The sequence below is a fragment of the Calypte anna genome, chromosome 6 (assembly GCF_003957555.1).
Source record: "Calypte anna isolate BGI_N300 chromosome 6, bCalAnn1_v1.p, whole genome shotgun sequence".
In the NCBI taxonomy this organism is placed as follows: Eukaryota; Metazoa; Chordata; class Aves; order Apodiformes; family Trochilidae; genus Calypte; species Calypte anna.
Window position 1 is genome coordinate 16785503 of NC_044252.1, and position 144179 is coordinate 16929681.

At 42.1% G+C, this 144179-nt stretch overlaps 5 protein-coding genes across 5 annotated transcripts; 1 reads left to right on the forward strand and 4 right to left on the reverse strand.

The window, feature by feature from the left end:
* Window positions 1–8444: 8444 nt before the first annotated feature.
* ANTXRL (ANTXR like) lies at window positions 8445–61224 on the reverse strand. Its single transcript, XM_008502092.2, has 18 exons — window positions 60961–61224; window positions 48387–48458; window positions 48180–48251; window positions 46175–46256; window positions 46039–46072; window positions 44614–44693; window positions 44420–44488; window positions 44140–44220; window positions 43949–44009; window positions 37417–37515; window positions 36506–36575; window positions 35311–35389; window positions 31785–31880; window positions 30854–30892; window positions 27790–27888; window positions 26017–26184; window positions 25448–25528; window positions 8445–12303 (listed from the first exon to the last, which is right to left on the reverse strand). Exons 1-18 carry the CDS (start codon window positions 61116–61118, stop codon window positions 12088–12090), a joined length of 1656 nt encoding a protein of 551 aa, XP_008500314.2. The 5' UTR covers window positions 61119–61224; the 3' UTR covers window positions 8445–12087.
* A 4021-nt stretch (window positions 61225–65245) lies between these two features.
* On the forward strand, window positions 65246–83944 carry ZNF488 (zinc finger protein 488). The gene is made up of 4 exons (XM_030453458.1): window positions 65246–65294; window positions 75666–75888; window positions 80207–80435; window positions 82619–83944. The coding sequence occupies exons 2-4, from the start codon at window positions 75670–75672 to the stop codon at window positions 83776–83778; spliced, it is 1608 nt and encodes a 535-aa protein (XP_030309318.1). The 5' UTR covers window positions 65246–65294; window positions 75666–75669; the 3' UTR covers window positions 83779–83944.
* Window positions 83945–91411: 7467 nt separating this feature from the next.
* RBP3 (retinol binding protein 3) lies at window positions 91412–103528 on the reverse strand. Its single transcript, XM_008502039.2, has 4 exons — window positions 100481–103528; window positions 95455–95645; window positions 94096–94238; window positions 91412–91740 (listed from the first exon to the last, which is right to left on the reverse strand). Exons 1-4 carry the CDS (start codon window positions 103526–103528, stop codon window positions 91412–91414), a joined length of 3711 nt encoding a protein of 1236 aa, XP_008500261.2.
* Window positions 103529–113751: 10223 nt separating this feature from the next.
* On the reverse strand, window positions 113752–117337 carry GDF2 (growth differentiation factor 2). The gene is made up of 2 exons (XM_008502037.2): window positions 116901–117337; window positions 113752–114927 (listed from the first exon to the last, which is right to left on the reverse strand). The coding sequence occupies exons 1-2, from the start codon at window positions 117244–117246 to the stop codon at window positions 113987–113989; spliced, it is 1287 nt and encodes a 428-aa protein (XP_008500259.1). The 5' UTR covers window positions 117247–117337; the 3' UTR covers window positions 113752–113986.
* A 7352-nt stretch (window positions 117338–124689) lies between these two features.
* Window positions 124690–135118, reverse strand: GDF10 (growth differentiation factor 10). Its single transcript, XM_030453377.1, has 3 exons — window positions 134739–135118; window positions 130342–131249; window positions 124690–124881 (listed from the first exon to the last, which is right to left on the reverse strand). Exons 1-3 carry the CDS (start codon window positions 135034–135036, stop codon window positions 124690–124692), a joined length of 1398 nt encoding a protein of 465 aa, XP_030309237.1. The 5' UTR covers window positions 135037–135118.
* Between the last annotated feature and the right edge of the window lie 9061 nt (window positions 135119–144179).

Below are 144179 nucleotides of genomic sequence, written 5' to 3' on the forward strand. Positions count from 1 at the left end.
AAAGGCAAGTTCTTTTCAGTAAACTTACCACAAAAAACCTGGAATAACTGTACTCCTCAGAAGGGTTATTTACTCTGGAAGATTCAGAACATAACCGGTCTCTCTGTGCAGGGAACACACAGGTATAAACCATCCCTATTTACAGATTCCAACACCCTCAGATATGGCTTACCCTGTTTTTTCACATATGGCCTCACAGGGACAAATCAAGTTGCTTAATAAACAAGGCTTCCCTTGTGAGGAGCCCTACATTCAACCCTATTGACTAAAGCTTGTTGTCATTTTTTTCTACTGCTTCTCCACATACACACTTTTCCCTGCCAACATTTTGGCCTCTGGCAAGGGCACAGCATGCAAATTATAATCAGTTAATTCCTCAGCATAAACCACCACTGAGACTCAGTGAGTTCTGCTACAACAGAATAAGCCACACATGACCTACTCTTTCCATGTCTACCTATCTAAAATACAGCAAAACCAGACTCAAGAAACTTCACAAAACCTCTTCTACCTCCCTTACTTAAAAAAAAAAAAAAAGTTTTAATTTAAAAAATACCCAACCACCACAAACCACCACACCACAAAAACAACCACACTCCACACGTCCTATGTCTTACAGTAATGCTCAATAAAGCAACAGAGTCCACAAAGACTTGGAGGGTCCCCCCCATCCCACACCTGGACTTAGTATGAGTCAACAGGGAACACAGAACCAGCATAATTGAGGCTAACAACTTTCAGTAATGCCAACCCCAGCAAACTTAAGAGTGCTTGCACTAGCTGCTGTGACATGTTAAGGTTTAGGAATGCAATGTGAAATGTTTTTTGTTCCTCTTTTTTCTTTTTTGTGTTTGATTTTAAAAAGAGCCAAACAGGTCTTTGTGTTTTAATTTGGAGAAATGTTTCTGTGAAATCAGCTGAAATATCTTATGGCTGTAACAATATTTTTCTGTCTAGACTTCTGTCAGAATCCAGTCACGTCAGCATTTATTTTTTTAAATGGAAAGCTGCCCTGATGGAAATGTTCCCACCACCTCTATCTTAATGCTTGCTATATAGAAGCTTTGTACCCTCTCACATTTATAGATCCACATGGACTGAGTAAACACCAGACTGCAGGCCTTTCTTATTTCCTTCCCAAATACTGCTATTTCACTGATGCAGCAATGCCCCTGATGGCCTGGGAAGATATCCTGGCTATTCCCAGAACACTCTATGTCAGCTGCTCCTGCCTCACACACATCTATCATATGGAGAGAGCAAGTTTTGAAGAAGCAGGCATAGCCCTTGGTGTCATAAGTGTGTCAGTAGGGTCTGCACTGGTTTGGTTTCCAGCCGTGTCTGAGAGGCAGATTCACCACCAGCACACAGCTCACTTACCAATTCTTTGCTAAGGGATTGCAAGCAGGGTGGATTTGTTTTTGCTGGATCTCAAGATTGTGCCTGGCTGGTTACATATGTCTTTTCCTCTGTGTTGAAATTTAATTGGTCAGCTTGCCATGAAAGTCAGCTTTCTTGATTTCACCAAGGAAAAATAAGCCCTGCCAGAGTCATGGCAAAAAGCCGTAGGTCACAAGAGACCAAACTAGATCAAAGACAGGACAAAACCCAAGTAGCCATTTTTGACAGCATGAACTAAAAAAGGCTGCAAAGGGACAGGAGAGAGTGTTTTAATGCAGAGAAATAGTGGCCAGATTTTAAGAAATCAATAAGGAGGGGTCAGGTAAGGTCTGGAGGATCTGCATCATGCAGCAAGGCTCAGAGCAGCACTGTATAGTTTTAACACAGGGCAGAGCAGTCAGCCCTCTCAGACCAGAACAGCAGGAGGTGGGCATTACTGTTCAATATTCCTTTTGCTTATGCAGGTGCCTGTTGATTGGAGCATCTCAGTTTAACATTAACAGACCCATCTTCACTACACTTCTTGTCCCTCCCTTAACACACATGCTGTGCATGAGTGGGTTTATCTGTTGTTCATGCACTTTACTGCTGTGTATGTTTTAAAGCACCAGTAAACTGTGTAAGGCACAACCACAAAAATAGCTCAGTGATAACTGTCAGGAACATGCAAAAGTTCAGAAGAGAGACAGAAGATGATGCACAAGTTCTCCCAAGCCTGTCTTGTCCTTCTAAGAAGCCATTTCTGCATCTCAGGCAGTATTTTTGGAAAGTCAACTCCAAAGGCACTAACAAGATGGTCAATAGAAACTCTGACCAACATTATGGTCAGATGGATCTCACCCATCCAGTGATTCTGTTTGCTTGTACTGTAGCACCCTGCACCTGCACCTTCTATGAGCTATCTGCAGGAGGAATACCCATGGCAATGGATCAGTCATTCTGTGGGTACAGACATCTGTAAAATGTCTCCAAAATGAATCTTTCTCAGGCTTCATCCACAGGCCTTCTCTAGGTTTTCAGAGGGTCCCTGCTCCCATTGATATGCCTGACACAGCCACCAGCCAGAAAGAGCATGCAGAAACCTCCATCAGAAGCAGAACATGCTCAATAAGCAGGTTTGGTTTGCACATTTTTAAGCAATTTGGCCCAAATCAATTTTTCAGCTGGACAAAGTGAAGAAGCTACCAGCGTACTTAGTTTTTCTTGACTTCACCCTTGGGCCTTTCCAAGCTTGAATCAGCGACATCAGGGCTGTCCCTGATTTACATTGAACCATTAGAAGGATTTGGCTCAACCTTTTTTTAACCCCCAAAAGGTGATGACAGCCTTAGAACTGTGCATTGCTGGCACTGCTTCAAGAAGCTTTTACTACCCAATAAGCTCCAACTCTTCTGCTTTACATCAGGTGAGAGCAGTCTCATTGCTACTCTAATTTACACTGAGGGTGGATAAAGTCTCCTAGGGCTGCCCCCTTTTCCTCTTTCCAATCTGTGGTGTTGTCAAATCTGTCCCTGTGCCCAGACAGTTTCGGGCCAGGGGCTGACTGCTTTAGAACATGAAATCTGATGGATTCCAGATTCTCAACTGCTCAGTAATTTCACTTACTCCACAGCTTCCGCTTCTAATAGAACTTCTTCAAGACTAACAAGAAGCAACACAGTATGACAAAGCCTCCACTGCATTGCTGGGACCGTGGCAAACTCTGAGGCCTTAAAAAGTTACATGGGCCCTGGGCCTTGTAACAACAACTGCTCCGTAGTGTCGGGAACAGTGAGCGTGCCACATCGTGACGAGAGCGCAGTTTCCAGGGAAGAAACCAGTCCCACCGACCCAGCCAGACACGGGATCCGTCTGTCTCAGCAGTCAGCGTGGTGGCGTCAACTCCACCAGAGATGCTCTCGGAACCTTTTCCATTTGATCCGGGAGGGACAGATTAAAAACGGGACCCGAACTTTTTCCTTCCTCCCGGGCGGTTGATAAGGGATCGGTGCGCGATGCAAGGGCGGCTGCGGGAGAGGAGAGGTGGGATGGCTCGCAAGATGGCGGAGCTGCTCCGGGTGTATCCGCCAGCCCTCAGTGTGGAGCTGCTGCAGGTACCTGCCACACACGCGCTGTGCCTCCTCACGTCTGATGGTTACAGCGGAGCCCCGCTGGGTCAGGCGGCAGTACCGCCCCCAGGGGGTCCGCGGACCGGCGGAGGGAGCCGCGGCGGAGTTGGGTGTCTATGAAGAGCACCCACCCATCCACCACGTGGCTGCGCGGAGGGCAGGAACGGAGCGGCCAGGAGGGTGCAGACGGAAAGCGAGCTGAGAACCTGAAACCTTCAGAGCCGCCGCTGCTGCTTGACGTGAGTTGCCTCGCAGGATGAATCCCATCAGGGGAGCCGGGCTGCGACGGCAATGGGAAAAGCGGCGGTGTCCGCCAGGGCGGCAACAACAGCAGCGGCAACAACAACAGTTTACCAGAGGGATGGTGGAAAACTACTGGAAAACAGTGAAAAAACACCAAAACCTTTGTGGGAGGTTCTTTTGGGGGAGGACCCCAGGAAAGTGCTAGAATATAAATGGACCCTCAAGTAAATAAATTTCTTGGTTTGGAAAACCTCTGAGTCCGTGAATAGTACGCCACAACACGGGATGTCAGGAGGCTTTTGCTAGGTCAGCCACGTCCAGTTCTGGTCTTTCGAGCTTTTAGGAAGCTAAACAAAGACTTGGGCAATTCCTATATGAGTAGGAAAAGTACTGTACTGCATTACAAGTTGATAGTAACTACAAAACATATGAAAACTGTGCCCAGGGATTTCCAATTTCCATTTCTATCAAAAGGCAGTTCTCTCTCCTGATGCTTCTCCTTCTTCCTGGAGCAAGTCAATCACATAGATAAGCGTTTGCATAAGGTCTCTTCTGAGGCTATAGGTGTGCAACACTGGACAAACCAACCTGACCTGCCACAGTGAGCACCTATTTCCAGCAGGCACCTGCTTCTTGCTTAGTAACTATGCAAGCACATGAACCTTAAGCTCACAGCAGCTGCTGCTGGTCAGTGATAAAGGTGAGAAGGGCCAGAGAGAGATGTGGCCTGCAGGTTTTACAGACAGGGGAGTTGTTTCTAGGCAGGACAGATAAACAGATCACTTGGACAGCACATTCACTTTGTGGGCAGTAAAAAAGGCTATTGCTGGACCTGAAACTGCTGGTTTAAGCATGTTTTCCGTTGCAAAACCAACTTGGAACAGACTTTTTATTTAAAACCAGTGCCAATTTCCCACTCTCTGGAGAAGTCTGAGCAGGCTGCATTGCAGAAAATAGGCAGCCAAGTCCTGCCCTCCAATGGTAGCTCGGTGAAGCCTGCCCTGACCACCACAGCCACCATCCATCCCCCTTCTGTCCTGGAGAGCCCTGCATTGCCCTTGCCAGAGTGCTGAGCACTGTCAGGGGGCTGCAGCCCAAACACCCACTCTGGGGCCATTCATGGGGCCATAATGTCCCTGTGTTCAGTGTCCTGCCATCCACAGGTGACAGCCCTGTCAAGAAGCATCTGGCTAGCATCAATTATGGTCTCATCCATTCTGGGGAAGGCTCTGTCAGCCCCCACTGGATTAACACATATTAACTATTTCCTTGCCGTGTGCAGCTGGAGGGTCAGAATTCCCACTGGTGAGGAGATGGAAACACTGGATGTGTTCTCAGGTTTCCTATCCCCACCTCCCACAGGGTTTCCAGGCCAGGATGACAGAGGTGCTTGCTTATGGCCCCTTTTCCACCCAGAGGCACAGAAGAGCCTCCAGGGCAGCTTCCTCTGTTGTGCTGGCAGACAGACAGTGACAGAGCAGCTGGAGGCTCACAGGAAACCCAGCAATAAAAAGCCAGCAGGCTCTGAGTGCTGGCATTTGCCCTCAGCCTTCTGTGTGAGCAGCAGCAGACTTGTGGGGACAAGTGCTCCACAGCGTGTCCTCTGCATGAAGCTCTCCAAGACCTGGTTAGGAAAGGGGCTGCCAGAACCTGGCAGAGGCATCATGCACTTTGCCTGGCTGGAAACACACTGACAGGCTATTTTACACTTTCTTCTTGTTGTGCTGCGGCTGTTCCAAAAATCCTGGAATGCCAGGGGTGAGTCATGCACATGGCCAGCACCAGGAACGTTTCCTGCCTCTTTTCTGTGCCCCAAGGGGAGCTGGGAAAGCTGGAAGCTGGCATGTCAAGAGAAGACACCATAGTTACACCCACAGAAACTGCTTAGCCAGGAGTGCTGAGCTCTGCAGTTCAAACCGCCAGAGCTGCACTCTGTCCTTATAGCAAGGGAAACTGAGGCACAAAATGGAGGGCAGAGCCACAGCCAGATTCTTCTGTGGTAACGTCACAGGAGGGATGGAAAGGTTGGCTGTTTCACTTCACAAAAAATGAGTCTGTGAGGTGGTGGAGCCAGGAGCACTTTGTCAGCTCCTTAAGATTCCCTCTTGGCAACAGCAACTGAAGCTTGGGCATCGAAGGACAGACAAGCATTTCCTGTGCATAGCTCAGGATAAGGAGAAGAGCAGGATTCAAGTGAGATGCACAAAATTAACCCTCCAGATACACCTTCCAGAAGAACGTGGCAGAGCCACTGTCTGAGGTCACCTGGGAAACATCCTGTCTGCTCCTCCTGGTGCTGGGACTGGCTGGACTGGGTTAGAGACAGACTTGCTCCTTCTTGTGGACAGGAGGTAAATGAGTTACTTGCTATTTTGATCTGTGAGTCACTTCAGCAATGCAGAAACCACTGGTACTGGCAAAAAATAGACAAGAGGTCTGGGAAATTCAATGAGCCTGCAAAGAGCTGCAATTTCTCTCTGCCCAGTTTTCCCTCTAGAATAGGACCAGTGCTGCAAGGCATTGGTAGTACCTGGCTGTACCTGCTAGCCTGGGAAGAGACAGATCCCATCAGAATCTCTGACTGTCTTGGTGAATAGGCTGTCACTTGCAGTGTGTTGGTGACACATGCTGCTTACGTTCCTGAAGCAGATGGCTCCTGGCAATCCACGGCACATCCAAGTCTACCATAATGATGACAGTGGTTTGTAAGGTATTTTCTGAAGGCAGCTGTCTGCTGAGGACATTGTAGTATTTCCCAACTGGCATCAGGCTCAACAGCATCCCTGCTGCACTGGCATCCCCTTAGCACCCAAGATGCAAACACACCTTACACAGATAAATAAAAAATCCAGAAAAAATAGCCCCAACATTTAGGCATGTTCACTTTTAATTAAGCTATTCCTGATGCACAAGGAAAGAGGCACAAATCAGCCACAGATGTGTGTCTGAAGAGAATGAAAGATAAATGCAATGTGCAGGAGGGGGAACTTTGCTGCACAAACTGATGAAGCTTGAGATGAATCCTAACCCAAAGGACAAAGCACATTCACTGAATGACTGTCTGACAAGTACCAGCAAAAGAAACATATTCTGCCTGTGGTTTCTTAAGTAATATGAGAATTGGGGAAAAGGGTATTTTTTTTCATTTCCTGTCTCAGACTGCTGAAGCCAGGAAAATTCTTGCTTTGGACTTCCATGCAGCCAAGTAGGGTATGCTGGTGTATGTACACATATAAATGCCACTCCTAGCATTGTGAAGTATGTTTGATGAAAGATGATATATCAGCATTAGAGGCTATTTATAGACAAGTCCATAATCAAAGCCCTGGATCTGTACATTCCCAGTCCCTGGGGAAGTTCAGGTCAAATCTGATTTTTGTCTCAGGCAAGCATAAGCCTAACCAGCCACAGATGCAGTCCACGTTGTTTTTTTTTCTTAATGCAGAACAAAAATGCCCAGAGCCCTTGGCGCCAGGACTGCTTTTGTTGATCTGCTCTCTTTCAAAGAGCCTGAGCCTGCCTTTCACCTAAGAAGCAGATGGAGGAACAAAAAAAAGTGAAGGACACAAAACCATTGTGAGAGTATTGTCTGGCCAGCTTGGGTAGCAGAATTAGTGCAAGCCAGGCTCTTTGTCAGAACCCCTGACTTGATGAGGGAGGAGCACAGCTCTAGGCAAAGGATCTTAGCACAGCCAGTTGGAGCTGCCAGAGGCAGAGGGGTGCCCAGCTCAGCCACAACACAGCTCCCACCTGCTTTGCCATGCTGACTTAATGCAGCTACCCCCCTCTCAAAGACCAGGGCCCTGTTTTTGCAGATGAAGCTTACATGGGATCAGGAGGCTGCATGTGTGCAAGGACCAGCTCCTTTCTCACAGCACGCAGAGCTGTTGTCTGCCATGCTGGGCAGACTGAATGTCTAGCACAGCTCAGCAGCTTTGCAGCAGCCTTCTTTACCCATAATTACAACTTGCTGGGGTTGAAGATTTTTGTGGCCTACCGCTGCTGAACTTCTTGCCTGTCTTACATTTCTACCAGCCCACCTCCAATCCTCACTGGGGCTTGAAAAGATACAGCATAAGCATCAGCTGGGAGAGAGAAAAAACTAGTTTCAGAGACATTGTAGGAGAAGGGTCCTTAGGATCCACTTCTGTGACCTTCAGGCAAGACTCCTAAAAATCAGTCTTTGAGTACAGGCTCAGACAGGGACTGGTGCCTCCACTGTTTTCATAGGTGTAGGATTTGCCATAGAATTTCTCTTTGCTAAAGCCTTGAGTTCTTGCATTTTATCTTGCATGGCTTTGACTTTGTGGCATCAATGCCTTACATGACTTCTCTTCAAGACAGCAACAGTAAATTCAGATCCTGATCCATATGTCAATCAATGTTCAAGCACTTACACCAGTGCAATTTACTCTGCATTTCTTCCCTACTAACTGAGATCTAAAATTGGTTCCAATAAATGGTGTCTTACTGTTGAATTAAGCAAAGATTTAAATTCTCTGGCTACAGGACACTGAGGCATAGAACATACCCTCATCTCCAGTCAAATAACAAATCAGTAGCAATCTGGGGAGGGGAGTTCAGCCAAACCCCAAGTTCTCCTGACCATTAAATGGCTGAGCTGATTAGTAAAGAGGTACAGACAAGTTTATTCCTTCTTCAAATGACCCTTCAATGAAACTCTCTGCAGTGTTTAACCAGTAAGCACTTTTATTGTTGGTTTGAATCCATTAAGACTACTTTATGTTGGATTATAAGACCTGGGCTACATCTCCCACATCTGCATGCAAGCATTACATTTGCAAGGTTTTCTCAGAAAAATGGAGCAGGCAAATAAAATGCATAAAGGTTATATGATTATAACATGGAAACAGAGTGTCAGTTGCAGAGATTTGTACCACATGTACCAGTAACAAACTCAGCCCCCCATGTAAAACTTCTTTGTCCCTTAAAAATCCAACTCCTTCCTCTGCCCATCATCTCCATGCCCTGTCTATGAGCCTACATCCCCCCTATTTCAGAAAATACACATCTTTTTCTAAAAAAAGATATACAGTACAGTTTTTTCCCTTAGAAACTGTAACATTTCTCCTTCACTACCCTGCCCCAAAAGAAAAATCTATCACAATCTACACAGCTGTTCAAGAAATGCTATATGTTAAGAAACTACTGCATTATTCAAGAGTATCAGATCAGTAACAAACTTCTAAACAAACTAGGATGACCCAAAAACTCCCCTTCCTCCAAAACCAGAGAACTGAAAATGCTATATTGCATTATCACACTTACATGCATGTATCCTGAGCCACCAGTAGTTATTAATCTTAATCTCTTTTTAATAAATAACTGTCCAGCAGTAACACCAAGAATTGTGCTGTCTCCTCCAAATTAAACTCTGTATTTACAGAAGTAGGGCAGTTTTCTCAGTGAAATGTGTTTCCTTCAAAACACAAGACAATAGAAAAGCAAAGAAAGAGAAAACATACTGACCAACATAAAGACAAACAAGAGTCACAAGCATTTGGAGCACCAGGTGCACATGCATTTGAACTTGTACAGTTCATGAAATAATGTAAATCATTGTTACACACTTGCTCATTCAGATGAGGAGCTTATTCTTCCCCCCCCCCCCCCTTTTTCTTTTTTCTTTTTCTTTTCTCCTTTTCTTTTTTTTTTTTCTTTTTTCTTTTTTTCTTTTTACATTTAGGACCGTCTGCTCTGCAGTCTAATATCACAGATGGCAATACATGCACAGAGGTTGAAAGATGGCCATAAACACACTTTGATCACTGTCATTCTGTATCAGCTTTAAACAAATGGGGCTTCCCTCCCTGCTGCTTTGCACCCTGTCCTTCACATCTGTGCTAAGTGTGAGTCAAAGGTCCTCTGAATCTGTATTTTTTCCTCTTAGATTTAGTTAGTTTTCTCTTAGATTTAGATACTCACTTTTTGCAAGTTTCTAATGATGCTATATACTGGAAAATATAGGAGAATCATTCCATATGATTTCTTAGCAGTGTTACTACTGTCACAACTGACATACAAGCATACTGAAACAAGGGTCAAAATATATAGAGCCAGTTAAAGGGATTTTGTCCCTCCATTTATTTTGAGCCAGCTCTCAGTTGACAGACACCATTTTTTTTGTCCTGGCAGAGGAATAGGTTCTATTACCTTCTACTGTTTCAATTCCTGGTTAGCATTTGTTGGCTGATTATTCTTAGCCATCAGGAGAGGCTAAACATAATAGGTTCAATGTTACAAACATATCACAACTGGTCCTTTCACTGATGTCAAAAGTGGAGCTTCACTGGAACTGTGGTGGAAAATTGGACTTTAGTTCCACCTTTCAACTGGAAGAAACAGAGCTAAGTGATGACTGTGTGTTCTGGCTACGAAACACCTTTCCATTCATAGGAGGGCTTCTCTCCCAGCAGTTTTGTAAAGGAAGAGAAAACAATGACCTACACCATTCCCACAAATAAACACACACAAATGCACACACTTCTCTCTCCTCCAAACAGAAATCCATTCTTCTGGACCAAATTGTGAATACCCTATTCAACTGACTAAAAGCGCTTTGCTGGCTCAGACCTAAATCAGAAACAGCTCCAAGGTGAGGTGGCACCCATGAGTGTGATTTCACTACCTGCACCGACACACGAGGTAAGACTGTGACTCAAGAGAGCAGAGAAGTGCGAGAGGAGAAAGAGGTTCTGTGGTTCTCCTGAGATTATCTCTGATAGCCTCAGCTGCATACACGCAACATGTCACACTGATCATCATCTCACTGATGAGAGCTTGGTATGGTGTTCTGCAAGTGGGACTTCCACTAGAAATAGTAAGCCTGATTTGTATCTGTATCCATGCAACTTCATTTGCCAGTAGCAATGTGTAGAGGCCTTAAATCTGGAGTAACTACAGAATACAGTTAGTACTTAAACTTGGACTTCTGTGCCAATAACTACTGTGATGTGCTACACATGCCCACACAGATGGAGATAGGTATATGCCATGTCATAATGCATCATAAGCATTATTCCTACAACTATCCACACAGCCAATGCCAAAGCAAACCAGCACAGGGATATGTAGTCAGCCTCTCCAATACAGTATGAAAAAGCAAGCTCATGGGTTATTTGGTTCACTAGGGAATGATCTGTGCACAAGCCACTCAGGTATTGCTTAGTGAACACTATTCATGGGACCCACAGTCCTCTGTCATAAATTCCCACCTCTGTGTGGGTGCTCACATCACTTTGTGATGACAAACAATTTAAGTCATGGGTGAGCAGTCAATGTCTGGGAAATCCTCTAGCCAAAAATTATATAAAACAGGGATAAAAGCTCATACACATCATGCCATGCCTCTCAACTACACATAAGACTGCAAGGTTACATATTAGTGGGACCTGGGCTGTTTAAAGAAAGAGCTGATCATAGAGGAATTAATGTTTGAATCACAAGAGGTTCTAGTCCTGCTTGTCAGCCAGATCAAATGAAAATTTATCTAACTGAATAGCAATAGAATCAGTCTATCGATGCTACTGATAGAAATAATGCATATTGCAGCATTCATGCTCAAATCACATGTATATTTCCTCTATTTTGGATCATGTTTTCTGTGAATGAAAACCATACATCTAGCCAAAATTTTTGTCTCAAAATTCCTCTAAATTTTGGACAAATCTGAACTTAGGTCTTGTTCAAGGACTGGATTTCTAGAACAAGGATCTGGCCTTCACTGGCTATCCCATGCAACCAAGTCTAAACATATGCAGAGATGGCAGGCTCAAAACTAATTTTCTCAGGAGAAGAAATGATGCTAGATTATTGGGACATAGTCTCATTTTACCTCATTATTGTTAACAGCCTTCTTATAAACTTGCATGGAAATTCCACCTGCAGAATCAAAGGCAGAAAGTTCTATTTCAGTTATGGTTCCATATTAACATCTGGGTGCAGTAATGATGCACACACTAGCTAAAATTATTAATGAATGATCTGACATGCCAAGTCAGACAAATGTCATGCCAATAGATCTTCAAATGTATACATGCAAAAGCTGCTACTGTATCTAGATGATAATTTTTGCTTGTTTCTATATCCCATAGCTCTAAATCTATCCACTGAAAGATTACTCAGTACATGTGGTATAAATATATTCATACACTAAAGCTGACACTTGGAAATTTTTCTTTTTTTTTTTCTTCTTCTTTCTTCTTTTTTGCTGACCAGCAACAAATTCTGATATATCTTTAACTGTAAACCAATACTCAATAAATACACCATGTTCAGCAAAGAGACATTTTGTCTATGAGGGTTTTCCTGCACTCTAAGCCATGGGCTGTGGGGGTGGGCGTGAAGGAGGAGGTCCAGGAGGAGCTCGGGATGGGGGTGGTCCAGGAGGTGGTTGCCTGGAAGGAGGCTGCAGAGACACAGAGGGATTCCTTGGAGCATTGTTGATAGGAACATTGTCATGCTGTGGTGGTTGGCTGTAACGAGCAGAGGTTCCATCTGATTTCACTCGAGTGAAGTTTATGCATCTTCCCTAGAGGTAGAGAAAAATTCATTATTAATAAAAAGCAGATACTTTGATTTAGAGGCAGCTAGCCTATGGACTGTTAGCAGAGGGACCACACTACACTTAAGAGATTTTCATCCATTATTATTCGCTAAGTCCCAAATATGACATTCAGACCATGCTGTGCTGAAGATCAGCACTAGAAACCAGTGCTTTCTTTAGGTTTCAGACGTCCTGCCCCCAGCAAAGAGCCTCAGGGTCGTTTCAACAAGAAGGGACTCCAGTGTGACTTTGTTCACATGCTCCCTATGCTCTGCTACTAGAGCTATGCAGAACATGCATAAAGCCACAGCTCCACCAAAGTTATGCCTGCCTTGGTGAGATCTTTGACTGGCAAATCTGTGCTTGAAAAAAACCCCAACAGTGGAGAGAAACTTATACTGGAGGAACAACCTTAGCAAAGACACCGCCTGTATCTTTCTTTTTCACTGTGATGTTAGCCTAGCTGGTGTCCACACTTTGAACACTATACTAGGACACTGCATGTGCCTTCTGTGCTCCACATGTAGATGTGGCTTCCCTTGCCAACACAAACTTAGGGAACTTACAGAGAGGGCTCTCCAATCTGTGAGTTTCCAGAATGTATGTGGGATACAGGCAAACTGGACATGATGGTAGAACTGTGATGGAGATTTTAAAACAGGAGTAACTTGGATTTGGAAAAACAGCAAGTACTGGAGATGTCCTAATCTGTTAGGAGCTAAATGCAAGTATGTAGGGTTTCCTTTAGCCAAAACAAAGCTTTGCATAGGCTCCCACAAACAAAATCCGAGAAAGAAAGAGATGCAGAATAACGTAAAAAAGGCTGGAGATGAAGACTCCTGAAAATGCAGGAGTGACACTGCCAACAGCCCTTTGCAGGAGCTGGGATGTGATTTCCAAACATATAATTGTGGGCTAGAAAGTAGCCATCCCATCACTGATGAACTCCACTTGCCAGCACCTTTTCCTTCATGTAGCCTGCCTGTATTGTTCCAGGTAGCAATCATCCTAATTAAAATAGTCTCTACAGTTTAGCTTGGAGAGGAATGTTTCCTGTTTCTTTCCAAGGTAAACACTACCCTGGGGAAAAGAAAACCTGTCTGGTTTGTTCAGAAAACATCTATCCCAGAAGGCATCTTTTCTTCATTGTTTTGAAAGACCTACAAAGCCACAGTGCTGATGACAGCTAGCGGTTTAGGTTGCATGCTGGAATCAACAAACCAAATTCATCTCAAGGTTATGCCAACATCCCCCTAGCAAGATTGAGAAGGACTCCATATTTAAATAAGCTTGTCTCAGAGTTAAGCATCTGTAGATCATGATCCCAACAGTTATCAATAGCTGTTCTAACTGGGAAAAACAAGAACCCACACCAGTGACAGATCACTGCTGGTTCAGTGCTGCCTGGTGTGAGGATATTCTCAGTGTTTAGGGAATGGGATGAATTTCTGTGGCAATCCCTCATATCACAATTTCTCCTGGAATCCAGGTACAAGCCATCACAGCTGAAGCACAGCTTTCTGTTGTTAAGTGCCTTCAGATGCATACCTTTGCTTATGAAAACTATTCCTTAAAAAATAAAGGAATAATTTAAATCCATGGCTTCTCTGAAAAAAGTCAAGCAGAGTACCAAGAGAAGCTTGTTTAAGGTCCAGAAAGCTTGGCAAATGATTCAAGAAATGTACTCATGCTCAAATGGTACCACCCTACCCTTTACTTGGATTGGTTAGATCAGGAATTCAAGAGCTCAGCTGCAGCAAGAATTTTTGTAAATGGGCATGTTGTTGCCTCTATGTAAGACACTCAGTAGTACTCAGTCCCAGTTTTCACAATCACAAATTCACCACTGTACTTAAACAACAGCCTCAATAAGTAGGATAAAATACCCTTTGTAAAAAAACAGGCTTGTTACTGCAGACTTTGGTTATGAACCAGGTTGAAGGAAATACATAATGCAAGAGCCTCTGCATGAGTATATCAAAGAGCAAAAGCCAAGGTCTTGCTTACTTCTGCAACAAAGATAAACCATTGTATGGAAAAAAAGAAAACAACCCAACTCTCAAAACAACTCAGTGCTTTGCTCTCCTCCATCAGAGCACCCAAGGCCTCACCAGCATGGCAGTGAGCAGCCATCCTTGTCAGTCATTTGCCTTCTGCTATGCCCTGTTGTATTCAGAACACACATGGAAATTCAGTAATATTTATTGCTCTACTGTAAGCACTACCAGTATATTTGATAGCTGTAACACAAATACATGTAAGAAAAATCAGCCTTGATATTTATAAAGTTATGAATTTAGAATAGCTAAGTAATCACCCAGGACCATAAATAAATAAACAAGATTTAAAAAAAAACAAAACAGAGTTATGTAGTTGAGATGCAACATAGGTAGAAGGAAAAAATTAACAGAACAATCTCCCTCATAGTAAATGCAAAGCTGCAAGCCCAAAACTAGTGCTTTTGCCTACAAGACTTTCCTGTCTCTCTGTTGTGTCTCTCTCCCAAACATCAGTTCCAAATATATTCATAGTCTATAATCAAAGGGGATCCCATAAATCTGTTTGCATTACTTTCACTTCAGTTAAAGTGATAGGCGCCATCAAACTGCTGCCAGTTTCTCCCACAGCCACTGATTTGTCAGACAGATGGGTAATTTAAAGGGCATGCACTGCATCCTGTCAGGAAAAATACGGTTGGGTTGGGACAGTCTGACAGACAGAGGCTTGGCTCACCGATTTATGTATTGTGACACTTCCTCACAAAAGATTATTAGTGTTAGCCTACAGTCTCATATATCAAAGACTTCTGGTGAATACTGGAGCAAATCTTCCTGAACGCTTCAAACAGCCATTGATAAAATAAGGCCAAACTCTTAGCTAGTGTTAGAATTGTTGGCTGAAAGGGAAAGGGAGGAACAAATGATAAGAAATTGTAACAGATAGTTTGGATTTATCAACTGTTACTTCCTCAAAGGATTTCCAGTTTGAAGAATTAAACCCTTCACTCATCACCCTTTCCTAATAACAACCACAGCTATTCCACCCATCATGCACATCCCTCTGGGATTAGATTATTAAAAAAATCTATGATGTTTGTCAAATGTGATACCCACAGGATTTTTAATATTCTCTGTTTGAAAGGATTAAGTAATTTCCTCTCCAAAGGCATATAAAGGCTTTTAACACAAAGAGAACATGGACAGAAATCAGGTATCCCGCACACTCACCTGTGCTTTCCCTGTACCAGGCATAAGCAGGGGTTATCAACCACCACCATTTCAGGAGTGGTAAGAGTATCTTTTTTCCAGAAGCATGCTAAACAATAAGCAATTTAGAGAAGGTGAGTTGCAAGGTGCAGTAATACCATGATGATCTCAGGCACAGCAGCACTCTGTAGCTGCTTTATTGTTTCCTAGGAAGCAGATGATCTGCATTAATACAGTCTGACTGCAGCCCCATTGACATTAGAGCTTCCCTCTGTTGGGGCAGCCTGCACCTCATCCTGTCATTCAGGCACCAACTGAAGGTCAGCAATGTGCCATATGGAGTTATGCCCTTACTTCATCTCACGCCTGCACCAGCTTCTTAATTGTCCTGGTTTGGGCCAGGACAGAACAAATTTTCTGTCTTGTGATTTTGCTTTCAGCTAAGTTTCCTGTAAGTAGCTGCACTTGATGAAATTAAAAGCAAGTTTCTCAGTCAGTGTCTGCTTCTAAGACTGATAATGCTCAATGTTTATAGTTACAGTTTAGAATGGTGTGCAGGATCAAGGACACTGCTGGGTTCTGAGGAAAGAGAGAGTAAAGAGGTCACACCTACAACCCTCCTTTAGGGATGACTGGACAAGACAGATGACCAAAATGACCAGAGTTTTCCATCCCACACGTGTCATACACGGTATAAACTGGATGAATCACAAGGGCCAAACCCCTTCACCTTCACCCTCTGCGCTTCCCTTTGGCCCTTCTTCACCTGTCCCTCTTTGCTTTGGCATCCTGGGAGGATTCCATCTGTTCCTCTGCCTGTGCTCCTGATCCATGCAGCCTGAATCTGTGTGTTCCTGCCTCCAGCTCCCGACTGCTGCTGACTCCAGGAGTCCAGCCTGGACTTTCCCAGGGCTGCCCTGCAGCCTCGGTGGTGATGTGAGAGTTACTGGGGGCCAAGGGGGGGAATGTGGTACTGTTTTTCTGTATATTTTTTTATATTTTAATTTTCCTTTTTATCATTGCTGTTTCATTAAAGCTGTGTAGTTTAGTTTCCAACCCATAAGTCTCTCTCCCTTATTCTCCCTCCTTTCTTTATGAGGGAGGGGAGGGAGATTAATAGAGAGCATCTGGCATTCAGTTAATTGCTGGCCCAGCATTAAACCGTGACACTAATGCACAATTATTTTGCTTCTCTGTATGTCCTTTCACTTGTTAGGGCTTTGTTATGCTGCTTGCCAAATGGGCACTTCAAAAGGTGCATATACTGAAGCAGCAGGATCTGCCCTTGTTCCGACTTCAGCTTTTATCCCAATATAACAATCACATGTGCAATTCTGCCACTTTGTTCTAGGCAATGCCTCCTTGACCACCTAGGATGTGGTTTTGTGTGGTTTAAGCAGGGAAAGCAAGGTAGAACCTCTTGAAAGAAAGCAGATCTAATTTCTGGGCTACTTTCATCATAGTGGTCAGTACATCATTCCCCAGTGTTTGTTCCCCCAAAATCTTCAGTGACCTCTCAGCAAGTTCTCAATGGAAGGGAGGAACTATTATAAGAATCCAGGCTATTCAAAGGCTAGAATGGGCAAGCCTCTTCACCCATGATACTAAGAGCACTTAAACAAAAAGAATTTTAAAATCTGCCAGTAGTCACCTCTTTTCTCTGTTTATTTTAAAACACACATCATTGGTGTTTAACAAAAATGAAATCTAGTTTCATCTTCATGTATGCCAGAGTGCTTGTGTACACAAAAGTATGTTGCTTTCTTATTTTTAGCTAATAAAAAATATCCTTCCCATTACAAACTCTGCTTGAGGCTTCATTCATTCTCGGTTTCACTTATGGAGTCTCAGTGCTGCAATTCTGACTATCAGAGGCTGGGTATCTTACTGAGGAACAGTTGGATTCACTTAAGTATTTGCTGAAATTTCTGGCCTTCAACTTTGTCACAATATGACACTTGCATTGACATTTTAGAATAGATTAAAATAAAATAGTTCCTCTAAAGTTTGATGTCAATCCATATCAACCAATATCAATCCAAATCACAGGACCAGCAAATAATAAAAAAGTAGCACCCAGTCAAAGTATGACATCTAGGATGCTGAAATCTGAAATTAACAAAATTTGGATCAAAATGAGTAGAGACCTTTCTCCCCTATTTTGTTTATGGATGGATGTCACTGGGATGTCTCTGCCAATTTGCAGTGGATGTGGTTTGTCAGCATGTAGCTTCACTTCCTAAATATCTATTGGTATTTCAGTGCAAAAGTGGAGGTTTAGAATTCAAAAGAATAGACTAAGGTTTTTATGCTGCCCACAAAACCACAAGGGACAGCATCTACAAGAAGCCAGAATCACTTTGGCTAAGAGAAGGTTTTGATCCACACACAGAGAAACCAAGGGACATGTACCTTTTAATCAATGGCTTTTGCAAAAGCTGAATCTTTGCAAAATTAGAGGGCAGGGTAATTCCTGTCCTTTAATAAAGAAGAAACGTTTTCTAGCAGAAACACTATCACTGAGCAGCCTAAAATAGCAACAGTTTGGGAAACTTGTTTAGCAAATGTATTATATTTAAATGAGGTTGATTACAGATAAAACAATTTTATAGAGAAAACTAAACCAAGATGGTAGAGAGTTCCCACTATTCAGGTTCCCTTGGCAAGTGTCAGGATTAGCAGCTGACTCCTCAGAAGCCAGGATCTACGTGCATCAGGCTTTGCCAAGAGCCTCCTCACACTGCACTGCTTCATGCTGACTGAGTGGTGAACATGTCACTGCTCATTAAAACCTTCATGGATTGCCTGGGAATTGCACTGATTACCCTGCAGCACACAGGCTAGAAATCAGTGAGCTGCTGGAACAGTTTGTCACATAAAACCTAAGCCTGCCTGGTTTTCAGGCACAGAATCATGATGAAAGGAATTACAACTTTTACTAACTCCTGCTTTTACATTTGGGACTCAGATATTGCTTTTGTATTGAAAAATAAAGTACTGAAAATGTCAGAGATTTCCATATCAGAATTTTGTTGGTTGAACATGCTTTCAGGTTAATAAATATGTAATTTATAACTAAGTTCTAATATATAATATAAGAAGTACATTTTCATAATCAGCATTAATTATATAGTGATTGCTGAAGAAATAATTAACTATTTATGAAATTGTAATTTTTATATGTATCAATTTAAAGTTATTAGATCTTAAATTAAAACATTAAATATCATCAACATAAAATATTTGATTGTATGAGAATCTGACAGTAAATATTTTCCAGTTTATTAAGTCCTCTGTTGTCAATAAAATTTTTCTGAGGATCTATTTGCTATCTCAGCACTGATGCCTAAAATGATGGTAATATAAAACTATAACAAGAAAATGGGTTTTAGTGAAGAGAGGAGGATTTTAAAAGTAAGGTCCAATAAAGTGACAGTGTACAACAGTGAGAATATATTATTATTTTCTTTAGTGCTGCTCTGAAAAAGGAGACTCAGTTCAGCCCATTCTTTATCCAGTGTATTACCTGGCCTTGTTATAAATAAACTCGTATCACTCCAATGATGAAGTTATTGGAGGGGAAGGAAATCCCTGCACTGTGGATTGTGAATCACTCATATTGTAACAGTGAGGACCTTGTAATAGCCTTAGGTACATCAGGTAATTTCAAATGTAAAATTACAAAATGATGAATGCGAATCCACAAGGATGATCCAAGCAGCAACAAAAAGTTCTGCTTTCAGCACAGAGTGAGCAATGTGGTGCTGCCAAGAGGTGGAACCTACTGTGAGCTCACTCAATATGCTTCATACCACAAAAAAGACTTATACTGAGCTTTAAGCTGTGAGAAGTAACACATCTTTAAACAGGACACAGGTCCTGACCCCAGAAGGGGGAGTGATATTTAAAGGCAGCTGAGGTATGTGGTGCCTCAAGGATGAGGAAAAAGCTGAGGTGCTTTATGAATTCTTTGCCTCAGTCTTTACCAATAGAACCAGTTACAAAGAAGAAACTCAACTTCCTAAGCTAGGAGACAGGGATCAGGAGCAGAATGGGCACAATCCAGGAGAAGATGGTCAGTGACCTGCTACATCCAAAGATCTATGGGGCGGGATGAGATGCACACAAGAGTGCTGAAAGAACTTGTGGGGGTGCTCACCAAGCTACGTTCCATAATTTACCACCAGTCCTGGCTGACAGGAGAGGTACCAGCAGATTGGCAATCTGCCAGTGTAACCCCCACCTGTAAGAAGGGATGGAAGGATGCTCTGGGAGATGACAGGTCTGTTAGTTTGATTTCAATACTGGGGAAGATGATGGAGCAGATCATCCTGAGTAGGGGGTACACAGAGAACAACCAGGTGATCATGCCCAGTCAGCATGGGATAATGAAGTCATGGGTCATGTTTGACTAACCTTGATCTCCTTCTGTGACAGGGTGACAAAAGAAGGGCTGTAGATGTTGTCTGCCTTGACTTTAGCAAGGGCTTTGACACAGTTTCCCACAGCATCTCCTGGAGAAGCTGGCTGCTCATGGCTTGGATGCACATACCCTTCAATGGATAAAAACTAGTTGGATATCCTGGTCCAAAGAGTTGTGTTAAATGGAGTTAAATCCAGCTGGTGGCCAGTCACAAGTAGTGTCCTCCAGGGCTCAGTGCTGGGGCCACTCCTGTTTAACATCTTCATTGATGATTTGGATGAGGGGACAGAGAGCACACTCAGTAAGTTTGCAGACATCACTAAACTGGGTGGATGCATTGATCTGCCTGAGGGTAGGGAGGCTCTGCAGAGGGATCCAGACAGACTCAATCAATGGGTCAAGGCCAGTGGTGTAAGTTTCAGCAAGGCCAAATGTCAGGTCCTGCACTTTGATCACAACAACCCGTGCCAGTGCCACAGTTCCGTGGAGGAGTGGCTGGAGAGCTGCCCAGCAGAGAGGGCCCTGGGGATGCTGACTGACAGCCAGTTAAACATGGGCCAAATTTGCCCAGGTGGCCAAGAAAGCAAACAGCATCCTGGCCTGTATCAGGAACAGTGTGACCAGCAGGGACAGGGATGTGATTTTACCCCTGTACGCAGCCTCGGTGAGGCTGCACCTTGAGTACTGTGTGCAGGTTTCTGTGCCACAGTAGAGACATGGAGGTGCTGGAGAGGGTCCAGAGAAGGGCCAGGCTGATCAGGGTCTGGAGAATGGGGATTATGAGGAGAGGCTGGAGGAGCTGGGGCTGCTCAGTTTAGAGAAGAGGAAGCTGAGGGGAGACCTGAAAAGAGGCTGTAGTGAGGCAGGTGTTGGCCTCTTCTCCCTAGTAAGTGGTTATAGGACAAGAGGAAATGGGCTCAAGGTGTGCCAGGGGAGGTTCAGGTTGGATATTTGGAGAAATTTCTCCACTGAAAGAGTGGTGAAGGTTTGGTTGCCCAGGAAGGTGGTGGAGTCACTGTTCCTGAGAATATTAAAAAACAGGTAGATGCGGTGCTTCAGGAGATGAGTTAGTGGTTATGGTGGTGTAGGACTGATGGCTGGACTGGACTTAATGATCTTGAAGGGCGTTTCCAACCATGATGATTCTATGTGCAAATCCTTCAGACAGTCCCCAAGGACACTGTTATAATCAAATTTTGTGGTTTTTCTCTTACATTTTAGTAACCAAACTAAATTGCCCACAAGCCCCAGTCACAATCTCACTGGTGCAGCACCAGTGAGACACAGCACGGAACCTCTCATGCCTGAGTCCAAAGAAGATACCTGCATGTGGGCCAGAAGCAGAGCACAGGGTGGCACTGAGACACAGCTAAGTAACACCTTGGGTACTGACACATTCAGAATATGTTGGGTTTGCCAGGGTGAGGCATGGTCCACGTTGCTGCCCACAAAGCCCATTTGACAGTCTCAGTGCCTGAGCCCCTCTCACAGAGGGGCAGGGACCAAAGGGGATCAAAGGGGGACCAGCCTTGCTTTGTAAAGGGATGGGAGAGGAAATTCTTCAGAAGCCAAGCATGCCCTCAAATGCCCTTTCTACAGGAGCCAAACAGCTGAGAAGGTGAGATTTATGGGGACGGGAAGAGAGGAGAGAGCACAGGAACTCTTCTTTGGACATGTGTGGTGACCCTGTCCAGGGGATCCCTCAGGGCCAAGGGGTGTTGTTGCCAGAGCAAACTCCTTTCAAACAGGCCCAAGGCATGCACCACACAAAACAGCAGCAATAGAAGTAATCTTTTGGCTCACTTGCTGACCAATAGAACAGTCACCAACAGCCAAAAGTCTTCATTTTTCAGGTAAAAGAAATTTGTAAAAATGTTTCACTTGGGCTTGAAACACATATGTTGTCCAGTTCAAAACATTTTTTCTTTAAGTTTAGGAAAGAAAAAGTGTTTCAAAACAAAAACCTGAAAATATTGATAATTTTCCAATTTTTTTTAACAATTCAGCTAATTCCACTAACATGCAAAGATACTTACAAACCACATAAAGAAGTAGTTTTTAGCCAAAACAGAGTCATGTAGAAAATAGTATCCAAATCTACTAGGAAGTTAAGATAGAGACAGGAACTGTTTTGCAGTAAGATTAATAGCTGCAGTACCTCAGGCTACTGTAGCTCCTTGAGTCAGAATACTGAGAACAGAAGCAATGTCAAATAGCAGTAGATTCCCTGCATGAATGTCTGCAGACACTACTCCTCTGTTCGTAGCCCAAACTGTGCATGGCACTGCTTTAAATCAGGGATGAGTCCTCTAGGAGCACTCGATACAGTTAATTTGAAGACCAGTGTAGGAATACACTGAAGAGAAGCAGGCCACAATTAACTCTTGGAGAAACCAGCCAATAATGATTAAAACAGAGAAGAATAGCTCAGCCAGGGAAACTGGCCTGTTTAGCTGGGACCAGGACCCTACAGCAAAATAAACTTTGTCCTGAACACATCCCCCCCATCTGAAGTGGCAAAGTGAACAGAAAAAGGATAAAATTGGGCATAATCAAAATTAATGTCTGTCAGACATGCTTTGTATTCAGTATGAATCTCAAAGTACAGTCACATCAGGCCAAAACCCACTCAGACCTGAGAAACATCTTACCTAATCCTGCACTTAATGCATCATTTACTGGCTTTCTCTTTCCTTACATTTTTTGTGGATGAGGCTCCCAGACTGGAGGAAGTGAGGAAAGCCACTGTAAGATCACATCATCTACTCAAGGTTATGCAGCAGCTTCAGAGGGAAAAAAAAATATTTACAAGTTCTTGACTTCTAACTCATACCCCTTGTTTTAACCACAGCACCACACATTTCCATGCTTGAATGCTGACCAGACTAGAATGTGGTTCAAGAAAAAAACAACAGTGGTTGGTTTACCACTCCCAAAACACAGTTGCTTTTCTTTTGCTTCTGAGCTTTAGGTTTTCTTGAACAACCAAGACAATTATGCAGTTACCTTAAAATCAAATTAAAAAGGCAAACTAAAGATCTCTTTCTCCTGCCCCCTAGTCCCTCAAAACCCCACAAAGCAAAGAAATTGACCTCTCCAAGATCACCATAAATTCACGGGTCTTTGGATGGTGCAGTCTAGAAGAATGCCATGCATCACGGAATGTCAGCCTATACTTTCATGTCTACCCAACATTTAACCAAAATCCACTGCCTGCTGCCAGCATGTGTGTACTGGAGTGAGACCTTGTTCCAGTCTGGGCTGGGTGGAGCTGTGGGCTTGCTCCTGGGGCTGCTGGGTTCCTTCAGCTCTGCACAGCCAGAGCTCCAGGCTCTCCATGCTCATAGCACTATAGCCCTGACTTATCTCCCCATTGTTTAGCCACAAAATAAGTGTGTGCACACTCAGATGTACTTCTGCGTACATGTATATTTATATACCTCCCATCCACCAAAAGCCTCACTCACAAGGAACCACTTCTCCACTGTGGGATTACTACTAGAAAAGCTGACCAAACAGTATTTAAGAACCTTATTCTTTCTTGCTAGCTTTCTTCATGACATACAGGCCTGTGAGGTCCTTTATTTATTTATTTATTTTAACAACAGAAGGATGTCTAGCCATTTTCTTGTTTTGCTTTCAATATTCTTCAGCTTTAGTTAATTTCACAGACCAGGGAACAGAGATGATCCTCTTCTTCCACTGAAACTGGCTCAATAGGATTCCTTCCACCTTATTTCCCATGTACATTTATTTTTTCAAATGTCCTCCCTGAGAAAATAATCCTTCACCTTGCTCTGGTTCTTTTGGGCCTCTTGTCCTTACTGGATCAGCATGGAAGGCAAGGAACTGAGGATCCCTGTCCATAGCCTGCATGTTTCTTGGCTACACAGGCTAACAGAGGCTCTGTTGTGCTTTGCAGTGATAGAAATGTACCAGTCAAGGGAGTGAAAAGCAGAGGATTGATTCATATTATGCAGTGTTACTGCTATCAACATACAGCTGGCCTAAAGACCCTATTCAGAAGCTCTACACTGTGCTTAAAAAATAAATAAGCACAGCTGCCCTGAAAATGCAGATTAGTGAAACACTTAAGACCATTTTATCAAATAGCATAAGAAGCAACCTAAAAAAAAATGCAGGACACTAAAACTTAATACTGAAGCTAGACAAATATCATATACAGTACTTTGCCAAAGCCAGAGGGATACAACGTATTTTTCATAGATGACACAAATCAGGGCTATTTTTAAAGCTCTGTGGCTCTGAAAGGCACCAGCTCCCTGCTTCCTCCCTAATCCATTTGTGCAATAGACTTTATTCAGGCAGGAGATACTCTCTGCCTACATATAGGATATGACTGAGAAAGGTGTCTTTGCACAGAAACTTTATTCTTCATTAACTTTGCTACTATTTGTTTCTTCATTACCTGCACAGTTCATACTTTCATCAGTCACAGAGTGTTTGGGGTTGGAAGGGACCTCGAGAGATCATCGAGTCCAATCCCCCTGCCAGAGCAGGGCCAGGTAGCGTAGGTCAGACAGGAATGCATCCAGGTGGCTTTTGAATGACTCCAGAGACGGAGATTCCACAATGTCACTGGGCAGCCTGTTCCAGTGTTTTGTCACACTCACAGTGAAAAAGCTGTTTCTTATGTTTACACGGAACCTCCTATGCTCCAACTTGTTCCCATTACACCTTGTCCTACCATTGGACATCACCGAGAAGAGCCTGGCTCCATCCTCCTGACACTCACCCTCTACATATTTATAAACTTTTATGAGGTTGCCCCTCAGTCTCCTTCAAGCTAAAGAGACACAGCTTCCTCAGCCTTTCCTCATAAGGGATATTTTCCACTTCATTTATCATTTTGAGGCTCTGCACTGGACTCTTTCAAGCAGTTCCCGGCCCTTCTGGAGCTGAGGGGCCTAGAACTGGACACAATATCCCAGATGTGGCCTCACCAGGGCAGAGTAGAGGTGGAGGAGAACCTCTCTCAAGCTACACTTGACTCTACTATGAAAACTAAGAAGCATTTTTATGAAGTTGGGTAGAAATGATAATTACTCTTGTAGAACCACTACTAAATATTAAATTCAAAACAAGCAGTCTCCCAGAACCCACAAAGAACCTATCCTTTGATTTTGATGTGTGTGCCCAGAAAAAAAGAAAAAAGGTTATGAACTAGTATGGTAGAAGAAGGTTTCATACAGCACTGTGGCCAGCCAGCTTCTTCCTCAGTCTGCTCAAATCATCACAGTAGAGACATTGGTTTTGACCTTTTGGAGAAACACTTTTAAACAGATGCCAGTGCAAACTTTTTCACTTATTTTGAAATCTCTTGTTCTTGTGAAAAATTTTTAGCCCTTGGATAATGTGAAGAGACAAGCTCAAAAAAAAGAAAAAAAAGAAAGAAAAAAGATGGAGTGGTAGGGAAGAAAGAGCACTGCTGCTGCTGCTAATAGGGAAGTGAGATGCCAATGTATTTGCTACACCTTACCTTATCCCCTGGCTGTGGTCTCATAACAGACACTTGATCATAGCCCTGTTGAACCAAAGCCCACAGTGCATCAAGTTTGCCCTGGAATGAAAAAAAAGCAAACAACAGAAACCCATGACCAATAAGATTGAACTATGAGAACAGAGCTGAACCCCAACCCACGGCCTCAGCCACAGTCCAATCAAAGCAGGCAAGGTGCACTGCATCTGATCCTCTTTATATGCTGCCTTGAGATGGCACAATACAGCATCCAGACTCCCGAGGATTTGAGGTATTTGATGATGCAATCCATGCTGTGAAAAAGTACCTAAAAAGAAGAGGTGAGCTAAGGCAGGGAAGCTCTCTGCTCATATCCTCCAACACCCTCCATTCTTGTTAAAAAAAAAATATGGCAACACAGTGCCAGGTGAAATGCACGTTCTGAGAAATGGGGAAAGTTTAGGACTGACATCCATTTTCCTAAATAGGCTCTCCTAGCTCTGCTCTGAGTAAGGCTGTGCTAAGGAAGGTGGAAGCAGTAGCACGCATGACAAAGCAGACTTGGTAAAACCTAGAGACAGACATCCTACCTTGATGGGAGTGTACCATTTCCGCTGGGAAGGTGGTTTTCTCACATGGGGCTTTTTAGGCTTGGGTTCCCATGGCTCATACTCCTGTTCTGGCAACTTAATAATAGCATTTTTGGGTTTCTCCAGTTTTGCTCCTTCCTCTGTTGACCCCTTGTCTCCCCATCGCACCTGAAGTCAGGAAAGCACACTGTAAGCAGAGATACTTCAGCAGTCCCCATCAGTAGGTCATTTTTTCAGATATTAATCTAGTTCCCATCAGATGACCCAATGCTACCGGGCCAAATATATGAAAGTACCAAACTCCCACTGTAATCAGAAATAAATATTTAAGAGTGAAATAGTCTCACTCAAAAGCTGCTTGAACTACTAGGCTTTGCATCTTCCAGAAACCTAAGGCATTGTGGGGGTCCACAGCATGTAGGGAAGATTAACCCCTCCACAACTGAGATCTGGAGCACTCTGCCCAACTCTGCCAGGACACAGGTATAATGTGCCTCCCGTTGCCCCATGCAAAAAGCAGGGCAGCAGCATCAGCTGCAGGCTGGATGTCTGCACAGTGAGACCTACGAGGCTCCTGCTGGTCAGTTCAAAAATGAGTAAGGGATCAGAGGATAAGGAATGGAATGGAAGCCATGGTTTAAGAGCATCAGCCTCCAAACTAGTGCAGTAACTGCCAAATCCAGCTCTTCCAAAGATGACCTTGCGTACTCACAAGACAGGTCAGTAAGTTAACCTTTACATACTATTCTCTGTTTCAAGCTGTAATTCAGATTTTGTTGTCTGACTCAAACAGAAATGTGACACTGCATTGAAGGGCAATAGGATCCATAGGGTTTCTCAGCATCAATTATAAAATTCTCCCAGGGAAAATGGTTAAGGATATTAAGATGCAATACCCCAACTGTACACCTGCAGATGCTTGCTGAGAAGCCATTGCTCTCATTCTGTGAGCTCTAGTCTGGTCCAGATCCTCAGCTGGCTTACATTAGCCCACCTCCCTCAGCTACTAATTAAATCTAGTGGGAATTCCTGGTATGACATCCCTAAAAGACATTATTAAGCCTGCAGCTGAAACAGGTGAGTGACAGTTCCTAGCCTTATATTATCCATAGTTAGGAAAATAGAATTTATTACACTTTTATGGTTATTTACTGGAGTTAGCAGCTGATGATGACATTATCCCCTGACTCCCTGGAATGGACATGCCATAGGACAGCTCAAGGCAAATTGCTTTCACAGCAGCACTTTGCTTTACACATTATGATGCTTGTGCATAAATCCTAGTGCAGGAATGGATTCACTGGCCAATTTCAACACAGATGTGTATTTTGCATTAGGAGTTAGTGCTTAACTGAAAACAAACAATCTAAAAGAACAATCATGGCTTTAAATTCCCCAAACCAGCTACTTCCAGCCAACCAGGCACCCTTTAAACATTCAAACCCCATGTATTCTGCCTGAGACAAGAGAACTGGATCCCACTGCACTGAAGAGTTGATTCATTAAATTAAAACTTCTTTTGGTGCTTATTCCATTTCTTAACCTTCATATTTTCTATGGTTCATAATGCTAGATTCATTTAATTATTCATGTGAATAATAGCAGCTTGATGCCTATTACTTGGACAGCAGGTGCAATCAGGTGGACAAGACTTAATTAAATCCCAGACTCTAGTCCTTCTAGGTAGCTTCTTAAAAAGAACATAAAAACTTATTGCTATGATTTATAAGTAAATGTACTGATTTTCACAATACTAAAGAACAAGCCAAATACCTCCATCCTCTTTATCCCACCAACACCTCGACCGCCATAATAAGATGCATCCACAGTTGGCCACTTTTTCTTTGGCAATCCATCATCATCATCTGACTCCTATGGGACAGACAGAGATATTACTGTTGTACTCATATAAACAGCACAAACTATGGAAAACAACTGAACATCCTATAGTCCAAACCTTGGATATCTAGCTTTGTGTATCTTACTTGATTGCTGGCAAAAAACAGAAGTCTCTTGTCTCTGCAGCTGCAATTTTAACTAGGGAAGCCAAAGAGAATTGCCTATTCCTCTCTCTAGGCAGCTTTTCTTTAGTCAAATATGCACTGAAATTCAAAATCAAAACTGATTTGTAAGGGAAGGAAAAGTGGAGATGAATCATACATTATACTGGCTTTCCATTATGCTATGCAGAAAATGCAACATCATCCCAAAGAAATAATTTATTTATTGTGCTTTTAGAACTTTTCACCTACAGGGAAAAAAGCTACTACTGTGAGTTTTGTAACATGTGCATCAGACCCTTTTCTCATGACAGCTGTATCCAGTTATTCTATGCTGCTTGCTTCTTTGTAAAGTCTGGCTCAAGCTGTCCAGTTAAAAACTGCAGATTATTTTTCTGGAATGTGGGAGAGCCTGAATCAGGGTTTTACTTGAGGTTCATTGTTCTGTCTTTGCTTAACTGAAAGCTGGCAAGTCTTTCTGGTTCAACAACCCTGGGAACACATCTCCAGCTCTATCATCCTGAGTTGACAGAAGCCACTGGGGTTTCTCAGACCCTCTACCATTACATTGAGGCAGCTGAAAGGCATTCTGAATAATTGAGGAAAGGGCCTGACAGGCTCCTACAGTACCACCTTCCTCCCACTCTTTAATAAAGACAATTAACTACATCTCATGCTGATATGCAGATGGACATGCTGCACTTGGCCATCCACCTTGCCCTCTGCTACAGGTATTTTTCTAGAAACACAGCCTGGACTTACTTATTTTTTCTCTTACTAAAAAAAATAAGGTGAAATCCAAATACCAGAAAAGGACACAAATTCCTGTCAGATTACTAGGTGAAGTTCTCTCAAAATTGTCCTGCATTTTTCCATTGAAATACAAAAGGGAGTCAAGAAGCCATTAACAGCTTTTCAAAACCATGCACTAATTTCTGTTTTTTCATATTTAACTCTTAGGTTATACTTTGGAGAACAGTATTCCCATCAGTTATTCAGTAACATCTCATCTCTCAGCCATGGTTCACGGGTCCGTTCCTCCAACAAATTCTTTCGTATGGCCAGGCAAGACTAGAGTTGACATTTCCTGAACTAGTAAGGGGGTTTGGGTTTGATTTTTGTTATTATTGTTTGGTTTGGTTTTTGTTTGCGGCTTTTTGTTGTTGTTTTGTTTTTATCCAGTCAGGGAAATAAATACACAAGGAAGGTGCTGTGGTGTGCTGTTGGGTTTTGTTGTTTTGGTTGTTTGAGGGGTTTTTTTTAAGTATAGCAAATACAAAAATTCATCCCATTTCATGCCACAACGACATGAACTACATCAGCAATCTTACTTCGTTTATATTTGATTCCTATGTAAAATATCCTGCCTTTTCCTTGGGATGTAGCACAGATTTCAAGTCTTCATGTCTAACAACCCTTTCTGCTGGCAAGCCTGACACTAGGAGGACACAGTTAATAGAGATGGCTGGTACTTTTCCAGCTGATTAAGGATTTATACCAACTATCACCCACACTGAAGACAGCAAAGCAATATCAACAGCTACCACACACATTTTGAAAAGTAATGGAAAGCTAATGCTTGCAGTTTAGAGCAGATTTTACATAACTATATTCAGTTTAATAGCAGCAGTACCCAGCAACATGAGCTAAAGAGCTGGTCACCACACCTAGGGAGACTGGTGCCAAGTAAAACAAAACAACAATCCACACTGGATCAAGACAAGGCCAAGTAAAGGCATGGATAACATCTGTGTTATTCCTGGAAGCTTACTTCAGCTCACAGTTTCCTGGATTGCATTTAAAATCTTTGCTGATCAGAGTAGTTGCAAAGCATCTGGAAACTCTGCTGTGGGAATGCAATGCTCTCTGAAATCTCCCTCAAATACAGTATGGCTGCAATTACATGCTTCATGACAACACTCTTCAACCTAAAACCAGCATGATTTTTGGTGTATATTCTAAAGTAAATTGTCATAGTGCTGCTGCCCAGGACAAGCAACAGGATCATATACATAGCAATGGTGGCCTCTGGCAACCTCAAAACAGCAGCTGTGGTTGCCTCCTGGTATTCATGCCAAGTTACAGCAAGTTAGCTGCAAACTGTAAGATTCCCTTGTGGGTTAGGCAAGTATTTTCCCATTACTTAACTGTCTATGCCAAGGAAAGAAACAAAGGCAGGCATGAATTCTCTCTGGAGTTAATTATATTTATTACTTATCTTCATGGCATTAATACAGTGAAACTAAGCTGAGGTCAGGGTCAGTGTGTAACTGACCCAAAAAGAACTAAATACAGCCCTGCCTCAAATAGCTCGCAACCCAAATGGAAAAAGGCTAAATAACCTTCCAAAGGTGACTTTGCTGCAGAGCTACAGCCAGGGCAGGCTCTTGTCCCCACTTCTGTAGCTAAACCTCAAGAATGTGTCTTTCCCTGTCCTTTCTTCCAGATGCCAGACTTTGTTCCTTACTGCCAGTCTGGGCTAAACTCCTGCTGAGAACTACAGCATGTTTACTGGAGGAAGGACAGCTTTCAGCATAGCTTAAGAAGCAAAGCTTTGCCCACACCCATTTGATGCACAGTAGAAGGAGCAAAACACCAAAGGAACTGCTGTTCTGTGGACATCTGAGTTATGAAACAATTTTCTCTGTGGATGAAAATAATCTTGCTGCGTCCTTACGAGGAGACTGGAAGAGAGAAACAACTGTTCCCACACAAAAATCTTCCTCTCACAGCCTTCAAAGTGTCATGAAGACACCTACAGGGCTGATGTTCCTGGGCAGCACAATAACACTGCAGCGGTTGCAGACAGTGCAAGAGCTCAAAAATAGCATACTTACTGGCTCTGGAGGTGGTGGTGGAGGTGGCTCCTTGATCACCTGGAATATAGAAAAAAGGAGAGATATCTGAAATAATGGTAGGGTTCATCTATCTCAATGCTACAGCCTGTTTCCTTGGTAATATCAGAGATGGGTTGCCCTGCTCCATTCCTCCACATTCAGTCCTCTCATTAACCTTTTCAGCAGGCACAAAATTCGGAGGAGAAGCTCAATTCATCACATTGAACTATGTGATTATTCCAGAAGTTCCCTATTAAATTACTCACAATACTGATCCATATTCTGGTGGTTCTACCTTAAAAATGTCATATTACTACCAAGCTAGTGTAATATTCACCAGAATCTGCAGCTAGTCCACATAAAACAGAAAGCCTAACTCCTCTTTTTAAAAAGGACTGTAACAGCTTATGCACAGATGAATAAATTGGCTCCAGTACAACTTTATGCAGAAAGTTTCAAGTCTTGTTCTAAGGAGGTTTCAATCTCTAGAAAAACTTGGGCCATGTCAGCAAGTTCACTTAAAACTTCTCATTCATTGTAAAAATCATGCAAGCTTTGCAATATTAAAAAGCCAGACTAGAGTGACTTAAAAAAGCACTTTAAGCAATTCATTGAATCAAGGCCTCACAAATCTAGCAAATCTTAAAGTTAACTACCCATGCCAACACTTTAATGTAGAGAAACAAGATAAACCAGGTGCCTCGAGTTGCCAAAGAGTGGGTGTGAGTCCACCTGTGCCTGGTTAGGGCACAGGTCCAATAAAGGTGGAACACACACCCACAGAGAGAAGCTCACTCTGGTGCGAGGAATGGAGAGGCCAGCAGCTCGTTGAGCCTCAGGAGCAAGAAAGGCTCCTCCCGCAACACTTTAACTCTGTGCTTTCACAGAGAAGAGATGAAACCAAGTCAAAGGAACAATAACCTGTACTTACCACTGTGCAGCAGAGGGGCCAGAACCACCAAACAAGAGCCAGAGCCAGCAGCAGAAAGAGAATCAGGAGAGCAGTGAAAAGGATGGTTCCAGTCAGCTGCAAATAAGATTATTTCTGAGTTATCAGCGCATATCACAAACAGGGAAGGAGCCCTGAAGTTCCACATTTAGTCTGGGGTCTCAGGTAGATTGTGCAGTATTGTCATTAGGGTCACATTAGTATTTGGTGTGACATCTGTACTTGAAGTCATGATTCTGGGCACTCAAACTGCACATACAACTCCAGCCTAAATGATGATGCAAACTAATCCTAAATGTTGCAGGTCTTCAAATGTTGGCCTGGGCAGAACGTACAGAAGACAGTTTTTTGGAAATTAAGCATTTGTTGTGGATGGGCAGTAGCATCCTGGGACACGCCATTTCCTTGCACTGAACTGGGGTCTGGGATGTTAAGATGCTGTGGTGCTCCAGACATTTATTTTACACTGGGAAAAGAAACCTCACCCATAGTATATTTTCTGATTTTGAGAAGAGGGTCACAGCAAACTACAGAAGATCCTGGGACTAGGAAGATGTGAAAAGGGCCCGAAGAAAGGTCTGTGAGTGAAGCTGAGGGAAGATGAGCTGGCTAGAGAGATTTGCAAAGAAGGGTAGGAGGGACGACAAATGGAAAGAAAGCAAATTCCAAAGAATATTTAGTAAGGATAAAGTCCATGAGATTCACCTTATTAAATCTGAAACTACTTGCTGAATTCCCAAGACACCAGAAACTGATGCTTAGCTCCTTATTACAACAGGAGTTCCTTTCACTGTTCCAAATAGGTTTGTTTTCCCCTTGAACAATGAAGAGGCCAAGGGTGGAAAAGAAAGTATCAGCTCCTAAGAGCTGGTACTTTGGTACCAACAAAATCTGGGTGAAATCCTGAGTGGCTGACGTGGCTGGTACCTAGCTTTCTCAGGGCAGGTCCTAGACCTGTCAGGACAGGCATGTTCAGAACAGGACTAACACAACCAGGACTCCTGCTCCATGCTTTTAGACAGCTAGCCTAGTATCCCACACCTCTGTGTCACAGCATCACCATCCCTTCATTGCCCTCTGGCATCTTGTTACAGATGCAACAAACTGTCTGGTTTTGGGACACTACTTAGCTCACCTCATTCATTTGGTGGGTGAGCAACTGAAAGGCCACATGGAGTGCTGTGACATGGGATGGACCTCATGCTCAAAGGGGTCCTTTTAAAAGACTCATTACCCAGTTGCAGTTCAGTGCTGCATCCCCCCCTCTGGTCCTACTGTGGCCCCATGTAGCATGAGCACATCTGGAAGTGGAGACTTTTGCAGCATGATTTCTCAGTGAGGGCAGTTTGCTAGAAAAAGGGTAAGTCAAAGTCAAGCATTACTTTAAGATGTATTGCTGAACTACTTAGAACCAAATCCAACTACAGCACCAATGCGGTGCATGAGCCACAGAGGCACAAACTGCCACTTGAAACCACACATTACCTTCTTCTTTTGTGGTCTTTGTTCCCAGGCATTGCTTTCCCCATGCTAAGTGCTCACACAAACCACCAAGCTATCTGCCAGCAGCAGCTTAGGAGCTGCTCACAGCAAGAAGCTACAGAGTCCTCTCTTAATGATTAAATATACAAAGCAGCATAGTGAAGCTGGACTACAAAAAGGAAATTGCAGACTTCATGCAGCTGAACAGAAATAAGCAGAGGGATCACACAGAGGCTTTAGGAGTAAAGTGAACAGAAGATACTTACTGTACAGAAAGGAAGGAAGGGCCAGCTGGGGAGGAAAGCTGAGCAGGCCAGCTCACTGCAACCCATAGAAAAGGAAATGGGAGAGGAAAGGAAGTGTGGGGAGTCTCTAAAACAAGAAGAGTGAAATGCATGAAATTAAGATAAAGTTGGAAACTGAACTGCCAGCCTTCCTGCTTGTGGAATGTAACTGGAATGAGAGAATCTTTTTCTGTGCCAGTTGAGGATAAGGCTCCCAGCCGCCTTCACATTCAATCTGGAAGGGGCTGGTCAAAAATCACCAGATTGACAGGTCTGGAGATTGAATACCTCTTTTTATCCTAAGGCTACTAAGAAGAAAGCTTTTTCCATCCATGTTCTGGCCTATAGGAAGTCCAGCCAGGGCTAAGACTTCAGACTTCATCAGAAACAAACTACATACAGGCAACAAAATGCACCAGTACACTTGTATTTTACTGCAGATTTAGAAGGTTGTATTATATTTGAGGTAGAAGAGAGGAATAAAATGTGAAAATTTCAGTCCTTAGAGTAGAAATTTGGAGTAAAGTTTTGGAAAAATAAAAATAATCAGGTGAAGCAGTAAATAAATCTTTAAATTTGGAGACCCTGCACCCCAGACTGTTCTAACAATCTGGTCTTATATTTCCCAGCTTCATTGCTGAAAACACCAGAAATTCAGATTTGCATGTTCCAGTCACTGCCTCTATCTTCATTCCTGCAGCTGTCAAAAAAGGCCAACAATTATTTCAAGCTAGTAAGACAACATTTGGCATAGGCTGTAAAAGTCCTTTTATCACTAATAAAAATAAAGCTCAACTTTGTTACAAAGTGTATCAGGTAGTTCAGTAAACTTTCATTATTCCACATTGCACATGGCCAAATCTTAAGCTACTGTACTCATGTTGCCTATTTTCACTCAAAGGCAAGGAAGAAGACTGCTTAACTAGGAGTCAGCTTTGTTATTTTGATTGCTTCATTCTGAAATCAGACTTTTAATACACTACCACTCCTACTGTTGGTCGCTGACACTCCATATGGTGACAGGTTGTCTGTTGGATCAGCAGATGCTCATATCACAGCCACTGCTGTCCCACAGCATCACACTGTCCCTTGGCTGGGCTGAGCAGCTGCCTTTTACCAAGAAGCTCATCCCAGGATCTGAGGCTGCTATAATTTTCCAGTCATCCCCCATGACACCAAGTGGAAAAACAACTGGATCCTGTCACTATAACTGTAAAAAAGCTGCTGCAAATTCTGAACTAGTAAAGGAAAACTGTGATGATCTAAGAACAAGTGCTGTAAGCTCTAACAAAAAAATTGCCTTATAAATTTAAAGGACTTTCCATGCTGTGGTCCTTTCACATCCGAGTCCTGGCAGTTATACCTTTCACCCCAAAACCCATAAGAGATACCACAGCTCAGCAGGGTGTTGCTTCCTGATGCTTCTTCCTTGATTTTCCCAGATTTCCACCTAGTCATATCCAAACTTTAAGGATCTTTCTTTTCTGGGACAGGAATGGGCAGGGTGCCTTTTATTGCAATTTTTAAATTCAATAAATCTTTCATGACCTACGCATCATCAATAATAATTTAAACTTAACTAGTCCTGGTTATTTTTCGAAGAACTGCTGGGGCCCAGTCAATTGCTGTGATGCAGAAGTTTTAGAGAGCTCATGCTCACTCAAGGAGGTTTTCCCTGGAGTGACACCTTCTTTTTCCAAGATCCCATAGTTTCCCTGTCAAGCCCCATTGCAATTACTTACACACTGTGTACTGGTGATGTTGACAGTGCTGGAGATGAATGTTAGCCCATTGTTCATGCTGACTTGTAGGAAAACCATCCTAAAGCACAGAACAGATACACTTATTTTTAGTGTCATCTTTATACTCATTGTTCCCTTTATTCTGGCTGTGTTTTAGCCAATGCCTCATGAACATGCAGGGATAAAATGTCCTGCTGAGTCAAGGTATCTTCATGGCTTCAGGTGCTTACCTGCGTTTGTGTCTCTGCTTGCCCAGAAGTGACCCTTTTTCACACTGGCTTAACTGAGTTGGGGCATATGGTCTTTATTAAAAAAACCTCCATCCCACCTGGGGCAAAGGGTATTAGGGCAGTGAGTCCTAACACAGTCTCAGACATTTGTAATACTACCCTAGATAGCACATGAAACCTTAAGGCTTTTTCTTTTTCTTTTTTTTAAACCCTTTCTGCAGCTTAAAGAGACAGAACGTGTTTTCTTTTATATCCAAGTAAATCCAGAATACCTGTACTGAGATAAAGGGGTAAAAAAAAAACCCTGATATGATAACAAAATTAAAGAAGAATCTGGCCCTGGCCACTCTTTAATATCAGAGAAAGGGTCTGACGAAAAAAAACCATGACAAAACAAAATAAACCACAAAAAATGCCAAACAACTTTCCCTCACCAACAAATAGGAAAAGGGAGGGAGGCATTCTCCCTCGCTCCCAGGACAGCATTTAAACATTCACAAGATAACCCAGAGGGAAGGTAGGGCTGTGTGCCTCTCTCAGGAGCCTCCAGGATTATGACAGCTGAAAACCACCAAAACTAGCCAGAACAGGGAAAACACAAGAATCAACATATACAACAGAAGCAAAGGAATTAAAATCAAGTACCTATTTTAAATCAAAATGAAAAGTTTGCCTGGAATTCAATTACCTTTTGGTCTGAAAACAGGATATAGGAAACAGAGGAGAAATAACCATTTTATGATGTGGGACCATGGTCTAGCAAGGCCTTTGGTTAAGCTGTGGTACAGGCTCAGCACTGAATAGCTATGCTGGCTCATACTAGGAGAGGATTTGGCACAAAGGAGATGGAGGTAAGCCTGCCACACACACACACAGAGGTATGAGCTTGGCACTTTGGGCTCAATGATGACATTCTCATCCAGAAGTCCCCTCTCTCTTGACACATACTGGAAAACAATACTTACTGTCCAGCATCTTCTATTACTGGGGCAGGACAAAGTAAGTACGTATCATGAACAAGGGTAGGCTTTTCATCTGAAAAGAAATTAATATAAATGTTAGGGATGAAAACGACAAATTGTCTCAAACAGGCCACTCCCTGAAGAAGTGTTAGCACCAATGAGAGACAGAGATTAATTCAGTATAGAGACAACTACCAATTTTCCGCAGTAGTACTGATTCCAAAGCCAAGTACGAGGATGACCATTCTTGTTAAGGCCAGTATAATGTTATAGGGCTTGAGATACCACAGCTGAGAAGCAATAATACGTTATCAGCCATTCTGAAGCCAGCTTTGAGCAATAATCATCTTGTCTACCTGACAAGTGCATGCAAACTCTATGCATACTGTATACTCTGACCTCACAAGCTGCTCAAGAGATGAAAAGTACAGGGTTCAATTTTTTGCCTACCCCCTTCCAAACACACACAAGACAAGTCAAGGCTGCACTGAAATGGACAGCAGAGGGGAAAAACCCCACATGGTTGGCCATATAGAGGAGACAGACTGAGATGATTCACGACTGATGTTACTGTGAGGAACTGCCCTGCACGAGCTGTTGCTTTTCCTGTCCCCAGACTTTCCTCTGTGGCAGCATCATCTGGAAACAGCCCATGTTTATAGAGGTCAGGTACAGGCAGAGTCAAAAGCAAGGCAATGGGTGATTCCCCACCTCACTGCACTCTGCTGTTCCAAGACTCAGCAGTGGTAATCCTGTTGCTTTTAACTTCTGTTAGGTGTATATCCCTACTCAGCTCCCCCCACATCACTGCAAGGATGCCCCCAGTGTGGATGAGAGGTGGTTGTGTTACCTCTGCCACTCATGAACTGACACAGAAATGAGAGACATTGGGATCCACCAGCCTGCAAACTTACTGATAGTAAGGCTGTCATTGAGCTTGAAGTTGCAGAGCACCTGGTTGATATTTCTTGTGTGATAAAAGCCGTTGCCTCTCACCACAACTTGAAATGACTCTGTAAGTAAAAAATCATAAGAGTAATGAAAAATATCTCAAATACACCGTTTCCTTACAAAGTGATCTGAATTACAACTTGACAATGTCTGTTTTCTGCCCTATGCCTGAAACAAAACATTAACACGGACACTTAAAATTCAGCAGCAATGGTCAAGAGAGCTATAGTGGCACTGCTGCTTCACAGAACAACATCTGCTCCCACAAGCATCCTGTTGACACCCACACCTTAATGAAATGTGCCAGTAATACTGTGAACCTGTTGTGGCTGATGTCATCTCATGGTTCTTCCATGGCTTTTGGGCCAGACACCTTTGCAACCATAAGCATCAGTTCTTCCTCCTATCTCTCCAGCAGACTGCATTTGGCTTTCATCAACAGCACACAAACAGGATTCCCCTCACTAAGCCTCCCTGTGAACCCCTGTGCATCTGGTACAATGCCTGGAACAATATAATCTTTCAGTCCATAGAAGAACTGAGCCTGTGCACAGCCCTTTTAGCATCTGCTGTACATAGCAAAAACTAAAAACCCAGGTGCTGCAATTTTCTCTGTGCTTTTCCCTGACACCCCTGGCCCAGAAGCCACCAGGGGCAAAAGAAGAGACCTGTCACATCAGACACGCTGTCTGCTGGTCAGAGCAAGCACTCCTAACCCCTGCCCTTCAGCGCCTCTCAACTTCTGTTGCTTCAGTTCTGACAGGGAGAGCGTACCTGTGATTTTTGTCATCACTGTCATAAGCAACTCTGGTTTGTTTATTCAAGCAGGAAAAACGTCAGGTCTTTCAGCCAGTGTTTCAATAGTCTTTTTACTAATAGTGCAGTTTCACATCTGAATAAAGCCAACCTAGGAAGGCTGCTGTAAGAAGTGAGATCCCAACTGCACATGCCTGCCACTGCTGGCACCACTGATCATGTTGCAGTGCACTGAGTTTGCTCACAAACCTGCAAAATAACCCTCTGGTTTTTGCCAGAGAGATCCATAAGGTGATCTGCTTGGATGAACATCTGCTGGGAATAGAAATGTGCATAGGGATGGGACAGAGAAAGGTGGTAGCAGCATGAGGTGAGTTTTTATCTTTCATGAAGAACAAATAATCTTCAAGCAAAATAAGAATAAACTGCATAAAAGTTCTTCACTAGCATCAAGTAAAACCATGGGCAAGTCCACAGGCACTACCAATTATACTTTGAACAACCAAAAATGAGAGGAAAACAATTTTGATAGGACTGAGGGAAGCAGTACCTAATTTTTAAGGATATGAGATTTGGCTTTTCATATGATGCACTATCATGCTACTTGTATGCTTTGGAAGAAGGACTTGATACTGGATTAGTGGCTGAAATACATATTCAGATTAGTCTGCCTGCTCTTTACTATCAAGTTACTGCAAGGTGAGCTAGCATGAGGATGTGGAGTTCTTTAACTTTGCCATACAAACAGCTTAGCATCATCAAACCACAGAATGGTAGGGGTTGGAAGGGAGATCATTGAGACCAAACTCCCTGCCAAAGCAGGAGCACCAAGGGCAGATCACACAGGAAAGACTCCAAATGAGTCTTGGAAGTCTAGAGGGGGAGACTACACAACCTTTCTGGGCAGCCTGGTCCAGTGCTCTGTCACTCGGACAGTAAAGAAGTTTTTCCTCATGTTGAGAGAGAATTTCCTGTGCTCCGGTTTGTGTCTGTTGCCTTTTGTCCCATCACAGGGCACCACAGGGTTGCAATCCTTCTTCTTGCCTTGCTTCTTTCTTGGACATTACAGAATTCTACCATGTCATGATCACTTCCACCAAAGCTGTCCCCAGCCTTCCCTTCCCCAACCAGACTTTATTCATTAATACAAGGTCAGACAGAGCACTGCTCCTTGGTGGCTCTTCCACCACTCACATCAGAAGTTATGGTCAATGCACTGCAAGAACCCTTTGGACTGAGTATGCCTGAATTTGGGTTTGTTCTTGGCAAAACCACATTCTCATTACACTGAGGTCTAATGCAACTCAAGGTGAATTGGACAAGAGCATGGAGAAGCTATGATCAAACACTAGAAAACCACACTCTGGCTTCACTCATGGTAACTTCCCCTTAGAGCAGAGCTCTGAATTGACACATTTAAGGAGCACAGGAATCAAAGAATATATTTTCTTTTTCTCCTCTCAAAATACCTACTGGAGTGCGTATAAAGGTGAAACACATGCTTCAGCACTTTGATGAAGAAAACTCATCAAATTTGAAACTTCACGAGCACATCAAGACCCAAACACATAAAGCCAGCATCAGAATTCAGCCTCTTAAAGAGAAGGGTTATACCTCCTGGTTCCTACTGGGGGTGAAGGGCACTTTCTTTAAATAAAAATGGAGTGCAGGGCAGATTCAGCTGCTTCTTAGACCAGTAAGGATATGGAGTTATCCTAAGTCTGATGTATGCTTGAGTTACTCCATATTTAACCCAGCTGACATGCTGAGAGTTATTCTTGATAAGCAACTATTTTCTTTGACAGCAGAGCTGAGTGTCATGGTCATCCCTGAGGGCAACTGGGCATCCGTCCACCCACAGAACTACCTGCCTGGGGCCAAGCACTACCCCGTACTCACCTGGAGCCACCCCACAGGGACCTGAACATCCAGCTAAGAGAACTGCTTTTTGTCTCTCAATTCTGTATTATAAAAGTAACTTCCTGAAATAAAACTGGAGGCAGATTTATTTGCCTCTCCCTGTTTTCAACAGATGGTCTTACAAGGTGGCAACCACAGAGATATAATTGAAAGCTACTGAAGTGACTTCAAAAACAGGCAGCAAGTGAGACACTTTCAACACAAAACATTGAAGGCAAAGGCTACATCTAGATGTTTAGTCTTAGGAGGTAGTTTACTTCTCTTGCCCTTCTTTCCACTGTCACTGCTACAGTCAGTTGTGAATAACTGACCTAGGAGCAACCTGTCCACCAACACAAGCTGACAATACAGTCTCAATACCAGACTTGCATGGACATGTTATCAGCTGATACTGATTTGGTTGTTGCTGTTAAGCTGCTGCCCCTTTGGATGCTCCGGAGCATTCAGATGCTCTGGATGACGGTCTGTTGAAATGGCTAATTCCATTTAATTTTGCACCCTGGCTCTTGCTGCGTCCTTTTCTTCCTTAGTTATTGTCAGATGATAGATTGTAGCTTTTGACAAGACAGCGAAGGGAAAAAGGTCAGCACTGAAATAACCAGGCAGTGCTGGCAGCCAGATGGTAGGTTGAAGCTGGTGTGCACTGGCTGTGCTGTCGGGTTCACTTCTGTGCCTCTGATGAGAAGCTGACGGCTTGGATCCATACCTGGGAGTTGATGTGGCCACTAGGATGCCACATCCAACAAAACCTTTCAGTCACATCTGTGTACTGTAAGCATAATCAAAGCAATGATGCTGTCAAACGGGATATGAGGCACCTCCAATCCTGCACTGATAGCCTGTTTACAGGCAGCATGTCTTGGTCACTTTCAATCAGAGGGAATGGAAGGACCCAACTACCTTTTCTCCACACTGAGGATGATAAATTTGCAGGGTCAAAAAGTATTAAGCATCAGATAGCTGTCATAACAGCACAAGCTCAGTTTGTAAATGGACTTGCCAAACAGTTTCATCACAGAGTCCTACACAGATGTCATTTCAACAGCAATTTACCAAACCTCTAGCAAATCAAAAAGAAAGCAGCATCTCCAGTACCAGCTAACACAGTGGAAATGAGGAGCAGCAAGAATGGTTACAAAGAGTGGATCAGAGTTTGCTCTATGCCCTGATCATGACTGGCTTACACTAAGCAACACAAAGCCCTCTCTAAAAACTAGTAACAATGCTAAATAAAAGCCAAACTGGTTGCCACCTCCTCAGTCATATAAGTTTCATAGAAAACCCACAGACAGAGCCATAGTTCAAGGCTGTAAACAAGCAAGCTTCTTTATTGGAGAACGTGGCAATATCTTTCAAAAGGTCTACCATTTTTGCATCAAAATTTTGAAATGCAAATTTCAGTTATGTATTTTTTAAAGAAACAAAAATTCCAAACTTAGAAAAAAACATTTTCTAGAAATTTCTAGAAAACGTTATGCTCTAATTTTCAGCCAGTTCTAAATGCAGGTGCATATATATTTTTATATAGAATTCAATGGTCATATATATCTTACCTATACCTTAAAAGTAAACTCCATTAGTAATAGCCTAAATAAAAAAATGCATTAAAATTCTGAAATTAATCCATAGGATTCAGTATTTTTGCATTAGTGTAATAAATTACATTAATAAAATAAATCACATTACAAATAAAGTAGAACTGTATCCAGCTGTCCAGTGAACATGATTCAGAATCTGGATTCTCACTACCATAAAAAATGTTGTTCAGTCCCAGGCAAATCACTCCAAGTGAGAGTGCTGCACAGAACTATAAAGATGAACCTCTGGGGATGTTGAAACAAGAGGGATAATAAAGGATAATAAAGCCACACACAAATACAAATATTAGCAGCCCCAGGCTATAAAACCTCTTGCAGCTGTTCATTTCAACTAAGGCTTGCAGGACCACACTAATGATAAAATCTTTTACAGGCTTGATTCTTTGAGTTAAAGACCATTTAAAAATCAGTCTGCACCATTCAGAGCTGCAGTTTTGGCTTCTTTCTGTTTTCAAGCTCCCTGATGCTATAAGCAAAGCTTCAAGCAGGTGAGACCCAAGTTTACATCACCAGACTTCACCATGTGCCAGCCCCTCCTGGATGCCTTTGTCAGCCTGGACAGGGCAAAACTCTGAATATAAGTGAAGCTTTTCTTCAGTGCTGCCTGATTTGTTATATTGGTCTTATCTGAAGGCCCCAAAGACAATGAAAAATGTTTATAGATGCAGCTGTTGAACTTTTCAGCAAGTAATGCAACAAGCTTAATCTTTACTGTTTCTTTTTGGCTTTGTTTGTTTTGGTTTTTTAGGGGGGGGAAATGATTATGTGTATATTTTAATCATGTTTGTGATAAACTAGTTACCTACCAAGCTTGGCAAAAAAAAAATGAAGAGGTTTGAACTCCTGAATCAGAAATAAAACTGATTCCTTAAAAAAACCTATTTTTTCAAGTATTTTTGAAAAATATTTTCAATTTTCCATTTAAAAAATAGTTTCAAACTCAGTTTTCTGATACTCTTAAAATTGTTCCAAACAATTACAAGAACACTACTGCAATCCTTCCTACTGGAACATTCACATTTTCAGGCAGATAATGCAATTTTTGTTGAACAGAAAAGCTGGTAATAAATTGTTACACAAAAAATTGCCTGGTATACCGTAAGCTAGAAAAAAAAAAGAATTTATCACTATGATCTAAAAAAGCTTTGAAATGTCAAAGCTTTAAAACTGTTTTTGATCACCTCCACAAGGAGATTTTTAAAGGCAAAGTAATCTATTTTTTAATTTTTTTCTCAGACAAGACTTTATCCCAATTACATATTTAGGAATAGTTCAAAAGACACAAGGGCACTTCATTTTAATTTGAAATACTCAGGGCAAGAATACACATGGCATGTGGAAAGTAAAAGTGAACAATTTCTCTTCTCTGTTATATTTATTAAATTTTTTCCAAGTTTCCTAATTTTATTTGTTTTCAAGGTCCACTTCCATGCATCATTGTCATTTGTTTAGGTACTCATTTTTACAGGGTATAAGGAAATGAACACAAGACATCAGATCTAAGTAATGATGCCTTAAGTTGTCCCTTGCAGCAAATTTATGGTGTCACCCTTTTTATGATGCAACAGCCTCTTAAATAGAACAAAAGACAAAAAAGGAATTGCTAACATAAACCAGAACAAATCCAAGTTGAGCACAGCAGACATGGAAGCCATAAAATTATCAACAGCTCCTCTGGGGATTTTTCACATTCACCATATACATTAATGGTTCTTCCACTGTAAATAAGTAAAACATTAGTCCTTTGGAAAGCATATCAGGTATCTTGGCCTATGCAATTAAATTATATCAGCTTCAAGAAACTTGAAATTTCTGCAAATGTTTTGCAAAATCTTGTTCTAACTGCTGATGAGTCCTAGCAGATTGCAGGTCCACAGTCTTGACAAAGATTTGTGAAACATTTCTTTAGACCCTGTAACACCTCTGGCAATCCAACCACATCACTTCTATCTCCTCCCTCTCATGTACTTTAACGACAGGACCACCAATTCCCCAAGAGCTCCCTGAACCAGGTCTCCAAGCTGGCATGAAGCTGAAGCTGAATGTTTATCAGCACAATTCTTTTCTGGAGCTGAGAAAGAACAGACAGAGCTTTAGCCATGGCCCAAGGGGATGCTCTAACACACCCATAGGCTTCAGCTCCTATACCACATTAGGCAGCTGCTGACATTTCATCATTGCCTCCATTTGCTTTTATCACACTGTTCTTGTGGAAACTTACCTCCTGCACAAACACTGGATGGTTCAGCTGCTAGGATCTCAATGCAAGATTTCTTCAGAATCTGAAAGATTTAGATAATGGCATTTTTGCTAATAAATTATTTTTAACTTATGTTTTATCAGAAATTATTATAAATTATTATAGAAATAATTATAAATAACAATTTTCTGGGTTTCAGAATACCAACTTACTGAATCAATGGTTCCTCTTAGGGCATAAAAGCCTCCCGTAACTGGAAAAACATGATCGATGCTGTCAGCAACTGTTGACAGCTGCAGAGAAAGACAACCATAATTCATCAGGAAAATAAAATTACAGTGAAATAAACTGGGCCCCTTTATACTTGCTAAAATACATCAGATTGACATGAAATGATTTATGCTTCAAGTAATTAAAAAAATGCCTTCATCTGATGCTATTACTTGTGCAGTTGTATAGCATAAAAAACAAGAAGAAAGCAACCAAAGTTACCTGAGTTTCGTTGAAATCTTTCACTCCAACACAATAAACAATAGCTCCAAGGCTTCTGGCTCTGTTGGCCTAAATAAAAAAATAAAATTCATTTAAAAGGCCATTAAATGCAAAACCATTTAATGAGTGGAACCAACAGTAAATGCCTACAGGATTGACATAAGGTAGTTTGGGTAAATGTGAAGGTGACTTACTTCTTGTTCTGCATAATAAAACTGAATGTCTTGCAGTTCTCCATCCGTCAGAGCAATAATAACACTGGCAGTCCGAACTCCTACAGGGGGGACAAGTAACAGATTGTGTAGGTATGACACAAAATTCAGAAATGGAAAGAAAGTTTGAAGTGAAGCATTCCTTGTTTTCTGACAAATAAATATAAAACTGCAAGGCCAGGCTGTCACCCTGATTTGCATGGACTTTACTGCAGATACACCAGCTGAAGGTCAGATGCATAAGAGGATGCAATGAGCCAAAAGCTGTGCACATTATCACCACCACATCATGGAAGGGGGGGCATTGCTCTAACAAAGTCCATGCACAAACTTCCCCTTTTTTTTGTAAAATATAGCACCTACAGAGATTACAGCTGGATGCTGCATGTGGAGAAGTGGCAAAATGGATCAGCAATGGGGGAGAGGTTTCTTCTCATCTCATGCCAAGCACGTTTTACACAAACCTTGCCCAGAGATTATAGTAAGAGGCACCTTTGCAAGAGGTTTCCTGCCATCCTACCTTCCCCTCCAGCAGACTTTGAAAGAGCTAATCCACTGAACACTTGTTTCTTCCCTGATATTTTAGCAAATAAAACATCTACTCCTTTTTTCCTTCCTATCGCCTTACGGAATAGTTAATTAGTTCTTAGCTGTATGTTATAAACAGGTTAAATAGTTTTCAGATGGGTTATTCAGAACCCTTAATTTTGCTTGCAGAAGTGTCTGAGAAGCCATGCAGAGTTCCTGCTGGAGATTCTACACTCACAGCCTATTTTACTAAAAAAGCACTGACCCACTTCTCAATCTTCCGAAGAGACCATCAGTTCACAAATGAGAGCAACATTACACCAGGGTACAAACCAGGCAAGAAGTGTCCAGTTTAACTAATTAGACCTTCTTTTGGCACAGACATTAAAACAAAATTTAAAAAATTTTAAGTTTCCTTTTTGAAATTTAGTGAAAATTTACATTTTAGGAACTCAAATTGCTCCTAAATCTTCACACTGGTGCAAAAATCTTACCTGGCTGCATTTGTACCTGCACTACGGAGAATGAGGACATGGGCACCCAAGGTAGACATGGCTGAGTATGGCAGGACAGAAGGGTGCAGGAAAATCAGAGTATTACTGTCTCCAGGGTCTAGGACAGGCAGTCCTGCCTGTAATGCTTTGTTCTGTATTCTGCACCAGGTTGGATCTGTGATCATCTTCATCTGCCCTGCTTTTATGAAGCCATGACTCACACATTAGAAAAACAGAGCTGTAGTCAAAATGGAATGTAGTGATTGTGTAACACCAATTTCTTCTCCAACACTTCTCTCAGCAGGTTTACTGCAGGTCACGTAAAAAACTATGATTCCTATCTTTTCAATGCAGATATATCACCTGAGTGATACACAATGCTTACCTCCATAGATTTCCTGGTAAATCTGCTCGTTTGCCTGCAAAGTAATGTAGAACATTGTTAGATCTTAAGTACAGCTGCATCAGGCAAAGCGAAGTTAATACGTATAAATCAAGAAGGGAAGGACTGTGATGTGTACCCTTTTGAATCCTTCATGCATGACTGTGTCTCCTCCAGGCACTTCAGACTGAAGAATGTCGAGCCCTCGTCTTATGGCTTCCCTTTGGATAAGAAAAAATTTATTAAAAGTTCTGTTTTGGTTTGTTGACATTCATGTACCACAGATGGATTATGCACCCTGTCAGTACACTGCAGAGAGTGCATACACACCAGATAAAACATCCATAAACCCAAGATTTTGCATAAAACCCACCAATTTTCAGCCACTCACAGGAACAAAAAAACTGTACTACCTGGCTACCATTTTAAGGCTGCAATTCATCCCTGCTCCCTGTTCTGGTACACTGTCAGGCAGGATAAGATTGAATTCAAGCAAATACCAGATGTTAAACTCCGAAAAACATAAAAGCTTACAATCCTGTCATGCAAATGGTATAAATAAAAACTCCATATTCGATCAATCATTAGGACAGCTGGGATTAGGACTTTTCCATTATGAAGATGGAGGCCAAAAGACAGGAGAACAGGATGAGAATAATAGAGATTTCCTACCCTAGACCAGGGACTTATCAACCTTCTTGAGGTTACTGCTCCCTGGTAAGACTTAGATGCCATGACCTCTGTTGCATTGTTTCTTCCTCCACAAACACACACCCTGCTTAACCAAGAGGATCACTCAGGGAAAGTAATAATTCAATCACTAAAAGACCTGATCCTCAGCAAAGTTTGCATGTATTAAAGGAATATAAGTAAGGTCAAATCATAAAACATTCAAATCATTCAAAAGACAAGGTGTAGGAAGTCCAAACATCAGACCCAGGTGCCAGGGTTTTTTGGGTTTTTTTGTTTTGTTTTGTTTTTTAAGAGGTTACTGAGAATCTCTCTAAGCTCCATTTTGCAACTGGGCATTTTAGGCAGCACAGCCCAAATTATAGAGGAAACAGGACACTATGTGCAATGAAGATAAAATCAGAAGCTGGAATTGGGGGTGTCCTTAGGGCAAAAAGCACATTTTAACTCTTTCAAAATATAAAATGAAATGAAAAGACACACAGGGTGACCCATGCAGAGAACATGAGTCCAGGAGAGGGAACATTCTAATACATATATTGCAACAGGGTTACTGTATACTTTCCACCTCACAAAAAGCAAATCTACCTGGGAGAAGTAAGCAAGTTTGACCCCAGCAGGATTTCTGGCTTCAGATGAGGCCCTGGAGTACAAAATAGAGGGGGGCTTATTCTTTCAAGAGCCCCCTTTGTGTATAGGCTGCACCACACTCACACAGACAGAGGCAGCAGCAAAAGCAAGGGCTTTAAACAGAAATGAAGGAAAATACTTAGATACACTTCCATGACAAGGATTTTCATGTGAGGCAAATAAAACTCTAGATTATTTTGCAGGTTTTGTTTTGAGTGGTTTTGGTGAGGTATTTTTGATTTTTAGTTGTTGTTGTCAGGTTTGGGTGTTTTGCTGCGTTTTTTTGGTTTTAGAGAAGATCTGATTGTAAAGGTGGCAACAATTTTTGCTTCTTAAGAAGGCTGCTGTTTGACTGTGCAAGCCACCTCTGGCACGGATGCTGTATGAAAGTGCAAGGCAGTACTCCAGCACTGGGTATGACTGGTTGCTGGCATCAAGTTCAAGGCTCAAAGTACCCTGTGGGACTTTCACAGCCTTTTGCTCATAAACTCAGGGTCTGAGATATCTTTCACAAATACTGCCCTTATTTGGGTAATTAAGAACAGCAGGAATGTAAATGAATCCTTGACTGGAAACACAGTTTCTCCCTGAAAAACTGCAGGAAACAACAGGCAACCCAGTGCTACCTCTTTCTTAACAGGCTAAAAAAAATTATAATGGGAGATCCAAAGGCTTTCTAAGCCCTCTTCCAGTTGGGAGCAGTGGAAAAAAATTTCAACTGGTGCTACACTGAGGATTGAGACAGAGCTCTGAATTCTGGTTTTGGGGCCACTTGCTGCTTGAGGGAGGGATGGGAGGTATTTCCTGATGAAAGCTGTACTTGCCTGTTTTCTGTGAGTTTCATGATTGTAGTGCCTCGTGAAGAAAAAACGATGAAAGACATCCTCAACAATGGACTGAAACAGAAGAACAGGCCACATCCATGTCACAGAAATACATTGCTACAGTAGATTTTTATTTTCTAAGAAGCAGTGACAAAGCCATACATTCTATGTATAGCAAATTCAAATACCATCTTAAGGAATTTTTACCTTATGAACTTCTCAGCTAGGCTTTCCACAAAGGAATAAATTTCTGTCCAGTGATTTTTGACACTTCCAGACCTGCATACGAAACATAATTGATTACATTAATCTTATTTCATAGCAACATTCCTTGCTCCATTCTGAATTTTAAGCCTGGGCTACTCCCAAGGTGGTTAGGGACACAAATTTCCTAAAGGTCCATGGAGACAACGCGGATAACTCCGTTGGTTCTGCAGGAGTGGTTCTGGAAGCTGTAACAGGAACCATCATGACAAAACCCACTTACCCAAAGAGAAGAAAAACAGGTCTGAAACGGTTTAAAATACAATTTCTACACAAGTTCGGTAACTCTGCCCTGTGCTTTTGCTCGTTTTAAAATACTAATATTTTATTTTATTTTAATGAATCGTACTTGAGTTCACTAAATATCTTTTAGCAGATTATTTACTTTCCTAGAGCACAGCTCTGCCCTTGCAGCCACACAAAGTGTTGACTTATCTCCTGTTCTCCCATAATGTGTGGGAGAATGTTTCCATGAATTACTGTTTGTTTCAAAAGAGAAAGTTTTTGAAGTAATTCCAAAGGGAAAGGCAGTGCCCAAAGCTAATTCATTGGACTAGCATTCTGGAAATTCAGTCCCTGGCTCCATTCCAGATTTTTCTTGCAAACCTGGGTAACTTAGCTACATGCACAAACCTCCACATTTATGCTGTGTTCCCTAAATACAAAGCTGCATTACTGGCACTCCCTGGCTTTTTCTGCTTGGTCTTGCTTTTTCATCTGGTGGGATTCAGGCTTCAAACACAGCCTTGCTTACAGCAACTCTACAGTAAAGGATGGGTGATTTCTACTGTGTGGAGCTATACCATACACTTTAAAACCTTTAAAAATGCTACAAACCATGAGAAGTCAATTATTTTAAAACCCTTCCCTAGCACTGTGGTGTCTATGACAAAATGGCTTATTTGCTTTCCTTCCCAGGCAAACCCATGTATCATGTGTCTCGGGAAGAAAGATAAATAAAATACATTATATACAGAAGGATTGGGGGGGTTTAGATGCAGAAGAACTAACAAATTTATAAAATATAACTATCACAAAGCATTGAGTTTTCCCATATACTGCTAGACATTTTACTTGTAAATTGTTTAACAAAAAAAAAAAAAAAAGGGCAGAAAATCACAGAATGACAGACTCCCCCCCCCCCCCCCAGAAATAAATTACCACCTGACTAGAGCACATCCTGAAGTGCCTCACCTACATGGCTTTTAAATACTTGTAGGGATCATGACTCTACCACCTCCCTGGGCAGTCTGTTCCAGGACCTGACGACTCTTTCAGTAACAAAATTCTTTCTAATACCTAATCTAACCCCTCCAGATGCATCTTCAGGCCACTTCCTCCAGTCCTGTCACTGTTCACTTGAGAGAAGAGGCCAGCACTCACCTCCCTACAACCTCCTCTCAGGTAATGGTAAAGAGCAGTAAGTTTTCCCTTCAGCCTCTTCTCCAAACTAAACAACTCCCATTCCCTCAGCCTCACAGGACTTGTTCTCCAGACCCTTCACCAGCTTGGTTGCCCTTTTCCAGCAGCTCAATGTCTGTCCTGTAGTGAGGGGCCCAGAACTGCACAGAGGACTCCAGGTGCAGCCTCACCAGTGCTGAGCACAGGGACATGGTCACTTCCCTGCTCCCACTGGCCACACCATTCCTGGTACAAGCCAGGATGCCGTTGGCCTTCTTGGCCATATTACACACAAGATCCCACCTTACAGTTCTCAGCTCTACTATGGGCTTTCCAAGAGACACTGTGCTTGTCACTTCTGCCCCTGTACAGAAACCCACCTCGTATGGCACTGCAATGGTGCTGGTGGAATGGGGGAAAAGAGCAAACATAAAGGGGCAAGGACTGAAAGGAGACACATTAGCTAGAATAAGCTTGCTCATGGAACCCTGTACTTTCATGCTGCTCTTCTGGAGAACTGGTGATTATTAATTTGCAGAACAAACTGGCTACCAAGGAATAAAGAAATTGCCAGGCCCTAAGGGAGCCTGGGGACTGTCCCCAGGGACAAAGCACCAGGGACTGCTCAAACCTGCCAAACTCACCTCTAAATATCCCTGTTTGTAAAGTCAATATAGTTGCTGTTTATATAAATATATATATATATATATACACACAAAAATATATAACTACACACACACACGATTTGGAGGCTTCTGGGGTCTGTCCTGATAACAGTTTCACCAGTTGCCCAAGAGGCCTGGATCCACAAAACCAGTAACAGCGGCTTTAGGGCAGATTAAACAAAAATTTACAACAATAAAATGTTTGCTAAACTATATACTATAATGTCAAATGCTGTTAAATATTACTTCCAACACTGACAAACATAAGCTGCCCAACACTTGAAATTACTGAGGCATTTCACTGTTCTTGGGGTCTTATCTTTTACACTGTAGGATCATTTTTGTTGGCAACATAAACTCGTTTGCTGACCTTCATTGCTGAATGAGACTAGAAGGCATTTGCCTTGGTTTCCCATGGCAAATGAAAGGCTCCAAGAATAGTCCAAGATCCTTTCTGAGCATGGCCAGTTCTTGTAAGCCATACTAATTTTTAACTCTACAGTTCCCAAACCTAGAGAAAGCACAAGGTTTTCAGTGATGTTCTACGCCACAAGTTATTCTTGGACATTCACAAAGCATGATTTTCATGGCAGTTGTGGTGCTCTTGCTGCTTTCCTTAGAACCCTACAATAATAAAAAAACCCTCCTGAATCAGAATACCTGTGCTAATAAGAGCCTCATACAAAGATGGCATATTGTTGCAAATTGACACAAGTAAAAAAACACTAACAGATTCCGTGCCTGGTATGTTTGGCCATCAAATAATACAGTCCTGTAAAATTTCAAAGAAACTGTGAAGATTTCTAAATTATGAGGAAAGGCAAATGACGCACCAAAAAGAGCACCATTGTGCAGAAAAAATCACTGTGTACAGGACATACTGTCATCTACCCTGACCAGTAACTGGGGTAAGCAATGCAACCAAGGACACCTACACATCCAGTTGTAAAGGTCTCCAGCAGTGGATCCACCAAGCCAGCACTGTGGCAGTCTTCAAAGAAAGATAATGTTTCAGAAAACCCTACCTTTTTGGGTCATGCCTTAGAGACTTTCTGATTTTAAGGTCATCAGCTACCTGGTTCAACTCCTCACATCATCAATCAAAGTGGTCACCATCACCCAGCTGAGCCCTGGGCTTCTTCCCTGTATTCTCTCTCCCACTGGAGAAGCTCAGGGAGCCTGACATTCTCTGCACAGTACCAAGCACCACAAGCCAAAGATCTCTGGGGATACTGACCCATAGCTTACATGCAGTTCATGTGTCCTTCAATGTCAAGAGGGACAGTCAGGTTTCAGACTTTAGAGGTTAATTAATTCTCATGGCACAGGAAAATGCAAAGCTATAAACAGCTGGAGTGGGTAGCTGGGGCACCACAGAAAATATTTTAGGGCCCGGTTCTGCTGCTAGTTTCACTGGGATGAACCTGGAGCAGGTTCTGAGAATTAGCAGAATTTCCACAGGTTCATACACCTATATCATTGGGAACAGAACGAGGCCCAAACAAAGTGAAAAAACCCAGAGTAGTTATTTGTTGGAAGCATTCTCCCTGCTCCACAAGCTCTTTTCCCATTACACAGGAGTCAATGAGAAGAGTCAGCAAGCCACAACATAGAAAGGAATGTGCTCCAGGTCTCATCCAGACTCAGTTCAGAGGAGCAACTGCTGCTTTTTGCTGTTTTCCTGTATTGCTACCACTTGATGGGAGGAGGAAAGAGGAGGTCAGTATTACTGGGGCTGGAAGGAAGTGATTTGATTGCAAGGCTTGATTCTGCTCCTGCTTACTTTGGAGCAGCTCCTTCTAGCTTAGTGGAACTCTTTGTTGGTATAAAAATAGTGAGAATGTTTGAGTCATACCTGCCTCAATCTGTGGGATTTTCCTGCTGTTAGAGAAGACAACAAAGGCCAAGACAGGCTGAAAAGCTCATCTTCCTAGCAGTCTTCCATAAGCAGCAGAAGCTGGAGACAGAGTAATCAAGCAACATAACCCAGGCATATAAGGTGCCACTTTCAGCCCAGTTACTTCAGCAGGCAAAACCAGGAGGGTCAGTTGTAAGATGTTTGCCCTGGAACATGTGTGACTTAGAGTAACAGCTAAATTCAGTGTCAGGAGCCTATAGAGATCAACCTGGTGCAATATGCATCAGAGCTGCAGCCCAGAAGAGAAAGCTAATACCCCAGCACTACACAAACAGTAAATATTTTTATTACCACGTGTACACAGAGAGAAGGCAGCAGGAACCAAAGCTTTTCTCCCTTCTGAAAGTGAGCAAGTGAAAGCTCTTGAAGATACAGAGCTGCTCCTACACCCTCCTTCTCCCCTCTGCACATGTGCCCCTGTTACAGATAAGCTGAAGGCAGCAATTCCAGAGATCATCAAGCAAGAAACAATTATTACTGATGCTGCATTCAGTTTGAGTATGGTGTCAGGAAAGTACAATACGCAGAGTTTGCAGGTCCCTGTGAGACCCTACCTCCTTGAGCTAATGGTGGCCCTGTATACGGCCCACTGCTCAGGTGCACTTTGTTGTTGTTTTATGGAGACATCTTTGTAGCCAAAACCACACTGTAGACAGCAGAATTCTTGCACATGGCTAATAAGGGCTCTGCAATAAAAGCAAACCCTGAGGCATCCAGTTTGTTGTGGTTTCAGACATGCATGTGCGTGTTCATCCACCCCTCTGCTTCCTGCTGAGCCAGCAGAGCATTCAAAGTGACAAGAATCCTCTCCCAAACGATGCTTCTTGCAAGCAGGGAAGGGACCTTGGGTAATTCATTCAAGCAAGGAAGGACAAGTTCACATTATCTGTTCCAAAGGCAATTAGAAACATTGGCGGAGACAGCCATTCTGAGACAGCTCTTGCTTCGAAATACTTTCAACATTAATGGCTAAGACAGGGCTGGAATGAGGAGGGGAAGATACAGAGAAGTGACTGGAAAATTGATTTCTTAGTCCTAGGTCAGCACTCCAAGAACAGGACCCAAAATACTTGAGCTCGAAAGGTTTCAAAACCAAAACCACAGAATTTTTAGATAGCTTTTATCATGCCAAGCTAGTGACAAAATCCGCAGCATTTTTTACTGGCTTCCATAAATCAAGCCTCAAAACGTTTCCCATTGCCCCTGCAGTAATTTATATAATCCCCAAATCCTATCCACTTGGTGCTAAAGCTCTTGCTACACACACAGCCACCAAAAGAGCACAAAGCCAAGTTCAGAAGCCAGGATCAGGCTGCATCCAATCACTTGGAAGCCAAGAAAGTCAGTATAACTTGATAGCCAGAGAGACTGAGACTATTAAGCAAGGTAATTTCTTTATTATGGCTCCGGGTGTGTGTGGGATAACTCAACCCAACACGCCCACCCCTTGGTTATTTGGTCACACTTTTATCCTTATATATCATGCATATGCATTGCTTTTCCATACAAGAAGCAGGGTTATTCCAATCATCTTCCAGAAGTTAACATAAGATTCCACCCCTCTCTGCATGTGCACTGTCTCCTGCTGGTTGTGGGCAAGGGTTGTTGGGAAGAAGGCTTGAAGTCTTCATGGTGCATTTTTAATGCCGGGCCTCGAATTTTTGCATTTAGGTGAAAGATGCTGATGCAGCAAACCAAAACTACTTGAGTCGGGCTTTTCTCTAAGCTTATGAGCAACAAATCTTATTTACCCTTGCAATAAATCGGAGATATCCTGCCTAAGGATGCCCTGCCTGCCCACATTCTGCCTGGCAATGTCCTGCCTGGCCATTTCATTTTTCCCATGTTAGGAAGTTTTAACCCTCTGCATCAACTTTGTATCTCCCTGTAAAGCTCCAGAGCTCTCTGAGCAGCACCAAGCCTGGCAGACCCACTGTTAGCATCCCAAACCTCTCCAGCACAATATGGTAAGGAAAGCAGAGCTGCAACACTCTTAACAAGGTGCAAATGATAACCAGGAGCAGGGAGATACAGCTCTTGCACTGTTAATAAATTAGGAAAGTCAATGCATCTTCTCAGAACACTTTTGAGATTAAAAGGTTCCATTCAAACTCAAATCACAATTCACGCCAGTGTTTGGCCTACAAGCTCAGACACAAGTAACAAAATTCTCAATCACTGAGAGCACACAAAACAAAAACCTAGGTCAGTGGGAATTTTACAGCTTGCTTCCTTGGCTAAAGCTCCAAATAAATCAGATTTAGTTACATGCATAACTAGACTGCAAGTGACAAGCTGCCATGGCTTTTTCTTCCTGTTAACTGTGCATGTTTTATGTCAAATAACCACTACCCATTAGCATTGCCCTGTGGTTTACAAAGAATTTTTTTCCTGGGGCTAAGGGGAGGAAAATTGTTTTTCCTGAATATTTTTTCCTGTCAAACAACAAATCTGGCAAAATAGTATCAGACAAAATACAAACAAATAAAGCCTGGTTCCAGTAACATAGGTATGTCTGAAGCTAAGTAAGAATTTTCTCTGGAACATTTCAAGCAGTTGTACCTGATTGTAAGAAAATCACAGCCTTGGCTGCCATATAGCCACAAGAAAGAGAGATACAAAAGCAAAATACCAACACATTACCTTCTGAAAACAATAAAGATACTGCTTTGGGCAGTTGGAGAGTATGAGAGGTGTCACATAGATGATGTAGTTAATTATAAAGGGGGGGGGAATACCAGACAAAAAAGCAGGAAGTCAGACAAAAATTTAAAATATATATTTTGTTATCAATGATATGTAAGGACCAAAGATGATACTTTTATTCAGACCTCTCAACCTCAATAAGCAGTTAATATGCATCAATTCCTGCATCTTATGCAGAACTGAAGTCTGGGTAGAGCAGGTATAATATTCTTGCTTACAGAACAGGGAATTCAGCAGTGTTTTATATATATTCATAGAATCATAGAATAGGCTGGGTTGGAAGGGACCTCAGAGATCATCGAGTCCAACCCTTGATCAACTACCGCCACAGTCACTAGACTATGGCACTGAGTGCCATATCGAGTTGCTTTTTAAATGTCTCCAGGGACGAGGAGTCCACCACCTCCCCAGGCAGCTCGTTCCAATGTCTGATCACCCTTTCCATGAAAAAATTCTTTCTAATATCCAATCTGAACTTCCCCCGGCACAATTTAAGACCATGCCCTCTTGTCTTACTGAGAGTTGCCTGGGAAAAGAGACCAACCCCCACCTGGCTACACCCTCCTTTCAGGTAGTTGTAGAGAGCGATGAGGTCTCCCCTGAGCCTCCTCTTCTTCAGGCTGAACAGCCCCAGCTCCCTCATTCTCTCCTCATAGGGTCTGTGCTCGAGTCCCTTCACCAGCTTGGTTGCCCTCCTTTGGACCTGTTCGAGAACCTCAATATCCTTCTTGAACTGAGGGGCCCAGAACTGAACACAGTACTCAAGGTGTGGCCTTACCAGGGCTGCGTACAGGGGCAGAATCACCTCCTTGGACCTGCTGGTGACGCTGTTTCTGATACATGCCAGGATGCCATTGGCCTTCTTGGCCACCTGGCCATATATATATATATATATAAAAATTATTATATTAATTATATCTATGCTAGAGCAAGTATATATATCTGCTATATGCTAGAGCAGGTATATATTCTTGCTCACAGAAAGGGAGTTCAGCAGTGTTTTAAGTCAGTCAGTGTGAGATTTTCAAATGCAATTAAAGACTGTGTCAGTATGAGTTTCAAGCACTCTGCCAGCAGTCCAATTTCCAACCACAACAGCAGTGCTTGCCACACTCTTCCCATGCACTGCATAAAGACAGTACACAGAAGAGCATCAGACTGAGACAGCACAGAGAGAAAAGCTGCAGAACCTCCCACCAGTCCTGCTCCATCCTATCGCTTTTGGACTGGGTCTATGTGGATGCAAGAAGAAAGGCTGGCTACTGTAAGAGCCTAAAGCCCAAACCACTTGCTCTCACTAATACATCTAATTCACAAGTGCTAAATGAATTCAAATGGGACACAAACTCTCATTGTTTGCTTAAAATATGACATATTTTGAAAAAGCCAAGGTATATGGAGAGGGACAATTCACTGTACTTGCCTTAAAATTATAAAAGCTAGAACAGAATAGCAGCTAATGAAATGCTGCTTGTTCTGATGACTTTTTGGCTTACCTGAAGTGAGTGAGGAAGTATCAACCTGTTTCCCACCCAACCCCCCTCACAAAGTTGGGGTGGGGTGGAACACAGACCTAAAAACCAAAATCAAAAAGAAGATGAGACAGAGTAGCTAACTTTCCACCTGATCAGAGGTCGTGTTCTTCCCCACAACCTCCCTACCAGTGACTCTCATCTCCAGAGTGAGGCTTACCAAGTTTAAAGAGGGGCGGCTGGAAAATGGATTACAAGCAAGAAGACTTGACTGGCCACACTGTCCTGAGGTCTTTACCAAAGTTGCTGTTGAAAGGGATGCTCTTTGAAGCAAAGCAAAACTGATGTGAAAGTGTGAAAGGCAATACTGTTGTGGACCCAAGTGAGAGGAGGACCATGAGAGACTACCCAGAAGATCAGGGGAAAGATGAGGAGTGGAGAAAGAGTAGTTAAGTGAGCTTTCCCCCAAGAGTTAGAATCACTGCTCTTAAAGTAAATCAGCCAATGCCTTACTCAAGATATTTGCACTGCCATGGTCTGTGATGTGGAAAAAGAAAACATTTTCCTGAGGCTGTGCAAACATCCCAGCAGGAAAAGGGAAAAATACTTTCAATTATCTCCCATCCTTTTCCTCCTCATTTCCCATCTGTTTTACACTGTTTTAAAGTAAAAAAAAAAAAATTTAAAAAATTCTTCATATTCAGTAAATACAAAACAGAGGCAGCTCTGCAGCTCAGATCTGCCATGTCAAACACTGCCAGAAGCAAGTATTTATGGCAGTTGTAAGTCCTTACTTTAAAAGGGTTTCTATTTGTTACACTGATAAACAATCATCATGCTACCAGGCACTGTTATAATTAGAAAACACTAGACACCAGTTAATCCTTTCTGCCATGCAAGTGCGTTTCAATATGATTACAAACAACAGCAGGATGTTAACAACAAGGCAGGGATGAAAGAGAGTTAGTTACATACTCAAGCATGAGGATGTCATGCCTGAACCATCAAGCAATTAAATCCCTAAGAGGATCTGTCCTTGGCAGTTTGAGATGGGACTGAAATAAGTTCTTCATGTAGCTGGATGTCCAAAGCAAATGAAGCAAAGCAAGTGAGAAGCACTCAGCTATCCATTATTTTAGACTTAACAGCTATGATTGTTTAAAGGCAAATGTGAGATCTTTACATCCCATGTGACTTGACCTTAGCACATGCCATAGGTGAGATGAGTATGTCACCTGCACAGTACAATTCCTCATCTCATGCCAAAGGGAGCAATTTATCTGCAAACAGCAAGTTTTCTGCTGCTTCATGATGACTTTAAAATCTTCCACTACACCTCTAAATATGCTCAAGCCTGCATAAATTGTCAAGTATGACATACAGTCATCCATCTCTTCAGCCAGCAAATGTATAGTTATTGCTTTAGGATTTTGCCCGCTTAAGCATTCCCAGAGACAAAGTAGGCCTAATGTGGCTCTGGCATGGTGAGACAGTCCTAAGGAGGATGGTGGAAGGTCTCCCTCCCACACATTCTGCCTTTCCCTTTCACCATGCCAGCTTCTTGAACATCCAAGGCTTAGTTCTACTGCTCTGATCTTGCCTATCCCATGGAGTTAACATAAAAGACTGAAATCAAATGCAGGCGGAGAAAAACTGTAAGAAATCAGTAAATTTCTTTTTCTAATTGGCAGCGTATATATTATACCAATAACTTCACCAGCAGATCATCTTTTCCATCTGATGGTTGTGACCAAGATTAAATACCCACAGACTTTACCTGACAGAATGAAAAGGAAAAATCATACCTCAGTCAAGTCATTGCAGTAACACAAAGTGCTTACACACATAAGGAGAAAAGTTTGTTATCTTCTTCCAGTGTGCCTCCTACTGATGCAAGATTACACCCTTCTATGAGGAACCAAAGCAAAGCAGACTTAAAGTCATTTTAGTTCACCCAGAGTGACTTCAGAGACAGGGCCTGTCATCCAGCTAAACAGCATGCTACAGGGGCATAGGATTAAAGCCTGGAGTTTTCACAGAGCCAGTGCTTCAGTTGCATTGTTAGACAGCTTATTAAGACAGAATGCATCTAACTCCAGCCTGGCAAGGCACCAAGGAAGAGGAGCAATCCCCAGGCCATGTGGGGATACTATTCTGTTACAGGATGGGGTTTTTCTGGGAATACTCCCATTAGAAGTTAGAGCCAGAATTCTTCCCAGATACCTATCAGCATGGATCCAATTCTAACAAGAATGTGTCCACTGCATTTTCAGATTTGACCAGCTGCTTCTGACTGGCTTCCTGTCTTCTTCCTATCTGGAATACCCTAATCCTTCTCAAGATTATATGGATTATCCAGGCTCTTCCTGGTGAACTGTCCCAAGATCCAGAGTCTACCCACTCAGTCAATCCTTCCTGCCTGCAGAAAGCTCCCTGTGCTGTGCCATATGTCACAGAATACAGCTGGGACTGCATGGGACCTATGGCTCCTCAGATCTGGCACTCCAATTAGTACTACCCATATGGATTGTAATGCAACCTAATTGAGGCCAAAAGCAGATTTGTCAGTGCACTGCTGGTAGGAGCAAGGATTAATTCTAAAACCACCCAGGGGCTCAAGTATCTTTCACTTGATCACTTGATCAGCAGCTTTTTACCTAAGAGTTCCTCTTTCAGCCTCTCAGAGGTTACAGAGACTCAGTCTCCAACTAAAGTCAGAATTTTTCCACTGGAACTGAAGTGCATTAAAGTGCTTCAGCCATAGTCAGATGCAGTCTCCAGAAGAACAATGTAACAAGTAGACAGTACCTAAGGCAATACACAAGACCTACAGCCTGCCAGAAGTGTATTATGTCACCTCCACAATGCTGAAGAAGAACTTGCTTACACAACCAACCTTCTATTGATTGACATCACAGTAACTGAGAAAAATAATTCTTTGCTTTGATTTCCCCAAATACAACATGAGTGATAACAGCAATCACACCAGCAAAGAGCTTTCTGAGCCACAGATGAAAAGTAGCCCAAGAGCACATGTGGTGATTGCTAGGGGAACACGATGCCATTTTAGAGAAGGAAATCACACTGTGTAAGACAACAGAACAGTCATTTCTTGAAAGCCTGTAGAGAATATATTCAAGAACTAACACTAGCCCCCAACAGAGCACTTTCTAGACACACAGGGTAGTTCAGGAACAAGTTCTTAGTGAAAGAAAATAAACAATGACCACGTGTTATGTTAGTGCATCTTTCAGAAAGGCAAAATGCCTTTGGTCTTCAGATCTTTTTGCTCTAAAAATAGAATCACTACTTAATGAGACTTTTTTTCCTTCTTCTTGAACATGAGAATATACTGGCTCCTGGGTGATCATCAGTTTTGCCTCATGCAGGCTGTGAAGAAGTCCTGAGGGACTGAACAGTTCTCCTGACTGAGGAACTGCACAACACAGCCTACCTGTAACCTGGCTTTTAAGTAAGAATCATTAAAAAAAATTAAAAAAAAAAAAAAAAAAAGCATCAGTCATAATAACCATGTCACATATGCAATACAGTGTATATTAGACAACATAACCATCACCTTGAGTGTATCTGTGTATCTATGAGACTTACAATATATTCCTTAAGTTTAATCTTTGCCTATCAAAATGGAGCAGTGCTACAGGAGAAACACAAATTTGTGCCTTCTGAAAAACACCTGTGGGCGCACCAGTTTTCCACTCACTTTGTTACTGCTTGCTATAACATGCCCATGAATGTGAGCTTAACCATACCCTCTGGCCATTCCTAAATTGGGGCAATCTAGTGTTAAAGTATTTGCAAAACTACTTTAATAAGATACAACTCAAACACAGGTTTAGGCAACTGCAAAAATGTTCACCAGAAACAGGTTTTATAAGACCTTGCAGCATGTCTGTAAAAAAGCAATCACTAAAAACAAGTAGTCCAGTCTTTACTATAGAGAGGTCTGCACAACCCTGGCACTGCTAAACCCCACAGGTGACACCTCCATGCTTAGCCCAAGCCTTGAGACCAGATTTCAGGTGTCCTGGAGACACTGACCAACATCTCCTCAGATCCAATGCTCACAAACGACACACTACAACCTGAAGTTAATCCGATTTTCCCAGGTTTGCATGTGCAACCAACCCAGGATAAGGCACAGTGCTCCCCTAAATACACTACTTGGAAAACGTATAAGTTTTGGGGTGCAGAAATAAGGGTCTTGCCCCACACATCATGTTTGGCACCAGGGGAGTGGGGAAAGGTATCCAGCAAAACGGGGAAAACAACGTCCCTGCTGTTGAAAGGGAGCGCCGAGGGGTTAATAAACGTCTTAAAATGAGACGGCCACTTACTTATCCAGGACGAAGTAGAGATCAAAGGCGCCGTGACAGGAGCGCTGCACTTCTTGCTCTCCCTCCTCTTCGGGCTGGGCGCAGGAGTTCAGACTCCCCACTGCCAGCAAGAAGCAGCACAAAAACGCCTTCTCCACGCTGCTCCTGCAACTCGCCATCTTTTCCCTTCCTTAATTCTTTCTCCTCCCCGAGTCGCTCCAGTCTCTCTCTCTCGCTGCAGACCTCACCGGCTCTTCAGAAGCACCGAAGGGCAGAGAGAAGAGAGGGGGAAAAAAAGAAAAAAAAAGAAAAAAAAAAAGAAAAAAGAAAAAAAAGAAAAAAAAAAAAAAGAAAAAAAAAAAACGGGGAAAATAGCACCAATCTCAGGATCTCGGTTCAACCCTTCGTGTTCAAGGCAGCCCTGCCCGCAGGGCACCGGACTCCTGTCTCAGGGCTTGGGGGCTGAGCCCGGACCGTGATCCCCCAAATTCCCATCCCCATATCCCACCATCTCGGCGGCTGCCCCGAGCGGCTCAGCCCCGTCCGTCACGGAGAGAAACAGCTCCTCTCCCAAAGGCCACAGGAAGGAAGGGGCAGAGAGAAGGGAGAGGGGGGGGGAGTGAGACAGGATCTTAGGGGGAAAGCTGAGCTGGGATTTTCCTGTTCCGGGATACCGAGGTGGGAAAGGCTGCCGCGAGAGTGGAACATAAATTAGGAACCGCTGGGGCCGAGTCCCTCCGTCGTCCGCCGGGGGCACAGGGCTGGCGTTCCTCCCTCCTTGCCACCCGGGTTGCCAGCGCAATCGGATGGGAGCGCAGCCGGTCCCGCCGCCGGTGAGCGCTGCCCCGCGGAGGCGGCTCCGCGCCGGCCGTTCTGGGAGCGGAGAGGCGTGTGGGGCCCGAGCGGGCACTTGAGAAAAATTGAACTGGGGTTATTGCCTGAGGGTGCGCGTTAGGACAGGTTTTAACGACGCTCTCATGCCACAGCAAACTGTTTTTTTTTTCCCTTGGTAACAAAAGTTATTTTACCCACACTTGATTCTGCACACAATGAAGGCAACGAGGAACGGTGAAACGAAGTCTCTTAATGGAGGCTTCGCACAGTAGCATAGTCAGTCCCTGCCTCATATACATAGGTTCCAAAGCACTGCTCTAGTGAGCTGACCCAGCTTATCTGCATGCTCTCTCCAAAGTTAGAATAACTAGTGGCTTCAAGCCGCTTCCCCCTCCCCCACATCCGTTGCATGCTGTAATTAAAAAGCCACCAGGAGGGGTACGAGCAGAATCACTTTTCATGAGTCGGGACTAGGGGTTTTTCTCTCTTTCTTTAGGGGAGGTTTTGAACGCGAGCCAAGGCTGAGGGAATCCATCCCCTTCGGAGGGCTGGCACGCTACCCCATCAGTACTGCCCCTCAAACACCCATCGCTTCGCTGGGTGACTTCGCTGGGATGACTGTCCCGCCAGGTGCCGCTTTAAGTGGCAAGAGCAAATAGTGTCCCCTCCTGGCCCTGCCAAAGCTGGTACCGGGTGACGCAGGGCCCCCTGGGGAGGCGCTCAGCCCGCTCGCTGCCTGTTGGGGAGGATCTGGAAGGGCTATGGGGCAGAAGTGTGGGCCCGCGGGGTGCTTCCCCTCAGCACACGGCAACTCGGGCCCGGGCCTTGCGGTAACCGCGGCGCGGGTTCCCCGGCAGCCGCCGGACCCTTTCCCCCTGCGCTCCCCAGGGACACTCGTGGTCGCGGCCCGCCGGCCGCTGCCCCGCCGAGTCGCGTCTCGGTCTGGTGCCCCCTCCAGCAGCCTCCCGCCTGTTCTGTGCGGCGTAGGATGTCGCCCACAAGTCTGAAGCAGAGTTTTACACTGGGGGAAAGTGTCTCGGCTTCAGTTCCCAGTTTCTGCTCTAGACTGAGTTCACACACGTCCAGCCGCCGTAGGGCACTTATCAAGAAAAGATTACAGGGTCCACCGGTTTTCAGCTGCTCGCCCAGTTTTAACTATGCACAGCTGGAAGCGGAATGCACCGCTCGAGCTAATCACTGGCTAGTTGAGACCTAGCGATTACGTACATCATGGACAAATACAAAACCGCATCTCCCCTGTGAAATTCACAAAAATACGAGCTAGCGGCTGCTGGGAAGGAGGAATCCCCTTCCCCGCGTTCCGTCGTGCCTCGGCCTCGACGGTGCCCATTATTGTCCTTAGCCCGCACGGATCCCGGAGAGCTGCAGCCCCAGCACCGCGTTCCGGCCCCTCTACCACCTGCCCGAGGCATCCGTTCCCCTCCATAGTCACCGTGACCTTTCAAAACGAAATAAAAAAAATGCCAAGAGCTTCAGATTCCGTCGGTGCTTCATGAACATCTGATTGTTTTGTGAAACAACATGGCAGACAAATAACGTGGCAGACTTCAAGGCAGCCTCCTTCGCAAAATAGTAAGGCACTACGAGGAAAAAATGGTCTGTAACTATTGTCTGATAATTTCTCTTATCACTAATAAATCACCTTACTCTGCCAAGAGAGAGACTGCCTGACCTGCCTTCTCCAAAGGATATGCGGTCCCGGTGTGGGGGGCGTGGTTTAGCCGCGATTGGCGCTGACAGGCGACTGTCACCTTTGGTGCCGAACCGAAAAAACACTGGGGAGTGTGGGACTAGCGCTCTGCTAGCCCCTTGCCCGCTCATCCTTACCCTGAGAGGAGGACCGAGCGCGGCGAGGGTGGAGGTGTCAGGTTGTCTACACAGAGCTGCCGCTTGGCGAGACGGCCTCCTCTTTTAAAAAAAAAGAGGTTTTCCGATCTGCGTGAGACCAGCCAGTGTCTGTTATATGCACCGAGCAAGACTGGCAGGTCTGAAAACAGTGAGTGGTGTGCGAGGTTGGTGCCTTTAACCACAGGATGGGAGCAGGGAGGCTGACCGGGCCGGGGTCCAGCCCAGGGACTGCCGCTGACCAGAGGAGCCAGGGGCCGCTTGCTTGCTGCGAGGGAAAATCAAACAAACCATCGGCTGAACTTTTCGTAAAATGTGGATCTCACCCTGGGACACAGGTTACTTTAGTACGCTGTCTCTCACAATGATAAAAACGTCTAATTATCACTCCCTTCGCCTTCTGGGGGGCAAAAATACTTTGAGATACGAAGCGCAGTGGGAGTTTTCATCCCTGTTTTCTGACATATGCGTCTCAAATCGCAAAGTGCTTCCCGTCCCTGGGAGGATGGTGGGGTCCTTCCCACAGCGGTGGGTGGGCTACCAAACCCCCGTTATGCACTTTAACGTTGTTCATTATGCCTGAGCTGAATTTTAAAAGAAAACACAAGCTCTTGACTAAATCTTTAATGTCTGTAGGTTCTGCTACAGGCGTAGAGCATGATTTACTCTCTTTCTTGGTATAAGATTACTCTTTAATTGCAGCGAAAATCCATCCTTTCAAAACCATTAAAGGGTTGACGTTTCTTTTCCCAATACAAGCCAATATTCAGATTACATGGACACTAATCAAATAACCCGAGTTATTTCATTTGTCAACATGTTCATAAGAATTTTCTACCAGGCGTTAAAGGCATTTATGTGGAACGACATCTTTCAAAACCAATGTAGCTAGTCTAGGTGTAGGGAGTATTTGATTACGACAAGACGTTTGATGGTTTTATTTTACATGCCAGCTGTGCCACGAATCTATTCATACCTTAAACAAATCCTTAATTTTGTGTCCTGCAAATACTTTCTATGAAGGAGTCATTTTCATTTTAAGCCATTCTTGTCAATACCTGCAGCTCGCAGAATAGCCTTATACACAAAAGCACTGTCAGATGTTCTAAAGGACAACTAACCAGAAGGCTTGGGAGGCGGCTTGGTTTTGTTCATTCCCACCCAGCTTTAAAATAAGCTCTTCTTTTAAAAGTACCGTTACAGGGGGGAATCCCCTCTCTTCTCTGAGCCCCCCTTACGCTGCGGTTCGCAGCCGCTCCGGGTGTGGCTTCTGCCTCGGGAGGGGCTCTACTCCCCCCAGGGGCGGCCGCGGCCTCCGGGCTAATGGGACAGGAGCGGGACACAGCTCGGTGCCGGCGGCGCAGCCAGCGGGGAGGAGATGCGGGTAGGCGTTTCCCGGGGTCTGCTCTGGGCGGGGAGCCGCGGCGGGGGAGGAGGATGCCGCCGTGCTGGGGCGGTGCAGCGGCGGGGGGCTGCTGGCGTGGCTCTCTGGGGGTCGGGCGGCCCCGGCGGTGGGGTGAGGGCTCCTCGGGGACGCTGCCCTAGCGGGATTTCGGGAGAGGGCTTCGCCCTGAGCATTGGGAAGACGGGGCACGGAGGGGACCCAGTGCTGGAGAGCTCCTATCCACCGAGACCCGGCAGCGGGTGTTCCCCAGGTGAGCGGGGCATGGACTGCGGGGGCCGCTGGGGATCAGAGGGCGTGCCCAGAGGGGAGAACTGGAGCGGCGGGGCGGCCGCCCTGCTACCGGCAGAGCACGGGCAGCTCACGGCTAAGCGGTCGGCACCGCGTCTTCCCTCGCTTCCTCCAGCCCGGCCGCCCACCCAGGCTGCGCGGCCGCGGAGCGCTGCGCTGCCATCCCGGAGCGGGTGGCGAGTAACCGCGGCGTTTCGGGCCGTGGCGGCGGCCGGTGCGCACCGTGGGGGCTGCGGGGACGCACGGGCATCCCGAGAAGAGCTCTCGCCATCCAGAGCACCGCGGCAGTGCTGGGGAGCGCCGAGCCCTGGGCCGGGTTGCCCCGGGAGGAGTTGCCGGGGAGCAGTCGGGGAGCCGGCATGGCCCTGTGGTGGCCGGTGCTTCATCTCCACCTTGTCACCAGCCGCTTCAATGCAGCACCGAGGGGGCTCGGGCAGAGCCCCCCGGGCAGCGAGTGCTGTCGTTCAGGGCGGGATTGAGGGGGGCTGAAGGGGAGACGGCCCCCTCGACAACCCCGAAGGTGGGAGCCCTTTTCCTGCCTCTCGGCTCCTCTTCTCTCCCTGGACCTCTGGAGCATCACTTGCCCTTTTCATTGGTTGCAGCTCTCCTCATCTTTCCAACTTCGGCAGGTGATCGGAGCACCGAGGCAGGTTTAGGTTGTTAGGGTATAATTGTTTTTTAAGAAATTTATGACCTTTCTTTGGAACATCTCACGTTGTTAGTCTCTATTTGTATCTAATAGAAGGGTATTAGCTGCTATTGTTGTCACTGTCAAATGTCACATCGATCTGAACATTTGCAAATCCTTCCACGAAAAGGTTTCTGTAGGAATTCAGTCCACTACAAATGTCTTAAGCAATTTAATGTCTTTATTCCATGATCAGACAGCTACTTGTTGGAAGAAATATCAATAAAAACGTCGTGGAAGACATGATCTGAAAATAGTTTTCTATGTTAATATCGTTTTTCCTAAATAAAAAGCACTTGCACTTACACATAAAATTCAGTTAATAAAATATTACGAAGAAGCTGTCCCTTATTTTGGGCTTTTAAAAATGCAAAATTTAGTGCTTGACCACTCGTGTTGCCATTTATTAAATATAATTGGTATTAAATTTATTTTGGCAATAGGAAGATTAAATTTAAGATTTATTTCTCTTAATGTGTAAAATTGCACAAAAGCATAAGCTCCTCTTTGAAAAAACAGATTTATTACATATTGTATAGTTGCCTTATAGAACTCCATGGAAATACCCTTCTACAGAAAAAAAATACCTTAATAGCCACAGGAATATTGATGTGAAGTCAAAATATTGTTTAAGAATCTACTGTCTCCACATAATATAACCAGATGAGAAAATACAAAAATGCATTCTGTTTAAATAATTACAGATCATGCAGAAGATTTTGAAGAAATGACTTGACTAAATCTCAGTATGTCATTTGTGGCTATTTCAATGTCTGTAACACTGTGAATAAGTTAATATAATTTTCCTACAGCACAGTCATATGTTGCTTGCAAATGCTATTAATAGACACCAGGTCAAAAAAAAAAAAGGATTTTGTTGGGAAACAAATTCTTTCAGGTCAGACCTACTTTAATTTACAAAATTTACTTTCCATTAAAAGGTTTCTTTGCTTCATTGTAATCTAAAATAAGTTGTTGATGCTGTTCTCACAAATTCACATTACATAGTGTGTCCCTCAGTTCATTGGCTTGCTGTTATTGGAGTTGACATGATGTAGTAAGCATAGTAAGTTGCTTAGTAATTAGTAAGTTAAACATTAATGCAAATAAGATTAATATAAACTAGTGTTCCTTAGTACTGTTGAAGAAATCTCCAATATTAACCATATGACAGTGACTGCTCTTGGGTTTTAAAATACTTCTTTTTAAATATGGATTATGAACTTGCAAAGCTGCAAAAATTAAATAGCTGGATGTGTATGTATATATATAGTTAGTTGTGAATGCATGTATGTGTGTATATGTATATGTGTATATTTACATATGTATATGCTTACACACACATGTATTAATTTCCTGTCAGAAAGAAATAGTTGAACAGATACAAGGTTTCTTAAATGGAGAACTACCAAAATTAATAAGCAGGACTGCTAAACAAGAATGTACCTTATCTTGAACATCAGATAACACATTTCCTTTTAATTTGTGAAAAGGAGAAACAACGAAAACTGCGTGGGGAGAGAGGAAAAATTGTGACTTTTCAGAAGTTACAATTTTAGCTGCAGACTTGTATTTGGGTTGTGTTGGTTGTCTGGTTTTTTGTTCTGTTTTCTGTGGCTACATGAAGGCAATGATGGTTTTGTCTGCATGGATGCCTGGGTGAAGGAACAAGGTTACAAATCTGTGTGAGATCAAATGTGTTAGCACAAATTGTCATGACTCCTGTTTGCTTAAATCAAGCAAGGATTTTTCTGGAAGTGGCTACACATATCTGTGTGACGTAACTTTCTTACACTAACAGATGACTGGTTGCCTTCTCTATTCCCCCTTTCATGGAATAACTTCATTGCTTTAAAACAGGCGTCTGTTCTATGCTTTTTTTTGTGTGTGAGAAATGTAAGGGCATTTTTACATCTGCTTTCTCTCCTTTCCTGCTTCTTCCCTGCAAAATTTAAAACTCCTGTGACATTTTGAGGCATTATGTGTATTGCAAAACAGTGAACAATGCCAGGGTGGCAGGAGCAGAAATCAGGCCCAGTTTCTGAGGTGACCAGTAGCACAATTCAGATCTGGAATATGAGATACTGTGTGCTCTGAACTGAATTATATCCATACTGTGTACTGCATGTACTCTGCAGCTGCAATGATGGTAATTTGTAATGTTTACTGTCTGATAATCCTCAGTCCTGGATGAAAAGTTGAAACATTTTCCCTTTATCATACAGTAATCCTCTTTTTTAGGACTTAGGCCTTGAACTCACAAGAGCAAAGTGTTGGCTAATGGTAATGCTTCCATTAGACAGAACAGCACTAGCCCAGTGACCATCTCAGTGCAGTGCTCTGCACACAAAAATTAAAACCTTTGAAAGGCAGCAGACTGAAGAGGTGTGCTCAGTTCCTGGTTTTCCATGGGTGGAATGCCTGGTTTATGAAAGACTTGTAGAAGCCAGTACCATCCATCAGAGTCAGTTTGTTCAGATGCAATGCTGGACAGAAGTACTGATTCTGCCTCTGGTGCCAACCTGACTGGAAAGGAGTATTGACATTTTGTGTGTCAAACAAACTTCTAGTGTGAATCACTGACACAGCAGATAATAAAGATATTTAATTGTTTCTAATTAGGGTAGCATGGTATACTGTTGCTCATTGTCCAGCTTGAAACATAAGAGCCCTCCCAGTCTGTGCAGTTAATTTCTTGTGTTCAAGCAATGGGAGGTGTGGAACAGAGCCCTCAGTGACCTCTGTTTTAATGTTTCTCTGTTTCATAAGTGACATTAAAAGTTAGTGAGGCTAGGCTAGACTCTCCCAGGACTCGTACAAATATCAATTATTTTCTCATAAACCAAGATCTGACAGTCTCAGGCTTTTTGTTCCTGGGCTTCAGGTGAAGAGTGGAAATTGCATCCTTGTTGTGATGTTGGAGAAGTGATTCAATCCTTATCTACTTCAGAGAGGCAGCATCAGGAGAGATCTCATGTCAGCTTTTCCTGTTCTCAGAGGAAATAAGAAACTTAGAGGTTTTTATCTTCAAATGGCTCCTGTATTTCACAAGACTTGTTTAATGCAAATGTGGAGCTTGAGGTATTTCCTAATTTCCAAGTAAAGGTTTTGGCTCTGTCTTCTTCACTATTCCCACTGAAGTCTGAAAGATTGTTCGTATTAAAGAGATTTGGCAGCTTCGTGCTTCAGTAGTCTGGATATCCAGCCAAGATATAATGATGGTTTATCAAGAACTGTCAGCTCATATTGTGTGCATGGGGAGTCTCAGGTGATGGAAGACAGTCTGAAGACCATAGAGCCTTATAACAGGAAGAATTGGAGAACTTCTCCCTGAAAATATCGTGACAGTATCACAACGAGGTTGTGAGCACCCCTTAAGATCAGAGGTCTCTAATTTGCAGCAAATCACTCCGGAATGGACTGACATTCCTGAAAGAGGCCAGTTTCTGGAAGCTCCAAGTAGACTCTAGGCTCTTCACTTTGAGCTGCCTCATGATCTTTTCAGGGAATGATAGGCAGTGAATTTCTCTGTTTCTACTGACTATTTCTAGGGGCTTGTCAGGTCAGTGTTGTACAGCTGCTGTACAGGAAGGTGTGGTCAAAGGAAGCTGGGAGTGCCTGAAATGCCAAAGGAAAACAATTTTTTCCAGTAATTTGGAAATCCAGGCTAATTCTGTCCTAGTTTTATTCCACTGCCTTTGGATTCAGTTTGTGTCTGCAGTCAGCCATTTCCTCCTTGGTGAATAGTTTGTGGTTTTCCTTCTGCTTCTCTCCAGATGCCTCACTCAGGCTACTGCAGGGTCTCAAGTTGTCCCAGGAGTACAGGGGGTGTGTTCAGAGCAGCAGCACATCAAGGACTCTGAGAAACAGATATATTCACTGTATGCCCCAGTCATAGCTCCGCATAACAAAAACTTGCAGTCTTTTATTTTTTTATTAGTCTTTTATTACGCAGCTTTTATTATAATCTCAACTTTTTATAAGTATTAGTTGGGTTGTTTGTAACTAGCTGGGTGGGAAGTGGCTCACTGCCAGGAAAGGGCTCCTCCCTTGTTCCTTTGAAGGATGACTGCTGGAATTCAGATTTGCCACCAGTGAAAACAGGAAAATGGAATACCATATGTACTCACAGCTTAAGAATTTAAAAAATAGTGTCCATGGGCTGTTTCTCAAAGATGGGCAGATTGCTCAACTTGAGACCCAGAAATAAGTGACACATGACTGGGTTTCTTTATTAAAATCAAGAGTAACTCCTTCCCTACTTCCTTTTCAAGTTAATCCAAGACTTTTGTATATGATATGGGATATAATGTCTGTCTGAGGGGTAGCAAATCCACAGTTGTGTTTGTTCATTTTAAACAAGATGGGAATAGCAGCACATAACTACATTTACCTGTCTTCTTCATGTACACTGGTACAATTTTCTTCACGTAAGAAAGGAAACATCTTCCAGACCTGTCCCCAAGCTCGAGCACAGAAGCTGTCTTGCAGTGGCAGTGAGTTAAAAGAAATGGCTTGTTTAAAGTTTTCATTTTTTAAAAAGACCTTCTCAGCTTGTAATCTAATAGATTCAGGAAATAGGATGCAATTGCATTCAGGATTTATTTTTACCACTCAGGGAGATGGTGTTTGTGTATCAGGTACTCTCTGGGGGGCGAGGAGTCTGTTAAACAGCAAGTTCCTAAACTCATCTGTATGAAGAGTTTGCATCTGTGACAGATGGAATATGGAGAGTAGCCATCATCTAACAAGTGATCTGCTACTAAAGCACTATAAATATGTACTTTATTTCACCTGATCAGAGGTGTGTATGGGTGAGCCCAGAGGGATGGGAACTGCTTATGCAGAACATGAGCTAGAACAAAAGGATTATGTTGCATGAGGGGGATCCTTTCTCTAGGAGGCAATGGCACTCCAGTGCTGGCATTTAGAGGCACACATATCATTGCCTGCAGGATACAGAGCTGAACTGTATGACAGAGTTCTGTAAACTTTGCTATAAAGCAGAAGAGTAAACTAGTGAGATGTATGGCAGCTAGCGAATCGGTAAGAAATAAGAGCACAGAAAAATTATTACTTCTTAAGGTAGCTAGTGTGGAAATCAATAACATAAGACAAGAATAATTGGTTAAGTGTAGGCCTGTTATCATTTGCTCTGTCCTTTGCTCACCATGAAGCAATTCACCTCCTACTGTCAGTTGAATGCTAAGCAGTCTGGTATACCTTCTCTATCCCTCATTTGATGTCATTTCTGGATTCTTAGTAAGTATGAATTTCCTCAGGTTATGAAGTTTGTTGGCAAAGATGTGAGCTTTGAACTGGGACTGGAATCAGAACTAAACAGGAGTTCAAGTATTGGACTGGTGTAGCGTGTCAATGGGCATTTTACTGTACTTACTCGGGAAGAAGCACAGGGCAGACTTAGGGTTGGGATCTGCTGAACTTCCCTGAACTTTACTGAAATGGCACCTCTGGAAGCATTTTCTAGACATCACCATCCTCGAATTCATGGAAGAAAGGTAAAATCTGTTAGGAAACTTAAAAAGTGTTGTGCAGCCTCTTAGGGTTCTCTAACAGCAACAACCATTAAAAAGTGATTTTAGAAAGTCTGCTATGTAGAAGCAAATTGCTTTGGTCATCTCTCTGTGTTTGGGTACCCTCTTTTATGCTGCAACTGCTGAGTTGCACATTCTAGCCATAATATTGCAGTGATGCCAATAAAGCTTTTAAAGATTCTTAGCTCCTCTTCACCTCATACTCCTCTTGTCCATGGTCATTTCACCTCCAGCTCCTCTCTTGTGTTTCCTTTTCTCCATAGGAGTGTTCAGAAAGTAAATCTGTTCATTCTCTCTCTCTCCTCTCAAGCCATCTTTCAACACTCAGTCATTACTTTTGAGGAGGTCAGCATTTCAGTTCTCCAAGATAAGAGCTCTGGCTACCACAGAACCATGTACCATGCTGTACCTGCCCAGGAGGCAGGACTTGCTCCAGAACTGCCCCATAGATGAATCTGTATTTTGCTATGGAGATCTCAGAGTGAGTGCTAGCCCAGGTTGGAAAGCCCACAAGATTTAGCACATCCCTTTGCTGAGGTAGCATCTCATGTTTAAAAGCAGTGCAGTCACGTCTGCTCACTGTTCTGTCAGCTGATGAACTTGCCTTTGTAACAGGAACAGAAATCTCACCCATACAGAGGGAAGAGTTTTCTCATGTTATTTGGAGGCTATAGAAAAAAGATCCCCTTTTTGTTGTGAAGTATCAACACTATCCTCTCCGAGTACCAGCAGCACACCTTCAGCCTGCCTTCTCTGTTTCAATAGAGAATCTTTTGAATTTTTACTTCCTCCCTTACATAACCCTGACCAGACTCTATGAACAATGAATCTATGAACCTATGAACTCTATGAACCTCCTGTTTGAGCAGAGAATAGCAGAGAGAGTGAATAACACCCTCATGAGAGAAGTGATTCCTGTCTGACGTGGTGCTCAGAAGCTCAGGTAACAGAGCAGGCTGTCAACACCCGTGACACAGCAGGGTTGTCCTGCTCTCACCTTTCCTCAGGACCCTGTTATACTCAGATGTTACACTAGATGGTGCATTCCACAAATTATTTGAAGGGATTGATCTGAGCTTGTGGAAAGCTTCTGGAGCAAGACTGACCACAGCAAGCAGTGTACACACAGTATGGGGCTTTTCATAACTTTTCTCAAAGTTCACTCTTCTATGAAGTAGTTGAATGTGACCATAGCTGTCACTGAGAGACTTTGGCAGCTATGCCAGTAGATATGGGGGATTTGTTTGTCTGTTACAGGTCTTTGACAATTTCAAAAATCACTTAGAAAAAGCCTATCTGTAATAGCATGTTGAGTTTGAGGGATGATTGAGTTTAGATAGAGGAAAGATATGTTAGTTAGAAAATATCAGATATTTCTTATTAAACTGCATTTCACCCATCCCATCAATCTAGAATAATTAAATGGAACTGAAGATATGCACATAGTGATTTATTTGCTGGAAACTAAGTATTGATTTATTTGCCCCTGATACCTTTGCTATAGGGTGGTCATACTAATGATGAGTGATGGCTTCCCTTCTGCTCCCCAGAAGGCAGGATCAGCCTGCAGGCAGGATGGGGGGACAGGCTTACAGGCAGAGATTCCTGTGTCCAGGGGACTATTTCCTGCCCTTCCCTATGGGTTTGTGTAGGCTTGGAAGCTCTTCTGTATTCAGGATTTGGGGCAGGGGAGCAGGGAGCACAGCAAGCTGCACACACATTGCTTGCAGCTATTGGGACGTTCACCAAGGAGGCAGAAGAGCTTTCTGAGTTTTGCGTGTGCTCTGGGAGCTGGTGGTGGCAGTTCCATCTTGTAGGTAACAAAACCAGAGAAAGAGGGAGGACAACAGTGCCAAAGCATGTCCTGCCCCTTTGTGAATCTCTCTTCGGGATACATTTAAGGTAGATATCACTAGGTGCTGCTGTTACTCGTTCTTACAGTCATTCTTGGTTTCCACACATTTTCAGTCTTCAGAGAAATGGTTCTTGCTAGGATTGGTCTTAAAAGTAGTTCTTTAAAAAGCTGCTGAAATACAGAGGAAAGTACCAGGCAGCAGTAGCCATCTGGGTTTCTTGGTGCCCTGGTATCTGTGCTTTGCTTTAAATTTCTGTAGGAAGAGAGTGACAGCACCCACCATCTTCTAGAAGAAGTGTTTGTGTTCAAATCCAGCATCCTCCTCCATTGAAAACCCAGCTTTGAGGACCATGGATTCCTGTTTCTTCCAGGTTGAGCACTCTCACAGTTTACATAGAGAAATTCGGATGAACTTCTCAGAAAGACAAATCTTAGTAAGGGCAGTTGCCTTCTAGGATCATAAGTTGGTAGGTAAAAAAATGTCAGAAGAGATCAGGTATTTCCTGAATGTGAATTCTTCAGAAAAGGAACGGTCTCAGTTTATTACTATTTCTAAACTTTTCTGTAGAGAGATTTTGAAGGACTTCAGATCTCAGATTTATTTTTCAATGATTTTTAACTTTTAATTTTGACATTCTTCAAAATAAATATGCCACGATAGTTTCAGTTCATTAAAAATCACCATAGTTTAAATGGAAACACACATATACATATTAATATGTTGTATGTAAATAGACAGCTCCTATATACTGTACAAATGTACATAGTTAATATAATTTTTTCCCCATACCATTAGTAACTTTAGGTTATTAATGTGAAACCAGATAATGAAACTCATCTTTAACAGAGAGGAGAGACCTATTCTATCCTCATCTTAGTAACTAATCTCTGGCAAACCATCTGACCTATTTTTTTTACCCCTTTACCTCCCACTCTTTACCTTGGCTGACTGCATCTGATGTTTACTATTTAGTGCATATATAACCATGTATTTTAATGTTTTCAAGGTTGAGCCTTAGACCTCACCTACCAGGAAGAAACACTGAACTAACTATACTGATTTAGAAACCGTGCAAGTCAGTGCAACTGTGCAAATCAGTGCAACTCTCCTGAGCACTTTATATCACTTCAGTTTAAGTCATGAGTCAGTCAATTCTGTTGGCAGAGAGTGAGAAAGATTAGACTGGATCTTCAGCTCTTCCATCTCAGTGTTTATTAGGACAAGCCTCTTCAGGGCTTGTTGCTGTTCTCTTTAATTTTCTCTAGCTAATAGACCTGATCCACCTCCTAGCTGTGTAAATGAAGTGTTTTCCATGACCTCCAGCGAGGAACTGGAGATGGTAGTATCTGTATTAAAAACCTAGAAAAACTGAGAAAAACAAATAACTCAAACTTGCCTCTTCACTGCATTTAGGGTTCTCAGATTGTGGCTCACATTGAAGAAACCACCTCTGCTCTGAAAAATGTAATATTCTCCACTTAAGGGAGGAAAATTAGTTCTCTAAAGACAGCAATCTCTGCTAACAAAGCTTTTGCTAAGAGTATCACCAAAGAGTTACAATCTGATTTGATACTCCTAACATCAGGTAAGTAAGATCTCGCATATATTTTGAGATGGGATGAAAATAATCCTTTTGTCACTCTCCAGAGATTTTGTGTATTCAGGCTTGATAGAATCAGGACTCAGGCTATTCCTGTTTTTCTACTTGCTTAACCAGAAACTAGACTGATGCTGCTCTTCAAGTCAAAAAGTGTGGCTTTTTTCAAAATGCATTTCAAAAAGTATTTGCTTTTTTCCCCTGTTGTTCTCACTCTCAACCTTTCTTCACACTTCTACAAACTACCAATATTAAACAAGAAGGTTATCTGAGAATATACTGAACAAGAAACTGCTTAATTCTACTGACTGAACATTTTGCTTTTTGTTCCCAAAGCTTCTTACTCCTGGCAATAGGGAGAGCTACGTAACAGAAGTTGAAATCCTGGAGTTTCTGCCTGTTCCAGAAAAGAGTTACTGACTGGTTTAGAAATAATTTAGAATTTAGAAGTCTTTGTTTTGGTGCAGACTCATTATTTTCTTTCTGAACTGGATAAAGCTGTAAACTTTGTAACCAAAAATATCTAGGCACATTCTTAAAATTCACTGACAGCTCCTGGAAGCCTTTATATTATAAGTAGTGATGCCTCTTCCCATTTCCATCTCCATCCCAAATGTGATTTCTTGGTTTTTTACAGGTTTATGATGGAACTTACCTGTTTGCCTAAACTCCTTTCTACAAGTGACAACAAACTTTTGCATCACCATTTTCCAGACATATTGGCTACTGTTCGTACCACACAAGATATTCCTGAAGAAGCTGTTTTTGGACCTTGCATGCTCCAGAACACCCTGCTTGACACAGTAGCTTTTATTGCTCTCAAGTGTTCTGATAGACGAAACATCCAGTATGTATTTAAGGTAGGAGAAAACAACATCTAATGCTGCTTTTTTTTGGTTTTGTTTTGTTTTTTGATATGCTACTCATATCAAAAAGGACTACAACTCTCCCGGAGAAGGTAGTTTTGCCAATGGGCAGATTTTTGTTTTGTTCAGCACAACTAAAAGATCCCTAAAGGCAAGAAGTATCCAGTGCATTTCTGTTTTATGAGGTCTGGATGGACCTTAGTGAAACCTGTTACCTCTGCAGGAAGAACACAAAGTCCCACTTCTGTGCTGAGGCTGACCTGCTTTAGTACTGACTGGGAACAGGAGGAAAGAGGGATAAGTAGTTTAAAAGCTTCATGCTCATGTTTTGTCCTTACAAAGGACAATGGAGGCTTATCAGGAGGCCTTACAGCTATAAGAGAGCAGTGAGGGAAGACTGGCATTGCACTTATTCATGCAGGTGATACATTTGCAGCATTTGTTGATGAACTAAGCAAGCATCAACCCCTTTGGCTCAGTTGGCATAGGCTGTATGAACTATAGAAGAAACCTATCAGGCAACTAGTCCACACACTCTTCAGGCAGCCACAGCTTACTGCTATTACTACATGGACTAATTAGTAATCTAAACTTACTTTAGATGTGTCTGTGTGACAGCTGCACTTTTCAGTCACTGTAGAGAAGCCCTACAGTTATGTCTGTGAAGCAGAAAGAATTGTTATGTAAGGAAAGTCAGAAAGCCCAAGACTGGGATGGAGTGTTAAGTCCAGTTCGAGTTCCCAAGTTTTTTTGCTGCCTATCCACTGTTCATCATATTATTTTAATTTGGACAATGCATGTTTCTCATGCTGTCCTTCTGCCTTGTCTTTCTGGGTCTTGCAGTGCATTTCAGTCACCATTGGTCTCGATGAAGACAGGGAGGGAGTGGTTTACAATGTGAGGCAAGGAAATTTCCCACATGCTGTGTCATGGGTCTGAGAGATGTCCAGGCTCTCATAAGATTCTTGTTCTCTGGAGGGGAGAAATCCCAGGGAGTATGTATAATATGGAAGATGGAGCTGTTGTGAGATATCTGTTTTGTTGTTTAGTCCAAAAGGGATTTACATGTTTTTTCACTCGTCTTCTTGGGAACCCTGACTTAAACTCTTTGGGCCAATCTGTACTCTCAGGCACAGAGAGTGCCTTGGCAGCCAGTGGTACAGGTGGTTCTTACCATCTGATAATTTTCCCAAGCAAAGCAAACCACCCCTAACAAAGGGGGCCCATCTGTACCACTGAGTTTCTCTGCCCCTTGAGTTTCACTCTGGGTTCCAAGGAAGAGTCTTATTTTCTCCATTTTCCTGCAGCCTCTCTAAAGGAAGCCAAATTGCCTCTGTAGCCCAGTTATGATTGACCCTGTTGGGCTGCAAAGCTTTTCTCTCATATATAGGTGCAAAGGGGTCATCTGATGGATTGCAGTCTCTGGAAGAGGGTGCACTTGCAGGATTTATAGTGTTCTAAACACAGGATAAAACTAAAGCTGGTGCATGCTTCTAGTTGACAGCGCACAGGTCTTGTATTCTGTCCTTTACATCTTCCCAGCTTTAAGATCTCTCAGCTCTTCCTGAGAAAGCTTGGAGGAGCTGTGTTCTCTTTGACTTTGCTTTGAGCATTAGCATAACACAGAAACTAATAAATGACAGCCTCTATTAGTTACAACCACTCTGTGTGTGGGGTGTGCTTATGTCACTGTCAGAATTTTGTATTTCTCAATCATCGTTAATTACCATGGCCTTTAGAGAGAATGAGTTACAGGGCATGTTTATTTATTTTCTCCCTTATACTAATTAAAACTTATCTTAACGGTTCCCTTATGTTTCATTCTTGTATTCAAACAGTAATACTTTTCATAGTAGGTAATAGCCAGAGAGAGTTTAAACCAGAAAGAAATAGCCAAAACACTGCTTCTCATACAAAACACCAATGAATGGCTACCCTGCAATTAGTGGAAAACAAAGAGCTATACATTGCTTGGGGTGAAATTTAGATCATAGTTGTCATTAGACATTTATAATTTCCAAAAGTTTTCTTTCTAAACAATGACTTACTACTTCAACGTAGTCTACCTGGACATCAGCAAGGCCTTTGACACTGTCTCCCACAGCATCCTCCTGAAAAAACTATCAGCCCGCGGCTTGGACAGGAGCACCCTGTGCTGGGTTAGGAACTGGCTGGAGGGCCGGGCCCAGAGAGTGGTGCTGAATGGGGCTGCATCCAGTTGGCAGCCAGTCACTAGTGGTGCCCCCCAGGGATCAGTGTTGGGCCCGGTTCTGTTCAATATCTTCATTGATGATTTAGATGAGGGGATTGAGTCCATCATCAGCAAATTCACAGACGACACTAAGCTGGGGGGGAGTGTGGATCAGCTGGAAGGCAGGAGGGCTCTGCAGAGGGACCTGGACAGACTGGAGAGTTGGGCTGATTCCAATGGGATGAGGTTTAACACGGCCAAGTGCCGGGTCCTGCACTTTGGCCACAATAACCCCATGCAGCGCTACAGGCTGGGCACAGAGTGGCTGGAGAGCAGCCAGGCAGAAAGGGACCTGGGAGTCTGGATTGACAGGAAGCTGAACATGAGCCAGCAGTGTGCCCAGGTGGCCAAGAAAGCCAATGGCATCCTGGCATGTATCCGGAACAGCGTCGCCAGCAGGTCCAAGGAAGTGATTCTGCCCCTGTACTCAGCCCTGGTGAGGCCACACCTCGAGTACTGTGTCCAGTTCTGGGCCCCCCAGTTCAGGAAGGATATTGAGGTCCTGGAGCAGGTCCAAAGGAGGGCAACCAGGCTGGTGAAGGGACTCGAGCACAGACCCTATGAGGAGAGGCTGAGAGAGCTGGGGTTGTTCAGCCTAAAGAAGAGGCGGCTCAGGGGAGACCTCATCGCTCTCTACAACTACCTGAAAGGAGGGTGTAGCCAAGGGGGGGTTGGGCTCTTTTGCCAGATGACTTTCAACAAGACAAGAGGGCATGGTCTTAAGTTGTGCCAGGGGAAGTTTAGGTTAGATATTAGAAAGAATTTCTTTACAGAGAGAGTGATCTGGCATTGGAATGGGCTGCCCAGGGAAGTAGTGGATTCTCCGTCCCTGGAGATATTTAAAAAGAGACTGGATGTGGCACTCAGTGCCATGGTCTAGCAACCGCAACGGTGGTTCAAGGGTTGGACTCAATGATCTCTGAGGTCCCTTCCAACCCAGCCAATTCTATGATTCTATGATTCTATGATTCTATGAAAGGTCAGTTGAGATTTTTTTATGTGTGTAGATGAGTCCTATGGAGAAAAGGGTATTTGTCACTGAGGACTGTGTTGTAATATACACACAGAGGGGAAATAATTTGATCAGTAAATTTAATATTATTTTTAACTTCTGAGTGCCTGACCTTGCAACCTAAGCAAAATTTTTTAACTTAATCTCTTCAATATTTCTGAATGCATGCATACTGAAAGTAAATCAATGCCTTGCTACTCTCAGGAATTATTTCATGAAAGATACTCATCTGATCAGTTTTTATCTCTTTAGATACCTTGAAATGAATTTAATTGATCTATCAAAGGTAGAAATAGGAACATGTAATTTTATTTCTGAAAAAGAAAAGAGATCACATAAGTGATTCTTAGTTGTATTTAGTAAAATCTAGATTTAATGTAATTTAGATGAAGTTATATATGTTGTCTATCACAGACATCTGTAGATGTTGTCTGCTTGGTTTGTTGAATCAAATAACCAAGGTGATTCTTAAACCTCCTGATCCATATCCTCTTATATCAGTGAAAAACTCCACATGAAACACCCTGGAATGTGTTCATTTCTGAGCTCTCACTGCACTAATCAGGGTCTGCACGCTTCTCACTTCCCTTTCCCCCCAAGACCATAGCACTTGCACCTCTTCTGATTCAAATCCCATTTTCCCATGGGATTGAGACCCCTACTTACAGAGGAGCACACTTTCTGTAATTCTGTGATCCTCACCTGACACAGTTCCATGGGACAACCTGCATCAGACAGAGCACAGTATCCTTGCCTTGAGTGAGCTGGAGTCTGGCTGATGTACCAGCACTGGCATCGTCACAAGGGGTTACATATGAGCATCAGTGTCTCTTCCCTCCTGTACAGCTGCATTCCCAGAGCTCTCAGCATTCACACCAGGGTAGCCTTCACTCTATAATGACTTTTGATTTGGTCACAATGGCATATGAATTGTTCTCACAGTTTTGGCATACTGGTTGTGTGTGAGGCAGAAAAAAGGCTTTGTTCTTTGTTCTTCTATTTGAGGCCCCAAGACCTGAAACTTCCCTTTTTTGTATCCTTTCTCACAGGTAGACATTACATCTGTGCACAGTCCCACAGGATTGCCTTGGATGAGACTTGTGCAAGCAGCTGCCAATAGAAAGGAACAGAACTTGGAAGCTTACTTAGAAAACAGTCAATTATATTATCGCTCTACCAGGAAGATCAACAAAAATGAGGAGCTGCTTGTCTGGTATGATGAGGAGCTTTCCAGCCTTTTGGGTTTCAATGAGATAAAAGCTCAGAGTCCCCAGAATGGTAAGTATTGAGTTGTTGACTGCAGGGGTCACTGGGGACTGAAGTGGGCCTGCAACTTTTTGTATTACAAGACTTGCAATACAGAAAATAAAACCTGTCTATATCCTTAGACAATCAGCTAAGAGAAAAGACCTTATACTTTGGGGATTGAGCTGGAGGCACAGAGCAAGAAGAAATTTGAAGTTTTCAATACTAGTTTCATTGTTACTTTCAAGCAGAGGGTGGTGCATTAGAGACCCACTCCCACCCCCAAGTCCTTCTCCTCAGGGCTGTCTGCAATCCTTTCTCCTCCCAACCTGTATTCATGCATGGGATTGCCTTGACCCAAGGTGCAGAACTTTGCACTTGGCCTTGTTGAATTTCATGCAGTTTGCACAAGTCCACTTCTCAAGCCTGTCAAGGTCCCTTTGGATGGCATCCCTTCCCTTCAGGGTGTTGACTTCACCTCACAGTTTGGTGTCATCAGCAAACTTGCTGAGGGTGCCCTTGATTCCACTGTTCATTTTACCAACAAAGATGTTAAATAGCACTGGTCTGACTACTGGTTGTTGAGGAACAGCATTCATCTCACATCTCCATTTGGAAACTGAGCCATTGATTACAGCTCTTTGGTTGTGACCATCCAACCAGTTCTTTATCCAATGAGTGGTCCATCCATCAAATCCCTATTGTTCCAGTTTGGAGACCAGAATGTCATGCAGGACAGTGTCAAATGCTTTGCACAGGCCCAGGCAGATGACATCTGTTGCTCTGTCTTTGTTCACCAAGGCTGTGACCCCATCATAAAAGGCCACCAAATTTTCAGGCAGGACTTGCACTTAGTGAAGTGTGGCTGTCACCAATCACCCCTTTGTTATCCACATGCCTTAGCAGAGCCTTCAGGAGGATCTGCTCCAGGATCTTGCCAGGCGCAGAGATGGGACTGACTGGCATTCTTTTCATTCTTTTCATTTTTGAAAATGGGGGTTATGTGTCCCCTTTTCCAGGCAGTGGTAACTTCACCAGACTACCATGACTTTTTGAAATTGATGGACAGTGAGTGGCTTAGCAACTTTATCCACTGCTTCTTTCAAGAGCCATGGATGAATCCCATCAGAGCCTGTGGACTTAGGTTATTTAGAACAGGTATAGGTTGGTAAAAAGCATGAATTAGTAAATTTATATGGTAAAGGACTTGTTTGTAATTTCGTATAGGCTCACAGGAACCCACTAAATAATTTTAACTTATTTTAGTGTATTCTGTTATCTCCTTGTAGACACAGAGTGGAACACAGCCCTTTGATTTACCAGCCCAAAGTGGTTACACAAGTGACACTGTATCTGGACTGAAGATTTCAAACTAGCAGATGTAATATTCCAACTTAACAACGGCCTTATTTTTCTTATGAAGTTCAGTTTCTGTAGTTTGGAAAGGGATCTAAGCTATGCTGAGCCTACATACTATGAATTTGTAGTTCTACTCAAACCATTTACGAGCTTTTCTATGTATCTCAGGCCTCAAGTGGTGCCTGACATCATTTGCATTGAAACACTACTGTGTGTTCTGAATCAAATACAGAATCACACAACTGCCATGGTTAGAAATAACCTTGAAGGTCACAATGTCAAAATGTCCACATCCCCATCCCCCAGATAAAATAAAAGTAAAAAAAAAAAAAGTAAAAAAAAAAAATCTATATCACCATGCCCTTCATGTCCTGAAGTGCCTCTATATGGTTTTTAAATACTTCCTGGGATGGTGACTCCAATACCTCCCTGGGCAGCCTGTTCCAGTGCCTGACTACTTTGTTAGTAAAGAGTTCTTCCTAGTCTTTAGTCTAAACCTCTCCTGGTGCAACTTCAAGTCATTAGTTCTTTCATTACTTACTTGAGAGAAGAGGCCAACCCCCACCTGCCTGCCACCTCCTTTCACCTAGTTGTGGTGACCAATAAAGGTGTTAAAGGTATTAAAGTTTATGCAGAAAACAGAGACTTATGTAAAAATCTTTGAGTCCAGGTCTAAAAAACATTATTACTTGGGTATATACAATTTATCATTCAGCCTATATTAAAATTCAGACTTCAAATTGTCATAAAGTCCCTAAGGGGCTTTTTTGTTGTTTGTGTCAATGACAGCATCAGGATCTGCATCCACCCATGATTCTAACTTTTCCAAACTCATAATCTGTGGTCTGTTTCTGCAGAGTTGAGATGCCAAGGATGTGACCGAGTGTTTAAATGTGAGCATTCCTATCTGTCCCATGTCCGCTTCCTGTGTGTGCCAGAGAAGAGCACCCCGTTATGGAGAAACTTCCAGAACCTTAAGCCTGAAAAGAGCAACTTAGCTGAGCAGACCACCAATTTCCACAGCCTGGCAAGGGATGTAGAGGTCAAAATGGCAGCTTGTAAAGATGATGCCCTTGGTTTCACAAGAGAAAAGAGAGCAAAATCTGAGGACGCTGAGAACAACAGGAGCAGGAAAACAGTGTTGTTGGAGAAAACCAATTATTTGAGTGAGGAACATAACTGTGGGGTCAAGGAAGAAGTTGGGCATGCATCAGGTGATTCTTTCTGGAAGCTTAATTCAGGGAGGCAGTCAGCTAGAAAGGATGCTTTAGAGCAGAAGCAGAGTGCTTTTACTGAGGTCAGGAGGATGAAGGAGAAGCTGAGGAATGAGAGACTGAAGAAGCCAGAACAGGAGGAGGGTGAGGTCCCACTTGGTAAAGATCACGTATCAAAGGAAGTGTTGCTGAACTCCTCTGGTAGTGCATTCTCTTTTGTGTGGCCCACCAGAACCCAAGAACAGAAGAGTGCTTTCAGCAAACCCAGTAATTGTCTGTCAGAAAGAACTGCAGTAAATTCTTCTCATCCCATGGGAGACTCACCAAAGATCCTAGGGGATCTCTCTGGCTTCATTGACACCACAGACATTTTGTGCTGCAGCACTCTTCTCAATTCCAAGTTCTTTGTCAGTGATTTGTGTAATGCTCAGATGCTGCAGACAAACATCAGTCAGAGCAATGTTTTTCCATATACCTCAGAACCGTGGCCCAAGCAAGCAGCAGGACAGTTACAAAACCCAACTACCATTTCTTCTTCCTCCTCCTCTTCTTCCTTGACTCTTCTTCCCCCCACTTTCACATCCTTTGGGGTGGCTGCCCAGAACTGGTGTGCTAAATGCAACCTCTCCTTTTGCATGACATCTGATTTAGTCTTCCACATGAGGTCACATCACAAAAAGGAATACTCCTCAACTCAATCCCAGTTCAAGAGGAGACGAGAGGAGAAGCTGACGTGTCCCATTTGTCACGAGTACTTCCAAGAACGCCATCACTTATCACGGCACATGACTTCTCACAATTAGAGCTGTGCAGACAGATGTCACCAAGCAACTGGGCAGGTTGGGCAAAGATGGGGAACACGGTTCACTTGTATCCATTTCTTTTTGAGTTTACATTATTTTCTGACAGAAAATCACTGTTTACAATAATTTATAACAGATGCTTTGCAAAAAAATATAAAATGTTTACAAGAGTTAAAGTGGATTGTAAGTTTTGAAAATTCAACCTAGCCCTTGTCAATCTATTTATGAGGAAATGTAATAGTGAAATGAATGCACTTGCAGTATTAATATGCAGAGTTGCTAACAAATTTATTGTATTGCAAATTGAGTTTTCTTCACTTGTATTTGCTTTGCTGGTGTCTATACAGTACAATGTAAATACAAAAATAACAACCAATCAGGAATTAATTTGAGAATTAAAAAAATCAGAGATCGTATGCTAAGAGAAATTGCTGTTTCTAGCAGTTTTGATGGACTCTTGTTCCTATATATTAACTGAATCATCTCTCTTACCAGATTTGTGAGTCGGAGTAGAAAACCTATTACCTCAAAGTCTCTTGGCTTTGAAAGGGACTTGAAGTTAAGACTCTGGAAGAGGGTAGATTTAGATTAGACATTAGGAAGAAATTCTTCAGTGTAAGGGTGGTGAGACTCTGCAACAGGTTTCCCAAAGACATTGTGGGTGACCCCTCCTCAAAGTCCCTGCCATGCATGGGGGTTGGAACCAGATGACCTTCAAGGTCATTTTGTCTGAATTCTGTTCTAGTTTCTGCCATTTTTGAAGTATCTTCTACCTGGGTCAGCCTGGATCTTTGTCAAAATATGACCTGTTTTCAACATTTTCAGGTAGGCACGGAGCACAGATTCTGCTCTCTGTGTGCTTTTGAGATCTGTGTGACTTCAGTAGCTGTACAGATCTGATGGGAGGAGAATTTAGCCTGTGGTTTTTACATTTTGGGTATACTAACGAGAAGAACTAGGGTATTTGAATTACTGTTGGCTAATGGCAGGTTGAATCTGTACACTTCAGCTGTGGCTGATGGGCTCTGTTCTGCTAACAGCTTGTAGAGGAACGTCCTTCACAAAATGACACAGGCATACATGAGCTGCATTGCACTAAACCAGCTTGTCTGTCCCCTACAGGTTTCTATGTGGGCCAGCTCCAGCTCTTTTCTCAAAGGGAGTTTAAATGGAGCCAAATTCTCTCTATTGCCTGTTCACGAGACATTTTTATTTTGCCTTCTTTGGTTTGAGCTTTTCCTAAACTCAGAAGCAGATGAGTCTTCTTTGGTTTGAGCTTTTCCTAAACTCAGAAGCAGATGAGTTTATACAGCTCTGCATGTGTGGATTCCTGTCTATTGTTACTGAAGCTCATCTAATTAGCCTTTTAAATCTATCTGGGGGCTTGCTCTTGATACCTTATGATAACATGTTCTTCAAATGAGCATTTATCTCTCTCTTCTATACTACTTTTTAAAGTTGTCTGATGTTTTTGTGGCCTGTCTCTGAGCCTCATTTTCTTTTATTCTCTCTCAGATAGAGAATAATCAGAAACCATTCATTTCCCAGCTAAGACTAAAGGATATTTCAATATGGTCCTTATTGTTTTCCACCATATTGGTAATATAGCCCAGTGTTTGTCTGCTGCATGCTGGCCAGAAGTTTTTTTTGAGTTCCCATTATGATGTCTAAGGCTCATAATACAAATATCAGCATCTTAACACATCTGAGTGATAAAAGCCTGAGAGTCTAAGGCTATCAGCTGAGATCAATATATTAGACTCATTGTCATCTATTGGGAAATTTGTATGTCAGGAGACTGTACCCTTACCAAGCTATTGCTGTTGAACATACCTATTTACTGTTAACATAAACCTTGGAATTATTACAGGCCAACCACTGGCTTGCACCCCAGATTTATTTTCACAACATAAAGTGATTAAGCTGTTTCACTATGCCTTTGAGTTCAGAAGCTATAAATTGAGACTGGAAGTCTGCCTGGATTGTAACACAGCTTTCCAAGGTCAGTGATAGAATCTTTTTGACTGAGTCATTAAAAATATAAATGAACAAAAGCTTTAGAACATGGAGCACAGTTAACAGTCTTTCATTGAGTAGGGGATGGTGTGGATTCCTTCTAATTTTTCCATCTCTGTTTTGTGTCCAGTAACATTTACTGTGTAAGTAATATATTTATGGCAAGGTTTAATGGGCCAGATTTGACTCCATCTGGTTTTGTCTGGGTGCCAGCCAGTTACTGGGAAGTCAGTGTCCATGAAGTGTAATTAAGGACTCAATAGTGTAACTGCATTCATATAATTTATCCAAGTACAAATTCTGTATAATTCCATGGGTTTACTCCTGATTTACATCCATTACTTTAAGATCAGACTGGCTCAGTAGAGATAAGACTAATGATTTTTTTGTACTATTGCTACAAAATGTTCTCTTGTTTACTGAAAGACGCCATCTTTTCTTAACACTTTTGTGGTTAGAAACCTAGCTTCAGTTTTCTCCTGGAAAAAGACAAGACCAGGTGTATAATGCTCCCTCATTTTATGCTGTCACATTGCTTAAACTTGACCCTGCTCCCAGGGCCTGTCTTTCCAGTGTGCTACACCTGGAGCACCGTTTAGGTTGGAATGAAGCAGTACGGAATTTAAGTGGTTACAAGTTTTCACTGATTTTGTGTTGGTGTAAGTGAGCCTGAGAAAGTGTGGAAAAGTGATAAACAGCTGCTGAATCTCAAAACCTCTTCCACTGGGGTGTTAGATCTACGTCTTTACAGGTTTCAACAGTAGTCAAACCTCACTGTGCTTATGATATGAGGTTTAAGCAAGTAGCTAGGCTACAAGGAGAGAGAGCTTTCCTTTATGTCATGAAGTTGATTTCTTCGAGGGGGAGAAAAAAATTTAAGAACTCTTACCCTGTTTCTTTGCAGACATATCTCATATTTGCATTCTGTGATGACAGACAATATATAGAAGGGCAAGAGTACCAGCTATGAAAAGCAGAAGAGATGGTTCAAAATGCAAAAAGGAAGAGGAGAGGTTTTTTTATCAGATTTATTTCTGGTATTCTCCTATTCTCACCTCCTCCATTTGCAGGGGAAGTGCAGTTTGGTCATAGCTTGTAAAGACTGGGATTTTCCTCTTGCAACATGGAAATAACACTGCAGACAAATGTGTGCAATACTGCACTTGCTCCTTTGTAGCTGCCAGCTGGCATAGAAATTAGTGAGATCTGGCAATAAATGACTGAAAAAAAATTATTCTTATACTTGTCTAAGTGTGTTTTTTCTGTGAACTTTTTGTTTACACAAGCAAATGACCAATATGTTATCTTGTTGCCTGCTAATCTTGTGCTGACGTTAGAGCAAAATAGCATAGAAGCCAACAGAACCAGAACCTGATTCCCTATTTGTAAAATGAGCTCTTGTGTAAAGACCCATGTTTAGGCAGAGGGAATTTCTTGTGTGTGTCTGAGGTTTAACCGAGTGTCTCATCTAAGCTGGGGTACAAAAGCCATGGGGCTTATAAAATTTTTTCGCAGACTTTATGTCTGTAAATGAAGATGTTCATATTAAAGCTGGGTGAAACAAGCATTGAATAGGCAGAAGGAAGCCTAATGAGACAAAGAAAAACCAACTTCCTAGAACTGAGTCATGCTGGAAGCTTTTATTTCCCTTACATCTAGAAGTCTGAATACTTAAACTAATGCAGATGAAAGGAAATCCTGCTGGAGAAAACACACTCAGCTAGAGTGGGGGTTCTTTAAAAATGAAGGGGCTTAAGGAGTTCATGAAGGAATGCAGTCACTTCCAGTGTAGTACTGTGATTTTACAGCAGACATCCAAGTAAAAATGTTTAGATGGAAAAAAATAGGAGTTTGGTGTTTTGTTTTGTTTTGTTTTTTAAAGAGGAGGAGACAATTTGAAGTCAGCTGTCTGGTTCTTTTGCTGTCTTTGCTAGCAACTGCCTGTGTTATTTTGATAAAACCTCTGGTTCTCACAACATCTGTTTCTGGATGGGTGAGAAGGGACATAATACCATGCTGTTATGCTTAGCTTTAGAGGCTGTGTTTCTGCAGTGGGTTGTGAGTTTACTGGTGGGGAATGGCATATTAGGATATTTGTTCACTCATTGATCTGGAAGATGTGTTTCTTCATTGAAATGGCACTCAGATAGATTTTTGAAGAATGTATATTTACTTGCTTTTATCAGTAATTTCTTAGTAATTGATGCAGTCTGTGGGCTCCCACTGGTCTACAGAGCACAGTCTGAAAATCATTGGACTGAGGCAACTTTTTCAGGTATGGTCAGGTAAGACTACCTGGAGAGAAGTACTCTCCAGAGAGCAATGATGAATCATTTTGTAGCAGAAAAAAAAAGTATTATGTTGTCTGCCATTTCTTGGTAACAGCTCTGTGAATGCTAAAAGGAGAAAGATCATACTGCTGAGAGGCCTGATGCACCAGTTTCTTTCTTCTGCCTTTAAAAGGAACAGAATTAGGACTAAACTTTAGAAAGCTATTCTACCATCTATGGGATGGTAGGTAAGCGATGCTACAAAGTGCTGAATGTCCAGAGAAGGATGGCAGGAATAGGATGGCAGTTTCAATGTGTTTCCACTTCCGAAATTGCTTGTCCCTCCCCAAGAAAACGTCTGTTTAACTTTGTCATTTAAGTGACTAACCATGGATTTTCCATAATTAATTTTAATTCATAGTTTTGTGATGTTCAGACCTTGCAATGCAGTGTAATTTTCTATACAATTGCTGTGTGTAGTTTTGTGGTATCTGTTAATCCTACTGTGGTCATAGTTTGGTTTGAGCTCACATTTTAGTGATCTCTAGAAACATAAAAAATGCCAGATGGTGCAAAATGTAGGGGACAAATATACAAAGTGAGACATGTAGCTCAGTATCTGTATTATTCTTGACACTGTACATGAATTGGAAGATCAATGTACAAAGAAGCTGTGGGGAAACAAAAAGTTTTTGACATCAAAGATGATAGAGATCAGCTTTAGTTCTGAAAGTCCCAATGTAGGTTTTCTGTGAAAGCTCTGTTACCTATCATAATTCCAAATGTTCTAGAAATGTTTGGTACCTCTATGTAGTACATTCTCATTAGGTTCAGTGCCACTTGCCTCAGTGAGTCCTGCAGGCTCTGCCTTCATGTGTCAGTTCTGAATTTGCCTCTTTTCAACTTCACTGCATTAAAGTGACATAGGATAGTATATAATTTATCAGTCCTGCTTGTTATCTCTCCACTCTGACATAAGAAACATCATCTTTTCATTGTTTTCAAACAATGCATTTCCTGTGATCCTATCCTGACCAAAAAGCACAGTCTAACACAATTTGCACTACCATGTGTCCAGGTTATAAGCTTATTGAGATGGGAATAAATATAACAGAGTAATTTGCAAAGACAGGAAAAAATAGTTTTTTTAACACTGGCCTTTGTTAAGCCTGATGGTTTCAGTGCCAGTTAGCCAGCAGATGACATATGAAACACTAAATAAAACTTTGTCAATTAATAAAATTTGTCAAGGTTGCACATTAATTTTCCAGTTAAATTGATCACTTCAGTGAACTACCAGCACTACTGATTTCAAAGGGATTCACCAGCAAATGCATCTTCACTGTTTGTTTTCCCAACAGGATTCCAATTTCTAGACATATTTATTATTCATATGTATTTATCATATTACTATGGGAAGAAATTATTTTCTATTTGTGGCCATTTGCTACAGCTTTTGATTTCTGAATGGATGGCTGAAGTTTTTAAATGTTGAGTTTATCAAAAGTTGTGTGTACATGACAGCAAAGCTGACTGTGTTTAGGAAAATGGAACAGTATATCTGGATCATGGAGATATTAAAAGGCTTAAAATGCACTAGAAGAAATACATTAGTGTTGTTTACTCATTCGTTGTCTACTCAACTTTTCCCCGTATCAAGTATTTTTAATATTCTTCAAACTTCAGTTTACACAAAATTCTGTATGAATTTTAATTAATTTAAATATTTGTTATAATACTGAGAAGTTCAACAACTAGCTAGTGCATAAAATCAGAATACAAAAGTTATTTGAAATAGTTCAGGTTATTGATTGCACTGAGTGTAGTTGGTAAGACAAACAAGTAGAAAAAAGATGGGAAGTTTATTTGGTTGTTAAAAATTATTTTCTGGTAAATAATGAAGAAGATTATCTGCAATCAGATGTTTAAATAAGATTTATTTTAAAAATGACAGTAACTTACAAGTGAGCAAGCAAACAGAAATGTGTAATGGCTACAGATTGACTAAATTTGGGGGGACAATTTTCCTAACTTAATTGACTTACAGGTGGCATTTTGTAGAGATGAGAAATTTTGAGATCTAGATAAGAACTATATTTATTTCTAAATCGTTACAAAGACAGATGGGTAGGTAACAATTGTAAAAATGACAAGGAATGTTGTTCATTGAATAAACTCGTGTATAATTCTGTTAGTTGTCCTGGAATGCACTATTACTTAATAAGTAGATTGTTAATAGAGTGCAAAGGATATTTCTCCTCTTTCTTCTTGTCTGTGGGGCAGGACACACAGCAATATGTTGCCTTAAGTAGAAACATATGCCTTTGCCCCCTGACTGTTGTCCTGAGCAACGGGTGAAAGAGTTATTTTACAGCCTTTGTCCTGCTCTTTCCCCATGCCTCTTCCAGATACTAGGGAGAAGCTGGTATGCACCTAAGAAATCCAAGGAATCTGGGCAACCCTGACAGACGGGGGAATGGTTGGGTTTGGTACATCTAAATGATGAAATGAAGATGAGACAATTTAGCTCTTGCAGTTTGGAAAATGACTCTCTCAAGTACTGTTAATTCTTATTTAAGATTTATAAATAAAGATGTACTGAATCTCCCAAGGATCATAGGTGCCTTTTTCTGTCTTTGCAAGAGGTGTTTCATATGCCTGAAATATTGAGAGCTAGGATTTTCTAAAGAACAAAGGTAAGTCTGTGATTTGGAGCTAAATCTTACAGACCAGACACTGCAACAACTAACATTTACATTTCACCACAGGAGAAGAATCTGGAAACACAGTGAATTACCCAAATATCTCAGCCATGCCCAGAAAGAGTTGGCTTCCATAGAACAAGCTAAAGAAGTCAGCATGTGGAGAAGGGAGTCACTTAAGTTCCCCCTCCTTGCTGGGGTTTAAAGCTGGGAAAGCAGGTTTCTTTCTCTAAAATCTTGGTTACTAGAAAACTCACACAAAAAATGAGGCTTAATTATAAAGCCTCTGCCCAGAATAGCACCATTGCTGATGCTTGTGAATTATTCTGGGTAGCAGAAGGGCCTTCTGACTCCTGTTGAAAATGGGATTTGTGCAATACACAACTCATGGTTTACTGAGCCAGACACGTAACAAAAGGAGGAGCACCTATAGATTGCCCATCCCCTCACATACAGATATGCACATACACACACTGTGTGAGATTTTTGTGGTCTCAATTTTGCATAAGTTAACTAAATTATTGCTAAATCCTACTCTGGGTTCCCAAACCCATTATTAGTTCAACTCCTGAGAGTGAAAGTCCCTCAGGCTCCTTTGAAATTTACTGCCTACCTTTTCTTCCAGGGCCATGTTCCCTCACTGGGCTATCCAGAGCTGTGCAGCTGAGTACTGAACATCTCCTTTGCTTTGATGAGTGCTGTCTCAGAAGGTATTTCCATGTGAGGAGAAACCCCTTTCCCTTCCCAAGAAGTGCCCTCTGCAGAAATGACTGATCTGGAGGTAGGGATGATGATGTAGAAGTTAGTATCATGCACCTGATGTGTCACTTGAGAATGGCAGCCACCACTGGTCTTTTCCCCAATGATGAGAGCTCTGCTCAGTCTCTTCATTATGTATACAAACTCTTCAGCAGCCCCAGCTGTCACAGCACTGGTGAGGATTATGAGCCCCTTATGAGATCCATACCTCTCCCCTGTCAGAAAGAACAAAAAGGATAGGAAAAGAAACATATTTTCTGAATTTTATTTGCATAATGGAGCAAGAGAAGCCAAGATACAGCACATTTCATTCCCATCCTACTATTAACAGCCAAAGAAGTATGGAAATTTACTTCGTACCTAGGATGGTATTAGAGCACTTTTTATAGTAGCCCAGCCTCTATACTGTAAAGAAACCTGTCACCCTATGTGGAGCTTTTGTATCATCAGTTTCTGGTTATGAGCTCCAGCAGCTGGGAGGCCAGCTCATGGTAACTACTGCTTTGCTCTTCTGTGGCTTTGACTTCTACAGGAATTCTAGATCTTGTGTAGGATCTATGTTCAGTAAAGGAAGGACATTGAAGTGCTGGAGAGGGTGCAGAGAAGGACAACAAGGCTGAGAAGGGGTCTGGAGAACAGGTCTTATGAGAAGAGGCTGAAGGAGCTGGGGCTGTTCAGCCTGGAGAAGAGGAGGTTTTGGGGAGATCTTGTTGCCCCCTACAACTGTCTGAAAGGAGGCTGTAGTGGAGTGGGTGTTGGCCTCTTCTCCTCAGTGACCAGTGATAGGACAAGAGCTAATGGGTTCAAGTTGCACCAGGGGAGGTTCAGATTGGATATTAGGAAAAATTTATTCACTGAAAGAGTGGGGAAGCATTGGAACAGATTACTCAGGGAGGTGGTGACGTTTCTCTCCCTGGAGATAATAAAAAAACCTGGTAGACGTGGTGCTTTGGGAGATGATTTAGTGGTTAAGGTGGTGTAGGACTGATGGTTGGACTTGATGATCTTGGAGGTCCTTTCCAACCATGGTGATTCTATGAGTCTATGCTTTTATGATTCTATCCTTTCAGAGGAATAGGATAAGCAGGTGAGGAAAGTGATGTTTTCCACAGCTCTATCAGGAATACTCAAAGTCTAGCAAGCCAGATGTTCAGTAACACTCTCCTGCCTGCTCTAGGAAACTCACTGTAATAGAGCATGGCCTGCAAACCATGGAGGTAGTATTTTATGAAATTATAATTATAGTGGTTTCCCACAGGTTTTTATAGTCTATACATGGAAGCTCTTGCATGGCTTTTGTCCCAAGCCTTTCAACAAACACTCCTTTATTATTAGGATCTGAGCCATGTTAATCTCATTTTCTTACATAAACTCCAGCTGACAGGAGTAGTAGGTATTTTGTACCTTATTATATCTGAACATGCTAGAAACTTTTTGAGAGCTTAGTTCCTTTGAAAAAGTGGCTGATGCATCATAGCTAGGACTTGGTAACTTGAAAGCTACTCTAAACTGTTCTAAAAATGCTTTTCTTTAAGTTACAGTATGACATATAAGTGTTATATGAAAGTGTGAGAGGGGTCAATAGCATGGTAATTAATTTGCACATTATCTTTGCTCTTATTTCACTATAGACATAATATCCATTAGAAGAGGCTTTTCACAGTAGATATATATAATACAGGACCTGATCCAGCTCCTTTAAAGTTATGAGGCTGACTGCTTTCTTTGGTGGGACCTGGAATTTGTCCATGGTAATCACACCCAATATCACAGCTCACCTGTGTCTGGGAAAACAGATGAACCCTGAAGGCTGCAACGAAGCCACTTTGGCATGCTCTAGGCCAATAATTGCAGACACCATTGTGACACTTTTTTTTTTTTTTTTTTTTTTTAAATACTGTCTTAGCTTTAAAGGGGAAAATAATTAAAACTGATGTTTGAGGCTTCTTAGCACTGGAACAGCACTTTATGAGCACTGAAGAGCCCTGTTTCTGCATGTTTCAGCATCTCTTCAACTTCTCCTAACAGTGGGGTGGGATGTGTATGCATCCACGTGTGTGATATATTGCCAAATACTTTAGATTCACTCAGATGTGCAAAATGTAGTGCTTTTCTCTCTCTCTTGCATTCTCTGGACAAACTGGGCTACTCTGGGTGTTTTCATCTACTGGAATACTGGTTTACACAGGAAGGAAGTGAGGAACTATATGTAAACCTATGTGAGTACTGGAAGAGATACTACTAGAAGTCTAGGCAGAACTTAGGCAACTTTGAAAAGCAACAAATCACAACTGCTGTACACAGTATTTAGCTTAATGTCTAGGGGTGAGCTTACAAAACTCTGCCTAATATACACCATTCCTAGGAGCAATAAAGTGTTATTTATAGAGGCCACTGATGAACATGGCTGAAATGTACATTTTTGTTTTTACATTCCCTACACAGCTTGAACTAATCATGGCAGGTGCTTTTACCAAATGAGTTATGGTGTCTAATGGCTAACTTCAAAATACACAAGGGAGGGCAGCTGAAATTAAAAGGCAGTAAAAAAAAAACAATTGCAATTTCACCTTTGAGCTCTGGCTGAGTCCACAGTTCCTTTACTGAGTCACTGGGTCTGTCATAAACTTTGTCCAAGAGAACTTGGTGTCCTTCATCAAAGAAGTATGAGCATAGGACTGGTATGGAAGTAGTGGAGCCTCCAATATTGTGCCTTTTCAAAAATTAAAAATATTAAAGTACCAATTAAAAACTTGTGTCAGACAATAAATCTTCCTTCCAAATATTGTTCCTTAACAGCAGTACTGAAAGAGCTTATGGCTATATTTTGATACATTTACATTCATTCTCCCTTATCAGCATTTGCACATTTACCAGAAAAATAAAATCCTATCTAGCAGCCTTGGACTGCTATTACACACAACAGAAAGAAAATAAAATTCAAAATTCCACCTGAGTGGTACCTCACGGGAGTGTGTTGTTGTTTCTTGCCCTGCCTTCTCTCTATCCAATCTCTCTGCTCTCATTGCTATACTCATCCTTTACTGCACATGATGCAAATCCCAGAAGAATATTAAGGTTTTCAAATATTGAGAGCCCTATGATGGCAAAATGGTCCTACATTAAAAACGAGTCCTTACAAAGGCTTTTTTTTTTTTCCTTTAGTTGATCTTTGTAATGTTATGGGCTCAGAAAAATTAGCTCTGGACCATATCTAAATATTGAAATACTGGAAATGTATCAAAACATCTATTTTGATAGCTGGCAACTATGAATATGCTTCCTTCTGGCTCATAATACTTGGAGCACTGTTGACAAACTGGAGTGCCCTGGAGAATCATAAGTTAAGAGTAGGCATATGATGCTGTGACTTGCTGCATCAAAGCCCAAGAGTGCTACAGCACAGTACTTTCAGCAACAGTACCTTTAAGCCTCATTTGTGCTCTGTGCACAAGGATCATTCTGTACCAGGCTGATTGCCCAGGGTAACTTAGCCCTACAGATATGCCAAACTAGATATTGTAACACAAATGGATGCATGGTCTGTTTTTTGGGACTGTTGAATCACTTGACCACTGCCTGCAGTAAAAGATTCAATGAAACTTATATATATATATGTATATAATTAATATGAAGTACATGAAGAATTGATTGGAATTAAATCAGAGACAGAAAACGGATGTGACAGCCAGGACTGCGTTCTGCATCATATTCCCTAATTTTGCCTGTTATCTCTAAACATCTCAAGTGATGGTACAATTTATACTTCTAGACTTTTACTGCTTCCCTTTCCTGTTTTCCTTTTCTCATTTAATACCAGCAATGTTAGCTTGTAAACAGGACAGTAAGCCATGTAAAGCTTATTTACAAATTTATAAATAAAACACTGTTTTAAAAGAGCTTTTGTTAATTGCCATTCAAAAGTTTACCTCATGTCTATGATTAATGCATCTGTGTGAACAATTTTACTCCAAACATGCTCTAATAGTAGGTTGGACATCTGGGTTAGAAGTTCACAGTCTCCAAACATATCGAATCTCAGATAACCGATATTGTTTTCAAATACTTTTGTGTGGAATGAAGATTTAATCAGATCTTCAAATCCTTCTGGGGACGGGATCTGAAAGAATATGAAAAAATGGAACAAGTCATTTGTTGGCACTTGTAGCTTGGCACAGGATTTAAAAAGTATTACATGGGTCAAGTTTAGTTCAGGTAGTACATATGTGAGGAATGTGACCAGTTTTGAAGAACATAGTGAATACTACTACGATTTTTTCATATTAAGCATAGATTTGCATTGACTGCTCCACTGTTTGCCCAATATGGAGTACACCAACAGCATGCCCAGAGTATGGGTCAGGCCCCTATTTTTCAGGGCTAAGTTTATTTGTCAAGATTACAGGAATTTATTTAGACCAAAGAGGATGAGAAGGTTACAAGAACTATTCCATGGCCTACAGCTTAGGTAGCTATCTCAGGCTTGCCATCCAAGTCCACTTGTTTCCTTTAGCAGTTCTTTCTAAATAAGGCACTTGGGACTTTCACAATCTCTTGACTGGCTTCAGCTGACAAACAGCTGCTGACTGCTGGTGTAGCTGTCCCCACCCCCTTTGATGAGTCCCTCCCTGTGACAATGGGAAACTTCATGTGCTAGGCATATGTGAGGACACTCACGAGGTAGACTGTTAAATCTCTTATATGGTGGCCACATGCCTGAAGTCTCACGTGTTGGGCTCTGATTGATTCAGTTTTGTTCAGTGTATATTATTGAACAGCAGAAAAAATTTAATAACAATGTTTAGTCAGCTAATAAAGTTGTCCTGGTAATCCCTACATGTATTGGAATAATAGCCTGCTCTTATCACCACACTTATATTTTGCATGCATGTGCCTGAAAATTTAAGACTCTTGTTCAGATTAAGGAGATAAGGTTTAGGGATAGATATGACTTATGTAACCTTCAGTGATATGGCTCCTTCTCCTTAGGATTACTTTGAAAATAGTTTTATACTTGCTTTTTAATCAGTTCCCCTTTGCCACAGCTCAGCCCCAGACAATTCATACATTTATACTAGCAAGAATGAGTCAGCAGTGAGCCATGTGCCAAAAGAAGCTCTCCCAACCTGCAATTATGCTTCAGAATGTAGGAGATGCCTGGGCTTTCTGCAGCTGCGGAGAAGTCAGGCAGTCAGGCAGTCTCCTGCCCTACACATAGTGCTCTGTCTGAGGTTTTGCTCCCGCCAAACACAGGTCTGCCACAGCAGAAAGAGGGTTTCAAAGGTGTATGAACACATCTGCATTTGACACAGCTGAAGCAAATTTACCTTTATCTGGGGCAGTATTACCCCCTGTATCAGACTTCTGGCTGTCCTGGGTTTCTTCATCATTCAGTGGCTTCTCTATGCCAAAACTGCCAATATCTCAAACAGTAACTTAAAAACTGTTGTTCTGGGTTTGTGTGGTGCTGTTTTTGCTAGCGGAGGAGGGACCCAAGGCTTCTTAAGCTTCTGTAAGAAGCTGCTGGAAGTTCCTCCAGCTCCAAAGTGTCCAGCTCTGCCTCTGGCTGATGCTGAGGCCATCAGTGACAATGGATGCATCTCTGTAATTAACATATTCAAGAAGGGGAAACAATTGGCTGTAAGAGCTCAGGGCAGAGGAGAGGAGGTGGATAGAGCAATACCAGGGAAGACCGATACCAGAGGTGAGAGCAATGCCAGTGAAGAGATACCAAGGTCGGTGAGGAAGGAGGGGGAGAAGGTGCCTGAGTGGAGATTTTTCCTTACATCCCATGGTGAGACTGACGGAGAGCATGGTGGAGCAGTCCTTGAAGGGTCATGATGGAGCAGTTGTGGCCCTGCAGCCCATGGGGAATCACGGAGGAGCAGATGTGTACCTCCAGTGGTGGAGGAGCCAGTGTCAGGGGAGGTGACTGTTCCTGAAGCAGGCTGTGGCTCCATGGGCCACCTGTGCTGGAGGAGTTCCTGAGGGACTGTACCCCGGGGAGGCACTTAAGTTGGAGGGGTTCATGAAGAACTCCCTTGAGGGAGGGACCTCACATTGGAGTAGGGAAAGACTGTGAGAAATTCTTCTCCTTGTGGAGGAAGGAGTGGCAGAAAACAGCCTGTGATAAATGAACTGTAAACCCCACTCCTTGTCCCTCTGTGCCTCTTGGGGGTGGGAAATAGGGATACTGGGAACAGAGTAATTTTGGGCCCAGGAAGAAGGGAGGGTTGGGGTGAAGTATTTAAGCTCTGGTTTTTGTTTTATCTTTGCTCTGTTTTGATTTGATTAATTATATATTAAACTGATCTTTTCCTCAAGTTTTGCATGTTCATAACTGGTGAGTGAGACCCTCCTAGTTCTTATCTTGACCCATGAGGTTTTAGGTGGATGTTTTTTCCTTGACATCCCAAAAATGGGAGAGGGGGAGCATGTGACCTTTGTCATTGGTGAGACCTAAACAGTGAGAGCTGTGTTGGCCAGCAGTTGATCTAATAGTGTCTATCTACTGTATTATTTTCTTTGTTTTTTCTGCTTGTTCTTTTACTGTGCTGGATCACATCTTTGTTCACTGAGGACTTCAGTGCCTGCTAGCTGTGTTGTTCTTAAAGCCTCAGGTCTCATGGAGTAAAATGAATATTCAAAGCTCTTGAAGAAACTCTTCATATTCATGGCTGTAGGAAAAGGTGTGAAAATACACCTATTCTATAGGTTCTAAGGCCAGAAGTCAGTCAAAAAGAACCCAAAATGCAATTTTGGGGGAATTGGGAAAAAGAGGGGAGTAATCTAGGACTGACATATGAGAGACAGTTACTGTCCTGGGAAGCTGCAGATTCATGACATTGGCACATGGGCCATGTGCTGCTGGTACCTAAGGTGTCTAGCTTTAGTTCCCTAAAACTAATGGCTAAATCTACTGTAGCAATAATTGCGATGGAAAAAAAAAAAAAAGCACAAACAGATCTTTTTTGGAATTGTCATTCACAACCCACTGAAAATCCCTAAAATTAGAAAATTAAAAGTACTGCAAAAAGAACAAAAGTGATTAACAAAGTGTCATATCCTTTCTTCACCAAATCTGAGAAACAGGTATGAATTGCAGCAGACTGCATTCAAAGTATTTGGGGCCAAAAGAGTCATTCAGGGAGACTCTGGTCACTTTAAATCAACATGAAACATTTGCCAGAATCAGGCGGCTCTGCTTCCATAAGTGGTCTCCAATACTAAGATATTCATGGACACAGACATCACAGTATCACAGTATCAGAAGGAAGGTATGGCTGGAGGGAGAGAGAGGCAAAGAGAAGCATAATCAGTAGGGATTATTGAGCAGTGCATCAGGAAGTTCATAGACCTCTGCCTTACAAGCAAAAGACTATTTTCTGCATTGCAATTTATGCAACATTTGCCTCTGGGAAGCCTGGCTTGCAAAGTGGCATTTATACATCAGAAACCTCTGGCTAGCACTGACCTTGCTGCTGTCATAAAAGAGACTTATTCTTCACCCTGTATTATGCTTCAGCAGCTATTCTAGTGTCGCAGATGCAAAGGTCTACATGCATTTTACTTGTCTGTCTCCTATGTCCCATCCCATTCTTCCTGCAGTTATTCATCGTCACTTTCATTTAATTGTGTTGGATCTGCTTCACTGTCAAGGTCATTATCAAGAAAATACCACTGACAAAGAAAGAGTGACTTGGAAGGAAGGCAGCACAAGACAAAAAGTAGATTTTGGGTTTTTCAGGAATAAATGTGATATAGCTTAAAAGAGCCACTATATCTGTATATAGAACTGTAAAAAAATATAAAGTTACAAATGCAATTAGTGCCATAATGTAAGATCATTGTAATCTTAAGATATTTGGTATTTGTGTTACTGGTATTTGATATTCCTGAACTGGACCATGGAAAGCGTTCCTCTTGGACCCGCAAAAGCAAGGCAGGAAATGGAGGCACTTTTCCTGCTCAGTGCTATAAGGTTCACTGCCAGGGCAAATGCATGCTCTTCAAAAAGTAATTTTATGAGTTCCTGGAGAAGATATCTTTGAGAGTCATGCTAGAGAAGTAGCTTGAGAGGAGCTAACTCCATCCAAAACCAGGATCTAGTTATCCAACCCTCTCTTTAATTTGAAGATGGAATTTTAACAAGTGCTCCTGGGAGCTCCCTCCAGCACAACAGTGAACAAGAATTTCCAAGGCAGACCAGCATCTAAATACCAAGGCTCAGAACAAAGCACAAACTGTTACACAAACCCCAAAGCAAGGGCAAAAGTAGATTATTAAAAGTCAATTTCTCTGTAGGGCCACCTGGCTTCCACACAGATACTTCTTCCAAAATATTTATAGGTCTCTGGGAAATGGTCTGATGCTGAGCATGGGATACAATCAGAAAACTTTCCACTGTCACTACCAAAGCAGTTTCTTGAAGCAATTTCTTGTAAAGCAATTTTTAATAGAAAAATCTATTAAAATATATAGCAGCATGTTTTTTTGGTTCATGAATTTACTCTGGTCCAAGCAATTTTTTCTTAAATTACAAACCTGGTTTGCAACCACTGAGTCTCTGCACTAACATTACAGCTTGAAAAGCCATACCACTGAAACAGAAAGGATCACAGAGAAAATGAGGTATCTTCCCTCTAACCATGAAGCCCTGCATCAAAATCTTTGCTTGTGGAAGGATGGCAACAGAACGAGATTCACAGCCTGAAGGTTGTTGTCCCCCAAATGAATGCATCCCGAGCTACCACCTATTACCACAAACTACTACCCTGACTTGCCTCATTGTCAGGGAGAGCTCTGCCTCCAAACCCCCCTCAGGCACTGGCTTCTCTAATGGGCACAGGTAAATCCTGGTGGGCTTATTATATAGGCTAGAAATGAGATAGGATATCTGACTCAGTGGTCCCATTCCAGCTGACATCAATTTAGGTGGGTACAAGAAAACTGTACCTGTTTTGGTATGAACCATGGGATGCTGTCCTTGGCATGTTCAGGGATGTAGACCATTTTCAGGTGCTCATCATCAGAAAGAGCTTGCAAGTTGGCAGTCACCTTCCTGGCCAGCTCTTCTTCTGTATTAATCCTTCTATAACTGTCTTTGTTGATACTGTTAGTGAGGTTGGATGCTATAGCAGTCCCGATATCCACAAAAGCATAATTATCTGCCACAAGCTTACCTACAGCTTTCAGTGTGTGTGGCACCTGGGCACGGAGGCTGGCAATGTGCTGAGCTACAGCCATGGCTTCACTGGTCTGGATGGTGATGTGTGGCTCCACTCCAGACACACTCCACACTTTGCCAGTGACTGGGCTAAGCACCACTTGGCTGGGGATGGAAGCATACAGGGAACTGTTCCCAACACGATAAATGACCACTGAGAGGGAACCACCTACTGTGGGCTCACCAATAACTGTGGCCCGGTGTAGATCCTTCATAGCACGAGTGAAAGCTTCAGCTGCTGAGCCACTCATTTGGCTTGTTAGGATGTAGATGTCCTTGTGGGAGCCGTATCTCTTGCCAGTGACCTGGGGAAGAGTCCACACCTCTGTGCTGCGGGAGGTACTGCGGTCAAAGACCGTGTACAGGTGTTGCCGAGGCTCAGGCTCAAAGAAGTAGGAGCAAAGTATTGGGATGGCAGTGGAGTAGCCACCTGTGTTGTACCTCATGTCAATAATCATGGCATCTGTGTCCACCAGCTTGTTCCATATCATCTGCAACAGCTGGGGCCCAATGGCCTTCACTGTTTCTGCCTCAGCCATCATATCAAAGCGAAGGTAGCCCAGGTTGCCTGGCAATACTTCTATTTTGAAGAGTGCCTCAATAATGTAGCGTAGCTCCTCAGGGCTGGGAATCATGTTTGGAAACTGTTCTTCTGGTGTTGGTTCCACATGACTGTGGAAGACATGAAGACGATGGTCCCCTGAGGCCTCTTGCAAGTCACTGGTAAGGTGGGAAGCCAGTGTCTCAAAGTCTACAGCTGACCGATAAACTCCTTGGGCCCGTTTGGTGCTAAGCATGGCATTGGCCTTAGCAGCCACTTCTGGGATGGCATAGTGAGCCTCTAGGAGTTGTCCAATACCCTCTAAAAGTACTCCCATGTTCTTGTGGAAAGCGAGCACCTCTTCAGCCTTCTCCAGTGCATCCTCAGCCAACACTATGGCATCAGGCACAACTCCTCCACCCATCCAGCTTTCCCCATGGTTGTCAATGAAGGTGATAACGGGAACTGTGATAGTTAGGCCGTGGCTTATTCCCTGCTCAGGCTGCAGCAGAGGGAAGGTAACTGTGTGTGAGAGGCTTCCTGCTGTGATCTCACCAATCAGTGTGGCACGACCCAGGGACTGCATGAGGTAAGCAAACTCCTCAGCAGCTGTAGCAGTGTAGTGGCTGGTGAGCAGGTAGATGCCACGCTGAGCCCCATAGGGCTGGCCCAGCAGCTCTGCCTGGCTGTTGTGTTCCTGTGTGTGGTTGGTGCGCCTGTCATAGGTTGTGAAGAGATGGATAGGGCCAGCAGCAGGATCTTGGAAATAGGAGAGTAGCACAGGGAGAGCAGAGGAGGAAGGCCCCCCAGGATTGTAACGTAGGTCCACGATCAAGTTCTCTGTATTTTGTAGTGGCTCCCACACTTTATGGACAATGTAAGGTCCCAGCTTAGCAAGCACAGAGGCATCAGCAAACTCATCGAAACGCATGTACCCAACATTGCCAGGCAACACCGACACCTTGAAGACAGTATCCACCAAGGCACGCAGCAGTTGCTCATTGTCAGGTAAGTTTTCTGCCAATGCAATTGGTTTCTCAGCAGGGGGGGCAGAAGCTTCACCTGGCATCATGACCCGAACCAACAAGCGGGGATCTTCAGATAAGCTCTGCATCTCAGTGTTGAGTTTGGTAGCCAGGTCCTCTGCTGATTGCACAGAAGAGAAGTCAGAGGTGACGAGGTGCTGCAGCATTGCTGGCACCCTCTCCACTAAGCTGTAATAGTTCTTTAATATGTTTACAAGGTGGGTTAGGGTACCAGGCAGTGCTCTGCGCACTGCCAGGATGTCCAGGGATTTCTGCAAGGCTTGCTCTGCCTCAGTAGCCACACAGGGCATCACCCCACTCACCTCCCAGCTCTGTCCACCCCCACTCAAGGGGCTCACAGATCGTGACACGGGAACCATCATATAGAAATTCGAGGGGCCAATACGCAGCTTCTGGATATCCAGTGACCCCCCAGCTGTCTTCTCCCCAACAATGATAGCTCTCTTCATGTGCTTGAGGATGTAAGCCACATCTTCAGCTACTCCTGTGGTATGCCGGCTGACCAAAACAATAACATCCTTGTCTTTGCTGTACCTCTCTCCCAACACCTTTGGCAGTGTCCATATCTCTGTGGTGGTGTTGGAGGGTCGATTGTACACAGTCTCAACATGCAGCATCTTGTCTTCTTCATGCAAGTATGAGATAATGAAGGGCAGGCCAGAAATCTGTCCTCCAGTGCTATAACGAAGATCTATTACCAGAGCAGATGTCTCTGCCAGAGTCTTCCACACCTTGTCCACCAGAAAAGCTCCAATTCTTTGCACAACTTCTTGTCCTATGATATAATCAGTCCTCAGGTAGCCAACATTGCCCTCCAGCTTGTCATACATGATCACATGCTCAATAAGACTCAGGAGTTGTTCACGAGTCAGGGAAGCCTCGGTTTCTTGTTTGGGAGCTGCATGCAGTGATGGTTCATAGGAAATCACCAGTCTTGGATCATTCAGAGCACCTTGTACTCCTGCTGTTAACACACTGGCCAGCATTTTTGGATCTGAGATGTCCAGGATCTCTCCACTCTTGATTGCTTGTTCAATGGCTTCTTGCATTCCCTCTAGGTTTTCAGGATAGCAATAATTATCCAGAAGGACTTTAGCCATGTCTAGCACTAGAGTTGACTGAAAGATTTCCTCAGCAGGTATGCTGCACATGATCAGTGCTGAAAACAGGAAGAAATGTGTCCTGATCATTTTGTCTTTGTATGGAATAGAAAAGAAGAAGTCAGAAGCTCTTATTGATCAAGATGAATGTAGCTCCCTGATGGCTGTTGGTGAATCACACTGAGATCCCTCTGTTGAATCCAGGTGCACTGAACAGATAAAAATCTTCTATCTGCATTAAACCTTTAATCTCATTAAAATGGAGTGCATCATCTGCAGTGCTCCAATAGATGAAGTTCAGCTCCTTACTACTTCACAGTCCTCTTATGAAACAGTAATAAACTTCAGTCACCAAGGAAGATCTTTCTGGAAGTTACTTATTTTCAAAAGGTAATGCGTTGCCTATTATAAAGTGGTCCTGGCTTATCCTGACAGTGGATTGCTTAAATGCTAAACTTTGATTTTAACAACAATTACAACTGCAGTCATCCCTTTTTTTACCACTATTTATGAAAAGTTTACACCAGGAGATTCTTCAGTGACTTAGCTGTCTCAAAATTTAATATTTTTTCAAAAGTTATTGACAATATATTGCCTTTGGTGCCTTCCAGTCTGAGCTGTGAAGGATTCTTCTTACATTCTACAGCTCTAAGGCCTCTAAACAAGGAACTCCAGACTTTTAGAACAGCTCATAAGTACAGATAATGACAGCCTGTTAATTTCTGTGCTGAGAATTGCCCACATTTTAAACAGGACATTTGCTTCAACATAATACAGCTAAATCTGAGGTGACTCTAATCTTCATAATTTGCACTCAATTAGGATTTACTTGTAATACCATTGAGTAACATATGGTCATGTCTGATGACAGCTCCCAGCCAATAGACTTTAGGCTCAACATACCAAAATAGAACATGGGTGGTTGTTTCCTTCTGCTCACAATGTATTTGAGACCCTATTGTATTAAGAGTTTGAAAGAGGATCAGAATATGTGGGATGAAGCTTCAGGCTGTGCCTGTGTGAGTTGTCAACATTCAGAGCTCCAGTATAACATGCCAAAGACATACAAGGACAGATTTTTCATTTTCAGTCTGGAATGAGTTGCTGCCTCAGTCATTTAGCTTGCTGGAGGTAGCTGAAAGAATAGATTAGGAATCTGGAAAGAGGATATTTTTGTATTGCTTTCAAAATGTCTCTTGTTGACACATAAAAATACATATGAAACAGTCTAAGGATGATATACTCTGTCTGGGTGTGCTTTCCTGGTGTCATGTGTGAGTGTCATGAGTGACGCCTGCCATCCACGTGAGCAAAGTTTAATGAATTCTGGGTCATTCAGTGGCAGCAATAAAGGAGTTTTGTGGAGTTCCTTCATTTAACATGTCCATATAAGAATAGCCTCATCTGTATATGCAGGTACTATTTCATCCCGTGGTTGATTTATGTCTGTGTGAAGGTGTAGCATACTGAGACACAGACTCAGTCACTCTTCCAAACCGAGACAAAAATTTATTAATCTGAGGGTCCTAATTATAATCTAGCCCTTCCCCAGGGTCCCCTCCTCCCTCCCCCCCCTTCCCCCCCCCCCCCCCCCCCCCATCCCGTGACATCTCTTGGTGCTTTTCCACTGTTTTTCCAATGTTTTCCAGTGTTAAGCAAATGGCTTCATTTGCACATTCCTTTCTTACAACTCACATCATCTTCACCACTTCCCACATGAAGGTAAATCAGAGAATGATAGAATGGTTGTGGTTCAAAGGTACCTTAAAGGTCATCTAGTTCCAACCCCCTTGCATGGGCAGGGACACCTTCTACTAGCCCAGGTTGCTCAAGGCCCCATCCAACCTGGCCTTGAACATTTCCAGGGAGAGGGCAGCCACAGCTTCCTTGGACAACCTGTTCCAGCATCTCACCACCCTTACAGGAAAGAATTTACTCCTAATATCTAACCTAAATCTCCCCTCTTCAAGTGTAAACCACCTCCCCTTGTCTTCTCACTACACATTTGTGTAAATTGCCCTACCCCGGCTCCCTTGTAGACCCCTTCAGATATCGGAAGGTTGCTGTAAGGTCACCTCAGAGCCTCCTTTTCTCCAAGCTGAACAACCCCAACTTCCTCAAGCTGTTTTCATAGTGGAGGTGCCATGTTGGCTGGGATTAATGACTGTGTTGGTTTTAAGGTGTTTTTCAGTAGCTCCCAAAGTAATCTTCTCTGTAACCTTACCAGACACTGAAGTGAGAGTAACAGGCCTGTAGTGGGACAACGTTTGCCAACTTGCAGTCAATTGGTACCTTTCCAGATTTCCAAGAACATTGAAAAATCATTGAGAGAGGTTTCACTATGACCTCCAACAGCTTTTTCGGTACCCTGGGATGAATCCCATCAGGCTCCATCAACTTGTAAGGATCAAGCTGGAGCAGCAAATCATGCACAAGTTCAAGGCTGACAGGGACTTTATTGTTTGCACCGTCATGGTTCACTAGCCCAGGGCTCTGGGGGTACTCAAGCTCATCATCAGTTTTGAAGACTGATATGAAGAAAGCATTAAATGTCTGCTTTTTCTATATCTCTATTCATGAGGTGTTCATGATCATCAGATAATTGATTCATGGCAATTCATCTTTTTCTGTTACATTCAAAGTAAGATGAGGGGACTGTTAATACCTTGTATATAACATCTGTAACATCCTATACCACCCTTTGCATGCCAGATGAAACTGAGGTAATTTGAAAAATGCTTTGCCATTTCAAGTTATATTAATTTCTATTCTAAAAGCAGAAAGTGGCAGAAAAGAATACAGTAGAAAAAAAGGCCCCTCAAAAATAAGGGGTTTTGAAAGACATTCTGAGATTTAAACAGCAGAACTAAATTATCTCAAAGAAATCCAGAGAATACAAATGTCTTTAATCATTGTGGTAAATAATTTAACCTTATTTCCACCATTATCCCATACTTGGTAAATAGTTTCATCCAAATATGTGTCCATTATGTACTGTGTACTGAAAGACTGAAAAAGAAAGTACTATGTACAGTCATGCAATGTCATTCTTTTTTTTTGGGGGGGGGGATAGAAAGCTGCATGCCTAAAGCTACTGTACAGACAGACAGAAATAGAGATCCATGCTGACATATTCTTAGGGACATGGATTATTGTACTTTTTTTACCAGTTCCTGTCACAATGGATCCATTTTGTAATCCTGCTCCTTGGCTGCTGGGCATGCTCTTCTCTGGCACACAGCAAGAGTAAGAGAAAAAAAGAAACAAGAAACAAAAAGGGGATCCATGGAGCAGCCTAACTCCCTAGCCCAAGAGGCAAAATATCTAACCCTGCCATATTTACACATTTTTATTTCTTTGGTTTAGATCATACATATATTCTTTATTGTTATGGGTTTTTTCCACTGTAACATAATTAATTATTCTATATCTTCCCTTTCAAGTTAATTGAAAGTCATTGGAATGCACAAACATTGTTAATAGTAAAGTAACATTAAAATTTAATGTTACTTTATGTTAATGTTATTCCCAAAGTGGGAAATGTCAGAATTAAGATTATTTATGCATAATCCCACTCCTGGTTGTATGCATTAATTACACAATCACAGCTCTCTTTTTTTTTAACATTGTGTGTTTTGTTTTTAGACAACTAAACATGAGTCAGCAGTGTGTGCAGGTGGCCAAGAAGGCCAATGGCATCATGGCTTGTATTAGAAACACTGTGGCCAGCAGTAACAGGGAGGTGATTGTTCCCCTGTACCTGGCACTGGTGAGGCTGCACCTTGAATATTGTGTTTAGTTCTGGGCACCTCACTATAAGAAGGACACAGAAGTGCAGGAGTGTGTCCAGAGAAAGGCAACAAAGCTCCTGAAGGGCCTGGAGCACAAGTCCTGTGAGGAGAGGCTGAGGGAGCTGGGGGTGTATGGTCTGGAGAAGAGGAGGTGAGAGGAGACCTCATTGCTTTCTTCAGCTCCTCAAGGGAGGTTGGAGTGAGGAGGGAAACAGCCTCTGATCCTTGGTGACGTGTGACAGAACCAAAGGACATGGATTGCAAGCTATGCCAGAGGAGGTTTAGGTTGGATATCAGGGAACATTTTTTCACTGAAGGGGTTGTCAGCCACTGGAATAGTCTGCACAGGGCAATGGTGGAGTCACCATCCCTGGAGGTATTTAAACGATGTGTGGACCTGATCCGTAGGGACATGGTTTAGTGGTGAGTTTACTGTGTTGGACTGGATGATCTTGAAGGTCTTTTCCAACCAAAGACATTCTGTTATTCTGTGATTCTGTGGCATCATGTTCTAAATATTTTCATATTAGAAAGGCTGGAAACTGTAGCTGAGGTACAGTTAAGGTAGAGTTTTGAGAACTAGATGCAGGATTTGATTTAGTTTTACCCAGTAAAAATCAAGATATGGCAATGCTCCACAGCTCAGATTTACTTCATCACTAGAACAAAGAAACAAAACCAGCTTCATGATACTAATGTAAAATTAACTCTTTCTCAAAATGCATGACTTAAAAAACTAGGATGGTAAAAACAGTATATTTTTTTCACACTGTTTCTGTTCAGTGGTCTACTTCTCTAGTCCTGAATTCAATGTGACATGTATCACTTACTGTTACCTTGGTAATTCTTTATAGATAGTGACAGAAGGCAAGTATCCTTCCTTATGTGGTGTGGTTTGAGGAATGGCTACTTACTTACTTGATTCTTGATATATATACACCTTAAATTTTTATCAAACATGTTGTTTATACAAGTGTGTTCACTGAACTCTGAATATCTAGAGCCAAAATATAACTCTACCATCAGTTCTAGTTTCTGCTATAACCCAAAACAAATTCCTATTTTATTTTAGTTGTGAGCTGACTTCAAGAGCTCAGGCCTAGCTCTAGCTTTTATAACTCATAAAACTTTATGATCCTTTAAAATCTGTCTACAAATGTTTCATTTTCTGACTTCTTGTGGGTAAAACCTTCCCATGGGTATAACCTTCCCACGTTCTCTGAAAGGAGGTATTTTGTTTCATCTGTCCTGCACAGTCTGCATCACATGCTAAAAAACTTTCACAAGATTAGATATTTTGCTATATATTTTGTGCTTTATAGGTTTTGCTCCAATACTCCCTAGTTATGGTCTGCAGTTGATCTCACTATTCCCTCATCAGACCTGTAGAGACATTTTGTTTACTGGAAACCACAGTAGCAGAAAACTCATCTGAATGTGGTGGCAAGACAGATTTTTCTTCTGGCAGAAGTGACAACAGTGTAAAGGTGAAATTTGGAAAGCCTTTTAGTACAGCCACAGTTTAAATTACATATAATACTTAGAATTAATGTAAAGGTAATATTTGGATCCTGAATACTGAGAGGTGAGGTTTATTAGCTCAAGTACAGGACTATGCAAATGAAATATTTAATGCTTCCATGACTTTGGTAAGTATTTCTAGACAAATATTTACTGCCTTTAATAGATATACAAGTCTGGGTCAGTGCTACCACAAGGCTTTCTTCTACAGGCATGACCGCATTGCATAGGTATAGTGTATAGTATAACACTGTTTTTTTCTGTTCTGTTCTTGTACTGTATAAAAATTCTTTGTATTGCACAAAAGGAACCTTGTCCCTGAGTAGGCTTTCTAGGCCCCTTGGTAATACAAATAATGATATCACCCTTAGATTCCTTTATAATCCCCATGCCAAAAATGTAATGTTGGGTTTTTTTTTCCCTAGTTCTTTCAGTTCCTACGCTGTACAAACCTGTATAAAATTAAAGCGGTTGGAAGTTTTCTTTCACCTTTCTTTTAATATTGAAAGCTTTTCAATTTTTTGAAAATGGAAATAGCATTTCAAGTTGAGTTCACAGCTGTGATAAGCTTACATTGACCAACTTTGCTGAATAGATGAACTGCCATATTCTAGGTAAGCAGAAGATTCAGGAGGACATCAAGAAAATTAATTGCATCCATCCAGCGTCGTCTAATTCAGGAACAGTTTTGAAGAGCCTTCCTACCCTAAGGTTATTATTTAAACAGTGAGAACTCCAGTCATGCACAGCAGCCTTTGTTTAGTGGCCAGGCCCAGTGAGTGGCTGCCACAAAGGCTATTTCTGGAGATTGTGCTGCTGAAGGCCTGACACCTTGATGGCTAATCAAACATATCCTGGAATATCCTGCTGTTTGCTATGCTGACAGAGGATGGAATTGCCAGGATGTCCTGGCAGCTGAGCTGTTGCCATCTTAGGATATCTAGTTCATCCTAAAGAGCGAGGTTTCTCCCCCAGAGTGGGATCAGAAGTTCTGGTTGCTGGCCTGGTACCAAGGCCCAGGCTGCTGTGATATTGCTGACTCAGCGCTTCTGGTGTCCTGAGGCAGTGAGGAGGCTTCTGTGAGGGCTAATGAACGGCCCAGGTCTGCCAGGCTCCAGTCAAACCTTACACCTCGGTGAAGGGGACTGACTTGGGGTGTCCCATTTTCCAGGGAAACACTGAAGCCATTCTTTTGTAAAGCTTTTAGCCAAATTAAGACTGATGGTTCAGAAGGCTCGTCAAGGGAGAGGACAAAAAAGAACCAAGGAGCAGCTCTAAAGCAGCTTGGTGGACCACATGTTGCTGATGCAGCCTAGAAGAAGTAGCCAGCGAGGCAGCACAGACACATGGAGAGGGTAAAAAAACCTGTGGGCAGCCCAGAGGGAGACACTGGGAGACACTCTTAGGAGAGATCTTAAGGTACCACGTAAAGGAGAGAAAGGGCTGGGGAGTAACAAATGGAACAGGCGCAGAATCAGGAGACAGCCTGAAGATGGCGCCGAGACAGCGCACAGACTCCTCACAGCCCAGAGATGTGTGGAGGGAGCAGCCCAGGGAACACTCACGGACCAGCAATGGCCCCGAAGCAGTTTGCAGACAGGGTTTAGCGAAAGCACCGAAGGCTGAAAAGAGGCCAAAGATGGTTCTGGAGCATTTTGTAGTAGGCTTCCTTCAGCCCTGGGGCGGCGCTGAAGAGATTCGCACCTCAGGCACCTGCAGTTAGAGCCGTGTGCCCAACAGATGGACCTGGAGAGCTCTTTGGGAACCCACCCTCCCCAGAGACCTGCAGACGGATCTGCCTTAGTTTTGTCGCTTTTAAACACAGTACAAGTGGTACGTTGGGGAGTTAACATGGAGGGTAGAAGGGAGGTGGTTAGTTGTCAGATGCAGTGTCCTGTTAGGTGTTAAAAGCAACCAGAGGGGATGTGGAGCAGTTGTTACACTATTTGAGGATGGGGTCTTGCCTCACAGACATGGTTCATTTACTACTTATGTGCTTTGCCAGCTTATTGTATGTTCCCATCTGTCACCTACAGCTCTTCTTTGCAGTAACAAACCTGGGTTTAGTGCTGCCAATGAGGAGCTGCAGCAAGGTGGCACTGCTACCTCCTGGAGCTCACTGGGGACCTACACGGTGCGTGGCCATCCACCTGTGTGTCCTTACCTGCGTGCCATTACCTAGAGGGTAATGCCCAGGCTCTGAGGAGGCTGGAGAGGAGAATCAGCTGTGGTTTGGGAACAGCAGCAATTGTGTTAGACCACAATCGTGTCTGAAATTATCAGACTTCTCGAGAGGCAGTCTTACTATTCTGAATATCAGGAGCTGGCAATTCTAGCTTAACATTTCTATATTGTCAGGATCTTTCAAATATAACAGTGTCTGAGCAGATACTAGCTGAACCCCTCTAGATTCCCATGAAGCCATTGCCTCTTCACCTGTGGAAAAGAATAGTGAAAATGCATATTTTTTACTTGTAGTGATTGTAGGTGCTATCTTGTTAAGTGCTAAGTTACATCTGCTGTTCTTCCGTGTTGGGAAATGGCATGGAGGACATTGTGCCTGTTGCATATGCAGACAAGGTGGGAAGCTATGTAAAAATGCAACAGCTGTATCTCCTGAATAGCTTCCACCAGCACTCCATGTTTAGCTATTAAGGCTGGTGGTGATTCTGATATAACAAGTCTGTTATACAGGTAACTAATGGGTCTGAGAAGGAGGGCATGCTCCAGCCACAGGTTTGTGTTAAACAAGTAAATTTAGATTTTAACTGTACATCTGCTTGGACAGTGCACAGACCCCAGCCTGCTCCTTGGTAGCAGCAAGATGCTTGATCGACATTCAGAATCCAGTCATGAAAGGGGTTTTGCTGTGGGGCCTAGCTTGAAGCAGGGGCAAGGTGCTTTTCCTGCTCTTTGTAACCTCTTGACTCTCTAGTACGTCTCTGCTACTTGGCTGACTTACTGACTGAGTTCTCATTACTTGGCTGACTCACTGTCTTAGTTCTCATTACTTCTTGACCCTGATCATCACCCTATGGAAAGATTAATGTTTTGTTTTATGTTTCACTTCAGAATGTGAAGAAAAAAAAAAAAAGTTAGTCCTGAGAATTTCTCTCTGTGAGCATATGGGGACTGGTCTTTCCCATTCCCTACTTTTCCCTTTAATTATGGACAAAGTTCTATATTCAGTGAAGTACAAATATAGCTGGGCTCTTGTGTTTAGATGACTTAAGGGCACAGATCTACAATTACCTTGACACATGGGTTAATAGTTTCGCTAATGTGGTCACAACAGAACATGTGCTTGTTTGGTGTTTTCTTTGACTTGATTAGGAGACGTTTTGCAATATGTCATGACCTTAGAAGGTATGAACAAAACGGGGAAGGAATATAGGGAGTTCTGAAAGGAAGAAGACATAACAATGACTGTAAGATGACAGAAGCCAGTGGAGAGTGGTAAAATGAGAATGGGAAGCTTAAGAGGTTAATGACATGCAACTATGGATGGTTGGCATTTGTATGGACCCGATCTCAGATCTGATCCAGTTGCAGTCCAGTTCTAAAGGAAAAGGCTGTAAATCAGTCCAAAGATTCTGGTGAATTGTACTTTGTGCTCATGGTTTGTGATTTACTGCAGTTCTTGATGGAATTACAACCACCCTCCTCACACTCATCTGATACTTGCTCTGCATTAAGTTAACAGCAATAAACTGTGTATTAGATTTCAATTGATCTGTTCATGGTGAATGGATTAATCTTACCCACAGTCTGCCCTAATTTAAAACATATGGATCCATTTAAATCCTGTTGCTCCCATACATTAAGTTACTCTTTAGATTTTTGCCTCATGAATATTCTTCACCATTTCGAACAGTTGTGTAATTTGCCATGGGTTTGGACTAAAAGTGTTCTCTGATATATTTTCGTGTGTGTGTGTGTGTGTGTGTGTGTGTTTAAGATGATGGAGAAGTAGAAGTGAGGTGGACTGTGGTGGTATTGTAGTCTTTAAGACTATGGTGGCATTACACTTCACTTACAACTATCACCTGAAAACAACAGAAGACACTTTGTCTGTTCTTGTACAGACAAGACTTTCATTAGAATCAAAGGAAGTTTACTTTAATTGTAAGAAAGATGAGGTCCTTGTTTAGTAAAAATACAACTGAAGTCAGGAGAATTACTGTATGTTAGTGTATTTCCCATACAATGTAAGTCTCACAGAACATGGAGTTTTCCCCAGACTTCTAAGGGGTGAAACAGTTTCTCCAAAGAAATTAAAGATTAAAAATAAAAAAATTGAGCATAACGTCAGACTCTAAAGAACATATTTAGGCCTCTAAATAAGTACCGTGGGCTTTTCACAAGTGCTGAGCTTTGCTAACCCCCACTGCTCTTAGTATATAGCTTCTAAGGCTGAGCCTTGTTTGACTGCATGTTCTTGCAAAGAAGTACTAAGAATATGCAGTAGGTCAAAGTGGCTCCTTATCTTTGTGTGGAGATAAGGACTGCTGTTCCTCCTAGGAAACAATGTCTTAGAAGCGGAAGCCTGCACTTCTTATCTTTCAAGTATATGCCATAAAAGGGTAAAAATTGGGACACTGAGGATAAGAAAGCTGAAACCAAAGCACCTGCTACCCACAGAAGGAAACTTGGGAATGAAAGAAGATCGAAAGTCTCTTCTCTTCTGAATACTGCAAATCTTCACCTATAGGAGTAAATTGGCTGTAAAAACCTCTGTAATTACCGATATGAGAAAAGGTTTGCAGGTTTTAGACCCTTAATTTTGTCATGCAGACCAGTTCCATTTACTGAGTTTTAGAGAAGTTGAAAATGTCAGAATTGGCTGAGAGAATTAGATTAAAATACCTGTTAAACATTCACAGGAGATCCTTAATCCCTATTGAAAATCCTTTAGTTAAATTGAACAAAATCAATTAAACCAAAAAGTTGAAATAAGATTTTCAAACCGTATCACTATGGCTAAATTATGCATAGTTCACTCAATCTCACAATATTTTAATTCATTATTCATTTTGCCATGATATATAGTGCAGGCTATTATCAATGATTGCCATTCTTTAAATGCCATTTTCCTTTAAAACAAGCAGCCACAACAGCAAGAACCAGCCCTACTCCAAACCTTGTTTGCAAAGATTTTCATTTCCATCACTAGTGTACAGATTTACACAGAGCAGGAAAGAAGGTATTCTTATTCATAGAGATTCTGCCTTTTATACTACCTGCAGCCACATTCTGCCACTTTCATCCCTTCATAGTTGTATATCAAAGTGGGCACACCAGCATCATCCTTATAAAGAATGGAGATTGAATCCAATTTGGTTGGAACACAACAGGCTTTGGAAGCTTTTTTTGGGTTTTGGAGATGCACCAGAGTTTGGACAATAGCATGTTTTGTGGGGGTAACGTTATCTGTCAGAGGGAAGAAACAACCTCCTTTACACTCAAATGCTTCATAATCTTTTGGTGCTATGATCCAGGAATCCCAGCCAATCTCTTCAAAATTCACATGGAGGGAAGTTCTCCGGCAGTGGTTGGTTCCAATACTTCTCTTGCTTCTGGAAGAATGCTGGTAAGACCCAGTGATGGCCTTTTTCTCTCCCGGTTCTTCCTCTTCAGTTAACGTGTTGTTTTGTCCTAATTTTTTTAGCACACTTTCTTGTTCATGAACAATCATCTCCCGGAGCTCCACTTTGGTCTCTTTTGTCCCATTGCTGCGATTATTGGAGAACACTATTAAAAGGGGCAGATTTTTAGTGTCAGGGGTAACACTGATATCCAGCTTGCCACAGGTGAAACCACCTAGAGCCTTACTTTCTGTAACAACCTCTAACTTGTTTTTAGTCTTCAGTTTGTCTGCCTTGACCCATCTTTTCACAGCACTGGACACTTCAAACATCTCCCAACCACAATCCTTGATATTGCGAGAGACAAGGAAGGATTTGGCACTTTCTGGGTTTTCCCAGTGGTCACCATCTAGAACATCATAAATGACCATGTTGCCTTTCAGCCTAGAGAGAGACCCAACTTCCCTGTTACAGGAGATATGAATTCTCAGCTCAGCTCTGGTGATTTCCTCGTATCGTGGAATAGAGATGTTGAAGAGCAAGATGTATTTCTGAAATGCATTTTCTTCTGCTGAAGCTAAAGAAATAACATCTGCAACAGGAAATTAAAAAACGTGGTTACAGTGTTTTTTGACTGTCCAAGTAACTTACTCAGGATGTATTTGGAGGGTAAAATAAGAGCATGGTTAGCCAGCATTGAAGAAAAAAAAATGAAATACAGTCTTTTGGCCAAGTTTCAAGGGCAGGGAGTGAAAAGTAGAAACTTAGGTCCCTGGTGGTGGTAGTATTTTCAGTAATATTTCATCATCAGGGTAGTGTGTGGAAAGGACAATAGTCTGTCTAGAACAAGCTGTGGTCAGTATTAAGTACATAAATAAGGAATCTGGGGAGTGTTCAGATTTAACAATTTCCTAAATATTTTTTTTTAGGAATACCTTGTGCAAAACCCAATAAATTTGCTACTCTTATCATCATGTAATGGGATGAACTTCCCTCATAATAGAGAGGAGGCTATGAGACTACAAGAGTTTATAGTGATAGGATGAGTAGTGGTTATAAGCTTAAACAGAGTAGATTCAGATCAGATGTTAGGATTCTTTAGTGTGAGGGTGGTGAGGCACTGGAACAGGTTACCCAATGAAACTGTGGATGTTCCCCTCCCTGGAAATGTTCAAGGCCAGGTTGGATGGGCCTTTGAGCAACCTGGTCTAATGGGAGGTATCCCTGCCCATGCCAGACTAGTGAAAATAGATGACTTTTAAGGTCCCTTCCAACCTAAACCATTCTCTGATGCTGTATTCAAGGGAATTAGCTGTGCTGAGGCTTTTGTTGACATCTTGAAATAACTCTGAAAGCAGCTTGGGTTACTGTGAGTTTGGGGATATAAAAAAGTTTTTTAAAATCTGTAACAGAAGTTTTGGGCTCTAAGTTGGGACTTGGTGATAGAAAACCTTTCATGACCAGGTCCCAGTCTATTCCAGACTGGATTCACTGACCTTGTGAGGGTTTGTTTTGGTTTGCTTTATTTTCTACAAAGATATGTGGAGTACCAGCAACTCTGTCTTGGGCGGGGCAGATATTTGTCTGGAAGATCAGATTGGTAGGGTTTAAAAGTCATTACTAACAGATTTCTATTTAATGGACAATATAAGATAATTATTCAGTCATCATAGGGTTTTAGGGAAATTTAGATTTGTTAATATTGACACCTCTTCACAGCATTTACTCACCAAAGCAGACACTGGGGAGAGGGAGGCATATAATCTAGCTAGTGTTAAGGTTTTTTTCCATTTCAGGACCAGGGGCACTAAGTTGGGAATCTGGAGTTCTCTATTTATCCATTCATCTCTATTTATCTATTTTATTTATCTATTTTATTTATCTGTTTTTTCTATTACCTCCAGATTCCTGTTTTTCATATAAGCAGAAGCTTCAACTCTCCTTGTCTCACATTTATTGCAAGGGTTGCATTTACTTCTGAGTCTTGCACTGTTTCTTTTACTGAAACTTTTAAAAGGCTATGTAATCTTACACAGACAGAGATCATGATTTTTTTTGAGACAAGCTTGACTAACCATTTCCATATAAAAGCAGAATTCTGAGATAGTACAGCTGTTCCTTCCTTGGATCTAGAAACAGATTTCTCAGTTGGCTGCTGTGGTTTTTAATTATGAGAAGATCCTGCCTGAAAGAAGAGCTCTTGCATGGATGTCTCAATTACAGATGATTGAAAGCTTGCACTCGAACATTAAAACTTCATCCCACATATCTAGCTTTTGGAAACATGATTCACATAAACCCTATTATTCAATGTATTGTGTCAGTTGATACTTTTGAGGTAAGAATATTGTGCAGTAAAAATATCAAAGAAAACTAAAGGTAATTTTATTTTTTCAAAGGCTGAAAGAAGCTACAGAGCAAGACTACAACACAAAATTTTAATCGGTTTTGTTTCTAAAGAACTGTGGAATTTAGGCACTCAGTTCCCTCTGAATTTCAAAGTATCTGAGTACCTACTGTACAATCTTTAAAAATTCTAGTCCACGCATTTAGGACTTTTCCTACCTTCAGCATTGAAGCTCCTTACAATATTTGATGCAGGGATGGAGGACTTGTCTGCAGTATATCTGTTATATAAATCAATCATGAACTGTGGTGGTTCTTCTTTGGTCTTCACTTGTGAGGGGACTCTTGACAAATTCAAATTCCTTAATAAATCTGTCTTCATATTCTCCAGGAAAGATTTAAAGTCAAAATGAGTCTCATCTTCCACTTCTCCCCGATCATGAAAGTGTGCATCAGACTTTCCCATAGTTGATAACTTGTCCCAGCCTTCCAAAGGCCTGCCTCTTGTCAAACAGGCAATGATGTTGAAAACAGACAGTGCAGCTAGTAATCCAAAAAAATGCATTTCTTCTATATTTACTTTCTAACGGAGAGATGGGGGAAAAAGGCTATTTTAGCTGTTTAAAAATCTTGTTTCATTACAGACGGAGGAAAGGAGATGGAAAGCAAACAACTGGAATGCCCTTTGCAAATCATGTTCCTTTTGCAGTCTGCTTCAGACCCTATCCGCTTGTCAGTTGTCAAGCAGATTGGTTGTGCACTTGCCCTTATCAGAGTCATTGATGCCATGCTTCAGCTTCTGTTATCTAGCACAGCTCTTAGTTAATGAAGATTCTATAAACATCTGACAAACACATGTGGCTGGTGGGAAGGACATTGTATATTGTAAATAATCTACATTTCATTTTAGGGTCATCATTGCTTAATTGCACTCTTCTAGCATATCCTTTCCAACACAGAGAGAAGCTTTCTTAGGGACGTAGAAGATTTCACCGTTTTCATCAAGACTAGAAAATAGAGATCTAGAACAAAGTTATTCTATTAGCTATTAGTAAATAATGCCTCATTAATCTTTATTACAGTCTCTTCACTTGCCATCAGAAAAAACATGATTATTTGATGGAGAACTGTGTTTCTGAAAGACATGATTTCATGACAATACAAACAACCTTAAAATTTCTTTCCATTTATCAGTCAAGAGCTATTGGTTGTACACAGTGAAATATCTGTTTTGTGTCAAGTTGACTTCATGTTGTTTGCAGGCTTGTCCATTTTTAGTTTGATTCATTTTATGCATGGGAGTTTAGTCTTTTTTATAGTATCTTATGTAATATATTTCTTAGATCTTTAGTGGTCAGTCCAGTCCAAGAACAACAAGTTATTATTTCAGTGACCTCAAAATGAAGACAGGATTAGGCTTTCTAAGGCCACATAGAAAGCAAAAGGTCTCTGTAAGGATACAGAAGATCATCTGTGAGGACAGTGTTATCCTTTAGAAGAATATGCCAAAGAAAAATAGAAGATTATAGAATTTCTCATGATGCAGAAGAAAAAATCTAGTTTATTTATAGAGATAAAGATCACTTACTATTTATCTTAATAAATGCATTATGATTTAATCTAATGGTATGTGCTTTATCTATATGTAAAATCTCAGAAATAATAATTGTCTCAAAACAGCCACCCTGACAAAATGGACATTGTGCTCAGGTGGGGTCCTCAATCCATAAACCACCTGGACTCTGCTGTCGCAGGGAGAGGCCCTCATTTGGGCAACCACCCTGATAAACTGGGTCCTGTTTTTGCAAGAGGAGCCCCTCCTTCTGTGGCCACCCTGACAGGCAGGACACTGTCCTTATTCCATAAGGGACAGGGGCAGGGAAGCTGTGCCCTGTGGAGGCAGGGTGACATCTTGTGTGTGCCCCGGGCAAGGACACTGAAGAGGGCACGTTGTAATTACATATATTGTAATTCATTGCTTTGAAAGTATCATTTTGCTAAATTCTGCTGTTTGTAATCCATTGCTTTGAAAATATCACCTTTTGTACTTCTGCTAGGTGTAATCTGACATGCTTTATGATCTCACTCACTTTTAAGTAAAATTGTATCTTGTACAAACCTCCTGGGTAGAGTCTTACTCCTAGAGTACTGCAGAGAAAGTTCCTGAACTTAATCTCCCCAATTGTGTTGTTAAAAATATATTAATTAATAGAGGAGGATTATGCCCAGCCATACCGAGGCTCCTCTCTGAAGGACTTTATAAAGAAAGGGGGTCCAGTCCATGGGTTGACCCCCATCTCTGGGGAACTCCACCTATACCCACTCTCTGGGATGTGATATTTGGTTTGGCCCCCACCCCTGGGGAGCTGTGCTCACTCTGTGAGATGTGACAGTGCTGCACCCACCTTCTGGGTGTAACACTGCTCTGTTAATCTATCATTTTTTCAAAGCACAACTCAATCTATACTGTACACATGACATAAAATCCAAATAGTATTATGAGCTTTTACCTTAAAAATAGATCTTACTGCAATGATACCTACAAGATTTTCTTCTTTCTCTCCATTTTTCTCCGTTTTTCTAGCACTGCACACACAGTGTATGAAGTGAACTCAGACTTTTCAAATGCTCACCTATGTGTCTATGCCTGGCTTCACTTTGTATACAGGATTTTTTAAAACTTTCCAGCTGGCTTAAGAACCTCCACAGCACTGGCATTTTCTCTCTGTCAAAGTACTTGGACAGTGTAAAAAAAGTTACTTCTCAGTTTGCTTTCTGATAAAATAAACAGATTGTGCCTTTTAGTTACATGTTAAAAGAAATTTTATCTAACTGGTTAGGTTTTTTTTTCATAGCTCTTTCATGTCTTTTTGAAAAATTTAACACTGAGACTATACATAATTTTCTAGTGGCAGTCCACCATTGCCACATGCAGAAAAAAATTTCTGCTTTCTTTATGTGGTTCCTCACTGCAGTGTGTATCTTTCTTCCAAGCTTTCATTAGCTCTCTTTACACTCTGAATGCTCATAATGTGCCAGAAGTCCATGACGTCCACTAAAACTGTTTCAAGAGCTGTGGCTTGCAAAGATGCAGTATTTTCCTCAGTGGAAGCAGCCTCCATTACTTGTGCCTAGGTACTAAGGTCTGCATCTGTCTCCCTTAAAATGAATGTTGAGTGATCTTATAAATACCTTTCTCCTAAACATCGTGTTCTGTAAATGTGGGGTTGTTCTATGGGTTGCTGTGGGGGCTGTTATATACAGACTTCCAGTTTATATATAAAGTTGTCAAATAGTGTCAGGCCCCGTGTCAGCTTTGCAGAAACTTTACAGTGAACAGTTTCATTCAGTGGCACTCCCTTTGGAAAGCTACTCTTTGAGGTTTGACAGTGAGTTGTTAATTCATGTGATACACATATATACTAATATTGTTTAGTGGTTCCCTTCAATTATGCAGCACCGTGCAAGTGAATTAAAATACTCCACAGAAACCTAGATATATTCTAGCTGCTGCTGTTATCTCTGGCAATTAAACCATGGCCTCAGAGAAAGAAATTTGATTGGTTTTAGAAAAAAATTTTGCTAGCTAGTATCAGGTGTTTTCCTCTTTTATCTGTCTTTAATAATCCCATATTAAGATATCCTTAGCTCTTTCAGGATTTGTTAGTGGAATCATCTTGACCTGCTATTTTAGGTGTTTGGCAATAGTTGGTTTCTATAGAAACTTAAACATTGAATGGAATATTTTATATGATGTTCACAGAAATCAAAAGTTCCATTGGAAACAAGAGAATAAGGAGCTGGCTACATTTGTGCCATTTTGAATGCAAAGTTTCTTTTTCTAGGTGAAGATTAGACATTCAGATACCCAAGACCCAGAGATTAGTAGCAACTTCTAAATAAAATAGTGGTTTAAGACCTTCTTTGCATTAGAGAATGCTAAACTCCAAATAAAATAAGCTTTACTAATAAGAAACTTGTATTGCTTGTGTGGTAAGGCTGTGCCTTGAGAGTTATGCCTCTTGCAGGTAAAATTTTTACCTTTAAATGCAGATAGAACCTTTCAGAGTTTTAAAGGTATCCTAATGAGTACAGGAATATTATTTTCCCTTATGCCCTATAGAACTTGTAACAGATCATAAGAAACTGCTTTCCAGTGTATTGGAGGAAAAAGGAAGTCCAAAGGGAATGTGGGCCCTCTGCTGAACAAAGTTGGTGCCCTAGTGATGGAGGATACTGAGAAGGCAGCATTACTGAAAGCCTTCTTTGCCTCTGTCTTCACTGTTAAGGCAGACCCTCAGGAGTCCCACACCACTGAGGTCATGGAGGAAGTCTGGCAAAAAGAAGACCTTGATTCAGTTGAAGAGCATTGGGTTAGGGGTTGGTTAAGTAAACTGAACACAAATCCATGGGCCCTGATGGAATGCACCCATGGGTGCAGAGGGGACTGGCAAGTCGTTGCTAGGTCACTCTCCATCATCTTTGAAAAGTTCTGGAGAACAGGGGATATGTTTTTTCTTCAAAAACAGAAAGAAAGAGGAGCTGGGTAGGTGTAGCTGTAAGCCTTACCTCCAGCCCTGGAAAAGTGATTGAACATCTTATTCTTAGTGCTATCTCAAGCCACATTGGGCAGAGGAGGATTCTCAGGAGCAGTCAGCATGGATTCACCAAGGGGAAGTCATGCTTGGCCAATCTGATAGCATTTTATGATGGTGTAACTATGATGGATGGGGGGGAGGGCTGTTGAAGTGGTCTACCAAGGCTTCTGACACTGTCTCCCATTGCATCCTCACAACCAAACATGAGAAGTGTGGATTGGATGATTGGGTAGTGAGATGGATTAGGAAGTGGTTGAAGGACAGAGCCCAGTGAGTTGCGGTCAGGGGGGCTGAGTCCAGCTGGAGGCCTGTGACTAGTGGTGTCCATCAGGGGTCAGTACTAGGTCCAGTCCTGTTCAATATGTTCATAAATGACCTGGCCGAAGAGACAGAGTGTACCATTAGCAAATCCAGAGATGATACAAAACTAGGAGGGGTGGCTGATATGCCAGAAAGCTGTGCTGTCATCCAGCATGACCTGGACAGGTTGGAGAGCTGGGATGGGAGAAACCTAATGAAGTTCAATAAAGACTCCATTTGGGAAAGAACAATCCCACGCATTAGCACAGATTAGGGATTGACCTGCTGGAAAGCAGCTCTAAGGAAAAGGACCTGGGATTCATAGTGGACAACAGGCTCACCATGGGCCAGCAATGTGCCCTCACAGCCAAGAGGACCAATGCCATCCTAGGGTGCATTGAGAAGAATGTGATCAGCATGTTGAGGAAAATCATTCTCCCCCTCTAGTCTGTCCTGATGAGGCCTCACCTGGAATACTGTGTGCTGTTCTGGGCTCCCTGCTTCAAGAAGGACAAGAACTGCTAGAGAGAGTTCAGCAGAAGGCCACTAAGCAGATTAAGGGACTGGAGCATCTGCCCTATGAGAAAAGGCTGAGAGAGCTTGGGCTGTTTAGCTTAGAGAAAAGGAGGCTGAGGGAGGATCTCATTAATGTTTATAAATATCTAAAGGGTGGCTGTTGGGAGAGTGGGGCCAGACACATCTCTCTGGTGTCCAGTGACAGAGCAAGGGGTTATGGTCTCAAACTGGCACACACGAGATTTATTCTGAATATGAGAAAATACTTTCTTACTTTGAGGATAACAGAGCACTGGAAGAAATTGCCCAGGGAGGTTGTGGGGTCTCCATCCCTGGAGACAGTCAAAACCTTCCTGGACATGTTCCTGTGTAAGCTGCTCTAGGGGGTTCTGCTCTAGCAGTGGGGGTAAACTAGATCTCCAGAGGTCCCTTCCATCCCTTACCATTCCATGAATCTGTGAGAAACTTAGACTGCTGCTTGAGGAGGAAACATTCCATACCTTGCACTCTCTGCTACCTCTCAGGCTTCACAGTAAAAGTTGGATCTACTCCTGATCTGCCTGTGCTATTTTATGCATGTGGGTGAAAATGTGGGACAAGTGTGTTCTGGCATGCAGGGACACTGAGAAGGAGGACTGGCAGTCACAGTCACAGTGCTGGAGCATCAGCTCTTAAACGAGTGTTGCAGTTACAAGGGCTACCATGAGTGAATCAAGAGAGGATTGTACAGGAAATAGGGGAATTCATAGACATTTTTTTTTCACTAAGGCTTCCATCAGAACCACTGCCATATGTTGTGCCTCATTTTGATGTTCATTGTTGGAAAAGAAAGTTAATGAAAGTTCTGGAGAGAAATCAGAAAAGAGCTGTGAGAAATAGTTTGAATAAAAAATCAAAGGACCTATTCAAGACTCTTAGCCAAAATGCAATTTGACTCTGCTCTACATACTAAAAATACATGGTGAAAGTATTTTGGATAATAGACAAAAGAGATCTTATAAAATAGGTTACAGTAAGATCTACTGAATTGAAGCTAAAGCTGAACAAATGCAGACTATCATGAAGCCACTGCATTTGGACAAAGAGCACTAACTTTTGGAAGAGCTACTTATAGTCCAGTAGAGGTATACTGTCCCATGAAATCTTTAAAGCCAAATGTATGCATATTTTTAAAAGACATTCCTAAGCTCAAAACAGAACTTCCATAATACATGGTGCAGAAACTACCAGGCAAGCTTCTTTGTTCTGTACTATGCAGAAGGTTGGCCTAGGTGATCATAGAATCATAGAATTGGCTGGGATGGAAGGGACCTCAGAGATCATCGAGTCCAACCCTTGAACCACCGTTGCGGTTGCTAGACCATGGCACTGAGTGCCACATCCAGTCTCTTTTTAAATATCTCCAGGGATGGAGAATCCACTACTTCCCTGGGCAGCCCATTCCAATGCCGGATCACTCTCTCCGTAAAGAAATGCTTTCTAATATCTAACCTAAACTTCCCCTGGCACAACTTAAGACCATGCCCTCTTGTCTTGTTGAAAGTCGTTTGGCAAAAGAGACCAACCCCCACCTGGCTCCAACCTCCTTTCAGGTAGTTGTAGAGAGTGATGAGGTCTCCCCTGAGCCGCCTCTTCTTTAGGCTGAACAACCCCAGCTCTCTCATAGTGCTCCCTTCTGTCTTTAGTCTATTGAGGTGCATTATGAGAAGCTTAACGTGTGTTTGTGTATTTCTATCTAATTACAAAATATAACAGTGTGCATTTATAGAAAGACAATTCAGGTACTTTACCTTAATTTATTAGTTTTTGTTAAAAGCAAGTGACAATCTAGAGGGTATAAAGTATAATTTACAAAAATATAAATCTTGGTTATCTTATTTTAGTATTTCAACATATTACTATACAATGTGTTACTCAGACACAGGTTTAACAACCTGAAATTATCCAACAGACCAAAAGTGTGGTATATTGTGTATGTCTTTTGTTGAACAAAGTATATATAGGGAAGGACAAGCAAAGACAGCTGTATTAAGATACTGCTTATATGAAAGCTTATGCAGAGTACTAAACTTGCATCCTGAAGAAGATATAAATTTAAAACCCTTTATTAACACATCTTGCACTATAAATATGAAGATTAAAAATATAAGCGTTTTAGGCAAAAAGTTTTGATTTTTGTACAAAAGTGATATTTTAAAATAAGCCTGCCTTTACAAGTTCACTTCCCATTGTTTTGGTTAACTGAACAAATAAACTAGTCAGAAAAATAGCATATAAAAACATATTTGAGTGCTTTGATTATGGAAAACTTGACACTTAAATTTCTCACTAAGCGCCAGATGTCTTGACTATAGGGGTTAGGAAGACATTTGTAAAAGTATTGAATTTCTGAAAGATGAATATAAAAGAAAATTACGCCAGTAAGACATATCCTTCATGGTGAGTACTGCTGTAGTCTCTCTGCATACTTTCTGTAGAGGAATTGTAGACTTGCGTTCATTCATCAGCACAAGTGGATTAATTTCCCATTTACAACTTTTCAGCTGTAGCTGGGCAGGATGCATAGGTCTCATTAAAAATGTCTTTGTATGAACTTATCTGCAGGCACAAGTTTCAACTGACATATTGGGATATACCTTTAAAACAACATTTTTGTTCTCATCTAAGAACAGGACACTGAGTGAGGTCATTTTGTCAGGAACACAGCAGGGTTCTGGGATGCCAGGAATGATTCCTACTGCTTTTACGATGCTCTGGATTGTAGCATGATTTGATGGCCAGACAATCTGGAACAGAGAAAGAAATAGTTATCACTTCATTTATGAGCACTTTCCCACATAGACTTGGAAAGTGACAACAACTGCATTTTTTTTTCCCCTCAAAAAGTGAATATATTTGATTGAGTCACAGGGCCATGCAGCATAGTCAGTCCCTCGCAATTCCAGCTTTCCTGCCCTGGGTGCATCCAACAGGTATTTTGTGTTCCTTTTGCTACCTTCATAAATACCAGAGGAGGGCACTGGTGGCACAGCCAAGTCAGTAGCCTGGAGAAAGAACCTTCTTGACTGCACCTACTAGATGCTGAAGGAGGGCATGCAGGGGAAAAGTACTAAGGTGGGGCACTCTTCTTAGTCCTAAAATGTTATCTTTTGTTTTTTTAATCTTTTGTCTCTCTTGGAAAACTGGCTACTGTAAGTACTTCCAAAATTACTATCCTGATGTTACAGTAGTTTTTCTTCTCATGTATGCTAACCTGGAATTAGTTACTTTTCCCCAGAGTAATTATTCTCTTTTAAGGAATAGAGTGCTCCAGAAGCACTGATCACCGGGGGAGTCAGTCTGGAATAGTGAAACAACCTTGCAGAGCCTATTTCGTACTTGCAGTCTCTCTCTGCTCCTCTCTGCCTTTCTCACCGTGCTTCCCCTCCATCCCCCTGCCTCCCAAGGTAGCCTCAAAGTGGAAGAAGAAAACAAAAGGTGGGGAGAACTGGAAAAATACGAAGTGAGGTTTCACAGCAGCTTTACATCTACACAGTGTTCAGAATATAAGCCACAAATTATTTTCTACTATTGATTTCTGGATGCAGTAAAGAATTCAAGAAAAGTATTTCAGATTTGGAGGCAGCCATTAGACATAACAGGAGTGAGAATAAAAAAAATAAAAAAAAAAAAGGGAAAAAATAATGCTTCTTTTTATCATTACCACTTCGTTAAAGCTGTGTAGTTTAGTTTCCAACCTTATACTCTCTCTTTTCTTTATCAAGGAGGGGGATTAATAGAGAGCATCTGTCATTCGGTTAATTTCCAGCCCAGCGATAAACTGTGACACCATCTCAGAAAATGAATACAGCAGTAAAATTGTTATAGTTTTTTGGATACAGTTTCACAATTTTTCTGTACAGATCTGGTGTATGTGGCACATTAATCTTTCATCACTGTTGGTACATAGCTCTGTATTGGGTGGAAAATTACATCTGTGAGACAACAAATAGGGACTTCAGTTACTTCAAGTGAGAAGAATTAGTATCTCCTGTGTCTTCTCTCTTTTTTAAAAGATAATTGAGCATTGGCAAAACATTATTTATATTTCAACATGAAAAGCTATGTAGTCCATGGGTATAACGAAGGAGCTATTTTATGGATAATTCAGTTTTGATACATTTACTTTAAGTGAAATGTATCAGCAGAGTAGATAAAAACTTTAATTGCTATGAAGGCTTTATGACGTTCCTCAGCTAAACTGATCTCATTTGAGCCATTACGAGGAGAAACTGTGAAATCCATCCTTGATCCTTCAGGGCTTCTAGACAGCATCTTTCTAGCCAAATCTCAACAAGTGACCAATCCTGTAAAGTGCCTTTCTCTAATTAGCAGATGTCAACGGAATTAAAAACTCCTTGTTCTCTCATGCCACTCTTCATCTTTAGATTTCAAAGGTGTCCACAGACAAGCAGCAGTGAATTAGTCTTACAGCTGGACAACAAGAGTAACTTTAATGTGTTTAAGCAAGTCCAGGTTTCGGATTTTCTGACCCCATGCAGCAGAAGGCCAACATTCCCTTCAGTGCCAGTTACCAGCTTAAGAACCTGCAGAAGATCCTACTAGGATCTTTTCCAGCTATGCCATCTCTAATATCTGCAAGGAGCAAACAGATGTGAGCAAAATTTGTCATCAAGAGCTGTGTACAAAAGCACTAATTATGTTTCTAATGTACACACTATGTACAATAATATTTACAGAGAAAAGTGCTCATTATGGACTATTAGTCTGTACAGAATCTGGCTGCCTGAGCCCTACATCTACAGCAGAGTCAGACAGCACAACCATCCCACAGCCAGCCAGACTCCAATTTTCCAGCCCCTCTGGAAACCTGGCACAAGTGTTCAGTGATCATAGGTTGGCTTTACATTAATTAGCCTTTGTACAGATGTGCTAAAGTGGAAAGCTTGAAATAATGAGTTCAGTGCCCAGTAGTGATGGTGCTAGAGTTTTGAATGTTGGCTACTAAGTTACATACAGCACACCAGGTTCTGATCTTAATCTCTAGGACAATCCTAGCTCAGGACTATTTTGGTCCTCAGAAAATAGAAGGATGGCAATGAAGCCAATAAGTTATTGACCTGCAGACTTGAAATACTTTAGAATTTCTTCTGCCTGGATTATGCCCTTGTAAAATCTGCTTTATCCTTAAATTTCCCCTCAAAAAACACATTCCTCACCCCCCAACCTTAATAAGCAATACTTCTTAGCTTCAAGAAAGTCTTCTTTTCAGATTTAAATTAAATGAACTCAAAATAAACTGATACACTTACAAGGATAAAATAGCCCAGGAAAGGATATATTTGCACATACTTCTACCACACATAGGACTAGAATTTATCTGGCAAATGCAGCCAGTGATTATTAACCATATAAGCTAGTGTTCCCCCTCACAGTTCAGGGCATAGGAACTTCAGCAGTAGGACAGTTTAACTTGTGATAAGATTTGTACCAGAGCTGTTTTGTATCTAGGTCAAGAATTGCAGTTAATAAAGTATCTGGGCAGGGTGATGTACCAATACTTTGAAAAAAATAATCATACACTGTGATGGTTCTGAACATGCCAGGTGTATCATTCTATCACTGCAGTTCTAAAAGACTACCTTGGAAATAAGGTTTCTGTTTTCCATACTCAGACTGACTGTGTAGACTAAGTCTTCATGAATAGCCATCAGCTGACTTTTTTGGGGGGAGAGTGCCAAGACCATATGCTTGCTTTCCTGACTTAGGGTATATATGCAAGAGCAATAGCTATGATCACTCCATAATATTTAGCAACTGAAACTTCATTCATGCTATTGTAGTAGTTATCTCTGTTTATTAGGAAATAGTAATTTTTAAAAGTTACAACTGTCATTCTACCTCTATTTTCCCCCTTTAAAAACACAAAGGTAAAAAAAGGAGACCTCTTCCAAATCAAAACAAATCATAGTTTGTCAAATCCAAAATCCCCAGTTCTATGTATCTGTGATTTAGTTTTGAATTTCTCTGGGGTTTTTTGTTTGTTTTTCTGCACCAAGATACCAGTGCAGCCACATTAATTTATCTATAAAACAAATTTCCAAATAAGAACTAAAGTGATTTTGATTTACAAGAAAATCTTTATTATTAGAGTAAGAAGTATAATATTAAGTAATCTTTCTAGATAAGACATTAAATAAGTCAGCAACAGAAGCTTATTTAAGTATTCCAACAAGAAATGGATCCACTGTCTTTTGGTTCTTCCTGATTTTGTGTCACAAGAAGCTACATGTGTTAAATTTATCTTCTATTATTTTTTTCCTTTGGTATGTATGAATGGTACATTAGACTGCAGGGCTATGGCAGAGGACCTGTATTCCTAAACTGTGTTTTGTTTCAGGGAAGTTAAATGTTTTCTGTCTTCCATGATCTCTGTATAGTACAACAAAAAAGGGAAGTTGGATGTGAGTCTGTGCAAGCTTTAATTTTTACTGACCCATTTGTCAATTCATATATACATGGTCCAGCATCAGATAGTTACACAAGAACATGATTTGTACACTGTTCTGTGCTGTATGGATTTTCACTGTTCCTGGATTTAAACTAGCTTCCATATCTACTCTTTCTGAAATCAGACTACTTATTTCAACACAAAACTACATCTATCTCCCTGTCCGTAATGTAGAGCAGATTCCTGTCTCAGAGCTTTGAAATCCTCTGCTGTAAAGCACTATCCATTAGTTATTTGCTGAGTGAGCATATGCAAAGATGTCAGTAGAATAAACAGTCAGGTCATTTGTAGATAGAGTTGGAAAATTGCAGTTTTTAAGCAGGCAGTTTATATAGTGCTTCCAATCCTCCCCTCCCCCATTACTTGAAAACCCTATAAAATGATGATAATTTTTGTGCTGCATAGGATTGCCAACATTTCTACCTCTTGCCGTAGAGCAAGTGAGTGGGGAGTGGGCCAAATCCTGTTTCACTGGAACAGGAATTCATGTTTACCTCTCTATTAGCAAATTTCACACTGCATCTATAAAAGAAATTCAGCTTTAGGATGTTACAGACAGCTCTGTGGCCTTTCCAGCCACGTAAGTTAATTTTTAGCTTCTTTGTTCCAGAAGGATTATCTTAATTTTAAGAATTTAGTAAATTAGAAAAGCACTAGAGAATTTTGAGACACAAATATCAGCTTAACCAGAATTCATATTTTCAAAGTGACAGGCTATTTCTTGAAGTTATAAATAGCTCAGAGTCACTACTCTGTATTTTAGTCCTGAGGTCTTACCAGTGGAATTCAGTAATATTTTGATGGAGCAGTTTGTTTTCTTATTATCATATCATTTATTCTGCTACCACAACAGAATATTTTGATGCTTTAGTGTGTGTACCCATATTTTAATAGGCTTCAAGATATAAGATTTATAGGCTTTATGGCTTCAAGATATAAGATGAGAAGCTGTAGATAAACCTGAGACATTTTTCTTATTCTTCAGGTTACATTAAAAGATAACTTGGAATCTTTTTTGCACTATAATAAATAAGTTGATGGAAATTATATTGATTAAATTAGTTAGGCTTAAAAAAGGCAACAGAACACAATTAAAAGGGCAAAAAACTAAAGGAAAATCTAACTAAAGAAGCAATTGGTTTGGCAGAACACCATAGATTCATAGAATCATCATGGTTGGAAAGGACCCTCAAGATCATTAAGTCCAACCATCAGTACTACACCACTGTAACCACTAAATCATCACCCAAAACACCACATCTACTGGGTTTTTTAATACCTCCAGGGATGGCAAGCTCCTTGAGCAACTTGTTCCAATGATTCACAGGAATAATTTCTTTCAGTGAAGAAATTTTTCTTGATACCTAATCTGAGCCTTCCTTGGTGCAACTTCAACCCATTACTTTTGTCCTGTCACTGGTCACTGGGGAGAAGAGACCAACACCCACCCCACTACAGCCTCCTTTTCGGTAATTGTAGAGAGCAATAAGGTCACCCCTCAACCTCCTCTTCTCTAAGCTGAACAGCCTCAGCTCCTTCAGCCTCTCCTCATAAGACCTGTTCTCCAGACCCCTTCTCAGCCTTGTTGTCCTTCTCTGCAGCCTCTCCAGCACCTTGTGGCTTTCCTATACTGTGCTGCCCAAAACTGCACCCAGTACTGGAAGCGTGGCCTCACCAAGGAGATGCACAGCAGATACACTGTTTGCAAGCTAACAACAATGAAAAGGCATACTACCTTGGGCATAGGAAATTCACATGCCCCTGCACAGTAGTAGGCATCAAATGATTTGGGAGATATGATCCATTCATTCCAGCCAATATCAGCAAAGTCAACTTTCATGTATCTTCTCGAACAAATCCTTGGCTCATTCCATTGTTTCCGCCTTGCTTTCTTCATTGTTTTCTCGTCAAAATTTAGCACCTGAGACTTTTTAAATGTTTCTGTATTTTTTTGCCCTTTTCTCCTTCGGTCTAAGCGTGAGGCTTTTGGTTTCAAGGACTTGTAGACATTATCCCATATGTCATGTTTGTTGTATTTATTGTTGTTATGATCTACTTCTGGCAACTCATTGTTCTGAAGAGAGCTAGAGAGGTCTGTATCCCTCCTCACTCGGGTGTCAGTGGAAGCATTAGGGGATACATTGTGGTCCCCATCATTGGAAGGGAATGGATCGTAACGCTGTAGGGTGACTGCCACACTGTTAGGTTCAGAGATGGCAAGATCATTGGCATAAACTAGTATATAAGGTAAATGACTGTTGACCTGTTCAGGGAAGGCCTGGTGTTTCTCCCCAGAATGAAGTTCAGCACAGAGGATGAGCTCTCCAGCCTGTTTTGATTCTTTTATGACGTGTGAAATGTCCTTTGCATGCCAAGTCCCTCTCCTTTGAAGAAACATGGTGATGTTCCCTTTCACTGCTCCATAGGCAGAATTCTGGTGAATGCTTTGAAAAATGATATTGAGTGGCAGGACCTGAGGCAGATGAAAGAGATGGCAGGAGGAGTTCTTGGACCGCTTACAAAACACTTCTCGGTGCCGAGGGCCTCTGTCAGCATAGAAGTGAAAAGTAGCAGCAAGGATCACCTCTGAATCCTGCATGGATGTCAGATTGAAGCAGTACAAGGGCTTCTGGGCCAAGAATTCTGTAAGAGAGATATAACATGGATAAATCTCTGAGACTAAAAATGGTAGTAAAACTCTTAAGTGAATTTAGAGAATTTTATTTTCACCCACTTCAGATCAGTTACTTACAGTCAGCTTGTCACTTCATCAAAACCATGGTGAATAAGAGGAGGGAAAAAACCCTAAAAATGTTTAATAGTAATATTACAATAATAGCAGGACTGTTCAACATGCTAAGCATTTTTTGTGTTTATGAGGAGTAAAACTCTTCCCAGAGATTTTTAGTTTCAGACTGCCTTTCATTCTAGGCAGGCAAGAAAAGCAATTCTTGTTTCTATTTCATTTATAGCAAAGTCAAACTCAGAGAAACTATCATACTTGCCCATGATGGAGCCTAGTACCTTACTCAGTATTCCAGCTGAAAACCAGGTTTACAATTAATATTCAAAATGGTCTAATCACAGCTGGCTGCAAAGATTCCTTAAGATCTCTGGGTGCCAACTCTGTGGGCAACAGCATATAAAATTAATCATCTGTAAGTAGTGCACAAGAGACATTTCACAAGGGGACTGGAAGTAAGCAGTATGGCACATTTCTGGGATCATAACTTTTATGAGCCTTCCACTATAAATTGTATAAATTATATAGGAGCTTTGTTTAAAACACTGTGAAACCTACTTGGTTTCTAAGACTTGTGTTTTGATCTACTTGAATTTAGTGATGGCTGCTGTTGAATAGAAGTTGACTCTTAAAATTTGAACTCCCCTTAAGATAGCTTCTTTTTAGCTAGTTGAACAATTTTGATGGTTGGACTTGATAATCTGAAAGGTCATTTGCAACCTTGATGATTCTATGTTTTGTGCTCAGGTTACATCTCTACTCTCCTCTGAAGGAAGAAGAACAGTTTTACATTAGTAACTGCAACAGATTGCTGTCACAAAGACCAATTTCTCCCAATCTCTGCAACCTCGGTGAAGTTGGACAAAAACTTAGAATTTCACATTTGGTCACAAACCATTTATGACTTGTCTGTGTAACTAACCTCAGTCTATTGGTGATGTTTTCTAAAACTGCAGAGTTCCCTGAAAACTGGAAAGTTCTCAGAGCAATAATGAACTCTGGAGAACATACATAGAGGTAGGCTGAGAGCGGGTGATCAGGTGATTGTGAAACACTCTTCCTGAAGTTAAGTATAACTAGAGAAATGTGAAGAAGTTATATTTGGAACATGAGCAAATAGCACATGAATATATACAGCAAGTGCCTCACATTGAATATGGAGAAATATTACATATTCACTAACCCAATCATCATCATGTACAGCCTATAAGGGATATTTAGGATGATAATACCACTGTGTAGTTGAGGAGACTTCAATAATGTGTATAACAAAGGAGAACCAACATTTTGCACATACAGTGCCTGCATTTTGGCAGTGGTAACTGATGCTGATGCTCAAGTGTCCTCCAACAGCTTTAAAGTATATCACAGGAACAGAAGTTTATAGGTTTTCTGAAATGTACATTTTTTTTTTTTTTAAAAAAGAAAGACTATTGCTTGGGATAATGAAAATTATTGTACCTGTTTTCTGTTTTGCTTATCTCAATAGGATGAGAATTATCATTCACATTTTATAAAGAACGTGTGTTCTACTTTTCTTGTTAGAAGAAAGAACATGCCTACTTCTTTCAGAAGAAAACACTAGAATGTTTTTTGAGAAGGTAAAAAACCCTCATACCATCAGATAAGGTTCTTCTTCCCCCCTGCATCTTGTGTCAGTCTATGGTTCATTGCAGACTGTTCGTCACTAGGTTGATGCATTAGAAAGGAAAGCACAATTTATTGTCATAACAAAGAAACATGGCATAGGAGCTTCTGCTTTCATGCCATGACACTGGGAAAAGATGGGATCCAGCAGAGAAAGTACAGAGATGGCACACCAGAGACAGGAGTTTTGGACAGAGGTGTGATTTTTTTCTGTTGCACAGAAAGACAAGTCCCTTCCAAATATCTCTGCCTTGGTTTCACAATCTGGCAGATAAAATAATATTGATTTGTAATTGTTCAGTAGTGTCTGTCTGTGGGTAGAAAATGCTGCTATTTTAGTGTTGTGGACCACTTAGATGCAAGTAACTTGTTCAGCAGATTAACTGAAAAATGAAGAAAAAGAATATAGTGCAATTCTTGCATTCTTCCCAAACTGTTCTTGTGGTTCAGGGCCTTGGGCAGCAGCCAATAGCAGCTGCTCAGTACACAGAAAGGTAAGAGTGATAGTAGGAGGTCATGGAACCATCCACAGTGGAAGTTCCTTCATAACCTCTGTTAGCAGCTGCTGGCTGATGATCTAAAGCATGATGATTTGTTTCTCTCCCAAATATCTGTGATTGCTTTACATCTTAACTCCTAGATTTCTAGAAATTTTCATTAGTCACTTGCCCTTACAACAGGATCTTCTCCTTGAATGTAATTACTTTTTTTTTTTTTTTTTTTTTTTTTTAAATAAAACTTACATTTGGCATAAGAGAGAAATTAAGTTGGGGTGCACTGGAGAATAGGAGTTATTCTGCAATACTGTAACCATTTCCTAAAATGCTCTATGCTGCATTGTATTTATAAATGAGACTCTTAAATGTAAGAATGAGAATTTCTCTTAATGAGAAATTGATGGAAACTTACTGAAGAGAGAGTTTTAAATTAATCTAACAAATATGCCTATGAGAATTTGCATTTCTGGCAATGTAAAAGAAATTATATTCTAGAAACTAATATAATTCTTATTTTAAGAGCTAAGATCTTAGCTGTAGTCAGTAAGAGTTAACTGAAGAAGGAAGAAATTTTCCAGAATAGTATTTTGTGTTTCTTTGACAAAGCATAACAAATTTAAAGAGTATTAACTATGCCAAGTTCTTTCTTATTCTGAAACAAGATTGGGATAACAAAGTGTAGCTTTGACACAGTATAGACACTCTTCCACCCTCGTGATCAAGCCAAGTGGAGCTGGGAAGAGGGAGGGCAGGCATCCATCCTCTCAGGCTCGCAGCGCGGTTTAGGATGCGGAGCAGCGCTGTGCGGTCAGCAGGCGGCACTCCCAGCAGAGACTGCGAGAGGAGCCGGGGGAGAGGACCTGCGGCTGGACTCCTCTCTGCGGGTTTTGTGCTCCCAGTATCGCTGAAAAGATTATTTCGACTCAGTGTGATGTGCGCTGGGAACATTGGGAACAGGGTTTCTTTTGCCGATCGATGGTTTGCGACCGCAGCCACGGAGGCTTTGTGAAGGGAGATGCCTTGTAGGACACTCTCGGGGGAGGGGAGGGGATCGGTGAAGTCGGAGACCTACGTAGTAGAGCGGAGAGGCAACACCGGACCCGTGTGGTTAGCAAGGGTGCCCCAGCATTCACCCAGCCTGACACCCACCGCTGTCAGTGACAGCCTCGGCGCAAGCCCGTCACTTTAAAGCGAAAGAGGAGCGAAGGGGCTCCGGCGGTGCTCCCCGCTCCCGGCCCGTCTTACCCGGCCTGGCTCTGAAGCTGCGGATGGTGTTGCCGTCGCCGGGCCGGCTCCCTTCCCTGTTGTACTTCTCGTAGAGCTTAAGCATGTGGACAGCTACCATGTCCTGTGAGGTGCTGCCCAGAGCAGGGGGAGGCGAAGAGCCCTCACGGGGGTCGCGGTCGCGGAAGGACGAGTCCCGGGCATCCCGGGGCTGGACGGGACAGGTGGCCTGGCTGCCGGCGCCGTCCCCCGCAGGAGAGCGGCAGCCCCCATGGCCCAGAGCCCAGAGCAGGAGGCAGCAGGTCAGGCGGCTGGCCATCGGGGGATGCTGCGGGGCGGCCGGATGCAGAGCGGCAGCGGCTCGGTCGCTGCCTGCGTCTGGATCTCCCGGTTGGCCCTGCCTCACCGGGGCGAAGGGGCGGTGGGGCCAGGAAGGGAGGAGGGAGGATGGTGGGGGCCCCCACCTCCCTTCTTCCCTCCCTCCCTCCCGCCGCTGCCGCTGATGCCGCTTTGGCTGGGCCAATCCCCGGGCCCGGGGGTGAGCAGCTGCGGCCCGGAGGCGGCGGAGCGGGGCTGCGGCGGGGAGCGGGGGCAGAGCCAGAGCCAGATCCAGCGGTTGGGGTGCGGGGGTGACTCAGAGGAGACGCTGCATTCTGCCAGCCTGGGCCTTCCCCTGTCTTCAAAGCGCAGGGGGCGAAAGGAGCTGGATTATTGAAGCGAACTGGAGGGTGATTGGAGACACATGTCACCGCAGTGGCAGCGAGAGCTGCGGCGGGGAGGCACTTGGCTGGCAGCGCCAGCGAGGGCGGAGTGCTTGAAAATAAAATCTAAAAGATAGAAGCAAATAGAAAACAGGCCGGCAGGCAGGCGGTGGGAAAGGACGGGAGGGGAGTAGAAGGCAGGGACAACGTGAGAAGGAAAGAGTGCGCATATTACCTGCAGAAAGAAGTGTAAAGGTCTTCTCTGTTTCCATCAGCAGAGACGACGGTGCTGTCTTGGAAAGGCAACGCCGTAAATAGCTTTTGTTTCATGGAACCCGGAGAAAAGAGAAGTCCCCGGTGGGTCCTCACTCTGGAAGACCCAACGTGAACCAGCCAAGAGTGCAAAAAGGGTCACTGATAATTCCGAGCAGATACTTAAATAGTAGAGGCTAGAGAGGCTGTGCATAGGTGAACTTTAGTTATTGGGCTGTTTCTGAGCGTGATCTGAGGAGGAGAACACTGGTGTGAATTTTTGAAGGATTTACATGGCTTAGGTTGAAAGAAGTTGATTTAAAACTGAATGGTGCACGTTGCACTCATTCGTCATGTGACACAGGTAGTTCTGAATCACAGTTTATAGTCACAAAGGGGGTTTAAATGCTACTAGAATGAAAAGCAGTTTTAAAGACAACCTATAAGGAGAGTAGTGTATTTTAAGTGATTTTGTTATTTTTGCCTCCATTTTTAAAGATTGTCCTCCAGTAGCCAAGACAGTTACTCTTCTTGGAGAATGTACAAGGCAATAACAGTAAAGTTGTTGGAAAAGTCTACTGTTCCTGTGTACAACACAACTCTTTTGTGATCTTTTTAACCCAGGACTGCCAAATCCAAGCAGATACTATTGAAAACCTCTATAGTTTTTGGGTCATGAGAAAGAAAGGTTTGATTCATTTTAAAACTAGCACCAGGTCACATTGCTCTGTGCCTCTTGAATGTATGAAACGAACAATTTGCAAATACAAATTTGCTCAAATGTAGGTTGCTATAGTATCTAAAGTATCAAAACTCCCATTATTTACTCTTTGCTTATAAATAAGCCAAACTATCCTTTGATGCCTTTTTTTTGTTTGTTTGTTTGTTTTGGTTTTGTTTTTGTTTTTCTTCCATGGTAGCATGTTCATGACCTCCACCGGGGGTGTGAGTGAACCCCTTTTGTTGTTTGTGTTTTTTGTCTGTACTGTTTCTATACAATTAAGGTCCTGTGAAAAGGAGGAAGAGGCAGCAGGAGGTAGGAACAAGCTGGGCTATTTTGGACCAGTGTCCCATTAAATGTTCTCTCTCTCCTTAACTCACTCCAAACTTCTATTCATTCATTCACTTTGTATTAGTCTTTAACCTGCACTAAAACCTGTAGGACACTGATACTTTGACATTGTTGGGAAAGAATTAAAGAATCAACCAGGGATGGCTAATATTTCTTGCCTTATTTTATAGCAGAACAGCAGGAATTCAAAGTCTTTAAAGCTCTGGTACTTTGACTCTTTTATGCTGCTGAGATTCTGAAATAAAAATGTGTTTGGTAAAGGAATTCAAATTAGCACTGGGTCACATAATTCCCCTGTTCTGAATATGGCCAATCAATGGCATCTCTAAGGCATCTAGAGGCAAGAGCTATGCAATTTCTGCTCATGCAGAATAATATTCCTAGCGGGGAAATTTCTGCTAATTAAAACTCTTGCCAAGTAAAGTCTTTTTTTCTCTTTTTCCCTTTCCCCCTCCCCTTCATTTTTCTTCTTAAATAGATTGAGTCACAGCTTTGCAAGCCAGGACTTGGAGAAAGTCTCCCTATACTTAGAGCAATGATTTCAAGATTTTAAACTGCAGATTTAAGCTTCCTGCTAAAATCATTGTCATATAGTGTTACAGACTCTTAATAACAGCCTACATACGAACCCCCCCCAACCAAACAAATGTTTTCTTATGGAATTAGACATTTTTACAACAGAATTATTGTAAACTGTACTCATATTTTGCTGTAGAACATAATTTAGGAAGTACATAGGAAATATTTAAGGGGAGATATAGGAAACCAGGAGTAGTATCTATTATTTTTGTTCTATGGTAAAGTAAAAAACCAAACAAACAAATAAATAAAATAACTCCCTTTAGGGTTAGGTGTGTCTACACTAAAGTAATAATTAAAGTAATTTTGATTGACTGTATTGTCAATAATAAAGTTAGTAGCAGGCATAATGAAAGTTAAAGCTCCAGGGAAGTTAATGAAATAGAAATTATTATTATTTTATAACTGAACTTGGGCTACAGTCCAAATTTTTCATTACTACTTATTGTAGTGAAGCTTATTCATTTTCCCCTCACAAATAATGCTGCACAATTAGATAGGCCCATACATTGCTATTCCTTAAGTATATAACTTACTAATTAGAAATTAACTGAATGAAGTTCAGTGACCTGCAGGTTCTCATAGAAACTGGTGTCAGAACTCTAATAACCCTTTTCACATTCCATCCAAAGTCACATGGTGTGGCAAGAATGATATAGAGTCATTAAAAAAGGGTTTTTGCATTTTGTCCAGTTTTTTCTGAACAATGGTGTCTTATACCCAAAAAAGAACAAAAAGTCACAGTAGTGTTTAGGTGTTAGAGGAAGCAGGATACCCAGAGCTTATTCAGAACCCTGGAAGGCTCTTAATGTTAAACAAACAATTTAAGCATATTGGGCAGTGTTGTTGTTGGTAGGGAAAGCTTTACCTCTTCAGAAGGAGCACTCACCGTCCCAGTCCATCCCATCAGCTCAAGAACAAGCTCTCACTTTGGATTTCCATTCTTGATCCACACTGTCTCATATTCCAGTCTGTGGCAAGAATAGCCCCTGCTGGGCTCCCCCTCTTTCATCTTTAGTGAAAAAAGTTTATTTTGTTTATATTGCTAGGGAGCAAGGCTTGTTTCTCCATTGTACCACACTATCTGGGCCCCTCAGTTCAGGAAGGATATCGAGGTCCTGGAGCGGGTCCAAAGGAGGGCAACTAGGCTGGTGAAGGGACTCGAGCACAGACCCTATGAGGAGAGGCTGAGAGAGCTGGGGCTGTTCAGCCTGGAGAAGAGGAGGCTCAGGGGAGACCTCATCACTCTCTACAACTCCCTGAAAGGAGGTTGGAGCCAGGTGGGGGTTGGTCTCTTCTCCCAGGCAACTCTCAGCAAGACAAGAGGGCATGGTCTCAAGTTGTGCCAGGGGAGGTTTAGGTTGGATATTAGAAAGAATTTCTTTACCGAGAGGGTGATCAGGCATTGGAATGGGCTGCCCAGGGAAGTAGTGGATTCTCCATCCCTGGAGATATTTAAAAAGAGACTGGATGTGGCACTCAGTGCCATGGTCTGGTAACTGCAGCAGTAGTGGATCAAGGGTTGGACTTGATGATCTCTGAGGTCCCTTCCAACCCAGCCAGTTCTATGATTCTATGATCAATGGTGCATAATTACAGAACTGGGTGCCAACATGCACAGACTCAGTTCAATTTAGCCTAATTTATCCCACCTTAGTGTAGATGTCCAAAACTGTTCATGTTGCCTATGTTCTAGGGGTAATGTGTTGCTTTTTGGTGGCTATAAAAGAAGTTTATCAGCTAGCTGAGATGTGATGCAGGTTATTTTCATTCTAAGGGGGCGGTTGTGTGAGGTAGAGAGCACATTCCTCTTCCATTAGTTTTACTGGCATAGCCCCAGGATTAATCTTTTGAAATTCTGGATTCAGCTTCAGTTTCTCTTTACACAATTGGCATGTAACAGGTATTGACATTTTAATCCCTTATTTCCTATCCGTAATAAAAATGGCTTGAGTATCTATCACTTTTCCATTTTTCTCTCCTTGTGAGTTCAGGATTTATTCTTTCATATTAAAAAACTTTCAGATCACAGGTCTGTCTAATTGAAGCCAGAGATCTGTGTTTCTTTCTACCTCAAAAGTCCCCATTTAAGCTTCCAATGAGCTTGGCATAGACAATTATGAGACAAGTATCTCAGATTCTGTTGCTGCTCAGAAGCTGCCAGCCTCTACTGGAGGATTTTCTCCTTCCAAAGGTTACTAAATGCAAAGATGTCAGCTGGTGTTAGCAGAAGTAGGAATTCTGTGATGTTACTAGGCACTGGCCTAGATCATGCTTTGTTTTGTTTTATTTTATTTATTTATTTTTCCATCAGGCACTTTAAAGTTTTCAGTGAGCCATGCACTACCACGAAGAGACATTTAAGAAGAAAAAAAAGCTAGATTTTTTTCCTCGTTAAAATAGGAAATTCTGTGGAAATTCCAGTGGCAACTCATATTTATTGAAAACCATTCCCAGGTTGGTAATGCTGCCTCAGAACTCGGTTGAGCTGCAATAGCTCCCATCATGGTTTGAGAGATCCCTCCTTACTGAATGTGAGATGATGTGCACCATGAGTGCCATTGTGCTTTGCTTCCATGGCAGGGGGAAGGTACAGACTATGCCAGAAAATGAAGGCACCAGGCAATCAGATCACTTCTATTGTGGCTGAAGCAAAAGTAGATGTCTCTAGAGAGGAAAGCAGGCTGTGTGTTAAATCCAATTTCCTGTTCAAAATAAATTTTAAGGAAATATTTCAAGCAGCCATCAGTCTTTATGCTCGAGACAGCAATTTACAGGGCTTTGAATTCTTTGTCCTTTTACTCACTCAGCTTGTTCCCTCGGCAGCAAAGACTCTTACTGAGCGAGTAAAGCTCAGGGCTCAGCCTGGGGCACTTAACAGGCAAAATAGATACCTGCCAGGCAACAGTTGCCAGTGTAAACATTCCTGATTTTCAGGGCAATGAGTGGGAATGGGAGATGGGTTAGAGTGACTTGGCGAGACTGCAGTGGACCACTGTGTATCTTGCATCAGTGCTAAGATGGCCAATTGTAACGTGCATCTTCAAACTCCTCTTTACAAGTGGAATTTAAAAGCTGTGGAAAGAAGTAGCAGCAGCTGGGAACCATCTATGACCACAGCTGTTTTTGCAAAGCTCTTCTTGCATATTGGGTTGGGATCTCTCCAGGGTTTTCTTGGTCTCAGTAATGCTGCAAAGGAGAGAAGGATGTATTGTGCAGATAATACAGAAAGGTTTCTGCATATGGTGGACTAGAGGAGACAAATCTTGGGCGAGTGTTTTTGAAGGATGAGGAGCAGCTGCTGACCAGTAGATGGCAAGCGTGCCCTTAGGTCAAGGCTAACCCATTGCCCTCTTGTGTAGGGGACACTGTCATATCCTTAGGGTAACAGCTAGGCTCCGTTATGATCCTGTAGTATTCTCACAGCAAACAACTCTGTCATCCTCGGTGTTTCCAGACTGCATATTCACAGCCTGCTAAGCTTTATGATAGCTTTGACTGACCTCCTGCATGGTGCTTGTGGGAGAATCTTGACCAGTGATGTGATGTACTCTTGGTGATTGATTGCAGCTCTCCCCTGAACTAATATTTCCATTAATATTTAGTATTCCTTTTTTTTTTTTTTTTTTTTTTTTAATAACCCTGCAGATTCAGACACAGCTCTTTTTTTCTTTGAACTGCAGATGGTGTCTGTGCAAGAACAAGAGGTTCTCCTGCTCTTCCCTGAAGTGAGAGCACTGCAGTAATTAATAAAGGCAACTATGAACACACAAAATCCTAATCATTGGGGTCTCCTACACGGGTGTAACTGCATGCTGGTTTAGTTTCAGAGTGTATTAAGTACTGTGGATGGAAAATGCTGCAGAGTGGATCGTGCTCTAAGATAGGGTGAAGAAGGAAATGATCTCCTGGAAAGCTGTAATTCCTAAAAATTCTGTAGTTCTGTTAATGGAAAAAATATGGGCACAGCTGCTGCCCCTTTATAACTGGCACATCAACAGCCTGGCAGTTGCTGCTGCTGTCCCAGACAGGCTTTTTCTATCCTGGTCCTCTCAAACCAAGACAGACCATAATTCCATACCATCCCTTTATTTCTTTATTTATTTATTTATTTATTTACTTTAAACTAAGTTAGAATCCTTTCAGGACCAGATGATACTTTTGTGGCTTTGCTCTGAATTGGTGGTGATAATGTAGTGGCCATGATGGTCAGAGTCAAGAGGTAGGATACTCAAGGCAACCTTTAAGAGCATTCTCTCCCAGAGCAGGTGTTCTGAATATGAAAGTAGAGGTAGTATTTTGTATTAGATAACTAGCATGGGGAGGCTGGAAGTTTTTCTAAATTTTCCAGCTATGCTTGTTGTTCTAATGAGAACTATTGCCTCTATGTGCCTTGATTTTAAATCTCTGATGTCTCTTCTCTTGTTTCTTTTTCTGTGTAAATACTTGTCTTCCTCTTTAGGTATTTCAACAATTCAGCAGATTTTATTTCTCTAGATATAGCCCTCTTTCCATATTTCCTGGACTCATTTGTGTCTTTTTCATTTTCTCAGAGTCAATATTTTTGAAGGGAGATACCAACATCCCTCACCTGTTTCTGAGAAAAACCTATTCTCTTCTTCAGCCTTCAGCAGAAATATGTATAAGTATGTGAGTGCAATTTTCCTCTGGATTTCTCCATTCAGCTGTTTAATTTGAAAGAGTCATTTATGTTATCACCCCATATCATATTCAGTATGCTTAAGAAAACCCCAACAACCAACAATAAAAGTGGTAATAAACAGAATTCCCACTTTATGTATAAACCTACTTCATATGTTACTGTTGCATAGTTTTGGTCCACATGCATATTTGCTTGTAAAAGAATACTAAGTGGATGTTTTCTGTTTTTCTTTTATACTAAGTTATAGGCCAAAATGTAATGTCACTACACTAACTTTGGAATTGCGCCCAGGATGAATTCAGCCCTGACAGCTGTTAAATTCTTGCTGTGATTGATCTCAGCTTGCTCAAAAAGGGAGCATGCCTGACTGGCAACCACAGAAATCATCAATTGAAGCTCCACCAAAATTCACATTCCTTGTAAATTGAAAAATTTAGCTTTGAAATAAAGTTCTTTGTTCTTCAATCTAACACTAACTTTTCCCTAACATTGTATAACTCCCTAGCTATTAGGAGGATGCTAATTAAAACAGAATGGATTGAAGTATTTGAGTTAAAAAGAACAAGAACATGATTCCAAGTGAGGTATTGTGCAACTTCTTAGCATCTTGTGGCATCTTATCTCTGATATTTTCATTGCCTTCCACCCCACTTATCATAGATATACAGACAGGTAAGTAAACTAAGGCCTATTCTTGGCATACTTATTTTATAAATTAGAAACCACCCATCATCTCTATGGATGACACAATATGAATACTTTCCCAATTCTTTCTCCCAAACTCTATGCAAAGGGACAGAAAGAAGAAATAACAGAAATTCCATAAGGCTCACTTGGAGTTGCTTTACAGCAAATCAATGAAAAAAGCCTGTAGATAAAAATTGTCACAGAAGAGTCATGAAGTTAACTCTAGATTTTTTTTCAGTACTTAAAGCTATGATTGCATGTGACTTCAATAAATTCTACTTTGCAAAATTCTAATACAACTTCTTAGATTTAAATTCTTGGTATAAAAGGTAAAAAAGGAACAAACAGATACTAAAAAATGCACCATCCATAATGGTTGGGTTACTCAGTATTGGACTAAAATGATCACTGAGCTAGTGGCATGGCAGTATCTTTATTCCCCCCAAATGGCACTGTACATTTTTTTTTTTTTATATGCTAGTGATTTCTACCTCAATTGCTACTTCCACTTGATCAACACTGGTAATTTTCTGCAAGCTAACACGAGTTGCATGGGCCAGATGTACAACATTCATGGTGAGGGTAGGTAGGACAGGGAAATTCAGAAACACAGGTAGTTAGCTTGTGATTAGAATAAACTACATGCTGACTCTCAGATAGGCATAAACTCTATATTTCTAATGCATTTAGCAATAAAAGAAGTAAAAACTTATTATTCATCCCTAATATCAGAAAAAAACAAATGCAGGGAGCAGGTTATTTTACTTGAAATCACTACTTTTTAGAAGGGAAGGCTCAGTTGAAACTACTTGTATGAGTTAATAATGCACAGCATTTTTTCATGTTTTTTGGTCCCATATTCCAAGTTTTATTATGTTCAAAAGAATGCCTGTGCAATTTCATAAATACAACATCTGCAGAAGCAGCATGTAATAGCTGTGTCAAATTTGCTAGATTTCCTGTCATGGAGAGGGCTAAAAGAACTTTTTTGCAGAAGACCCTGAAGCAGTGGAGGAGACATTCTGGAGGCCAGAGCATCTTATGGATATGAAAGCCAAACAACAGTGAAGAACACTTAGGTAGAACTGAACCTCCTGTGGCACAGCAGAATGGAATGGATAACCTTTTGGTGTTCTTCCCCACCCCATTTCCTATGTATTACTTCCAAATGGAGAAAATGGTTCTTATCTAACCTTGTATTTACAAAGCAATGGGGTGATATGTACCCGTCTGGGTAATGAACTTGACAAAACTGTGCACGAAGAACTGAATTTGCTAAGTAAATTCCTATTGCAGCCCATGCAGGGGAGTTGGGAATCAATGATCTATAATGTTCCTTCCAACAGAAACCATTCTATGAATCTATGATAATATGATGGTATCAGTAGCAAGTGCAGACACTGTATGTGTGGTGAGATTTTGCCCCATGTCGCCATCTTAAACACTTCGTAAACCCTAGATCTTCAATAAAATCTGCATCTTAGTTTAAGAAATACCTTAGCACCTGT

Bases quoted from the DNA above. Each gene is read 5' to 3' on its own strand.
- GDF10 (XM_030453377.1), bottom strand. From the start codon at position 135,036: ATGGCCAGCCGCCTGACCTGCTGCCTCCTGCTCTGGGCTCTGGGCCAT. The intron at 131,250-134,738 runs GTAAGACGGGCC...TCTCTCTTACAG, and splicing joins CAGCTTCAGAGCCAGGCCGG to AATTCTTGGCCCAGAAGCCC. The intron at 124,882-130,341 runs GTAGTATGCCTT...TCTCTGTTCCAG, and splicing joins GTGAATTTCCTATGCCCAAG to ATTGTCTGGCCATCAAATCA.
- ZNF488 (XM_030453458.1), top strand. From the start codon at position 75,670: ATGATGGAACTTACCTGTTTGCCTAAACTCCTTTCTACAAGTGACAAC. The intron at 75,889-80,206 runs GTAGGAGAAAAC...CCTTTCTCACAG, and splicing joins ACATCCAGTATGTATTTAAG to GTAGACATTACATCTGTGCA. The intron at 80,436-82,618 runs GTAAGTATTGAG...CTGTTTCTGCAG, and splicing joins AGCTCAGAGTCCCCAGAATG to AGTTGAGATGCCAAGGATGT.
- GDF2 (XM_008502037.2), bottom strand. From the start codon at position 117,246: ATGCATTTTTTTGGATTACTAGCTGCACTGTCTGTTTTCAACATCATT. The intron at 114,928-116,900 runs GTAGGAAAAGTC...TTCCTGTTGCAG, and splicing joins AAGGAGCTTCAATGCTGAAG to ATGTTATTTCTTTAGCTTCA.
- ANTXRL (XM_008502092.2), bottom strand. From the start codon at position 61,118: ATGGCGAGTTGCAGGAGCAGCGTGGAGAAGGCGTTTTTGTGCTGCTTC. The intron at 27,889-30,853 runs GTAAGTATGCTA...TCTGTCCCATAG, and splicing joins CACCACCACCTCCAGAGCCA to GAGTCAGATGATGATGATGG. The intron at 12,304-25,447 runs GTAAGGTGTAGC...CTCTACCTCTAG, and splicing joins GACCACAGCCAGGGGATAAG to GGAAGATGCATAAACTTCAC.
- RBP3 (XM_008502039.2), bottom strand. From the start codon at position 103,528: ATGATCAGGACACATTTCTTCCTGTTTTCAGCACTGATCATGTGCAGC. The intron at 95,646-100,480 runs GTACAGTTTTCT...ATATTCTTTCAG, and splicing joins CATGGTTCATACCAAAACAG to ATCCCGTCCCCAGAAGGATT. The intron at 91,741-94,095 runs GTGAAATTGCAA...TCTTTCTGACAG, and splicing joins GACTCAGCCAGAGCTCAAAG to GGGAGAGGTATGGATCTCAT.